Below are 144,179 nucleotides of genomic sequence, written 5' to 3'. Positions count from 1 at the left end.
ATAGCGTTTCCAAGGAGCAGCCGGTAGATTGGAACTGCTGATCTTTTGGTTAGCAGCTGAGCTCTTAACCATGGTGCCACCAGGGCTCCAAAATGAAACAGATAATAAGTTTTATGTTCTTTGACCACATTTAAAGCCAAAGTTTTTCCCTAGATGGATGGTCAGCCCTCATTCACTCTGTAATTATAATATTTACAGCCAGGACAGTTCTTAGTCCACTTCGGGCACAGGTTCCCAATACTTTACACCATAAATCACGTTTGAAAATATTTCAACTGGAATATTTAGGGAGAAGCGTTATGTCAGCCAAACCAGGCTGAAGGAAACACTCTCCAAAACAAATGACCTGGATTCAAATTCAGAGCACCCTAGCCATCTCACCAGGATGAACTGGTTGCAAAATTAATTTAAAAAACTAAATAAATTGACACTTTAAACATATGAAATTTTTTGATATAAATAATAAAACTGAAGAACATCTAACCAAATTACTCTTCAAAGTTTTAAAATAATTGATATCAAATATTCTTATGGTAATCCTTACTTCATAGCACCAGGTTTCTGTGGAGGTCAGTCATACTTTCTGACAATTAAACAATGCCATTAGCATTTAGGAAGATGCCTATCTTCTGTTCTACATAAAGTATGCCTAGAGATCTTCCAAAAGGCATTTCAATATTAGAATATAATTTAAGAATAAATATAGCCTTTTTTAGCCTATCTGTCAGAAGATCAATTTCTGCTCATCTTAAATCCTCAGTAAGGTTCAAATAAAGGTTTTTAATAAAGGTCACTAATTGTAATTTGTTCCAATTTGTAGAGACCAAAGAGAGGTCATAAGTAGTCCTCTTATACATTGAAATTTACAATGTGAAGTTAATGTAGAAAACAATTTGCCAGTATTTACCAAGAACCAGGTTTCTTGAAATCCGTATTAATTATCCAAAAGATAAAAAGAGTTGTACAAACTAAAAATGTGTGCCAAACTTAAATAAAGTATTGTATTTCCACTTAGGTATTATATAGTTATTAGGTATTATAATTATACAGATTCTATATCAGTGTACCACCACTGGTCTGTTTGTCCTACTGTGGTGGCTTGCATGTTGCTGTGGTGCTGGAGGCTATGCCATGAGTATTTCCAATACCAGTAGGGTCACCCATAGTGGACAGCTTTCAGCTGAGCTTCCAGGCTAAAATGAGAATAATATGGCTACATACCACAAGGGTTTGTTGAGGACTCAATGAGTTAATGCATGTAAAGTATTTAACACAAATGACTGGCACACCTAGTAAGTGCTCAGTAAAGGCCTGCTATTAAAATTATTATCATGTAAATAGACAAAACCATCCCAGTTTTATAAAGGCGGTAGGATGTTATAGGTGAGTTTGCTCTTCTATTTTGTAAACTTTTTTTTAACATTTTATATTACCTTTATAACTTAAGAAATTTTAGAAATGTGAAGATTTGTGAGAAATATAGATTTGCTTTTTTGTACTTAGAAAAGTGCAATGATGCTTTCCATTTATTTATGGATATTCTCCTTCTTGGAATTGTTCCTGGCAATGAGAGTGATTCAATGGGGAAAGCAAGCATTACGCCGTGCCAACTATCACACATAATGTAAGTATTTCATTTCTCTGGCAAATTAGGAAGTAGAGATTTCTGTTATAAACCCAAGTAAGGAATTTCAGTAAGAATTGTACGAAATTAATACTATCACTAATTTGTGGACTGAAAGAGTCTGGACTAATTATTTTGCTGCTAGGTGCCGTCAAGTCTGTTTCAACTCATAGCGACCCTATGAATAACAGAAAGAAACACTGCCCAGTCCTGTGCCATCCTCACAATCATTATACTTGAGCTCATTGTTAACAGCCACTGAGTCAGTCCACCTCATTTAGGGTCTTCCTCTTTTTCGCCAACCCTCTACTTTACCAAGCATGATGTCCTTCTCCAGGGACTAATCCCTCCTGGTTATATGTCCAAAGTATGTGAGACATAATCTCACCATCTTGGCTCTAGGGAACATTCTGGTTGTACTTCTCCAAGACAGATTTGTTTGTTCTTTTGGCAGTCCATGGTATACTCAATATTCTTCGCCAACACCACATTTCAAAGGCATCAATTCTTCTTCAGTCCTCCTTATTCATTGTCTAGATTTCACATGTATATGAGGCGATCAAAAACACCATTGCTTGGGCCAGGCACGCCTTAGTCTTCAAAATGACATTTTTGCTTTTCAACACTTTAAAGAGGTCTTTTGCAGCAGATTTGCCCAATGCAATATGTCATTTGATTTCCAGACTGCTACTTCCATGGGTGTTGATTGTGGATCCAAGTAAAATGAAATCCTTGACAAGTTCAATCTTTTCTCCATTTATCATGATGTTGCTTATCGGTCCAGTTGTGAGGATTTTTGTTTTCTTTATGTTGAGGTGTAATCCATACTGAAGGCTATGGTCTTTGATCTCATCAGTAAATGCTTCAAGTCCTCTTCACTTTCAGCAAGGTTGTGTCATCTGCATAATGCAGGTTAATAAGTCTTCCTCCAATCCTGTTGCCTCATTCTTCTTCACGTAGTCCAGCATCTCAGATTATTTGCTCAGCATACAGATTGAATAGACGCACACCTTTCCTGACTAAACTACACAATATCCCCTTGTTATGTTTCAACAACTGCCTCTTCATCTATGTACCGGTTCCTCATAACACAATTAACAGTTGTGGCATTCCCATTCTTTGCAACGCTATCCATAATTTGTTATGATCCACACAGTCAAATGCCTTTGCATAGTCAATAAAACACAGGTAAACATCTTTCTGGTATTCTCTGCTTTCAGCCAGGATCCATCTGATATCAGCAATGATAACCCTGGTTGCACGTCCTCTTCTGAAACCAGCTTGAATTTCTGGCAGTTCCCTATTGATATACTGCTGCAGCAGCTTCTGAATGATCTTAAGCAAAATTTTACTTGCGTGTGATATTAATGATACTGTTCAATAATTTCCACATTCGGTTGAATCACCTTTCTTGGGAATAGGCATAAATATGGATCTCTTCCAGTCAGCTGGCCAGGTAGCTGTCTTCCAAATTTCTTAGCACAGACAAGTGAGCACTTCCAGTGCTGCAACTGTTTGTCGAAACATCTCAACTGGTATTCCATCAATTCCTGGAGTCTTGTTTTTTCGTCAATGCCTTCAGTGCCACTTGGACTTTTTCCTTCAGTGCCATCAGTTCCTGATCATATGCTACCTCCTGAAATGGTTGAACTTGATCAATTCTTTTTGGTATAGTGACTCTATGTATTCCTTCCATTTTCTTTTGATGCTTCCTCTGTCGTTTAATATTTTCCCCATAGAATCTGTCAATATTGCAACTTGAAGCCTGAACTTTTTCTTCGGTTCTTTCAGCTTGAGAAATGCTAAGCGTGTTCTTCCCTTTGGTTTTCTATATCCAGCTCTTTGCAGATTTCATTATTGTACTTTACTTTGTCTTCTCGAGCCACCCTTTGAAATCTTCTGTTCAGCTCTTTTACTTCAGCATTTCTTCCTTTTGCTTTAGCTACTCAACACATGGACCTCACCAGATGGAACACACAGGAATCAAATCAACTACATCGGTGGAAAGAGATGATGGAAAAGCTCAGTATCACCAATCAGAACAAGGCCAGGGGCTGACTGCGGAACAGACCATCAATTGCTCATATGCAACTTCAAGTTGAACTGAAGAAAACTGGAACAAATCCACGAGAACCAAAGTACAACCTTGAGTATATCCCACCTGAATATAGAGACTATCTCAGAATAGATTTGACACACTGAACACTAATGACTGAAGACTAGACAAGTTGTGGAATGACATCAAGAACATCGTACTTGAAGAAAGCAAGAGGTCATTAAAAAGACAGGAAAGAAAGAAAAGACCAAAATGGATGCCAGAAGAGACTCTGAAACTTGCTTTTGTACTAACTGTATATACTTGTATATAAATGAAGACAAACAATTCGCCCTAGATGAAACTGCAGGATTAAAGGAGTTTGTGTCCATATTCTCATGAGAAAATTTTGTTGTTGTTGTTGTTGCTGTTGCTGTTGAAAAGCCATCAGTGACCCAAAGAGCAGGTTTTCAAAACTCCAAATTCACTGGAGTGAAACCCAATCCACACATTTTGAGAAAAGAAAATGTTTTTTGTCTGTTTAAATGAAAGACAACCTCAACGCATCAAGGGAAAGATAGAAATAGCTGAGCACCAACCCGTGAAAACGAAGGTCACATTCGATAATTTCATTTCCCTATCTAGCAAACATACCAGGTTAAGTCAAACTGGCAATAACCTAGTTTAAAAAAAGTTCATAATGAGAGAAAAGATCTAAACAGGGTAAGGAGCTTGCTGAGGCTAACGTACAGCATTTGAATTGGTGAGTGATGGTGAAGGATGCTGAGAAGCTGAGTGCTGTGTGAGCTTACCAGGAGCTCCTGCTCTAAATGATGCCTGCCTAAGACAGAATTGTGGAGGGTAGAGACAAGGAGGGCAGAATTGAAATATATTTAAGAGATGATATCAAAAGAATTGTTAGAGAATACTCATTGGGAAAGGTGTGTGTCAGAGCTGTATCCTTTCACCATACCTATTCAATCTGTATGCTCAGCAAGTAATCCGAGATGCTGGGCTATATGAAGAAGAACAGGACATGGGGACTGAAGGAACACTCATTAACAACCTGCGTTATGCAGATGACACAACCTTGTTTGCTGAAAGTGAAGAGGACTTGAAGTGCTTACTGATGAAGATCAAAGACCACAGCCTTCAGTATGGATTACACATTAACATGAAGAAAACAAAAATCTTCACAACTGGACCAATAAGCAACATCATGATAGATGGAGAAAAGATTGAAGTTGTCAAGGATTTCATTTTACTTGGATCCACAATCAACACCCATGGAAGAAGCCGTCAAGAAATCAAAAGATGCATTGCATTGGGCAAATCTGCTGCAAAAGACCTCTTTAAAGTGTTGAAAAGCAAAGATGTCATCTTGAAGACTAAGATGCGCCTGGCCCAAGCAATGGTGTTTTCAATCGCATCATATGCATGTGAAAGCTGGACAATGAATAAGGAAGACCAAAGAAGAATTGACACCTTTAAATTGCGGCATTGGTGAAAAATATTGAATATACCATGGATTGCCAAAAGAACAAAGCGATCCATCTTGGAAGAAGTACAACCAAAATGTTCCTTAGAAGTAAGGATGGTGAAACTGTCTCTTACATACTTCAGACATGTTGTCAGGAAGAATCAGTCCCTGGAGAAGGACATCATGCTTAGTAAAGTAGAGAGTCAGCAGAAAAGAGAAAGACCCTCAATGAGATGGATTGACACAGTGGCTGCAAAAATGGGCTCAAGCATAACAACGATTGTGATCATGGCACAGAACTGAGCAGGGTTTTTTTCTGTGGTACACAGGGTCGCTATGTGTCAGAGCCAACTCATGGCACCTAACAACAACAACAAAATTCATTAGCAGTGACTCTCAACTCCCTGCCAGAGTGTCACGGAGGTGGTGGTCCTCCTAACTAGAATAGAAAAGAGAAAAATTTTGGATCAGATGACAAATTCTGTTTGTGATTTATATTATTAGAGGTGTGTTAGGGTTGAAATATGTAGCGAGAAGGTGGAAATATGCACCTAGCCCAGTATAGAGAGGTCTCATGTAGGATTTAGCTTTGGAAATTAAAAATTTATGGGTGGCACATAAAGGTACTCGACTGTGTGGATCATAATAAATTATAGATAACATCATGAAGAATGGGAATTCCAGAACACTTAATTGTGCTCATGTGGAACCTGTACATAGACCAAGAGGCAGTCATTCAAAAAGAACAAGAAAATACTGCATAATTTAAAATCAGGAATGGTGTGCGTCGGGGTTGTGTCATTTCACCCTACTTACTCAATCCGTATGTGGAAGAAATAATCCAAGAAGGTGGACTATATGAAGAACTCAACATCAGGATTGCAGCAAGATTCATTAACAACCTGTGACCTGAAAATGACACAACCTTGCTTGCTGAAAGCAAAGAGGACTTGAAGTGCTCACTGATGAAGACCAAAGACTACAAACAGCCCCCAGTACCTATTACACCTCAACTTAAAGAAAACAAAAATCCTCAGAACTGGACCAATAAACAATATAATGATAAACAAAAAAAACATTGAAGTTGTCAAGGATTTCATTTCACTTCAGTCCACAATCAACGCCCATGGAAGCAGCAGTCAAGAAGTCAAACATCTTGCATCCCATTTTGGAGAGTGGCGTCTGGGGTCTTAAACGCTAGCAAGCAGCCATTTTAAGATGCATCAATTGGTCTCAACCCACCTGGAGCAAAGGAGAATGAAGAACACCAAAGACACAAGGTAAGTACGAGCCCAAGAGACAGAATGGGCCACATAAATCAGAGACTACCTCAGCCTGAGACCAGAAGAGCTAGATGGTGCCCGGCTACAACCAATGATTGCCATGACAGGGAACACAACAGAGAATCCCTGAAGGAGCCGGACAGCAGTGGGATGCAGACCTCAAATTCTCGTAAAAAGACCAGACTTAATGGTCTGACTGAGACTAGAAGGGTCCCGGAGGTCATGGTCCACAGACCTTCTGTTATCCCAGGAGAGGAACCATTCCCAAAGCCAGCTCTTCAGACAGGGATTGGACTGGACTATAAGATAGAAAATGGTACTGATGAGGAATGAGGTTCTTGGATCAAGTAGACACATGAGACTATGTGTGCAACTCCTGTATGGAGCAGAGATGTGAAGGCGGGGGGAACAGAAGCTGGCTGAATGGACACGGAAATACAGGGTAGAGAGATGGAGTGTGCTGTCTCATTAGGGGGAGAGCAAGTAGGAGTGTATAGCAAGGTGTATATAAGGTTTTGTATAAGAGACTGACTTGATTTGTAAACTTGCACTTAAAGCACAATAAAAAAATTTTTTTAAATACAAAAAAGAAATCAAACAACACACGTTGCATTAGGCAAATCTACCTCAAAAGACCTCTTCAAAGTGTTAAAAACGAGCCATGGTTAAGAGCTCAACTGCTAACCTAAAGGTCAGCAGCTCAAATCCATCAGCTGTTCCTTGGAAACCCTATGGGGCAGTTCTACAACAAAGCTGCCACTTTAAGGACCAAGGTGTGCCTGACCCAAGCCATGGTATTTTTAATCACTTCATAAGCATGTGAAAGCTGGACAATGAATAAGGAAGACTGAAAAAGAATCAATGCCTTTGAATTGTGCTGTTGTTGAAGAATATTGAATATACTATGGACTGCCAGAAGCGTAAACAAATCTGTCTTGAAGAAGTACTGCCAGAATGCTGCTTAGAAGTGAGGATGGCGACTTCATCTCATGTACTTTGGACATGTTATCAGGAGGGATCAGTCCCTGAAGAAGGACATCATGCTAGGTAAAGTAGAGGGTCAGTGAAAAAGAGGAAGACCTTCAATGAGATGGACTGACACTATGGCTGTAACAATGAGCTCAAGCATAACAATGATTATGAGGATGTCGCAGGACGAGGCAGTATTTTTTTCTCTTGTACATAGGATCACTATTAGTTGGAACCAACTCGACAGCATCTAGCAACATAACAGACCAAGCTCTAGCTGCAGAAGAGATTGCCCATAGACGGACTCTGGAACCACAGTTAAAATAATCAAGGGATATAATGGTGACCTCAGTGGCATAAGAACAGGAAATTAAAACCTGGGTAAAGGGTCGGGTTTGTGACATTAAGAAGTAGTGGCCATGTTCTCTATAAAGACATTCAGTTTAAAATAGAAACCATGGTCCTAGCCAAAAGAAAAACAAATATATGTACAACAACAGCAGCAAACCACCAGAGTCTGTGGGCTAATTTCAGTCCCTGGTTGACCCTCTTCTGTAGCACCTAAGGCAGGTTGACCTTATAGGAAGGAAAGAACAAATAAAGACTACCAAAAAAGCCAAACCCATGGTTGTCAAGTCGATTCCAACTCATAGCGACACTATAGGACAGAGTAGAACTGTCCCATAGGGTTTCCAAGGAGCAGCTGGTAGATTTGAACTCCTGATCTTTTGGTTAGCAGCCAAGTTCATAACCATTGCACCAGCAGGGCTCCTAAGGTAGAGACTGGAGTGTCAGAAAACAAGGGAGAAGAGAGTCATCAAGAAAACCTGGAATGTTCAATTATGTTTTTTATATTGTTTACAGTTACACTGCAGCAAATGGCACTGGATAAAATACAACCTTATGTCAACTATAATAAATTAACAAACTACTTTCCAATTATCCTAAATTCTCACATTGCATAGTAACCATTAAGTATTAAATTCTCAGCAGTTTAAATTTGATTAGTTTGACTGAAAAACTAAATGTTCATGTATGTTCAGTCTAGGCTTTTAGTCTTTATAAAGCATAGTCATTAATTTCTAAGATAAAAGAAAGGGGGGGAAAGAAAAATATCTAATAGAAACGTGTTGATTCCTGGGGGAATAAAAATACCCTCAGTGGTGAGAATATTCCCACTAACATCCCATCCAAATGACCACAAAACCCTGTGATGTGAACAAGACAGTCCTCTTTTAACCTTTTCAAATATTACTCATTTGCCCAGAAAAAACATGAAATAGAGGACTTAAGAAGAGCCTTAAGGCCGCTCAGAGTCCAACTATTAAGAGCAAAATTAGCATAAACTATAAACATTCCCATCACCTGTGTAAGAATTAATCTCACCCTGGGAAGAGTAATTTTTATTTTAACGTGATTGTGTCCTTTCTTGGAGTCTCTTCATGTTGTGTCTCTGACTCACCCTACCAGATCAGATTAGGTATTTAATTGGGAGGAATTTGGAAAATCATTTAGTGGGACGATTCGATGACTTAGAATAAGACCATTTTTACAGCACATTAAGGACCAACTTATTAATATTCAACTTACCTCAGGTTCATAGCACAAGGGGATCTTTTTCTTACATATTAAAGAACAGAACCATCATGATCTCAGACCCGGATGAAAAGGTTTAATAGTGAGTAAAGGAAGAACACCAACGTTTTGTCCAAGCAACGTTCCAGAAAAAAACATTTTAGTGAAGTCCGTCCCAGTGTTTTCTTCTTCTCCATTCTGTAAATAAAAAGTAAAATGGATTACTATGGCTATTTTCTTTAAGAGGAATTTTGGGTGTAAAGCTTTCTAAATTTGGATCTGGTTGTCTTGAGTTAAGGAATTATTGCATCCAAAAAAACCTCCAAGGAATGGAGACAAAGTCTCCAAAGTAGGCATAATAATAAGCAAGATGGAGGCAGGGAGGAAGCATAATGTTAATGGGTTATTATTTTAAACCCTGCCTCAATGAAATCATTACTGAGTAAAATTAGCATGAAGTGTAAACATTCCCATCACTTGTGTAGACTTCTCTAAGTCAACAATAGCTCTAAGCATTGTTCTCTATATACACTCTTTCTGAATCATTCTTTCCTCAGTGAACACTGTTGAAATTTGCATAGCTTGCTATTAAGGTGGAGGTAAAAAAAAAAAAAATTTTTTTTTATGTTACTATTAGGGTGGAGGCATGTTACAATTATACGCAGCCTTATCACGTTGAGACTGCATGAATTAATGTCCACTGGACTAACATCAACCCCCCTCTTAACAGCAGTGTGGCCTTTAATTTTCTAGAAGTTCCAACACCCAAAGAGTTATGACATTCTTTTTTCCTAATGCCCGTTCCACAAATAGTGGTACCATATACTTTTCTCACGATATGAATTTTATAAAGCATTTTACCAATATTATCTTCTTCATGCTGTTAAATTCCACTTTTTATTAAATAACCACTTTTATCTCTACACTTTACACTTAATCGTCTCCCCTCACAAGGAGCCACTCCCTTGTGGTTTAAAGTGTATGTTTTTGTCAGCAAATACTTCCAAAAATTGCATAGTGCTCTTTTATATGCATATTTTTAAATCACATGGATGATATAGTCTGTGTGTTTGTGTGTGTGTGTGCACGTGCACGTAAACACGTGTACTTCTCTATTTACTGAGCACCATCCATGTTGCCAATAGTATATTAAACTGTTCATTCTAAAGCTGGGGTGTACCTTTATCTACCTAGTCACTCTTTCAATAATAACCATCAGAGTAGCCTCCAACTCCCTGCCTCCTTGAAAAATTCTGCAATGAATATTCATACATAAACTATTTAATCCACAATTCTGCTCATAGAGAATTTTCCATTAACAGATATATGTATGAATGTTCATATTTAATTTAATATTCATATTTTATTTATCTAAGTAGTCCCTTAGAGCTCTTCCAGAAAGGCTGCTACACTCTGTATTCCCACCAAGCAAAGCACGGGCACTCCCAAACCCCACATCCTTGGCACATTTAGAAGTGCCCAGCTTTACAATTTTTGACAGTCTTAAAAATTGTTATATCTCATTACTCTTCAATGTGTATTTCTCTGATTATCAAATATTTTGAACATCTTTCCATGTGATTGTTAACTTTTCAGTTTTTGTCTTTATTTTGATGGAATCAAATCCAGCATTTTTTTTTTTCCTTAGGTATGGCTCAGTTTTTTTTTTTTTTAATTGCACTTTAAAGGAAGGTTTACAGAACAAACTAGCTTCTCATTAAACAGGACACATACTGTTCTATGACACTGATTAACAGCCCCACAACATGTCAACACTCTCCCTTCTCAACCTTGGGTTCCCTATTACCAGCTTTCCTGTCCCCTCCTGCCTTATAGTCCTTTGCCCCTGGGTTGGTGTGCCCTTTAGTCTCCTTTTGTTTTATGGGCCTGTCTAATCTTTGGCTGAAGGCTGAACCTCAGGAGTGACTTCAGTACTGAGCTAAAAGGGTGTCCGGGCCCCTGTACTCTCAGGGTTTTTCCAGTCTCTCTCAGGCCAGTAAGTCTGGTCTTTCTTTTTGAATTAGAATTTTGTTCTACATTTCTCTCCAGCTCTGTCTGGGACCCTCTATTGTGATCCCTGTCAGAGCAGTCAGTGGTGGTAGCCAGGCACCACCTAGTTGTACTGGACTCAGTCTGGTGGAGGCCATGGTAGTTGTGGTCCGTTAGTCCTTTGAACTAATCTTTCTCTTGTATCTTTAGTTTTCTTCATTCTCCCTTGTTCCTGAAGGGGTGAGACCAGTGGAGTATCTTAGATGGCCATTCACAGGCTTTTAAGACCACAAAAGCTACTCACCAAAGTAGAATGTAGAACATTTTCTTTATAAACTCTGTTATGCCAACTGAGCTAGTTGTTCCCCAAGACCATGGTCCCACAGCCCTCAGCCCACTAATCTGGTCCCTCAATGAGTTTGGATGTGTCTATGGAGCTTCTATGACCTTGATTTGTACAAGTTGTGCCAGCTTCCCCAGTATTGTGTACTGTCTTACCTTTCGCCAAAGTTATCGCTTATGTATTGTCTATTTAGTGTTTTCCCAACCCCCCTCTCCTCCCTCATAACCATCAAAGATTGTTTCTTTTTGTGTGTAAACCTGTTCATGAATTTTTATAGTAGCAGTCTCATACAATATTTGTCCTTTTGTGGTTAACTTATTTCACTCAGCATGATGCCCTCCAGATTCATTCATGTTGTGAGATGCTTCACAGATTCATCGTTTTTCTTTATCATTGTGGGTATGTACCACAGTTTGTTTATCCATTCATCTGTTGATGGGCATCTAGGTTATTTCCATCTTTTTGCTATTGTGAGCAATGCTGCAGTGAACATGGGTGTGCATATGTCTATTCATGTGACGATTCTTATTTCTCTAGGATATATTCCTAGGAGTGGGATTGCTGGATCATATGGTATTTCTATTTCTAGCTTTCTAAGGAAGCACCATATTTTCCACAATGGTTGTACCATTTTGCATTCCCACCAGCAGTGCGTAAGAGTTCCAGTCTCCCCACAGCCTCTCCAACATTTGTTATTTTCTGTTTATTGATTCATGCCAGTAATGCCAGGGTCAGATGGTATCTCATTGTGGTTCTGATTTGCATTTCTCTAATCGCTAGTGATCTCGAGCATTTCCTCATGTATCTGCTAGCCATTTGAATGTCTTCTTTGGTGAAGTATCCATTCATTTCCTTTGCCCATTTTTTAATTGAATTGTCTTTTTGTTGTAGAGGTGTTGGATTTTCTTGTAGATTTTAGAGATTAGATATTTGTCAGATTTGTAATAGCCAAAAATTTTTTCCCAGTCTGTAGGTTCTCTTTTTACTCTTTTGGTGAAGTTTTCTGATGAGCATAAGTGTTTAATTTTTAGAATATCCCAGTTACCTAGCTTATCTTCTGGAGTTTGTTTGTTGTTGGTTATGGTTTGTATCCTGTTAATGCCATGTATTAGGGCTTCTAGTGTTGATCCTATTTTTCTTCTATGATCTTTATAGTTTTTGGCTTTATATTTAGGTCTTTAAGCTCTAAGGTTCAAGCTTTTTGGTTTCCTTCTTTTTAAACTTAATTCTTCTGCTGGCTAGAGACCTAGCCTCTTATTTTAGACCTTAAATATACTAGTTCCTTCAAATGGAAAGTAAAGTAGCTACTGACGATTTTAATTTTAACATTGTGATTCTTTACTGAGAAACTATATCATAAAACAGGTATTGAACTACCACTTCTCCCTTCAAATTTCATAACACAGGTCAGGAGTTGCCACTTCCCCTGCAAATCTGGCAAAACAGACCACTATTTTCCAGGTTTTCTCTGAGCCACACAAAAAAAACCTAACAAGGAACACTGCAGAGTTTGGACAGTATTTTGCTTAGACCGTGTGTACCTGTGCTGCGTGAGAGCTGGCTTGTGGGTGGCAGGCAGCCTAGTGCTCTAGCCTGTCTCACAACCACCTCATCCTGTCACAGGAGTCTAACACTCGTGATGACCACTGGTGACCACCCTAATGGCTTTTACTGGTCGACTCATGCTCGAATTTTTGTGGCTTATAGTAATTCAGAGCTCTTGAAAATAAAATTACCTCTTTAATGTTTCAAATGCCTGAATCTGGACCTAAACTGCAGTTCACAAAAAGAGTTACTAGATACTACTCTTAACCAAACGATAAAGCAAAAATCTAGAAAAGATTCTCCTTAATCAAACAACCACTTTTTCAAACAAATACGCCAAACAAAATTTCAGAAAACATGAGAAAGAGAACAAAAGAGAATAAGCCAAGGCTCATTTTTCGAGAGCATTCACCCCGTCAGTGTCAAAGGGACATGGAGTGGGAACACTTGGGTTCAGAAGATAGGATCTCTTTTGTTGGCTTCTGCTCCAAAGTCCAGGTCTCCTTGAGGTCGACTGGATTCGTAGCTTTAGATATCCTTGACAACTACACCATTAACCATTATAGGGGAAAAAAATCACAAAGTTTAGTAAAGCCAAAAGAAAATTTTATTTGGCATATATTCAAAAAGGCAAAAGTGGGAAGAGGATAACTATGCTGCCAGATCTATGTCTGCCCGAGTCCAAGGAAATATTATAGAACAAACAAAAGTGGGAAAACGGACAAGCATGCTGCCACAGCCATATCTGCCCCAGTCCCTGGGTAAGAATTTTTAATTGTTTTAAGAAGTCTTTCCATACCCCTAGAACAAAAGATATCTCCTATATTTCTTTGTACTAACTTTAGAGTTTACCGTTCATATTTAGAACTTCCATCAATCTAGAATTCACCTTGTAAATGTATATAGTAATCCAGGTTTATTTTTTCTATTTAACAAGGTTTTCCCAATAGTACCTATTAGACAATTCATCCCTTGTCTTTGTTCTTGTTGTTACCTTTACCATATGTTAACTTACCACATATACTCTTAATAACTTATAGGTATGCCCTCACTTCCTTACTCTTCTTTTTAAGGTTAATTGAATATTCCTGAATCTTTATTCCTCATATAAATTTTAGAGATAAATTACAAGTTTCTTTAAAAATCCAAATGCTATTTCACATGGAATGAATATATTAATTTTGGAGGAATTGATATCTTTATAATATTGAGCCATCCCATCCAAGTGGATAGAACATCTCACCATTCACTTGATCATTTTCTAAGTCCTTTTTTGGAGTTTTCAAGTTTTCTTCGTAAAGGTTTTATATATACTTGGTTAAGTAAATCCCTGGATACTTTATAATTTTCATTGTTAATATGAATATTATATTATCTTATTTTTATTACATATTATAGTTCATCACTACTGATGTAGAAAAATGCCATTGATTTGTATAGGTTGATTTGGGATCTGAAAATCTTGATAAACTACCTTCTCAATGGTAATGGTTTTTTGGCAGATCCCATTAACTTTTCAAGGTAAATGATTATATCACTTTATCTCTTTCTTTCCAAGCCTTTCACTATTTAGTGTTTTTCTTTCCTTCAGTATTGGCCAGTTTAATGATAAATAATAACACTAATAATGAGCACCTTTGGTTTCCCCTTCTTAAATGAAATGAATCTCAAGTTTCCCCACAATTTTTAATATTTGCTATGGGAAACCCTGGTGGCGTAGTAGTTAAGTGCTACGGCTGCCAACCATAGGATCGGCAGTTCGAATCCGCCAGGCGCTCCTTGGAAACTCTGTGGGGGAGTTCTACTCTGTCTTATAGGGTCGCTATGAGTCGGAATCGACTCGACGGCACTGGGTTTGTTTTTGGTATGGGTTTTAGTTTATGGTTCTCATCACTTAAGGGAGTTTTCTTTAGAATGCATCCATCTGTCTTGGCAGGAGTCTGGGAAACATGTGTAGAAAAAGGTTCTAGTAATACAGAAATCCATCAGGCCAAATTCATTGGCAAGGATGTACTTACCCAGGACTTAGAATTTAACGTGTTAGCTCAAGCACCTGGGAGTGGCATTAATAGCCTTTTGGCTATTAATAGCCTTTTGGCTATTAATAGCCTTTTGTTTCCTAAGTGGAGAATGGCTTACAATTAATAGCATCTAACATGCAAAAAAAAAAAATTTTTTTTTTTTTTTAACATGCTGGAATTCATGTTAGCTGAAAGAGTCTGAAGACTTAGGGAAGTGGGATGTTGATCTATTTGCAACCTACTCAGCCACGCCCTAATGATATTTTCTGCACCAAGGGATCAAGACATGCCCGATGAAAAGGCAGAGGCATTCTGAAGTGCTTTGTGGTGGTTGTCCTTTGTAAGCCAGAGACAGCAGCGGGTGATGCAGCAACGGGATCAAGCGTCCTGATCTCAGTGGGAATTATAGGATCCCAAAGTGATAGAATGCTGGAGTTAATACTTAAGCATCAGGGACCAAAAAAAATCAAACCTGTTGTTGTCGAGTCGATTCCGACTCAGAGACCATATAGGACAGAGAAGAACTGCCCCATAGGGCTTCCAAGGCTGTAAATCTTTATGGAAGCAGACTGCCACATCTTTCTCCTGCAGAGTAGCTGGTGAGTATGAACTGTCGACCTTTCGATTAGCATTCAAGTGCTTTAACCACTGCGCCACCAGGGCTCCTATCAGAGACAAGGGGAGTAAAATTAGAATCCCCTCCCATGAATGTTCCCCAGACTCCTGTCAGTGCAAACTGATGAAGTGTTGTAACTCATTAGCGAGCAGACCAACTAAAATCAGAGAGATGAGAACAGTAAGTAGGAGATGGGCTTATGTTCCACTCTAGGGTACTGTGCTGCCATTACATTCCCTTCCATGCCCCTCCAGAATCTGAACATACAAGTCTTAAACAGGTACTTTTTCAGTTTAATAGTAAAAAATACATATTTACATATGATTTATTGGCATTTACTGTGTGCCAATCCATGTGCTAAGAAAGTGATTTCCTGTGTGGATTCTTTCTGTTGTTTCCTTTATTTTCTTAGAAATTTATGCAGTTAGGGATGTTATCCCATTCCCCCCCCCACCCCAAAAAATTTGTAATTAGTCAACCCCCTCTCTCCTGGATCAAACTCAGGGTATATGAGATTATACAGGGCTCAAGGCTATTTCCCATAAGACTTGCATAGATTTCGGACAATATTTTTTGGATGTGACCATCTTAGACTAGTCATAAAGCTTGGACTAAAGCCCTGGGTAGACCACAGTGATGATCAGTGAATCAGGGTGCTTGATAAGCAAATGCACATCAGGAGTACTCCCCTATGTGTATCCCCACTGCACCCAACCTTGTATAATCAGGTTGTCTCTACAAGCCCTTCCATGTGGAAACTCAGGAGTCTTTACTGCTGTATTCTTAGCTCCTGAGTCCTGTCGTCTTTTCAAAATGTATTGTGTATCCCACCCTGCCCATGAAAAGCCCCTATGTCATCATTACCGTCCGGTTAGCAGATTTTACATCACCTCTTTCTATCTCCCCTAGCATATTTTAAATTCCTTAAGGGCAACCGCTTGCAGTTGATTTATGATGTAGTCTTGACAAGTTCTTGTCGATTATATCACTCCCAGCCTCCTCTTTGACTTCAGAAGACCTGGGACGCTGTGTTCGCACTAGCTCTTCCTGTGCCTATAATTCTTTCCAGATGTCTGAAAGGCTCTAACCATAGCCTCCATCAAGTCTTTGCCCAAATGTCACATTCTCAATGAAGACTCCCATTTGAGAAGAGCCCTCAACATCATTTTAAAATGGAACCACACACACTCACGTACACATTTCCTACACATCTTCACCATTTTATGATCCACAAAAGCACTTATCATTGGTCATATAACATATATTTGAACTAAAGATCTTGTTTATCATTGATCCATCTCCTCTAGAATGTACGATCAACTTAGGTCAGGGATTTTTATCTGGTTTCTTCACTGCTGTATTCCCAGTACCAAGAACAGTTGCTGACACATGAAGGTGCCCTATCAATATATTAATTAACATGCAAAGCACAACAAATCCCTACTTGTACCTATGTTTCTAATGGTCTCCTGATGCAAGATATTTAACTTCTCAGGTGGAGCCGGCATATGGAAAGAGAATCTTTTAAAAATGGATGGTTCTATGATTCATTCATTCATTCATTTCTATATGTGATTCATTCATTCATTACTATGTGCCAGGCACAGTGCTATACATTTTTCATGGCCTCATGAAAACTACCATCTGGAAGCATTCTAAATATTTGACTTGTAGGTTTTAGCTAATGAGTATAAAATAAAAGTATCTGATTACTGTGGTAGATTATAGTTGGGTAAGTTTTGACTTTCAAAGTTCTGTACCATGAGCCTAAAGTATCTGGGCAGTAATTATCTCCATTCTACAGAAGAATAAACTAGGGACCAAAGAAGTCAACTCTTGGACCCAGTGTTGTACCCACACATCTTGTAGAAGATTCTTGGTGGTAAGGTGCTTCCAATAATGACGTTTCCTCAGAGGGGTGTCTCTTCAGGCTCAGCCTCTTCCCTCTGGTGTGGCCAGGCTGCCGACACAGTCAGATTCTTCCTCAGCCGGGAAACGGGTGGCTTCTCTGTCGGCCCATTCCCCCACCCTTGTCCTGGGTGTCTGCAGGCTCGGCGGAGCTGCCAGGAGAGAAAGGAGGGAGGGGAGGAGAGGCCATGGTGCTGCTCGTGTCCTTGAGGCTCTTCGTGCACAGCACCAGGCCCCTGCAGCCGCTCACTTGGCCACAATCCCACAATCATGGCGCTGGAGCTGCGAGACCCGGAAGGAGAGGCGACCAAGGAAGCTGAGTCCACTGGGCTCCCCGGGCTGGGAGGCCCCGAGCTGAGGGTGTCACCTGTGGGGTCACACCCTTCCGCTTCTGTGCTCAGGGCACAGCGTGAGTGTAGGAAGTATTAGCCAGGTCGCCATTAGGACTGGGACCCAAGTCACACTAAGGTCAGTGGTTGCTGCCCCTGGCATTCTGGGACTCCCTCTTCCTAAGTTCTTCCCATCGCTAAAAAAATGTTTTATTGGTAACAATCACTGAATTGAGAAGGTCCATGCTTGTTCTGCCCCTTTCCACACAATTCAGACATCTAGGTTGCCTACCCAGCATTGTCTGGGCAAATCATCGGTCATTTTAAAGAAGTAAGCACCTACTGGGAAGTTGGCCATGTGAGTTGCAGTGCCATTGCCAAACAAGGCTTGCAGTTTCCAGCATCTAGTCAATCTGGGTTCCCCTTTGAAACCACTGCTTGTTTTCTCTTTTCATCTCACGCTTCAGCTCTCCATATGACAGTCCTTTCAATCTGGGTCCCAGCTATTTTGTGAAATCACTGGTTATCACCTTGAGATGACCCTTCAGGACCCCTAAAGTGAATTTTGCATGGTCACATAGCCTAGATTTCAAGTCATTCCATTCCAAACATGCCATCCAAATTTGAAGAAAAATAATCTGGGGTTTCACCTTGCTCTTTAGGACAAGGATAATAACAGTGCGGTCATGACTGACGCTTTTTGTACTCCTACTGGATACCAAGCACTTTTCTATCTACTTTCTCTTTTAGTACTAATTTCATGGATGCCATGATCCTGTGTACTATGATCTATCACCTCAAATGCACCCCAAATTTAATAAAAGCCAGACCAGCTATGTTTGTAATCTGCAGCAACAGATAGAAGCTGTTATGTATTTATATAGTTCTTCACCATCACTGAGCTCTAAAAATGTGCCTTACACAGTGCTTACAGTCCACAGCTGTAAAGATGAATATGACATAAAAATACAAAACAAAACAAAGTGGTGTATTGGTGGAAGTAAAAGGAATCCAAAATGGCTGGAGTGTGGTATAAGACATTAGGCTGGAAAAGAAGGCAGAGGGCACAACATGAAAGGCTCTTGTATGTTTGTGTATTATTCCAAAGACTTTGGAGAGCCTCTGAAGTGATATGAGATTGGAAAGATTGCTGTGACTAAGATGTGGCAAATGCACTGAATGAGCATGGAAAAGAATAAAGAGATATTAGAGGAAAGGAGACCAAGTAAGAGGCCTTCGTAATAATCCAAGTAAGAAAAGAGTTCCATGTCAACTCAGCCACTGATCTCTTAACTTTGTCTCCCATTTCTACCTCTGCACCTACCCCTTAACATAATAGTAGATTTGGCTTTTGGCTTCTCCATATCATGTTTGACTTTGGGTTGACCTTGAGGGAAAAAGAAAAGGTGAAGAGGGACAGGAGTTGGGGGCAAGCAGTGAGCATGTCCAAGTTTAATGATGCATAAACTGGGCTTCTGGGCACCACTGTAATTCCACCGATAATGGCTGTTGAAATCAGGAATGGAGGTAGAAGCCCAGTCCAGTTGGCAGAGAGCCCACAGGTAAGGCTAGAGGAGAGCTGCTGTGCAGTAAGCATGTGGGAACCCAAGAGGCTCATTTCTGGGATACGAGGCTTATGGCAGTGAGACTAATTTAACAAGATCCAGTGAGGAGAGACATCAACAAATGGCAAAGTAGGAAATGCCAAGCGTCTGTCCCTCCACAAAAAAAAAAAAAAAAAAAAAAAACCTGGCAAAAACTGTCGTAATCAGCTGCTTGCAGCAACCAGAGGGACAGTTAATCAAGAAAAAAACATGAATTTCAGTAAGAGAGAGAGAAAGCTTTGTGACATTTTAACTTACACTGGTCACATAGAAGGCTCTTCAATTACATTAAAAGCTTATTTCTCATCAGAAACTATAGAGGCCAAAAGGCATTGGATGGCACATTCAAAGTACTGAGAGAGAAAAAATGTCAAGCAATAATTTTATATACAGAAAAACTATACTTGAAAAAAGGAGAAATAAAAACATCCTTATTTGAACAAAAACTGACAGGGGTCATCATTAGTAGACTTACCCTACAAGAAATACTAAAGGGAGTTCTTCAGGCTGAAATTAAAGGTAAACCTGGTGGTGTAGTGGTTAAGAGCTATGGCTGCTAACCAAAAGGTCAGCAGTTTGAATCCACCCGCTGCTCCTTGGAAACCGAAACCCTATGGGGCAGTTCTACTCTGTCCTATAGGGTTGCTATGAGTCAGAATTAACTCAAATCCACATGAAGAAATAAAGAAAACTGGTAAATATGAAGTCAGTTTAAATATATTTTTGATTTATAACTTTTTTCCCTATATGATTTAGAATACCCAGTCAATATAACTGCATAAAACAATACTTATAAATCTATGCTCATGAGCACATAATGTATAAAGATGAAATTTGTGGCAATAACAATACAAAAGGAGCAGATCTATGTAAGAACAAAGTTTTATATAGTATTGAAACTAAATTGGTATTAATCCAAACTAGAGTGTTACAAACTAAGACAATTCTGATCCCCCAAGTAACCACTAAGGAAATAACTCAAAAATGTATAGTAAAACAAATTACAACAGCATTAAAATGATTACTAGCTAATATCTATCTAACTCAAAAGAAGGCAGTAATGGAGGAGTTAAGGAAGAACAACTATATATATATATTTCCAAAAAACCAAACCCATTGCTATCAAGTAGATTCTGAGCCATAGCAACCATGTGTATATGTATATATACACATGTATGTATGTACATATATAAATACAGAAGTCCTTCCTTATCAGTAATTATATTAAATGCAAATGGTTTAAACTCTCCAATTAAGGCAAAGATTAGAACAATGGATAAAAAAATATTATCCAATTATATGCTGTCTTCAAGAGACTCACTTTACATTCAAATACACAAATACTTTAAAAGTACCTCAAATGGAAAAGGATCTTCCGTGCAACAGTAATCAAAAGAGATCTACACTAACATCACAAGATAGACTTTAAGACAAAAGTTGTTACAAGAGACAAAGAACATCATGGCAATGATTAAAAAGTTATTCCATCAAGAAGATATAACAATTATAAAAATATACTCACTTAACAACAGAGCCCCAAAATATATAAAGCAAAAACTGACATAATTGAAAGGAGAAAAAGACAATTCAACAATAATAGTTGGAGATTTCAAAACCTAACTTTCAATAATGGACCCAAGAGCTACACAAAATATCAGCACAGAAATAGAAGATTTGAACAACACAATTAACAGACTAGACCTAACAGACATTTATATGGAGAATATGCATTCTTTTCAAGTGTACATGGAACATTCTCCAGAACAGACCATAGGTTATCCCACAAAACAAGTCTACATAAGTTTAAAAAGATTAAAATCATGTAAAGTATCTTCTTGACCTCATGGAATAAAAAAAAGAAATCAATAATAGAAGGAAAACTGAAAATTTTGTGGTATTTACTTGTGGATTCCAGATAAACAATGGAAATTAAAAAACATACTCCTGAATGACCAATGGATTATAGAATAAGTCACAAGGAAAATTAGAAAATATCTTGAGGTGAGCAGAATTGAAAAATTTGTGGGATGCATCTGTGCTCAGAAGAAAATTGACACCTGAAAATGTCTACATTAAAAGAAGGTCTCAAGTCAAAAATCTAGCTTTCTACCTAAAGAACTAGAAAACGAAGAGCAAACTAAGCCCAAAGCAAAGAGAAGAAACGAAATTATAAGAATTAGTTGTCAAGAAAAGAGAGAATAGAAAAACAATAACAAAAAAAATCCACAAAACCAAAATTGAGTTTTTTAAAGCTCCAAGAGAAATTGACAAACCTTTAGTTAAACTAAGAAAAAATGAGAGAAGACTCAAATTATTAAAATCAGAAATAAAAATGGGAATATTACTAGAGATCTTACAGAAATAAAAAGGATTATAAGAGAATACTATCAACAATTGTGTGCCAACAGATTAGATAATTTACATGAAATGGATAAATTTCTAAAACAGATAAAACTACCAAAACTGACTCAAAAAGAAATATGAAATCTGAATAGCCCTCTAGCAGCTAAAGAGATTGAATCAGTAATCAAAAACTGCCCAGCAAAAAAAAAAATTCCAGGACCAAATAACTTCACCGGTGATTCTACCAAACATTTAAGCAATTAACACTAATCCTCAAAAACTATTACAAAATATAAAAGCCCAACCCAGTGAGGTAATAATTACTAATTTATTCCATAAGTCCACTATTACTGATACCAAGCCAAAGACACTTAAAACAAAGAAAGCTACAAAACAATATTCCCCACAAATACAGATGGAAAAATCCTCAGCAAAATACTAGCAAACTGAATACAGAAGCATATCAAGAGAATTATACACCTTGATCCATGTTGCTGACAGGCGCCTTCAAGTCAGTTCTGACTCATAATGACGCTATGTACAACAGAGCAAAACTCCACCTGGTCCTGCACCACCCTCATAATCATTGCTATGTTTGAGCCCATTGTTGTAGCCACTGTCTCAATCTGTCTCCTTGAGGGTCTTCCTCTTTTTCACACCACGATCAAGTGAGATTTATCCAGGAACACAAAGGTGATTCAGCGTATGAAAAGCGATCAATATAATACACCAGATTAATAGAATGAAAGAAAAAAAATGCATGATCATCTCAAATAATGCAGGAAAGGCTTTTGACAAAATCTCACACTGTTTCATGATAAATTTAAAAAAAAAAAAAAACTTAGAAAACGAAGGGGACTTCCTCAAACTGACAAAGGGCATTTATGAAAAACCCACAACTGACATTACACTCGATAATGAAAGACTGAAAGACTTCCTTCTAAGATCAAGAACAAAACAAAGATGTCCTCTGTCACAACTTTTATTCAGCATTATGCTGAAAGTTCTATCCAGAACAATTAGGCAAGAAAGAGAAATAAAAGTCACCAAGATTGAAAAGTAAGAAGTAAAATGATCTCTGTTCATATAGGACATGATCTTATATACAGAAAGCCCTTAAAAATTTACACACATAGGAAAATTATAACTAATAACTGAGTTCAGCAAAGTGTCAGAATACAAGATCAATATATAAAAATCAGTTTTATTTTTCATACATTAATGACAATCTGAAAATGAAATTAAGAAAATAATTCCATTTATAATACCAACCAAAAGAGTATAATACCTAGGGATAAATTTAACCAAGGAGGTACAATACCTGTACAGAAAAATTACAAAACATTGTGGAAAGAAATTAAATAAAGTCCACATAAATGGAAGAAGACATCCCATGTTCATATAATGAAAATTTGATATTGTTAAGATATCCATACACCAAACTGATTTGTATATTCGACGCAACCCTTATCGGATTCCCAGCTGGTTTTTCTTTCAGAAATTTGACAAGATGATCCTAAAATTCTTATGTAATGGCAAGAGACTCTGAATAACTAAAACAGTCTTGAAAAAGAAGAAAGATGGCTAACTCACACATCCTGATTTCAAACCTTACTACAAAGCTACAGTAATCAAGAGATTGTGATACCAACAAAAGGACAGACATATAGATCAATGAAATAGAATTAGGGTTCCAGAAATAAACCCAACAACCATCCAGGGACAATTTTCAACAAGGGTGCCATGATCATTCAATGTGAAAAGATCAGTCAGTCTTTTCAATGCATGGTGCTGGGAAAACTGACTGTCCACATTAAAATGAATGAATTTAGACCCCTATCTCATGCCATATACAAAAATTAACTAAAAATGGATCAAAGACCTAAATGTAAGGACTAAAACTCTTAGGCAATGGTTTCTTAAATATGACACCAAAAGCACACTCAACAAAAGAAAAATAGGTACATTGGCCTTCACAGAAGTTAAACACTTTTGTACATCAAAGAACACTTTAAAGAAAGTCAGAAAACAACCAACAGAATAAAAAATAATAATAATAACATTTGTAAATTATATATCTGATTAGGGTCTAGAATCCAGAATATGTAAGAATTCTTACAACTCAACAAGAAGACAAACAACACAATTTAAAAATGGACAAAGGGGAGAGAGAAAGGATGACTAGGTGGAGTACAGGACGTTTTTAGGGCAGTGAAACTATTCTGCATGATATTGTAATGTTGGATGCATGACATCATGCATCTGGAAAAACTCATAGGACTGACTGTACAACAAAAAGAGTAACTCTAATGTAAACTACAGACTTTAATTAATAATAATGTATTCATATTGATTCATTAATTGTAAAACACGTACCACACTAATGCAAGTTGTTAATAATAAGAGAAACAGTTTGGCAGAAAGAAGAGCAGGTATGTGGAAACTCTGCTTTCCGCCAATTTTCTGTAAATCTAAAAGTGCTCTAAAAATACACAGTCTATTTACAAAACCAAACACCTCACGGGATTGGTTTACTGCGTTTGAGGGCTCAGGACCATAGTCTCATGGGGCAACTTGGTTAATTGGCACAATATAGTCCATTAAGACAATGTTCTACATCCTAGTTCGGTGAGTAGAATCTGGGGTCTTAAAAGATTGCAAGCAGCCATCCAAGATAAAAACTATTGGTCTCTACTTGCCCAAAACAAAAGAGAAAAAAGGAAACCAAAGACTCAAAAAAGAAACTATTCTACAGAACTAATAGTCTATACAAACAACAGCCTCACCTACGTTAAGAGCAGAAAAACTAGATGGTGCCTGGCTACCACTACTGGCCATTCTGACCTGGGGCTCAATAAATGGTCCCAGATAGAATGGATGAAAAATGTAGAGCAAAGCTCAAAAAAAAAAAAGCAAAAAGGCCAAACTTACTGGACTGATAGAAACTGGATGAATCCCGGAGATTATCACCTTGGGATACCCTTTAAGCTTGGAACTCAAACCACTCCCAGAAGTCATATTTCAGCCAAAACACAGATTAGATCATGAAAAAAATAATATACCCCATTAGTACTGTGCTCCTGTAAATAACCATCCAAATAAAAGCAAACAGTAAACATTTCCCTAGACCAAACTTGAGTAGGTAAGGGGGGACAGGGAAGCTAAATTAAAGGAAACAGAACAACCAGAATGGAAATAATGAGAATGCTGATATATTGTGAAAAATGTAACCAATGTCACTGAGCAATACGAATAGAAATTGTTAAATGAGAACCTAATTTGCTGTGTAAACTTTACCAAAAACACAATAAAATGTTAACATATATATTCTATTTAAAAACTAAAAAGAAAACAAATCTGGTAGAAACTATGATGAGAGGGAAATGAATCTTTTTAATTTTTATCAAGAGGAAGAGAAAGCCCGCAGCAAAAAATTAAAATATACCTCAACAACAAAAAGACAAATAGAAGTACTATACTATACAGCTACAGTAATCAAAATAGCCTGGTATTGGCATGACAATAAACAAACCGATAGAATAGAATTGAGGGCCCAGAAATAAACCCACATATCTTTTTTTTATCTATGGTTAACTGATTTTTGACAAGAGTTCTAAGTCCATTGGATGGGGGAAAAAGAGACACTTCAATAAATGGTGCTAGGAAAATTGGATTTCCACAGGATCCATGTCTCACATCATACCAAAGACAACCAAACCTACCACCATCAAGTCGATTCTGACTCATAGTTACTCCTGTTCGTCATTTTGCACTACTTTGATCTGCATAACAGACCTTAAGTCAAAAATAAGTCAACTCTTAGGTATATACCCAAAAGACAAGAAAGCAGAGATGCAAACAGACACATGTATGCCAATGTTCACTGAAGCCCTATTCACGATAGCCAAAATGTGGAAACAACCCAAATACTCATTAACAGATGAAAACCAAAATGGATAAAAAATATGTGGTATATACATACAAGGGAATATTACTCCGCCATGAGAGAAACAAGGTCCTGATACATGCCACAACACAGATGAACCTTGAAAACATGCTTAGTGAAATAAGTCAAGCACAAAATGACAAATATTGTATGATCTCACTAATATGAAGTACATAGAATAGGTAAGTATATAGAGATCAGAGTTCAATAGCAGTTACCAAAGGTGGAAGGGAGGGGAAAGTATTGTTGAGGAAGCATTGAGTTGTTGTTTATGAGGATGCAAAATTTGGCCAAGGACATTGGTGACAGTTACACAACGTGATTGATGTAACTGAAAAATAAATAAATAAAATAAGGCTTCAAGGGAGAGAAGAAATGAATATAATAACCCAGTCCCTGTGCTTTTTGAAAAGGCCTCTGAGACCTGCAAGTAATTCCATCTGGGGAAGGGCCTTGTGCTCGACATTTGTGATGAGACACATTAGTTCCTCAGAGGTTCCTATACAGAAGTCTTCAAGTGGGGGTGTCATGGATTGCATTATGTCCCCCCAAAAAATATGTATATCAATTTGGCTGGACCATGATTTCCAGTATTGTGTCATCCTCCATTTTGTGATTGTAATTTTATGTTAAAGAGGATTAGGGTGGGATTGTAACACCCTTACTAAAGTCACATCCTTCATCCAATGTAAAATGAGCTTCCCTGGGATGTGGCCTGCACCACCTTTTATCTCTCAAGAGATGAAAGGGAAGCCAGCAGAGAGTTGGGGACCTCATACCAAGAAGATAGCAGTGCCGGGAGCTGAGCGCTCCTTTGGACCTGAGATTCCTGCACTGAGATGCTCCCAGACCAAGCGAAGACTGATGCATCCCAAGGACCTTCCTCCAGAGCTGACAGAGAGAGAAAGCCTACCCTGGAGCCAGTGTCTGGATTCAGACTTCTAACCTACTGAACTGTGAGAGAATAAACTTCTTTTTGTTAAAGCCATCCACTTGTGGTATTTCTGTTATAGCAGCACTAGATGGCTGCGACAGGGAGGTTTTATCACCCCTGAAGACTTTCTCTCAAGGGCTGTATATAATAAGAGAAATGATTTTAACTGAAAGAATATGCAGAATCACCTACTACAAAGTATCTAGATGTATAAGAGGAGCTTATGGCAGAAATTAACCCAAACCCCAGGCAGAAATTAGTCACAAATAATTATTCAATTTTATACCTGTTTTGTATCCGGCACCTTCCAAATGTGCTTCAAGTTTATTTTACCTAATCGCTACAACTACTCTCCTGAGCTAGCTATTATTGATCCCCATTTTACAAGTGAGGAAACCAAGGCTTGGAGAATTTAAGCGACTTTTACAGAGTAACACAGCAATAAATTGTCAGAGATAAAAAATCAAACTAAGGTGCCTTTGCTTCCAGAAGAGAACCTCATTTTCTTCTAGCTGTACGTACCCTTCTTTGTAGATTTGAGTTGTCTTTGATCTATGCCAGGCAGGTTGAAGGCAGATATAGACATACTAAATCCACTGCCATCGAGCTGATTCCAACTCACAGCGACCCCATAGGGTTTCGAAGGCTGTATATCTCTACAGAAGCAGACTGCCACATCTTCCTCCTGTGGAGCTGCTGGTGGTTTTGAACCGCTGGCCTTTCAGTTAGCAGTCCAACACCTTAACCACTGCTCCACCAGGGCTCCTGATAGACATACTTACCAAGGAAAATGAACTCTTGATATACGAAATTTCTTTCAACAAGTGCCAGCTGGCAATGGTAGCACTCAGGACGTAATGTTCCCTTAAGGACATGGTGTAGCTCTTTAGATCAAATGCTTTCTGTGAAATTATTCTCTATTGATGAAATGTTTTTTTCTACAACATTGTGGGAGGGAAGCTTTTGCAAGTAAGAGCTACCACCCTAGCTGCTAACTTTTAATAAAGCAAGCCATGGGCTCACTAAATGGCTATCAAAACAAGTGAAGTGACCACTACTTGTTCCTTATAAAATCATTGTCAGATCCCCAACTCCCATCACCAACACAAAGGTTTAGCTAATTAGAGACTTTAAAATATCTTCCTAACTCTGTAGCAGAGAAATAGTAAATCCATTTATTAGTGATCCTCTGAATGACCATCACAGAACTGAAATAAGGTTTTTAAGCTGTTAAAAACCACTTCCTTCAGGGATTTCAGTGATACCTTAGATATCAGGAATGGCACTGATATGGGGAAAAGAACTTGTTGAGGTGTCCATCCTAATGAAGAACCCAAACCCATTGCCATCGAGTCGATTCCAACTCATAGCAACCCTGTAAGACAGAGCTGAACTGCCCCACAAGGTTTCCAAGGAGCTCCTGGTGAATTTGAACTGCTGAACTTTTGGTTAGCAGCTGAACTCTTAACCACTGCGCCACCAGGGTTTTCTCCTATGGAAGGGACGTTTATAAATGCCTGTTTCTATTCCCAGCTCGTCATTGCAGGATCCAGTTGTGTAGGCATAAGTAAGGATTCCACACAAAGGAGGGTATGCGGCACAAATAGCAGAGGAGAAATCATTGCTTCTGTGCCAACTTGTGGAGAGCAAAAAACTTTTCCAAGTTTTTGGATAAAAAAAAAATCTTTTAATTTTGTTTATAAGATTCGCTCTAGTGAAAGCTCTTTATGTGTGGCTCAGAATCGACTCGACGGCACAGGGTAAGGATTATAAAGTGCAGTATGAGCAATAAGGTTTATCAGGATTCAGATGTGAGGACTTTGATGGAATAAGTCATTTCAAGTTAGTAGTATCTACAAATATATAACCAAATAAGACAATGACTGGGGAGTCAGTAGTAGGAGGGGAGAAAAGCTAGTTAGGATAAGCTTAGGAGATCAATGTTTAATACATTATTTTGTCTTATCCCCTTGTTTACTTAGGAAAGAAGATAAGACAAGATAATGTATGAGAAGAGAACTGCTTTCAGCAAACACAGGTCATGGGAATATCTTTAGAATACAATCCAGATAGCATTGGAAGACATCCAACAAAGCGCAGGCACTTTCTCCTTTTGAACTTCAACCCTGTGGTAGGAATACAGCTCTGCAGGCAGATTGCCTGGATCCAGTTCTGACTACCCCACTGCTGACTATGTGACCTTGGACAAGTTAATTAACTACACTGTGCCTCACTGTCTTCATCTGAAAAAACATGGATAATATTGGTGCCCACTGCAAAGAGTTGTGGTGATGATTAAATGAGTAAAGAAGCTTAAAGAAGAGTATCTGGCACACAGTAAACACTCAATATATTTTAGTTCTGTTTATTATTCAAAACCCACTGAGGAAAGAAGGAACTGAAGAGGCTTTGTTTCTTAGTTCAGCCAAATGTCCCCCTTCCTTTTTTTTTTTTTTTTTCTTTCTCTGTACCACAGGATCAAAGAGATATGAGAGGCCATTTTGCTCAGCAGCACTGTGGCGGTTATAATCATGGGCATTAACATTTTTATAGCTTTTTTTTTTCTCCCGCCACCCAAAAGTATCCACTGCTGTTGTTAGATGCCATCAAGTCGATTCCGACTCATAGCGACCCTATGTACAACAGAATGAAACACTGCACAGTCCTGCACCTTCCTCACAATTGTTGTTACGTTTGAGCCCATTGTTGCAGCCACTGTGTCAACCCATCTTCTTGAGGGTCTTCCTCTTTTTCACTGACCCTATACCTTACCAAGCATGATGTCCTTCTCCAGGGACTGGTCCATCCGGATAACATGTCCAAAGTACTTGAGACGAAGTCTAGCCATCCTTGCTTCCAAGGAGATCCACTGTTAACGTTTGTCATTTTCCATTTTTGTGTTTTTTCTAAGCATGTTTTTTCCAACATACTTGCAAACAGAGATACATGAGACCTGTCAACTGGTCATCTGGTATTGCTTTTCCCCCCAGATGTTTGGGTACAGTTGACCTCAAAGCCCATAACCTCCCCTTATGATTCTGCAAAATATTAGAAATGACACTGTCACACTTCAGTTTCTGTATTTCTACAAATATCCCAATTTTGCTCCACAACACCCAAGAAAAGAGGTGTCAATAAGCTTGGCCCTTTGAATGATTTTCACAAAAATGCACAACAGGATAGTGGGGGGAAATTATAATCCTAATTTACAAGTTCCAGCCACATTCAGACTTCCTCTGTAACTCTCTCCCAAACCCCCCCAACATCATTCTATCTTCTGCCCTGCCTTTTCCCTCCACCCATCCATCTCAAGAAGCAAAAATAAACTCTCCTTCTTGTCTCATGCAGAGTAATTCTATTTCTTTCTCTAGGACCAGTTGACATCATTCCTCTCAGAAACACAGACTCATCTTCACCAACGATGCTTGTCAATGCATTTTCCAAACCAACGTGGCTCAGCACTGCAAGAGGAAATCAATTACAATGATTTATCAAGCCATGAAAAATGCTTTGGAAAAATTATTCTAGTGGCAGCATAGTATTCTGTTATATTTAGATGTCATGATATACTTGATCATTCCATTAATTTAATTCAAAAAATATTTATTGAGCACCAGGCATGTTCTTAGTATATAGGATACATCAGTGAACAAACAGACCAAGATTTCTTGCCCTCCTGAATCTTACATTCTAATAAGAGGAAAAGACAATAAACATGACAAATAAGGAAATTGTATAGTAGGTTAGAAGGTAATGGGTGCTGTGGAAAAAAGAAAATGTAACATGGGATGCAATTGGGGAATTATGTTTTTCAATAAGACAATCCAAGTAAGTCTTATTGAGAATGTGACAGTCGAGCAAAACTTGCAAGAGGTGAGAAAGTTAACCATGTGAATATCAGAGGGAACAGCATTCTAGGCAAAGAGCTCAGTCATCAGAAAGACCATAAAGTAACAGCATGTCTGGAATGTTCAATGGAGAGCCAGGAGGCCAGTGCGGGTATAGCAGAGCAGCCCAAGGAATTATAACAGGAGATGAGGTCAGAGTACTGTGGGGGCCAGATAATGCCAGGCCTTTTAGGCCAGCTTTTGCTCTGAGACAAATAGACAGCAACTGGAGTATTGTGAGGAGTGACAGGATGTAATAAAAAAAATTGTGAGGATTGACAGGATGTAGTGTGTTTTAAAAGGATCGTCGTGGCTGCTGCACTGAGAATTGTCTTTAAGGAAGTAACGTTAAAAGCAGGGAAGCCAGCTATGGGACTATCATGGTTAGCTAGGTATAAGATTAAGGACCCCTGGTAGTGCAGTGGTTAAGCACTCCACTGCTCACCGAAAGGGCAGCGGGTTGAACCCACCAGCCGCTCTGAGGGAGAAAGAGGTTATAATCTGCTCCCATGAAGATTACAGCCTTGGAAACACTATAGGGCAGCTCTACACAGTCCTATATGGTCTCTATGAGTCGGAATCCACTTGATGTCAATGGGTATGGATAAGTATAAGGTTATGGTGACTGACCAGAAGGGATGTATGTCTTAGTTATCTAGTGCTGCTATAACAGAAATACCACAAGTGAATGGCTTTAACAAAAAGAAATTTATTTTCTCACAGTCTAGTAGGCTAGAAGTCCGAATTCAGTTCTCCAGCTCCAGGGAAAGGCTTTCTCTCTCTTGGTTCTGGAGGAAGATCCTTGTCTTCAATCTCCCCCTAGACTAGGAGCTTCTCAGCACAGGAACCTTGGGTCCAAAGGACATGCTCTGCTCTCAGCGCTGTTTTCTTGGTGGTATGAGGACCCCATGTCTCTCTGCTCACTTTTCTCTTTCATATCTCAAAAGAGACTTGACTTAAAGCACAACCTAATCTTGTAGATTGAGTCCTGACCCATTAACATAACTGCTGCTAATCCCGCTTCATTAACATCACAGAGGTAGGGTTTACAACACATAGGAAAATTACATCAGATGACTAAATGGTAGACAATCACACAGTATTAGCAGTCATGGGGTACCCAGGTTGACACATATTTTGGGGGGCCATAACAATTCTACCCATAACAATGCAGATGGTTGGATTCTGAATATATTTGAAGATAATGCCAAAATGACTTCATAATGATTGTGTGGCTCAAGAGAAAGAGAGAAGTCAGAGATTAAAATAAGGTTTTTGTCTTGAGCAATGGAAAGGATTGAACTGGGAATCATAGACATGATATTTAAAGCCATGAGATTTGTCAAGATCTCCAATAGGGTGGGTATAGGTAAAGAACAAAAGAGAACAAGGACCAAGCCCTAGGACATTCCAACATAAAGAGTTAGGGAGAAGAGGAGAAAATAATAATTTATTAAGTTGTAAAGTATCTTGACTTAATATCATGCCCCAAAGAGTACAATGCTGTTTGTTTTATTCATATGTATGTTTTCAGATTAAAGCAGAAAATTAATGTAGGGCATATGTCTCCTGCACCAAGTTTTAAAAATTATTAAAAAATAATAATATATATTATGTGACGTCCTTATTTATGCACAGATATTTGAATCCAGTAACTTTTTTTTGTCAGAAAATACATTTATTTATTTTCGTGTTGACATGGAAAAATCTTTAGCCTCCTAGAAAAATATTCACTATATTGATTCTTTTTTAAGTACACAATTCAGTAGTTTCAAGTATGTTCACAGATACGTGTAACAATCACCATAGTCAATTTTAGAACATTTTCACTACTTCAGAAAACAATCTCATACCCTCAGCCCCTATCTGCCCTCTCCCCGCCCCCCACTCCCACCCCCTGTCCTAAGCAACAACTTTTTGGAGTTTTTGACTATCCGGGAATGTCTTTATTTCACCTTCATTTTTGAAAGATACCTTTGCTAGATATAGGAATCTTGATTGACTTTTTTTTTTTTTTTTTTTTTTTTCCTTTGAGCACCCTGAGTTTGTTACCCGCTGCCTTCTGGTCTCCATTGTTCCAATGAGAAATCTTCTGTAAATCTTTTTGGAGTTCCTTTGTAAGTGATGAGTCCTTTTTCTCTTGCTGCTTTCAAGATTTTCTTCTTCAGTTTTATGCATTTTTACTATGATGCATATATTTGTGGATCTCTTTGCATTTATCCTACCTGGAGTTCATTGGGCTCCCTCACTGTGTAGATTAATGGTTTGCAATAAATTAGCAAAGTTGTCAGCCTTTATTTCTTCAAATGTTTTTTTCTGCTCTTTTTTCTTTCTCCTTTTCTTTAAGCACACCTATATTGGTGTGCTTAATGGGGTCCCACATTTCTCTAAGGCTCTTTTAATTTTTCCTCATTCTTTTTTTCTCTGTGTTCTTCAGATTGCATAATCTCTATCAATATATCTTCAAGCTCTCTAATTCTTTCTTTTTCTATTTCAAATCTACTGCTGAGCCCCTCTAGTGAACTTGTCATTTCAGCTATTATAAGTTTCAACTCTAAATTTCCACTGGGCTCTTTTCTATAATTTCAATTTCCTTATAGATATTCTCTACTTTTTGCAAAATTATCTTTATACCTCCACTTACATTAGTTCTCTGAACATACTTATAATGGCTACTTTGAAGTCTTTATTTGTTAAATCTGACATCTGGTTGCTTTCAAAGCAGTTTCTGTTGCCTGCTTTTTTCTCAGATGAGATATACTTTCTTGTTTCTTTTCATGTCTTATATAATTTTCTGCTGGGAACTGGATTTTTTTAGATAATATATTCTAGAAATTCTGGATACTGGTTCCCATCATCCCTGAACTTGTTATCTTCACTTGCTTATATATATATATTTTGGTGACTGGCTGGATTACATTAGTGAAGTCTATTTCTCCCTCACAGTGTTAAGGTTCTGATATTTTTCCTCAGGGTACACACCCTTGGGTATGCCCACAGTCATCCTGGAGTGACAGTGGTTTTGGCAGGGTTTCTCCTCTCCCTGACCACACCCAGCTATTAAGCTCTACTAAGTGTTTTTTTAAGTGTTTAATTGCCTTCTGATTGTTTTGTTATTTTGAACAATGCCCTGGGGCATAAATTGCTTCACAGACTAATCCAAACAAGCCTGGCTCCTTTGAAGGAATAGTTACTGAGATCAGTGTTTCAGATTTGTTTTGACCTCAGAAGAGCTCTTCCTAGCTGTCTTTATTTCTCTTTGACAAATAAGCTGGTCTACAGTTTAGTTTATATTGCAAATGAATTTATCAATCTCTCCCAATTGCCTTTCACCAAAACTTTCACTGCTTTTGAGAGTACCCTTAAGCTTGAATTTCTCCACACTCTGTTGTAAAGGAAATAACTCTTTCAAGGAGGGATTAAAGCTCTCTGTTCTGAGCCAAGGTTTTGGTGCTGGGGGCATAGCTTTCCAGATTCATAAAGATAAAAGCAAAATCCTTATCACAGCATGCTAGAGCCTCCATAACCTATCCTCAGCCCATATTTCCAGCCATGTTTTATTGAACTCCCTTTCAGCACTCCAGACTTCTGCCACACCAAACACCCGGCATTTCCCTGAAGATCTGCTTTCCCATGCTTCTGAAACTTTATATGCACAGTTCCGTCTTTCATAATATACTTTGCCAATTTTGTCCACCACTGTGAACTTAATCTGGCAATAACAAGCAAAGACAGGATCTACTAGGAAGATGCTAGGCTCACAACATCTACAGGATGTGAGGGAATAGGCTTAGAAAATAAATAGGATATGAGGCAACTCCAGAGAACTAGAAGCAGAAAGCACCAAACCAAAAAACCAAACCCAGTGCCTTTGAGTCAATTCCGACTCATAGCGACCCTATAGGACAGAGTAGAGCTGCCCCATAGAGTTTCCAAGGAGCACCTGGCGGATTCGAACTGCTGACCCTTTGGTTAGCAGCCTTATCACTTAACGACTACACCACCAGAGTTTCTGCAGAAAGCACAGCAGCTGTCTTTTAACATAGAAAATTTGGCCAGGGGTCACTATGAGTCGGAATCAACTCAATGGCAGTGGGTCTGGTTTGGGTTTGATTACCACCAGGAGATACCTTAACTGCCTTCTGGTACTCGAGGCCACCACTGTCCCACTACCAGACACCAAGCTGTATCTGCTATGAATCTAATCTTGCTTTATTCTCAAATTTACTTGCTCAGTATTCACAATTCTTGGAGGGATAATTTTGTTGTTCATTCCTAGGACCCATGCCCAGGCCCTGGCTCTAAGGGATTGGGGAGGGAGAAAATCTCCCTCTGGCTTTTGTAGTACAAATTGTCTCACTCCCTTTCATAAAGCCTAAACCAATGGGAAGAGCCCCTCTGTGTCATGCAAAAGTGTATGGATGCTGTCTTGAGGGAAGTTGGGAACCACTGAAAGGTTTTAGTAGGAAAGTTACATTACTAGAGGAGAAATCGACAAGTCAAACTCTAGACTTGAAGTTTAGTTATATCATGACATTTACTAAATTTTATTAAATGAAATTGTTTATTACTTTGTCTCCCCCATTAAATTGTAAGCTTCTTCAGTAGAAGGCTGATTTTATCCCTTGCACAGTGTTCAGTATGTTGTAGTCACCATATCTATGGCAATTTAAGACAGCAATAAAGGTATCACATAATTATTTGTTGGATGAAATAGATGAATGCCTCATCTGATAATCTTATCCTCCTACTAGGTTCCAGACAAATTCGGAGGTAGAATCCTGATAACAACCATAGCAAGATTCCAGAAAGTCAGATAACTATTTCAATTTGACCAGTAAGATAGGCTGACTGATTCATCAAAATCTGTTTATGCTTTTCTATTATAGTTATTTTTGACCTTGTAATGAGCATCATAGGTGCCTGCTTGGCTGCATTTGCTTTATTGATATTAATCATTCAGCTTGCTACTTTTGGTATACAAATTAAGGGATTTCCTTGGTCAGAGGTAAGTACCAAATTTAATAAGAACTACATCTAGATCAAAATTTCAAATATAAATGAAAAAAACTGTGGGGAATGAGGCAAGTATGTTGAAGTGAGTAAGGTATGGAAAAGCAGCCAAATTTGTCAATTCCTTATTTGGCATAGGAATATAAAAAATAAACTACATTTCTTCCAAACTTTTGCCATGGGAACATAAAACAACAACAAAAAAAAGTTTTCCTCCAAAATTTCAAAATACAAGAAACCTCAAAAATTTGAAGATAAAATGATAAGATGTCTAGAAAACTCAAGAGAGTCACCTGAAAAACTACAACAGCAAGTAAAACACTTTAGCAGGTTGGCTGCATAAAAAAAAAAAAAAAAATTACAAAAATTAATAGATTTTCTTTACCTTATAAATAACCACTTAAATATTGAAACAGAAAAAAAAGAAGAAAAGAAATAGTCCAGCCAAAACAACAGCAAAACTAAAAAATATAATGAGGGACATGAGAACCAAATAGATTGAGTTATGTCTATGTTCTTGGATGCAAATTCACAATATCATAAAACAGCAAGTTAATGCAAATGAATACATAAGTGTGATACAATTCCATTTAGAATCTCAACAAAGCTGTGGGAGACTATACTTGGTTGAAAAGTGTCTCCAAAAATTCATGTTCCAGAACCTATTGTTTTTGTTATTAGGTGCCATTGAGTCTGCTCTGACTCATAGTGACTCTGTGTACAACAGAAGGAAACACTGCCCAGTCCTTCACCATCCTCACAGTTGTTGCTATTGCTACATGTGAGCCTATGGTTGCACCATCTGTGTCAATCCATCTCATTGAGGGTCTTCCTCATTTCCACTGATCCTCTACTTACCAAGAATGACGTACTTCTCCAGGGACTGGTCCCTCCTGACAACATATCCAAAGTACGTGAGACGAAGTCTTGCCATTCTGACTTCTAAGGAGCATTCTGGCTGGACTTCTGCCAAGACAAATTTGTTCATTCCTTTGGCAGTCCATGGTATATTCAACATTCTTCATCAATACCATAATTCAAAGGCATCAATCCTTCTTCTGTCTTCCTTATTCATTGTCCAGCTTTCATATGCAAATGAAAAAAAAAAAAAAAAAGTCCATTGCCAAGGAGTTGATTCCTACTGATAATGACCCTAGAGGACAAAATAGAACTCCCCAACAGGGTTTCCAAGAGTACCTGGTGAATTCAAACTGCCGACCTTTTGGTTAGCAGCCGAACTCTTAACCACTATACCATTAGTGCTTCATATCTGCAGATAAGGCCATTGAAAATACTATGGCTTGGTTCAGGTGCACCTAAGTCCTCAAGGTGACATTTTTGCTTTTTAACACTTTAAGGAAGTATTTTACAGCAGATTTGCCCAGTGCAACGCATTGTTTGATTTCTCGACCGCTGCTTTCATTGACTGTGGATCCAAGGAAAATGAAATCCTTGACAACTTCAATATTTTCTCCATTTCTCTTATTGGTCCAGTTGTAAAGATTTTTATTTTCTTTATGCTGAGGATTAATTCATATGGAGGCCTGTGGTCTTTGATCTTCATCAGAAAGAGCTTCAAGTCCTCTTCACTTTCAGCAAGCAAAGTTGTGTCGCTGTTGTTGTTGTTAGTGACGCCGAGTTGATTCTGACTTATAGCGACACCACATACAACAGAACAAAACACTGCCTTGTCCTGCACCATCCTCACAATTGTTATTATGCTTGATCCCATTGTTGCAGCTACAGTGTCAATTCATCTCATTGAGGGTCCTCCACTTCTGCACTGACCCTCTACAAGCAAGGTTGTATCATCTGCTTATTGCAGATTGTTAATGGGTCATCCTCCAATTCTGATGCCCTGTCTTCTTCATATAGTCCAGCTTCTCGGATTATTTATTCAGCATACAGATTGAATAAAAGTGGTAAAAGGATACAACCCTGATGTGCACCTTTCCTAATTCTAAACCATGCAGTATCACCTTGTTCTTTTCAAATGACTGCCTCTTCATCTATGTACAGGTTTCACATGAGCACAATTAAGTGTCCTGGAATTCCCATTCTTTGCAATGTTATCCATAATTTGTTATGATTCAGACAGTTGAATGCCTTTGCATAGTCAATAAAACACAGGTAAACAGCTTTCTGGTATTCTCTGCTTTCAGCCAAGATCCATCCGACATCAGCAATGATATTCCTCGCTTCACGCCCTCTTCTGAATCCAGCTTGAATTTCTGGCAATTCCCTGTGTAATACTGCAACCATTTTTGAGTTATCACCAGCAAAATTTTACTTGAGTATGATATTAATAAGGAGCCTTGGTGGCACAGTGGTCAATGCACTCTACTGCTGACAGAAAGGTCGGCAGTTCGAAACCACCAGAGGCACTGCGGGAGAAAAATGTCGCAGTCTGCTTCCATAAAGATTTACAGCCTTAGGAACCCTATGGTGTCACTATGAGTTAGAATGAACTTGACAACAGTGGGTTTTGGGGTAATCTTAATGATATTGTTCAATAATTTCCACATTCCTTTTGGATCACCTTTCTTTGGGTTGGACATAAATATGGATCTCTCCCAGTCAGTTAGTCAAGTAACTATCTTCGAATTTCTTGGCACAGATGAGTGAGAGCTACCAGCATTGCATTTGTTTTTTGAAACATCTCAGTTGGTATGTTGTCAATTCCTGGAGCTTTGTTTTCCACCAATGCCTTCAGAACAACTTAGACCTCTTCCTTCAGTGCCATCTGTCCTTGATCATATGCCACCTCCTGAAATGGTTGTATGTTGACTGATTTTTTTTTTTTGATACAGTGATTCTGTGTAATCCTTCCATCTTCCTTTGATGCTTTCTGCATAGCACAACATTTTTACCATAGAATCCTTGAATATTGTAACTCAAGTCTTGAATTTTTCTTCGGTTCATTCAGTTTGAGAAATGCTGAGCTTGTTCTGATAGAATTTTGTAAGATCAATGACATATTCATTGGAAATATCCTTTATCAACAACATAAACAGCGACTATGCATGTAGACCTCAATGGATGGAATACACAGGAATCAAATCAACTACATCTGTGGAAAGAGATGATGGAAAAGCTCAATATCATCGGTCAGAACAGGGCCAGTTGCCGACTTCGGAACAGATCATCAATTGCTCATATGAGAGCTCAAGTTGAAGATGAAGAAAATTAAAACAAGTCTATAAGAGCCAAAGTACAACATTGAGCATATCCCACCTGAATTTAGAAACCGTCTCAAGAATAGATTTGACACATTGAACACTAACAACCAAAGGCCAGACAAGTTGTGGGATGACATCAAGGACATCATACATGAAGAAAGCAAAAGGTCATTAAAAAGACAGGAAAGAAAGAAAAGACCAAAACTGATATCAGAAGGGACTCTGAAACTCACTCTTGAACATGGGGTAGCTAAAGCAAACAGAAGAAATGATAAAGTAAAAAAGCTGGACAGATTTTAAGGGGTAACTGAAGAAGACAAAGGAAAGTGTTATAATGACATGTGTGAAGAAAACCAGAGACTATCAATGTGACTTTAGTTGGAAATAGGATCTTTGTAGATGTAATCAAGTTAAGATGAAGTAATAATGGGTTAGGGTGACTAGTGTCCTTATGAAGCTCTGGTGGCGTAGTGGTTAAGAGCTTGGCTGCCAACCAAAATTTGGCAGTTTGAATCCACCAGCTACTCCTCGAAAACCTGTGGAGCAATTCTACTCTGCCCTATCAGGTCACTATGAGTCAGAATCTACTTGATGGCAATGGGTTTAGTGTCCTTATAAAAAGAGGGAACAGAGACAGGCAGAGAGAACTCCAGGAGAAAATGGAGGCAGGGATTGGAGTGATGTGTCTACAAGCCAAAGAACCCTGAGGGTTGTCAGCAACAACCAGAAGCTAGGAGAGAGACATGAAACAGATTCTCCCTCAGAGCTTCCACCAGCCTTGAAGATATCTTGATTTCAGGCTGTGAGAGAATAAATTTTTGTTGTTGAAGGCCACTCGGTTTGTGGTATTTTGTTACCACGGCTCTGGGAAACTAATACAGAGGCAATGCAATAAAATTGCTTTAAAACGCACAGAGCTAGAACACTTAATGAAGGCAAAGCCAGTAAAAAAAAAAAAGGAGGGGGGGAATTGTTAATGTCGGGGGGAAAGTTGTGCAAAAAAAAAAGTTATCACAGCTTTACTGTCAATAACACATAGCCATACTAACAAAAATGCTAAATCTGTCTACTGCGAGGGTAAGAGGAAAGAGATCTATATATGTGATTATTAGGCGCTGGGGTAGTAAGTGTGAAAGAGAGCTTAATACTCCTCTTCTAAAACAGTAAAACAGTAGAAAATGCCTGTAACTGGAAAATCAAGAATTAGTAATAAATATATTCTATTAAAATGATGTATTCATTTGCTAGGGCTGCCATACCAAAGTACTACAAACTGGGAGGCTTAAAACAACGGAAATTTATTCTCAGAGTTCTGAAGGCTAGAAGTTCAAAATCAAGGTGTTGGTAGGGCCGCACTCTCTCTCTCTGAAGGCTCTAAGGGAGGGATTCTTCCTTGCCTCTTCTAGTTTCTAGAGGTCCCAGGTTTTCCTTGGCTTGTGGCAGCATACCTCCATTCTCTGCTTCCTTCTTCACATGGCAGTCTTCCTTCTTGCATGTCTGTGTATTTTCTTTCTATATTTTCTATCTGTGTTTGAATAACCTATATTGTTGTTATAATTTTTTTAATTGGTATATTAATATGGGGAACTTTTATTTTTTCTTTTTGGATTCAGGTTGCTCATACTATACTTTCAGAATATTTATTATTCTTCTCCATCTTGGAGTTTATCATTGCAAGCACAATTATCAATTTGCTTAAGAGAGAATTGCATCGTACATCACACCATGAAGGCAGTAAAGGCAGAGAAGAGAGTGAGGAGGATAAAGAGAGTGAGAAATTTTGTTTCTAGCTAACCAAAAAAAAAAAAACCCATTGCCATCAAGTCGATTCTGACTCACAGCGACCCTACAGGACAGAGTAGAACTGCCCCATAGAGTTTCCAAGGAGCACCCAGCGGATTTGAACTGCTGACCTTTAGCTTAGCAGCCATAGCACTTAACCACTACACCACCAGGGTTTCCTTCTACAAATCAGGGTAAAACAGCTTCTGTTAAGAACCAGTCCAAAGGTCTATGGTTTAGCTAGAATTGGGGAACAGAAGCTCTGCTTCTCGACTAAAGTCAAAGGGCAGCTGAAAACTGCAGACAGTTGAGGCAAACAACTTGTCCCAGGCAAAACTGTGGGATTGGAAGTTTGCCTTTAGACCTACATTGTCTCAGAAAATTAATAGAGGAAATACAGACTGAGGAGGTTTCAGAAGTCATACCAGTAATACAGGGTCACTGGATACTTACTATACCCTTTGCTGTAGAGTCGATTCTGACTCATAGCAACCCTATAGGACAGAGTAGAACTGCCGCCATAGTGTTTCCAAGGAGCGCCTGGTAGATTCGAACTGCCAACCTTTTGGTTAGCAGCCATAGCACTTAACCACTACGCCACCAAGGTTTAGCTGCTGGAATTTGAATTTTGTGATGAAATCATGGGTTCCAAAATTATGGATCTTCAAATGCCTTCAGAAAATAGACATTTTAGAGGATGCTGAAGAGAGTACCTCCGGAATGGAAGAGCAAGGACTTCCAAAAATAAGTTTTTCCGTAAAAGCAACAAAAACACTGGCAAAAATTGCCAAAGTCAATGTTTACAGAGCTCTGGAAATCAGTCCACGTTTGCAACAATCCAAGGAGCATCTGAAGGAGCTTTGTGACACAACGGTTAAGTGCTCGGCTACTAACCAAAATGTTGGCGGTTTGAGCCCCCCAGCTGCTCTGTGGGAGAAAGGCCTGGTGATCTGCTTCCATAAGATTATAGCCAAGAAAACCCTATGGGGCAGTTCTACTCTGTCATATGGTGTCACTATGAGTCAGAATCAACTCTACAGCACCAACAACAACAAGGAGCATTTAGTCAAGAAAAATGTCTGAATCTTGGTAAAAGTAGGTAACTTTGTGGTGTTGTAATTTATCCTATTTCCACACCCCTTACCTTTTCTGCAGAAACCCTGATGGCATGTTGTTAAGAGCTACAGCTGCTAACCAAAGAGTGAGCAGTTCGAATCCACCAGGAGCTCCTTGGAAACCCTATGGGACAGTTTTATTCCTTCATATAGGGTCACTCTAGTCAGAATCAACTCGACAGCAGTGGGTTTGGTTTTGTTTTACCCCTTGTGCAGTACTTTAAACACAAGAGTCTTGCAACAAGAGTAGCTGAGAAAAACCCCAGCCTTGCAACCACTGAAGGAGTTCAAATGGGATTAAAAACCAAAACCAAACCCATTGCCGTACAGTCTATTCCAATTCATAGCTACCCTACAGGACAGAGTAGAACTGCCCCATAGGGTTTCCAAGGAGCAGATGGTGGATTCTAACTGCTGACCCAAATTCTTAACCATTGCACCACCAGTGCTCTGAAAAAAGCCCCATTCCCAGAAAATTGTCATTATTTGATCTGTCAGGCTACTCATGGAAACCCCCTTGCTGAGCTCCTTTTTTTTTTTTTTTTAAATATTCTGCACTTTATTGGTTACAATTTTTCCATCTTTTCATGGTTTGATAGCTTGTTTCTTTCTTTTTGTAGCTTTATTTTAGCAAGATATATACAACAAAAAATTTACTATTTTAACCATATGAAAGTGTACAGTTCAGTGGCATTAATTACATATATGCTATGCAACCATCACCACTATATTTTCAAAACTTCATCATTCCAAACAGAAATTCTGTACCCAATAAGCAATAACTCCCCATTATTCCCTCCCACCAGCCCTTGGTAACCTCTAATCTAATTTCTGTGTCTACGAATTTGCCTAATCTGGATATTTCATATAAGTGAAATCATACAATATGTGTCTTTTTGGGGTCTGGCTTATTTCATTTAGCATAATGCTTTCAAGATTCATCTATGTTTCAGTAGGTAAGTGGTAACTTTGGTGAAGGAGAAGACAGCACAACTAGTCCAAACCAAGGTCATGGAAACTCCATAGACACATCCAAACACCATGAGGGACCAAATTATTAGGCTAAGGGCTGTGGGAGCCATGGTCTCAGGGAACACCCAGCACAAATGGCATAACATAGTTTATAATGAAAATGTTCTATATTCTACTTTGGTAAAAAGTATCTGGGGTCTTAAAAGCTTGTGAGCAGCCATCTAAGATACTCCACTGGTCTTACCAGATCTGGAACAAGGGAGAATAAAGAAAACCAAAGACGTAAAGGAAAGATTAGTCCAAATGACTAATGGACCACAACTACCACAGCCTCCACCAGACTGAGTCCAGCACAACTAGATGGTGCCTGGCTACCACCACTGACTGCTCTAACAGGGATCACAATACAAGGTCCCAGGCAGAGCTAAAGAAAAATGCAGAACAAAATTCTACCTCAAAAAGAAAGGCCAGACTTACTGGTCTGACAGAGGCTGGAGAAATCCCGAGAGTACAGCCCCCGGAAACCCTTTTAGCTCAGTAACGAAGTCACTCCTCAGGCTCACCCTTCAGGCAAAGATCAGAAAGGCTACTAAAGGTGCACACCAGCCCAGAGGCAAGGACAAGAAGTCAGGAGGGGACAGGAAAGCTGGTAATATGGAACCCAAGGTCAGGAAGAGAAGAGTGTTGACATGTTGTGGAGTTGTTAACCTATGTCACAAAACAATATTCATACTGATTTTTTAACGAGAAGCTAGTTTGTTCTGTAAACCTTCACCTAAAGTACAATAATAATAAAGAAAAAAGAAATAAAAATAATACATTCCCTGGTGAAGAAAAAAAAAAGATTCATCCATGTTTAGCATGTGTTATTGTTGTTAGTTTCCATTGGTTCAGCTCCAACTCATGGTGACCTTGTGTATAACAAAACAAAATGTTGCCCAGGCTTGTGCTATCTTCGTGATGATCAGTATGTTTGAATCCATTGTTTCCCCTATTGTGTCAATCCATCTCCTTGAGGGTTTCCCTCATTTTCACTGACCCTCTACTTTACCAACCATGATGTTTTTTTCTACCAAATGGTCTTTCCTGATGATATGTCCAGAGTAAGTGAGCTAAAGGCTCACCATCCTCGCTTCTAAGGGAAATTCTGGTTGTGTTTCCACTAAGACCGATTTGTTTGTTCTTCTGGCAGTTCTGGTATATTCAATATTTCCCACCAACACCACAGTTGAATGCATCAGTTTTTCGTCTGTCTTCCTTTTTCATTGTCTGGCTTTCACATTCATATGAGGTAATTGAAAAGGCCATAGCTTGGGTCAGGTGCACCGTAGTCATAAAGGTGACATGTTTGCTTTTTGAAACTTTAAAGAGGTCTTTTGCAGCAGATTTGCCCAGTGCAGTACATCATTTGATTTTTTTCGACTGTGGCTTCATGAATGTTGACTATCGATCCAAGTAGAAAGAAATCATTGACAACTACAATTTCTTCATTTATCACAATATTTTTTCTTGGTCCAGTGATTATTTTCTTCATGTTCGGGCGTAATCCATACTGAAAGCTGTAGTCTTTAACCTTTATCAGTAAGTGCTTCAAGTCGTCTTCATTTTCAGCAGTATCCCCTTATTCTGTTCAAACAACTGCCTCTTGTTCCATGTACAGGTTCCACACGAACACAATTGAATGCTCTGGAATTCCCATTCTTTGTAATGGTGTTTAGCATGTATAGAACTTCAATCCTTTTATGGCTGAATAATATTTCACTGCATAATATGCCACATTTTCTTTATCCATTCATCTGTTGATGGACACTTGAGTCATTTCCACCTCTTGGTTATTGGGGAGTAACGCTGCTATAAACATTGAAGTACGAGTATCTGATTGAGTCCCTCTTTTCATTTGCTTATAAACTGAGGAGTAGAATTTCTGGGTCGTATGGTATTTCTATGTTCAACTTTTTAAGGAATTGCTCAAATATTTTCCACAGCAGCTGCACAATTCCACATTCCCACCATCATTGCACAAAGGTTCCAGTTTCTCCAAATCCTCACCAACACTTGGTATTTTCCTTTTTTTCTCTCTTAATAATAGCCACTCTAGTGGGTGCCTAACGGGCACAGTGTCATTTTTTCTGGAGCAAAACCCTTGTGTTTTTGCTTTTTGAGTTTTGTTTTTACATTCACAGCAGAAGATCATAATGTGTAAGAACAAAAACAAAACCTGAAAATATAGAAACATTTTGAATAGCTTTTTCTAATCAAGTGAAATACAGATGAATATTTAAAGCCATGCTCAGTAATTATTGAGTAGTATGGGAACTAGAAATAAAGAATAAGTACGTCATGAAACGAATTTTAAAGAAAGACCTTTAGTTGTCTACCAACATTGTCAAACAGACTAATATATAAAATGTTAATAAACCTCCTAAATATCTTTCACATTTATCTTATTTTCATTCCCCACTGCTTAAGTTTAGTCACTCATCACTTGGATAGTTTGTTGGACAACAACCCAGTTATTTCTTTCTTTAGCCTTGTCCTTCTCCGATTCTGCCTCTATTCGGCCAGAATGGTTGGGTGATACTATGGTTTCTCCTAAGATGCCCTGGTGACACAGTGGTTAAGCACTTGGCTGCTAACTGAAAGGTCAACAGCTGGAACCCACCAGCTGCTCCACAGGAGAAAGATGTGGCAGTCTGCTTCTGTATAGACTTACAGCCTTGGAAACCCTATGGGGCAGTTCTACTTTGTCCTGTAGAGTCTCCATGAGTTGGAATCTACTCAGCGGCAATGGGTTATGGTTTTTCTTACTCCACATGATTTGTCTAAATCTTTTATGGAAATTCCATCCCCTTTGTCACTATTTAGTTCAGAGGTGGCTGGGCCTAAGGCAATTGGGCCTATGTGAGGTAAGAGGGGCTTTCTTATGGCTTCTGAGAAAGACAAGCCAGTTTCTTCTGTTGATGTGAACCAAAAAGCATGCTGCCCTAGGAATTTTACGATCATGAGGTGAGCCAGCCTTAATATAAAGTTTAAGATAGCAGAGCAGGAAAACAAAATGAGTCTGGGTCACTGATGACGTCATTGAGCTGCTAAATCAATTAAACCAGAAGTTTCCCCTATCTGTGAACTTACCGTTATAAGAGATAACATATTTCCTGATTTATTAATCAATTCAAGGTAGGGGATCTGTAATTTGCTGCAGAAAATATTCCAGTGGAAATAATTATCTTACTACAATATCTGATCAAGAAATATTGCTGTTAAAAACACTTCAACAATATTCTGGCAGCTATTTTAATGATTATAGACTAAATCCCAAATCTTTAACATAGTAGTTAAGCCTCATTAGGAACCTGCCTATCCAGTCCCATTTCCCGTCACTTTCCTTCCCATACTATCCTACAGGCATTCCACAAACATGCCATTCTTTTGGCTCCATGCAGGAGTGTAGGTTGACCCACCAATAGACAGATTTATTTATTTTGATTAATCTGTTGATGGATACTTCAGTTGTTTCCACCTTTTGGCTATTGTGAATAGAGCTGCAATGAACATTGGTTGTCAAAGATTTCATTTTACTTGGATCCACAATCAACACCCATGGAAGGAACAGTCAAGAAATTGAAAGACGTGTTGCATTGGGCAAATCTTCTGTAAAAGACCTCTTAAAAGTGTTGAAAAGCAAAGATATCACCTTGAAGACTAAGGTGCACCTGACCCGAGCCAAGGTGTTTTTGATTGCCTCATATGTATGTGAAAGCTGGGCAATGAATAAGGAAGACTGAAGAAGTTTGCCCCATACATCATACCATATACAAAAACTAACTCAAATGGATCAAAGACCTAAATGTATGACTTAAAACCGTAAAACTCTTAGAAGAAAACATGCAGGTACTACTTCAAGAACTAATCCTCAACAACAAATTCTTAGACATGACACTGAAGGCACAGGCAACAAAAGACAAAATAGATAAGTGGGGTCTCATTAAATTTAAAGACTTTTGTAGATCAAAGGACTTTGTCAACAAAGTGAAGAGACAACCTACAGACTAGGAAAAAATTGGGGGGAACCAAATACTGGACGAGGGTTTAATACCATGTAAAGAACTCCTACAACTTAACAAGACAAAGAACCGAAATGAAAAATGGGCAAAGGACCTGAATAGACATTTCACCAAAGAGGATATACGAATAGCCAACAAGCATATGAAAAGATGCTTAATGTCAGTGGCCATTGGCCAATAGGGAGATGCAAATCAAAGCCACAGTGAGATACCACTTCACTCCATTAGAATGGCTAAGATCAAAATAACAGAAAATAACTATTCGAAATGTTTCTATATCTTCAGGTTTTGTCTGTGTTCCTATACATCATGATCTTCTGCTGCTATGGTAAAAACAAAATTCAAAAAGCAAAAACACACGGCTTTTGCTTGAGAAAAAAACAACACTGTGCCCATTAGAATGCCTTCTTCAGTGACTCCCCAAAATCCTCTAGTCTACGCCATATAGTTCTCCACTCCACTGGTTGTTCAGATATGTCTCTTCTAACCTAGACATGAAGTAGTGGACCCAAAAGGGATTTTAGGACCTACCAGAGTCCAGCTAAAGGTTAAATTCATTTTGAAAAAAATAATATCTTAGCTGAAGTTCCTGGGTGGTGCAAACAGTTAAGTGCTCAACTATTAACAAAAAGGTTGGTGGTTTGAGCCTACCAAAAGGTGACTTCGAAGATAGGCCTGGCAATTTGCCTCTGAAAGGTTACAGCCTTGAAAATCCCATGTGGTGCAGTTGGACTCTGCACACTTGTGGTCTCCCTGAGTTGGAATCAACTTGACAGCAACTGGCTTAGTTTTTTGGTTTAATAGTTTAATATGGCTGTTGTACTTCATTGAGTCCTCTGGTATCTGATGGGTCATAGGTTTGATATGCCTTCAACTTCTCAGTATGGTTTGAACTGGTCACAATCTATGTTTACATGTTTGTTTGTCTGTCTTGTTTTGTTTTGACTCAATGACTCAGGACAAGGCTCTTATTTTAGAATAAAATAATGATCACTTTGATATCACTCAATTCACCCCAGATTCCCCACCGCTGGAATCCTCCTCTTCATGATTCGCAAAGAACTGGCATGACTTCAATGAAGAACAAGTGGCTAATTGTGAATTGGTGAACTCCATCTCACAGAAAATGCATTCTAATGAAGTCTTTCCCGTCCCCCTTTTTCCTAGTTCTTCAATAAAGAATGCAACTTGACCATAGACACACATCCAAACTCCCTGAGGGACTGAATTGCTGGGCTGAGGGCTGTGGGGACCATGGTCTCGGGGAACATCTAGCTCAATTGGCATAACATAGTTTATAAAGAATACGTTCTACATTCTACTTTGGTGAGTAGCATCTGGGGTCTTAAAAGCCTGTGCATGACCATCTAGGATACTCCACTGGTCTCACCCTTTCAGGAGCAAGGAAGAATGAAGAAAACTAAAGATACAAGGGAAAGATTAGTCCAAAGGACTAATGGACCACATCTACCACAGCCTCCACCAGACTGAGTCCAGTACAACTAGATGGTGCCTGGCTACCACTACTGACTGCTCTGACAAGGATCACAATAGAGGGTCCTGGATAGAGCTGGAGAAAAATGTAGAACAAAATTATAACTCAGAAAGAAAGACCAGGCTTGCTGGCCTGACAGAGACTGGAGAAATCCTGAAAGTATGGCTCCTAGACACCCTTTCAGCTCAGTAATGAAGTCGTTCCTGAGTTTCACCCTTCAGCCACAGATTGGACAGGCCCATAAAACAAAACGAGGCAGAGCCAAGATGGTGGAATAGACAGATGCTTCCGTGGAGCCCTCTTTACAACAAAGACCCGAAAAAAACAAATGAAATGAGTATATTTGTGACAAGCTGGGAGCGCTGAGCATCAAAGGCAAGGTTAGGCAATGAACTGAGGGGCAAGGGAAGGAAGAGACTGTTCAGAAGCAGAGAGGAGTTACAGGACCTGAATCGCAGGGGACCCCTCAGGAACCATTCCCGGAGTGGCGGTGGCAAAGGTGGTGGGGGGCTGGTCCTAGTGTTCAGCCGCAATTTCCTCAGGAAGAAGCAGGCAGCCACACAGCATACTCACACCTCCGGAACCTGAGCAGAAGGGCGTTCTCAGCAAAAGCTAAGTACTTGCGTATATTTCCCCCACCACCACCACCCCCAACCCAGCTTCAGTGGCTGAATCCCTGGGCCTGAGATACACCCTGGTGAGCACCTGGAGCCGTCCTCCCGGCCATGAGGAAGGAAAAAATTTGCAACTGGGGGGAAAAGATGATTTGCTAGCTCCATTAACTGGGAGAGCTCAGGACAGAAGCAGCTCCCGTCCAGGCATAAACCGTCCGTAGACCTTGAGCACCTTTCCCTTGTGCATGGACCTGTGTGGGCCTATTTCGGGAGAATAGGCCCTTGCTGGCAAACTCCAACCATTTCAGCTGTGCAGTGGAGAGGTGGGTGTTTGATGTTTGACATTGCTTTGCCTATTAAACAAGGTTCTCACCTACCCACAACAAGGACCTAAGGACTGGTGGTTCCTCTTGGGTCACCAAGCCACCCACCCGCGACAGGGGTCCAGGGATAACTGGTACCTCCCAGTCTTTACAACAAAAGCTTTGGGTGCCCATGATCCCTCTGCAGAGCCCACCCACCAGCACGCTCTAGGGAACAGAGACACATTTTCCTCAGAGACTCTCGGGGGTCAGTTCTCAGCTTCCTGCCTTGTTCAGAGTGTGACCCCCTGCTGCAATCAGATATGGGTATATATGCCAATCACCCCTGCCCTCTAAGACTATAGGACAGAGCCTGGACCACACACTTGATATCAGCTACCTGGAAACCTGAGCTGAAATCATACAAGTAAACTGAATGGACTCCTAGACTAATATACCTGATAACAGTTCTAGCCAGCTGGGGTCAGTACACCAGAGCTCCAAAGGCAAAAATAATCAAGCTAGCTCACTCAAGCAACCCATAGTGGTATACCAAAACAAAACGAAGCAAGCAGCTACGACACAGTAAGCAAGCATAAACTAATACAATAACTTACAGATGGCTCAGAGACAACAGTCAATACAAAGTCACATAAAGAAACAGGCCATGATCACCTCAACAGGCTCTCAAAACAAAGAATCTAGGGATCTTTTAGATGAAAGTGCAATCCTGGAATTACCAGGTGCAGAATACAGAAGTTTAATATACAAAACCCTTCAAGACATCAGGAAGGAAATGAGGCAATATGCAGAACAAGCCAAGGAACACACAGATAAAGCAACTGAAGAAATCAGAAAGATTATTCAGAAACATAATGAAAAGTTTAATAAGCTGGAAAAATCCATAGACAGACAGCAATTAAAAATTCAGATTAACAATAAAATTACAGAAGTAGACAACTCAGTAGGAAGTCAGAGGAGCAGAATTGAGCAGGTGGAAGCTAGAATTTCTGAACTCAAAGATAAATCACTTGGCACTAATATATCTGAAGAAAACACAGATAAAAGAATTTTAAAAAATGAAGAAACCTTCAGAATCATGTGGGATTCTATCAAGAGAAATCACCTACGAGTGATTGGAGTACCAGAACAGGGAGGGATAACAGAAAATACAGAGAAAACTGTTGAGGATTTGTTGGCAGAAAACTTCCCTGATATTGTGAAAGATGAGAAGATATCTATGCAAGATGCTCATCAAACTCCACATAAGGTAGATCTTACAAGAAAGTCACCAAGACATATTATAATCAAGCTTGCCAAAACCAAAGATAAAGAGACAATTATAAGAGCAGCGAGGGATAAAAGAAAAGTCACCTACAAGGGAGAGCCGATAAGAATAAGCTCGAACTACTCAGCAGAAACCATGCAGGCAAGACTCGGCAGAAACCATGCAGGCAAGAAGGCAATGGGATGACATATTTAAAAAATTGAAGGAAAAAAATTGCCTGCCAAGAATCATATATCCATCAAAACTGTCTCTTAAATATGAACGTGAAATTAAGACATTTCCAGATAAACACAAGTGGAGGGAATTTGTAAAAAACAAACCAAAACTACAAGAAATACTAAAGGGAATTCTTTGGTTAGAAAATCAATAATATCAGGTATCGACCCAAGACTAGAACACTAGGCAGAGCAACCAGAAGTCAACCCAGACAGGGAAATCCAAAAAAAAAAAAAAAAGCAAGATTAAAAAACAAAAAAAAGCCCAACACAGGGTAATGGTGATGTTATTATATAAAAGAAGACAACATTAAAATAATAAAGAGGGACTAAGAAATTTTTTTTTTTTTTAAGAAATGTAATCATACATCCTACACCTTCCATGTGGAGAGGAAGATACAGCAATACAAAGAAATAAAAGTTCGTTATAAATTTAGAAAAATAAGGGTAAATAATAAGGTAAACACAAAGGAGACAAACTATCCTATTCATCAAAATAAAATACAAGGGAAAAATACAGGCTCAGCAGAAACAAAACCAACAACAACAAATATGAGGAAAGGACAAGATACAAAGAAAATCTACTGAGGGCATAAAATCAAGTGGGAACAAGAAGCTGTCAACACACAAAAAAAGACATAGAAATGATAGCACTAAATTCATACCTATCCATAATTACCCTAAAAGTAAATGGACTAAATGCCCCAATGAAGAGACAGAGAGTGGCAGAATGGATTAAAAAACAAGATCCATCTATATGCTGCCTACCAGAGACACACCTTAGACTTAGAAACACAAACAAACTAAAACTAAAAGGATGGAAAAAAATATATCAAGCAAACAACAATCAAAAAAGAACAGGAGTGGCAATATTAATTTCTGACAAAATAGATTTTAAAGTTAAATCCACCGGAAAGGATAAGGAAGTACACTATATAACGATTAAAGGGACAGTACACCAAGAAGCTAGAACCATATTAAATATTTATGCACCCAATGACAGGGCTGCAAGATACATAAAACAAACTCTATCAGCATTGAAAAGTGAGACAGACAGCTCCACAATAATGGTAGGAGACTTCAACACACCACTTTCGGTGCAGGACAGGACATCCAGAAAGAAGCTCAATAAAGACACGGAAGATCTAAATGCCATAATGAAACAACTTGACCTCATAGACATATACAGAACACTCCACCCAAGAGCAACCAACTATACTTTCTTTTCTAGTGCACATGGAACATTCTCTAGAATAGACCACATATTAGGTCATAAAGTAAGCCTTAGCAGAATCCAAAACATTGAAATATTACAAAGCATCTTCTCTGACCATAAGGCCATAAAAGTAGAAATCAATAACAGAAAAACCAGGGAAAAGAAATCAAACACTTGGAAACTGAACAATACCCTGCTCAAAAAAGACTGGATTATAGAAGACATTAAGGATGGAATAAAGAAATTCAGAGAATCCAATGAGAACGAAACACTTCCTATGAGAACATTTCAGACACAGCAAAAGCAGTCCTTAGAGGCCAATTTATACCAATAAATGCACACATCCAAAAAGAAGAAAGGGCCGAAATCAAAGAATTATCCCTACAACTTGAACAAATAAAAAGAGAGCAACAAAAGAAACCCTCAGGTACCAGAAGAAAACAAACTATAAAAATTAGAGCAGAACTAAATGAAATAGAAAACAGAAAAACAAAATTAAAAGAATTAACAAGACCAAAACCTGGTTCTTTGAAAAACTCAACAAAATTGATAAACCATTGGCCAAACTGAAAAAACAAAAACAGGAGAGGAAGCAAATAACCTGAATAAGAAATGAGATGGGCGATATTAAAACAGACCCAACTGAAATTAAAAGAATCATATCAGATTACTATGAAAAACTATACTCAAACAAATTTGAAAACCTAGAAGAAATGGATGAATTCCTAGAAACACACTACCTACCTAAACTAACACAAACAGAGGTAGAACAACTAAATAGACCCATAACAACAGAAGAGATTGAAAAGGTAATCAAAAAACTCCCAACAAAAAAAGCCCTGGTCCGGAAGGCTTCACTGCACAGTTCTACCAAACTTTCAGAGAAGAGTTAACACCACTACTACTAAAGGTATTTCAGAGCATAGAAAAGGATGGAATACTACCAAACGCATTCTATGAAGCCACCGTATCCTTGATACCAAAACCAGGTAAAGACAACACAAAAAAAGAAAATTATAGACCTATATCCCTCATGAATGTAGATGCAAAAATCCTCAACAAAATCCTAGCCAATAGAATTCAACAGCATATCAAAAAAATAATTCACCATGACCAAGTGGGATTCATACCAGGTATGCAGGGATGCTTCAACATTAGAAAAACAATTAATGTAATCCATCACATAAATAAAACAAAATAAAAGAATTACATGATTTTATCAAATGATGCAGAAAAGGCATTTGACAAAGTTCAACACTCATTCATGATAAAAAAAACTCTCAGCAAAATAGGAATAAAAGGAAAATTCCTCAACATAATAAAGGGCATTTATACAAGCCAATAGCCAACATCATCCTAAATGGAGAGAGCCTGAAAGCATTACCCTGGAGATCGGGAACCAGACAGGGATGCCCTTTATCACCGTTCTTATTCAGCATTGTGCTGCAGGTCCTAGCCAGAGCAATTAGGCTAGATAAAGAAATAAAGGGCATCCAGATAGGCAAAGAAGAAGTAAAATTATCTCTGTTTGCAGATGACATGATCTTATACACAGAAAACCCTAAGGAATCCTCAAGAAAACTACTGAAACTAATAGAAGAGTTCAGTAGAGTATTGAGATACAAGATAAACATACAAAAATCAGTTGGATTCCTCTACACCAACAAAAAGAACATCGAAGAGGAAATCATCAAATCAATACCATTTACAGTAGCCCCCAAGAAGATAAAACACTTAGGAATAAATCTTACCAGAGATGTAAAAGACTTATACAAAGAAAACTGCAGCACACTTCTGCAAGAAACCAAAAGGGACTTCCGTTAAGTGGAAGAACATACCTTGCTCATGGATAGGAAGACTTAACATTATAAAAATGTCTATTCTACCAAAAGCAATCTATACATTTAATGCAATTCCTATCCAAATCCCAAGGACATTCTTTAATGAGATGGAGAAAAAAATCACCAATTTCATATGGAAGGGAAAGAGGCCCTGGATAAATAAGGCATTACTGAAAAAGAAGAACAAAGTGGGAGGCCTTACTTTACCTGATTTTAGAACCTATTACACCACCGCAGTAGTCAGAACAGCCTGGTAACTGGTACAACAACAGATATATATGGACCAATGGAACAGAATTGAGAATCCAGACATAAATCCATCCACATATGAGCAGTTGATATATGACAAAATGAAACACGACCCATCCTCACTCCAAGCACAAAAACAAACTCAAAATGGATCAAAGACCTAAATATAAAATCTAAAACGATAAAGATCGTGGAAGAAAAAATAGGACAATGTTAGGAGCCCTAATACATGGCATAAAGAGTATACAAAATATTATTAACAACGCAGAAGAATAACTAGATAATTGGGAGCTCCTGAAAAACAAACACCTATGCTCATCCAAAAACGTCACCAAAAGAGTAAAATATTACCTACAGACTGGGAAAAGTTTTTAGCTATGACATTTCTGATCAGCGCCTGATCTCTAAAATCTACATGATACTGCAAAAACTCAACTACAAAAAGACAAATAACCCGATTAAAAAATGGGCAGAAGATATGAACAGACATTTCACCAAAGAAGACATTCAGGTAGCTAACAAATATATGAGGAAAACGCAAATCAAAACTACAATGAGATTTCATCTCACTCCAACAAGGCTGGCATTAATCCAAAAAACACAAAACAAAAATAGAACTACCATACAATCCAGCAATCCCACTCCTTGGAATATATCCTAGAGAAATAAGAGCCTTTACACGAACAGATACATGCACACCCATGTTCACTGAAGCACTGTTTACAATAGCAAAAAGATGGAAGCAACCAAGGTGCCCATCAGTGGATGAATGGATAAATAAACTATGGTATTGCTATGAGTCAGAATCGACTCAACTGCACTGGGTTTGGTTTTGGGTTTTTTGTTTTTTTTTTTTTTTCTTCCACACAATGGAATACTATGCATTGGTAAAAAAAAAAAAAAAAAAAAAAAAACAGTGATGAATCTGTGAAACATTTCATAACATGGAGGAATCTGGAAGCCATTATGCTGAGTGAAATTGGTCAGTTGCAAAAGGACAAATATATGTTGTATAAGACCACGAGAAAGAGTTTAAACAGAGAAGAAAATATTCTTTGATAGTTATGAGAGGTGGGAGGGAGGGAAGGATAGTAGATAAGAACTACTTTAGGTGATGGGAAAGACGAAACACAATACAAGGGAGGTCAGCACAACTAGACTAAACAAAAAGCAATGAAGTTTCCTGAATAAACTGAATGCTTCAAAGCCCAGCGTAGCAGGGGCACAGGTTGGGGGACCATGGTTTCAGGGAACATCTAAGTCAATTGGCATAATAAAATCTATTAAGAAAACATGCTGCATTCCACTTTGAAGAGTGGTGTCTGGGGTCTTAAATGCTAGCAAGCGGCCATCTAAGATGCATCAACTGGTCTCAACCCACCTGGAGCAAAGGAGAATGAAGAACACCAAGGATACAAGGTAATTACAAGCCCAAGAGACAGAAGGGGCCACATAAACCAGAGACTACATCAGCCTGAGACCAGAAGAGCTAGATGGTGCCTGGCTACAGCCGATGACTGCCCTGACAGGGAACACAACAGAGAACCCCTGAGGGAGCAGGAGAGCAGTGGGATGCAGACCCCAAATTCTCATAAAAAGACAAGCCTTAATGGTCTGACTGAGAGTAGAAGGACCCCGGTGGTCATGGCCTCCAGACCTTCTGTTGGCCCAGGACAGGAACCATTCCCAAAGCCAACTGTTCAGACAGGGATTGGACTGGACAATGGGTCGGAGAGGGATACTGGTGAGGAGTGAGCTTCTTGGATCAGGTGGACACTTGAGACTATGTTGGCATCTCCTGCCTGGAGGGGAGATGAGAGGGTAGAGGGGGTTAGAAGCTGACGAAATGAACTCGAAAAGAGAGAGTGGAGTGAGGGAGCAGACTGTCTCATTAGGGGGAGAGCAACTGGGAGTAGGTAGCAAGGTGTGTATATAAGTCTTTGTGTGAGTGACTGACTTGATTTATAGACTTTCACTTAAAGCACAATAAAAATTTTTAAAACATAGACTCAGGTTGATCGCAATTCTCATTTCACTTACTGTGACTCCGCCTCTTTTCTCATCAAAGTTTATTGATTTCAAAGTTCCTTCCTCTGTTTGGAGCCTCCCCTATCCTCTCCAAGTCGAAGTTGTTTCTCTACTGCAGCGCTTTTATCATTCTGCCTTGTGTTGCAGCTATGTATTTTGTGCCCTGAATGCCCATTTTCATTTCTGTGTCAAGCACAACCCAGAGCATCAAGCACAACCCTTTCTTCTCCACACAGATACTATTAAACACTTGTTACACTGAACTGCCTTTAACTGCCTCGCTGCCCAAAAGAGGAAGTAAATACAGGTGGGGACTCTGAACTCCAAGCAGTTTCCTGTACCTAGGAGAAAAGTGAAAAGGACTTTGGATCTTTCTAAAGATATCGCCCAACTGGACCCCCTGCGTTCATTCTCCAGGAAAAACAACTTGCCTACAGCAAAGAATTGGGAATAAGTGCAAAAGAGACTTTCGTTGCTGGCGGATCACAGTGAGTATGCTTCATTTACTGGTTTCTTTCGATAATTAGGAGCCCTGGTGGCCCAGTGGTTAAGTGCTTGGCTGCAGTTCGAATCCACCAGCCACTCCTTGGAAACCCTATGGGGTGGTTCTACTCTGTCCTGTAGGGTCACTATGGGCCTGAATCAACTCAAGGCAAGGAGTTTTTGGTTTTTTAGTTGATAATTAAGAAGTCCTTGGGTTGTGCAAATGGTTAACACACTCAGCTTCTAAAGGAAAGGTTGAAGTCCAACAAGAGGTGCCTTGGAAGAAAGGCCTCGTAATCTACTCCCCCAAAAAATCAGCCACAAAAACCCTATGGAGCACAGTTCTACTCTGACACACATGGGATCACCATGAGTCAGAAGCAACTCGATGGCACTTTGGTTTCGTGATGGATAATTAAGGGATGTGATAACATTTTTCTGCCAAATTAGACTTACAGTGAGTCTGGGTGTGGGGTGGAGGACACGGCAGGGTTTTATTGTACTAGCTTTCTTGGGTTTGGACATAAGCAATCAACTGCTTTAAAAAAGAAAAAGAAAACAAATGTTTTAAAACCAGATCAAAATATACACGCATCCTAGAAAATGGAGCAGTATTTGCCATCCAATGAATACATGCTGCATTGGCAACGGGGCATCCCTTACAGGTGATGGTCTCCATTTAACTAGTATTTATATGGCTGGGTAACCTTGGGGAATTCATGTCCACTCTCCCAGCTGCAGTTTCTTTTTCCAGAAAATGAAGAACTTGAGTTCAGTGTTCTTCAGGGGACTTTCTGGCTCTGAAATTTCATCGTTAGTTAGGACTACTAATCACTATGAGAGATATAACCCTGGAAGAGGCACAGCCCTCGTCCTCTGGTACCACTTAACCACTTTTGGGCCTTGGTTTTCTCACATGTAAAGATGGAGGGGCAGATGTGAGAATTAAAGGAGATGTATTTGTGAAGCATTCACCCCCTGGGACCTTTCAAATGCCCTGTAACTGGTAGCTAATATTATCTCTAAAACAGAATGAATAAATTCTGTCTTGGAGTCCTTGAGTGGTACCAAGGGTTAAGCACTGGGCCACTATCTGAAAGGTTGATGGTTCAAACTCACCCAGCGACACCTCAGAAGTAAGCCTGGCAATTTGTTTCAAGATCACAGCCTTGAAAACCCTATGGAGCACAAGTCTACACAGACACACACGGGGTCACCATGAGTCAGGGTAGACTCGATGGTAAACGACAACAATAAACTCTGTCTAATAGGAGGCCGAGATGCTCAATGAGCTAATGGAGGCAAAAATCCTATGTAAATGTACACACACTAGTGCACATGTAAAGGACAACTCTATATCATTTGTTTTTTAGCACCATAAATTCAATGGCTTCAGCAGGCCCCATGGCCAATCCTGTGTTTGTGGTGACACCCCACAATGGTTACTCCATGGTCCCAGGAGTCGTGTCTCAGGTACCTCTGTATCCAAGTAACCAGCCCCAAGTCCACCTGATTCCTGGGAACCCACCTGGCCTAACGTCGAATTTGAGTGAGCAAGCTGCTCGGAGAGCCTTGAAAGAAGGCAAAGTCTTAGGGGTAAGTGCAATTTCACTTTGCAGGCCAAGGACCACATGGCAGGGGCCAGAGGAGGGGGAAGGTTCAGGAAATACAGAAATCCTCAGTGGGCACTTGGGGTTGGAGCTGGCTGGGCCTTGCCAAGCCCAGGTCATTTGAGCAACTTCAGCAGGGCCTCAGTTATGGAACCTTGCATTTTCTGAAGTAGTGATTCTGAGTACAGGCATTTTAGGAAAGAGAAAGAAAAGCCAACAGGAAAAGGGTAAACTTGAAAGTTGATCCCGTTGTCGGTATCCTCTGGAAGAAAGTGCACCCAGCAATGCCAATGTAGGCCACAAGGTGGAGTCCAAACTCAATGTGACTGAATCAAGTCTTAACCCAATAGAATGCAGGAAAAACGCTGGAGCGGTGGTGGTGTGGCGGTTGAGATATGGCTGCTAACTAAAAGATCAGCTGCTAAGCAAAAGGTTGGCAGTTCAGATTCATCAGCTGCTCCTTAGGAAACCCCATGGAGCAGTTCTACTCTGTCCTATAGGGCCACTACAAGTAGAAATGACTTGATGGCAATGTGTCAGACACCTAACAAAGTAAGAGTCTTTTGTTGGGTCCTGGGGTGGGATCCCTGCAAGGCTATCCTGGGTAGGAAAAAGGAAAGCCCATTTCATTATGTAGCCAAATGATGAGAAGCGTGGATTCTGGTTCCAGGCTACCTGGACTAAAATTCTAGTTTTGCCCTCATATATTGCTCACGAGAGTGTATATTGATCCAACCTGAATGGAGGACAACTTGTATGTACCTGCCAAATGTACAAAATACACAATAATTACCTTTCGGAAACTTTATCCTCCAGAAATACACACAAGAAATGCTATATCTATGAGGTTATCCATTGCAGCATGATTCATGATAACAAAAGAATGGCGATGATCAAATATCCATCAATATAATACTGATTAAGTCAATGTATTGTACATCCAAAGAATGAAATGTATTGGAGCTATAAAAAGTACAAGCACGCTCTTTATGTAAAAATATCCCAAGATAAATCATTCACATAAGAAAGTAAGGGACAAGCATTGTGGATAATTGGCTGAGTGCAAAGATTTATATACAAGAATGTTCATCAGTGTTATTTATAACATATTGTTGCTGTTAGGTGCCCTCGAGTCTATTTCGACTCATAGTGGCCATATGCACAACAGAATGAAACACTGCCCAGTCCTGTGCCATCCGCACAATTATTGCTATGGTTGAGTCCATTGTTGCAGCCACTGTGTCAATCCATTTAGTTGAGGGCCTTCCTCTTTTTCGCTGACCCTCTACTTTACCAAGCATTCGGTCCTTCACCAGGGACTGATCCCTCCTGATAACATGTCCAGAGTATGTGAGACATGGTCTTGCCATCCTTGCTTCTAAGGAGCATTCTGATCGTACTTCTTCCAACACAGATTTGTTCGTTCTTTTGGCAGTCCATGGTATATTCATTATCCTTCGCCAACACCACAATTCAAAGGCATCAATTCTTCAGTCTTCCTTATTCAGTGTCCAGCTTTCACATGCATATGAGATGATTGAAACCACCATGGCTTGAGTCAGGCACACGTTAGTCCTCAAGGTGACATCTTTGCTTTTCAACACTTTAAAGAGTTTTTTGCAGCAGATTTGCCCAGTGCAACGCATCTTTTGATTTCTTGACTGCTGCTTCCATGGCTGTTGATTATGGATTCAAGTAAAATGAAATCTTTGAAACCCTCAATCTTTTCTCCGTTTATCATGATGTTGCTTACTGGTCCAGTTGTGAGGATTTTTGTTTTCTTTATGTTGAGGCGTAGTCCATACTGAAGGCTGTGGTCTTTGATCTTCATCAGTAAGTTCTTCAAGTCCTCTTCACCTTCAGCAAGCAAGGTTGTGTCATCTGCATAATGCAGGTTATTAATGAGTCTTCCTCCAATCCTGATGCCATGTTCTTCTTCATATAGTCCAGCTTCTCAGATTATTTGCTCAGTATACAGATTGAATAGGTATGGTGAAAGGATAAAACCCTGACACACCTATGCTGACTTTAAACCATGCAGAATCCCCTTGTTCTGTTCAAGCCGCTGCCTCTTGATCCATGTACAGATTTCTCATGAGCACAATTAAGTGTTCTGAAATTCCCATTTTTTGCAATGTTATCCATAATTTGTTATGATCCACACAGTCGAATGCCTTTGCATAGTCAATAAAACACAGGTAAACATCCTTCTGGTATTCTCTGCTTTCAGCCAGGATCCACTTGACATCAGCAATGATATCCCTGGTTCCATGTCCTCTTCTAAATCCAGCTTGGATTTCTGGCAGTTCCCTGTTGATATACTGTTGCAGTCACTTTTGAATGACCTTCAGCAAAATTTTGCTTGCGTGTGGTATTAATAATACTGTTGAATAATTTCCACATTCAGTTGGATCACCTTTCTTGGGAATAGGCATAAATATGAATCTCTTCCAGTCAGTTGCCCAGGTAGCTGTCCTCTTGGTATACTTCTTGGTATACTCTGGGTAAACTTCTTGGTATAGACGAGTGACCACCTCCAGCACTGCATCCGTTTGTCGAAACATCTCGATTGTATTCTGTCAATTCCTAGAGCCTTGTTTTTTGCCAATGCCTTCAGTTCAGCTTGGACTTCTTCCTCCAGTACCATCGGTTCCTGATCAAACGTTACCTCCTGAAATGGTTGAACGTCGACCGATTCTCTTTTGGTATAGTGACTCCGTGTATTCCTTCCATCTTCTTTTGATGGTTCCTGGGTCATTTAACGTTCTCTGCATAGAATCCCTCAGTATTGCAACTCAAGGCTTGAATTTTTCTTCAGTTCTTTCAGCTTGAGAAATGCTGAGCATTTTCTTCCCTTTTAGTTTTCTATCTCCAGGTCTTTGCACATGTCTTCATAATACTTTGCTTTGTCTTCTCAGGCCACCCTTTGAAATCTTCTGTTCAACTCTTTTTTTTTTTTTTTAATTTTTTATTGCAATTTAAGTGAAAGTTTACAAATCAAGTCAGCCTCTCATACAAAAATTTATATACACCTTGCTATATACTTCTAGTTGCTCTCCCCATAATGAGACAGCACACTCCTTCTCTCCACCCTGTATTTCCATGTATATTCAGTCAGCTTCTGTCCCCCTCTGCCTTCTCATCTCCCCTCCAGACAGGAGCTGCCCACATAGTCTTATGTGTCTACTTGATTCAAGAAGCTCACTCCTCACCAGTATCATTTTCTATCTTATAGTCCAGTCCAGTCCCTGTCTGAAGAGTTGGCTTTGGGCATGGTTCCTATCTTGGGCTAACAGAGGGTCTGGGGATCACACAGTGCTCGAAGTGCTCACTTGTCTATGCCAAGAAATTTGGAAGACAGCTACTTGGCCAACTGACTGGAAGAGATTCATATTTATGCCTATTCCCAAGAAAGGCAATACAACTGAATGTGGAAATTATCCAACAATATCATTAATATCACATGCAAGCATAATTTTGCTGAAGATCATTCAAAAGTGGATGCAACAGTATATCAACAGGGAACTGCCAGAAATCCAAGCCAGATTTAGAAGAGGACATGGAACCAGGGATATCATTGCTGATGTCAGATGGATCCTGGCTGAAAGCAGATAATTTGAGGTCTGCATCCCACTGCTCTCCTGCTGCATCAGGGATTCTCTGTTGTGTTCCCTGTCAGGGCAGTCATCGGTTGTAGCCAGGCACCAACTAGTTCTTCTGGTCTCAGGTGTTCAGCTTTTTCACTTCATCATTTTTTCCTTTTGATTTAGCTACTCGATGTTCAAAAGCAAGTTTCAGAATCTCTTCTGACATCCATTTAGGTCTTTATCTCCTGTCTTTTTTAAGGAACTCTTGCTTTCTTCATGTATAATGTGTTTGATGTCATTCCACAACTCATCAGGCCTTAGGTCATTAGTGTTCAACACATCAAATCTATTCTTGAGATGGTCTCTAAACTCAGGAGGGATATACTCAAGATGGTACTTTGGTCCTCATGGACTTGTTCTAATTTTCTTCAGTTTCAGCTTCAACTTGCATATGAGTAATTGATGGTCTGATTCGCAGTCTGCCCCTGGCCTTGTTCTGACTGATGATGTTGAACTTTTCCATCGTGTCTTTGCACAGATGTAGTCGATTTGATTCCTGTGTATTCCATCTGGTGAGGTCCATGTGTAGAGTCGCCGTTTATGTTGTTGAAAAAACGTATTTGCAGTGAAGAAGTTGTTGGTCTTGCAAAATTCAGTGTGATCTCCGGCATCCTTTCTATCACCAAGGCCATATTTCTCAACTACCAATCCTTGCTTGTTTCCAGCTTTCACATTCCAATCACCAGTAACTATCAGTGCATCCTGATGGCGTGTTTGATCAATTTCAGACTGCAGAAGCTGATAAAAATCTTCAATTTCTTCATCTTTGGCCTTAGTGGTTGGTGCATAGATTTAAATAATAGTCGTATTAACCGATCTTCCTCGTAGGCATATGGGTATTATCCCATCACTGACGGCACTGTACTTCAGGATAGACCTTGAAAAGTTCTTTTTCATGATGAATGCCATTCCTCTTCAAGTTGTCACTCCCAGCATAGTAGACCGTATGATTGCCTGATTCAAAATGACCAGTACTGGTCCATTTCAGCTCACTAATGCCTAGAATTATGCATTTATGTGTTCCATTTCATTTTTGATGATTTCCAATTTTCCTAAATTCATACTTCGTACATTCCATGTTCTGATTATTAATGGAAGTTTGCAGCTGTTTCTTCTCATTTTGAATCATGCCACATCAGCAGATGAAGGTCCTGAAAGTGTGACTCCATCCATGTCATTAAGGTCAACTCTACTTTGAGGAGGCAGCTCTTCCTTTGTCATATTTTGAGTGCCTTCCGACCTGAGGGGTTCATATTCTGGCACTGTGTCAGACAATGTTCTGCTGCTATCCATAGGGTTTTCACTGGCTAATGCTTTTCAGATGTGTAGACTGCTGGGTCCTTCTTCCTAGTCTGTTTTAGTCTGGAAGCTCAGCTGAAACCTGTCCACCATGGATGACCCTGCTTATATTTGAATACTGGTGGCATAGCTTCCAGCATCACAGCAACACACAATCCCCCACAGTATGACAAACTGACAGACACATGGGGATATTTATAACATGAAACATTGGAAACCTTACCTAACCAACAGCTCTGTTCTGACTATTCTACACCACACCTATATAGCGGAACCTGGGCAGCCCTTAAAAGCCAAACAGAACACTTAATGCCATGGAGAAATGTTCACAATGCAATATTAAGTTAAAAAGACAGAGACATTTTGTAAAACAATTTATTATCTGTGTATGTGTTTGAAAAGAATAGTGGAAAGTTATACACCAAAATGTAAATGGTTGTTTTCTTTGAGTGGGGGAAAATTGGGGTAGTTTTTATTTTATTTCTGTACTTTCCCTGAAGACATTGGTGGTTCTGTGGTAGAATTCTTACCTTCCATGCGGAAGATCTGGGTTCAATTCCTGACCAATGTACCTTAAGCACAGCCACCACCTGTCTGTGTGTTGCTGTGATGCTAAAAAGGGTTTAGCGGAGCTTCCAGATTAAGACAGACTAGGAAGAAAGGCCTGGGAATCTACTTCCAAAAATCAGCCAACGAAAGCCCTATGGGTCACAACGGTCCAATCCACAACCCAATCATGGGGATGGTGAAAGACCAGGCAGCTTTTTGTTCCATTGTGCATGGGGTCGCCATAAGTTGGAGGACAACTAGATGGTAGCTAATGACAACAACAACAATACTCCATGTTACTTCGTAGACCAGGAAAACAAAGCATTTATTAAAATAAAAAGGAAGCTCAAAGGGGAGAGAGGATCCAGCCTCAGAAAACAAAGGCTTCAGCTTGTGGCTCTCCTACAGGCCCTGCAGATCCTGATTGGCCTGGTACACATCGGCTTTGGCTCCGTCTTCGTGACTGTCCTCAGTGGGTACTATGTAGCTGTCTCATTCTTTGGAGGCTTTCCTTTCTGGGGAGGCATCTGTGTAAGTAAACTTATGAGTAAGTACTTAGAAGGTGCCGACTGACTCAGGGCCACAAAGTTCCCAGTCAAAGGAGCAGCAGGTGCAAGTTCAGCTCAGGCCTTATCCACCAAGCTATGGCCCTGCAAGTGCACATCCACCCAGAGGGGGCATTTTTCTAGGCCATCCACCCAGAAGTCAGAGCACCTTTATCTAGTTACTGGGTTGGGGAGGGGTCAGCTTTTTCTAATTCATACAAAAACACCCACAGGTAAAAAAAAATGGCCTGGGAACAACCCTCAAGAATTATTCAACCTGGAGTCCCTGGGTAGTGCAAATGGCTAATGTTCTTGGCTGCTAACTGAAAGTTTGGAGGTTTGAGTCCACCCAGAGGCACCTCAGAAGAAAGCCCTGGCAATCTACTTCCAAAAATTCAGCCATTAAAAACCCTATGAAGCACAGTTCTACTCTGATACACATGGGGTCTCTATGAGTTGGAATCAACTCTACGGCAACTGGTTTTTTCACTGTTCAACCTGGGCCTCCAAGGAGAAAAATATGTTCACCAATGGTCAATAGTGGTGACCCAGCCACAGAGCAGCAAGAGAGTGTGTGTGTGTGTGTGTGTGTGTGTGCGCGCGTGCGCACGCGCATGGGCAGCAAAGACTCTTAACCTACAGCTCACAGATGGGTTGCAGAGGCTCCACTTTGGCAAAATATTTGCTATGTTTAGATGTGCATTTTTTTTTTTCTGGAAAGCTCCATAACTTTCATCAGCTTTTCAAGGTGGTCTGTGACGCCATAAAAGAGTCACAGTGCCTCCTCTTCTCGCCTTTATGATTCTCTCTCATTCTCTTTGGCGTCTTCTTCCACCCCCACATTCCGTCCTTCTCGTCCCCCCCAACCTACTTCCTTCTTCTGATCCATAGCTTCTCCCTTGACTCACACAACTGCCTGTGACTCAAATGCAACTCCCATCACAAATAGCAAGACTCCATTTTAAACTATATGTCAGCCAGAATCACCCTCCCATGAGATTTAAATAAAATAGCCTAGAGTTATCCCCCATCCCCATTCCCACACAACACCTACAAGATGGCAGTGATCGCATTCTTGGTAGGTCCCTAGGTGGTACAAATGGTTTGTGCTCGACTAGTAACCCAAAGGTTGGTGGTTCAAAGCCACCAGCAGTACCACAGAAGAAAGGCCTGGCAATCTACTTCCATGCAGATTGCAGCCAAGAAAATCCAATGGAGCAGTTCTACTCTGTATCATCACATGGGGTTGCCACGAGTCAGAATTGGCTCGATGGCAACAGGTTATGTTCTTGGGAGCATCTTTCTCTGAGTACCTGTTCTTTCTCTCGTTCCCATCCATGTCTCATCAACTGAAGCTGTGGTCTTGTCTCTGCTCTGCAGATGCCCAGACTTTGAACTAAGCCCATTTTCCTCAGCACCCTTCCTCAAGCCACTCACAAGGCTCCTGTGTCTGTATGTGCGACTTTAACGGAGTCTGGGGCAATGGAGAGGGAAAACATAACAGCCACAGGAAGGACTTGCTATAGAGTGTTAGGCTCCTGTTCTTAAGCTTCCGGTGGCTGCCCAGCACCTGGGATGCCTCACTGGCCCCCTCTCTGTCTGCCAAGGCCTCTCAGCTCCCTTCAGCCCTCAAGACCCACCGCCCTTTTTTCTGCAAGGCAGTTTTGTTCTTGGTGGCCTTCTAGACTCCAGGACTGACTATCTTTGTAGTTTCCAAAGATCACTAATCCCCTCTTCCAAAACAAAGGCCCATCTCCCTGGGCAACTCAGAAGGACATCAAAATTCCAACTCTTTCCTCCCTTCCTTCCCCCGTGAGCCTCTCTAAATGAAGCAGATTTAGAGAATGAAACACGGGGAGCATGAAACAGATGTATTTTTCCCCTGATAGGAAGTTATGGCATCCCCCTGAGAAGGCAGAAGCAGAGTAATTTTCCATTATGAATAATTATTTCTACTGTGTGGCACGTTCATCTGCCCTGAGTGGGAGGGAGCATAGGCTGGGGGTTAAGAACACAGGGTCTGGAGTCCAACTGCCTGGATTTGAGTCTCAGCTCTGCTACATACTTGCTGGGTGGTCTTAGAAGAGTTATTTTAAAGCTCTAAGCCTCAGTCTGCCATCTATAAATTGTAAATAATAACAGGGTTTGATGGGCCATTATGTGGTTAAGTAAGGCAAGGCTTTGTAAAAGCAAGGGGTGGCTAAAAAAAAAAGCCATTGCTGTTGAGTCAATTCCAACTCATAGCAACCCTATAGGACAGAATAGAACCGCTCCCATAGAGTTTCCAAGGAGCAGCTGGTGGATTCAAACTGCCAACCTTTTGGTTAGCAGCTTTAGCTCTCAACCACTGCACCACCAGAGGTCCTAAGGAGTGGTTAGGCATTGAAAATTGACTCTATGGCACCTAATTTCCAACTCACAGCAACCCTGTGTGACAAAGTAGAGCTGCTCCACAGGGTTTTCTGGGCTGTAGTCTTCATGGAAACAGATTGCCAAGTCTTTCTCCCATAGAGCAGTTGGGTGGCTTTGAACCACCAATCTTTCAGTCAGCAGCTGATTAGTTATCAAGCGCTGCTATAACACATACACCACAGGTGGATGGCTTTAACAAACGGAAGTTTATTCTCTCACAGTTTAGGAGACTAAAAGGACAAATTCAGGGCACCAGCTCTAGGGGAAGTCTTTCTGTCTCTGTCAGCTCTGGGGGAAGGTCCTTGTCATCAATTTTCCCCTGGTCTAGGAGCTTGTCAGCACAGGGACCCTGGGTCCAAAGGACATGCTCTGCTCTCAGCTCTGCTTTCTCCCCTCTCTGCTCGCTTCTCTCTTTGATATCTCAAAAGAGATTGACTCAAGACATAACCTAATCCTGTAAATTGCGTCCTGCCTCATTAGCATAACTGCCTCTAATCCTACCTCATTAACATCATAGAGGTTAGGATTTACAACACATAGAATAAATACATCAGATCACAAAATGGAGGACAACCACACAATACTGGGAATCATGGCCTGGCCAAGTTGACACACATTTTTGGGGAAAACAATTCAATCCATAACAGTAACCAAATACTTAAGGATTGTACCAGGGCTCCTTAACAAAAACATGGTGCTTGGTAATGGTAGTTTTTACTAAATCATAGCTGATTCCTTCTCAGACCACTGTACCTACCACATCTGGCAAACAACAGCAGGTAATCCCGTCAGCCACAATGCCCGCAGGATACCAATGTCAAAGTTAAAAGCACATGATCTATATCCTCATCTTCACACTTGATGTTCGGCATCATAGAGGCACAACACTAATCTGAGGATCTAAAAGGTGCTCATCCAGGTGTGTAGACAAACAAGGACTGGTGTTGGGCTTACACTTAAAAACAATGGACAAGACTCTGGTAGTGGCCTCCCGCTTCCCTCCAGAGCCCTATACCTGACTAAATCCTGAGATAAAGGTGGGAAAGCAACAGTGTGTGCATGCATGAAAATGAAAGACAAGGAAATAAGCTCACATTTATGGAGCATCTACTATGAGCAGGATCTACTATGTGCAAGACATACCAGCTATGCCAGATGCAAGACATAAATCACCTCATAACAATGACACTTGGGAAGAGGTGTAATTATTCCTATTTTTCAGGAGAGGAAATGGAGACTTAATTAGTGACTTAACCAAATAGCATGTGAGTTTCAATACAGAATTTAAAACCAGACTCTCTGGATCCTGAAATTTATGTTTATCTTACTTTGCTGCCCTGCCATACAGCGAGCGCAAAACAGCTCATTCATCCTGATTCCCCACAGTGAACCCAGGGCCCCAGCAGAGATACTTAGTGTGTGTGCAAACACACACGTGTGATCAGAATCAGGGAAGCCTGAGGAAGGGGACCCTAACCCCTGGCCTCTCTCTAAACCTCTCTCTTCTGTACCAGTTCATCATTTCAGGATCCCTCTCAGTTTCTGCAGAAAAACAGCCAGAATCTTCCTGCCTGGTAAGTCATATCCTAACACTGGCTCTCCCAGATGTGGACCTATAGGATAAAGTCACAAGGGGGAAAGGTTAACACACAATCCCTCCCTCATCCTCACACCTACTTATACCCAGACATGGTGCACTAACACACACACGCTCATACACAAGGAGCCACAGGAGCCTGGCGGGAGTCACGAGCAGAAAAGAGCCCAGAGGATTCAGGGGGAGGGGAGGGGCAACACAATGCCATAGTCCTTACAGGAGAAGGCAGAGTCAATGCTCCCAAGGGCCCAGGCTCCCTTCCAGCAGAGCAGGGGCACCAAGAGTGCCTGCCGCACCCAGAACAATCCGCTAGATATTTCTCCAGGGAAGCCAGGGAGGCCTCAGTCACCTGCTGCCCTAAAGAATCCAGCCAACCAAGCTCAGAAAATCAATCTGGACAAAGCTCTGTTCTCCCCTAGCAATGGACTGTAAGGTAACTTTGCTTCTCTGAAAAGCAGGTTAGCTAGGGTAAGGGGCCTCAGGGGAAATAGGTGAGAGCCATTCGAAAAATTCCCAAGTTCCAAATTCTGCACATGGCCCAGAATCCTGGCATGCCTGAGCCTGTCATATCCTGAGACACTCAGGACAAGCCTCCTGCCCGCCTCCTGAGAGATTAATGGGTCTAGGATTTCCCAGAGATGATTCTTGGCAATACTTGTCCCACAAGATGCTCTGAGAAGATGGTTGGGTAAACTTGGAAAAATCTCTATTTACTAGTCCTCTCTCTTGAAGATCCACAACCCTCATTAATGGCACTAAGAAGTCCTGCAGCAAAGACCTGTTTAACTTTGTTCAACCCACCTTTTTTCAAAGTTAATTTATCCCAAAACCTTTTTGCACAGGATACCCCTTTATTTGCTGCAGAACTAGCGTCCCAGGGATGCATATTAAGAAACACTTGTTAAGTCTCTGTTCATCTCAGCTACAGTTGTTCTCCTTTCCCACCTTGACCCTCTGTATCTTCTTCAGCTGAATGGCAGCGTGGGCATGAACATCGTCAGCGCAATCTCCTCTGCAGTTGGAATCCTGCTCTTCATCACCGATATCAGTATTGCTGCCACATCTCATTACTCTGACCCTGACTATAATTCTCACTATTACACCTGGGGTCTGGTGAGTACCCCTCCTGAACAAACTCTTCCCGGTTTGGACTTAGCTGTGTTTAGAAACGTAGGAGAGGGTCTGACAATTAAGCTTCTTTATCAAGCCCTATAAGCAAAAGCTGGTGCTATCAGAATCAGAATAAGTTTTAAAGTCCTTGCCCAGCAGCTTTACTGCTATGTTTCTTTAAGGCATATGGCTTTTCTTAGTCTTAGTTTCTGCTTGTAAAATAGTACCTACCCTCTAGAGTTGCTGGGAGAATTAAATGCAATTATACATACAATGCATTATGTACCCACCAACCCTGTACCTGTATCCACATTCTCTGTCTTCCTGCCTATTACTACAGACCAGGGGTCAGAAAACTTTTTAGGTAAAGGGCCAGATAGTAAATATTTAAGGCTTTGCAGGCCATATGGTCTCTGTCGAAACTACTCAACCCTGTCCTGGAGTGTGAAAGCAAACTAGAAAATATATAGACAAATAAGCGTAGCTGTGTTCCAATAAAACTTTATTCACAAAAATAGACAGCAGGCAGGATTTGGCCCGCAGACAACTCATGCTACAGACCAGCGCTGTCCAGTGGAAATATACTGTGAGCCTCATGTGTGATTTTAAATTTTCTAGTCACCACATTAAAAAAAGTAATAATAAAAAAAAAGGAAATAAAAGGATTGTATTTTAATAATATATTTTATATTATTCACCCCACATGTCTGTCAGTTTGTCGTACTGTGGGGGCTTGTGTGTTTCTGTGATGCTGGAAGATATGCCACCGGTATTCAGATACCAGCAGGGTCACCAAGGAGAACAGGTTTCACCTGAGCTTCCAGACTAAGACAGACTAGGAAGAAGGTCCTGGCAGTCTACTTCTGAAAAGCATTAGCCAGTGAAAACCTTATGAATAGCAGCAGAACATTGTCTGACATAGTGCTGGAAGATGAGCCCCCAGGTTGGAAGGCACTCAAAAGATGACTGGGGAAGAGCTGCCTCCTCAAAGTAGAGTCAACCTTAATGACATGGATGGAGTAAAGCTTTCAGCACCTTCATTTGCTGATGTGGCACGACTCAAAATGAGAAGAAACAGCTGCAAACATCCATTAATAATCGGAACCTAGAATGTATGAAGTACGAATCTAGGAAAGTTGGAAATCATCAAAAACGAAATGGAATGCATAAACATCGATACCCTAGGCATTAGTGAGCTGAAATGGACTGGTATTGGCCATTTTGAATCAGACAATCATATAGTCTACCATGCTGGGAATGACAACTCGAAGAGGAATGGTGCCGCATTCATCGTCAAAAAGAACATTTCAAGATCTATCCTGAAGTACAACGCTGTCAGTGACAGGATAATATCCATACGCCTAAAAGGAAGACCAGTTAATATGGCTATTATTCAAATTTACACATCAACCACTAGGGCCAAAGATGAAGAAATAGAAGATTTTTATCAGCTGCTGCAGTCTGAAATTGATAGAACATGCAATCAAGATGCATTGATTATTACTGGCGATTGGTATGTGAAAGTTGGAAACAAGCAAGGATTGGTAGTTGAGAAATATGGCCTTGGTGATAGAAACAATGCCGGAGATCGAATGATAGAATTTTGCAAGACCAACAACTTCTTCATTGCAAATACCTTCTTTCACCAACATAAATGGCGACTGTACACATGGACCTCGCCAGATGGAACACAAAGAAACCAAACTGACTACATCTGTGGAAAGAGATGATGGAAAAGCTCAATATCATCAGTCAGAACAAGGCCAGGGGCTGACTGCAAATCAGACCATCAATTGCTCATATGCAAGTTCAAGCTGAAACTGAAGAAAATCAGAGCCAGTCCACGAGAGCCAAAATATGACCTTGAGTATAACCCACCTGAATTTAGAGACCATCTCAAGAATAGATTTGACGCACTGAACACTAGTGACAAAAGACCAGATGAGTTGTGGAAGAACATCATCCATGAAGAAAGCAAGAGGTCACTGAAAAGACAGGAAAGAAAGAAAAGACCAAGATGGATGTCAGAGGAGACTCTGAAACTTGCTGTTCATCATCGAGCAGCTAAAGCAAAAGGAAGAATTCCTGAAGTAAAAGAACTGAACAGAAGATTTCAAAGGGCCTCTCAAGAAGACAAAGTAAAGTATTATAATGACATGTGCAAAGAGCTGGAGATGGAAAACCAAAAGGGAAGAACACGCTCGGCTTCTCTCAAGCTGAAAGAACTGAAGAAAAATTCAAGCCTCGAGTTGCAATAGTGAAGGATTCCATGGGGAAAATATTAAACGATGCAGGAAGCATCAAAAGAAGATGGAAGGAACAGACAGAGTCATTATACCAAAAAGAATTAGTCAATGTTCAACCATTTCAAGAGGTGGCATATGATCAGGAACCGATGGTACTGAAGGAAGAAGTCCAAGCTGCTCTGAAGGCACTGGCGAAAAACAAGTCTCCAGGAATTGATGGAATATCAATTGAGATGTTTCAACAAACAGATGCAGTGCTGGAAGTGCTCACTCATCTATGCCAAGAAATATGGAAGACAGCTTCCTGGCCAACTGACTGGAAGAGATCCATATTTATGCCTATTCCCAAGAAAAGTGATCCAACCGAATGTGGAAATTATAGAACAATATCATTAATATCACACACAAGCAAAATTTTGCTGAAGATCATTCACAGCCGCAGCAGTATATCGACAGGGAACTGCCAGAAATCCAGGCCGGTTTCAGAAGAGGACGTGGAACTGGGGATATTATTGCTGATGTCAGATGGATCCTGGCTGAGAGCAGAGAATACCAGAAGGATGTTTACCTGTGTTTTATTGACTATGCAAAGGCATTCGACTGTGTGGATCATAACAAACAAAGGATAACACTGTGAAGAATGGGAATTCCAGAACACTTAATTGTGCTCATCAGGAACCTTTACATAGACCAAGAGGCAGTTGTTCGGACAGAACAAGGGGATACTGACTGGTTTAAAGTCAGGAAAGTTGTGCGTCAGGGTTGTATTCTTTCACCATATCTATTTAATCTGTATGCTGAACAAATAATCCTAGAAGTTGGACTATATGAAGAAGAATGGGGCATCAGGATTGAAGGAAGACTTGTTAACAACCTGCATTATGCAGATGACACAACCTTGCTTGCTGAAAGTGAAGAGGACTTGAAGCACTTACTAATGAAGATCAAAGACCACAGCCTTCAGTATGGACTGCACCTGAACATAAAGAAAACAAAAATCCTCACAACTGGACAAATGAGCAACATCATGATAAGCAGAGAAAAGATTGAAGTTGTCAAGGATTTCGTTTTACTTGGATCCACAATCAACACCCATGGAAGAAGCAGTCAAGAAATCAAAAGACGCATTACATTGGGTAAATCTGCTGCAAAGGACCTCTTCAAAGTGTTGAAGAGCAAAGAGGTCACCTTGAAGACTAAGGTGCACCTGACCCAAGCCATGGTATTTTCAATTGCCTCATATGCATGTGAAAGCTGGACAATGAATAAGGAAGACCAAAGAAGAGTTGACACCTTTGAATTGTGGTGTTGGTGAAGAATATTGAATATACCATGGACTGCCAGAAGAACGAACAAATCTGTCTTGGAAGAAGTACGGCCAGAATGCTCCTTAGAGGCAAGGATGGCGAGACTGCATCTTACATACTTTGGACGTATTGTCAGGAGGGATCAGTCCCTGGAGAAGGACATCATGCTTGGCAGAGTACAGGGTCAGCAGAAAAGAGGAAGACCCTCAACGAGGTGGATTGACACAGCGGCTGCAACAATGAGCTCAAGCATAACAACGACTGTAAGGATGGCACAGGACCGGGCAGTGTTTCGTTCTGTTGTGCATAGGGTCGCTATGGGTCGGAGCCGACTCGACAACACCTAACAACAACAACATAAGCCCGATATATCCAAAATATCATCACTTCCACAAGTAACCAATGTAAAAATTACTAACTGGCTATTCTGCATTTGGGGTACAAAGTCTTTGAAGTCCAGTGTGTATTTTACACTTAGTGTACACCTCAAATTGAACTAGGTTCTTAGGGGTAAGTGAGATTTGAACACACAACAGCTGCACTGGGTTCGTGGCCACAGGGTTGGACAGCGCACCTGTAGGTGAGCTGCCTGTCTGTGTCCATGTAAATTCAATCCCTCCCTCCACCTGCGCACCACAACCCATCCTCTCCTGCCTACTCATGGCTATGGCTCCAAGTCTTCTTCCCTTCCCCCTCAATCCACTTGTCTTTTAAGTCATCAATTTTCCACCTATATCAAACCTTTTCCATCAGCATTAAACATGTAGTAATTCCTTCCATTTTAACAAAAAACAAAAACTTCTCTCAGTCCTACATTCTCTGCCAACTACCACCCTACGTCTCTGGTCCTCTTTGCAGAAAAATCTTGAAAATAATTGTCTGCACTCACTATCTCCAATTCTCCCCTCATATTCTCTTTTGAGCTCACTCTAATCAGACTTTCAGCCTCACCTCTCAAACAAAAAGAAAGAAAAAGAAAACTGCTCTGCTCACAGTCCTCAGTCATAGCTCCTCCTTGGTAGACTTCCTTCTCTTGGCTTCCAGGCTCCTCCCACACTGGTTTTCCTCCACACTCACCAGTTGCTGTCTTCTCTGTCTCTTGTGCTGGCTCTTTCCCTTCTTCCCAACCTCTGAGGCTCAATCCTTGGTCTTAGTCTGTCTTCTCTCTACACTTACTCCCTTGGCATCCTGACCAGTCTTAAGCTTTGAACACCTTTTCTATGACAACGACTCTGGAATGCATACCTCCAGCCAAATCTTCTCTCCCAAACTCCAGCCCTGTAATCCAGTTGTCTACTCAACATTGGATTTTACTTCCCAGGCCCTCTCTGGAGTCCCTGTGTGGTACAAACAGTTAAGCACTCAACTACTAGCCAAAAGGTTGGTGGTTCGAACCTACCCAGAGGCACCACAGAAGACAGTCCTGGAGATCTGCTTCAGAAAGGTCACAGCCTTGAAAACCCTATGGAGCAGTTCTACTCTGCATACATAGGGTCACCGTGAGTCAGAATCGACTCAACAGCAACTAATGACACCAAGAAACTCTCTCTAATCAGTTTTCCTTATTTCAACTGATGGCAACTCCATCCTTCCAATTGCTCAGGGCAAAACCTTGGAGTAGCCATTGCCCCTCCCTTTCTCTCACAATTCACAGCCAATTCATCAGGGAATCCTGTTGGTTCTACCTTCAAAACACATCCAGAACCCAATCATTTTTCACCAGCTTGTCAGGTGCACACTGGCCCAAGCCACCATCATCTCTCGGCTCAGTCACTGAAACACCTCCAGCTGCTCTCCCTGCTTCTATGCTCCTCTCCTTGCAGATGTTGTTAGCACAGCAACTAGCGTGATCCTCTTAAAATGTATGACCCTCTCACTTCTCTGCCCAGAACCTTCCATTGATCCCCATTTTACTCAGAATGAAGTCAACATCCTCGTCTGCAGACATGCGCCCTCAGGTACCCTCTGACTCCAGCCCCCACTGCCTGTCCTCTTGCCCACCCCACTCTTGAGCCACACTGACCTCCTTGTTTCCACATTCAGACCTTTGCCCTGGCTGTTCCTTCTGCCTGGAAAGCCCTTCCCTCATGTATCCACATGGCTCCCTCCCTCACCTCCTTCAGGTCTTCACTAAGTAATCACCTTCTCAATGAAGACCACCCAAACAACCGTACCTAGAGTCATAAGCATCCACCCATACTATCCCAGCATCCCAATGCTCCTTACCCTAATCTATTTTTTCCATAGTGTTGAACATCATCTGAGGAGCCCTGGTTAGCACTCAGCTGCTAACCGAGAGGTTTCTGGTTCGAACCCACCCAGCAGCTGTGTGGGAGAAAGGACCTGGAGATCTGCTCCTGTAAAGATTAAAGCCTAGAAAACCCTAGGTTAAGAGCAGCCAAGCTCTTCACCACTACGCCATCAGTGGCTCAGTGGTGAAGAGCTTGGCTGCTAACCAAAAGGTCGGCAGTTCGAACCCACCAGCCACTCCTTGGAAATGCTACGGGGCAGTCCTACTCTGTCCTATAGGGTCGCTATGAGTCGGAATCCACTTAACAGCAACAGGCCTTTTTGGTAACAACAAACATCTTCTCACAAATGCTACAATTTACTTCTTACATAATGCTTACTGTCTATCTCCTCACACTAGAATATAAGCTTCATCAAAGAGGGATTTGTTTGTTTTATTCACCGATATACCTCAAATACCTGGAACTATGCCGGGCAGATAGTTGACACTTTATAAACATTTATTGAACTGATAAGTGAATGCACCAGGCATATGGTATTTACTCATAAGTAGAGGCTGTTAGCTTTTTTTATTAGTATTATAGGAGACGAAACCCTGGTGGCGTAGTGGTTAAGTGCTACAGCTGCTAACCAAGAGGTTGGCAGTTCAAATCCACCAGGCACTCCTTGGAACCTCTATGGGGCAGTTCTACTCTGTCCTATAGGGTCACTATTAGTTGGAATCAACTCGACAGCAGTGGGTTTGGTTTGGCTTTTGGATTATAGGAGAAGGTCCTTCTCAGGACTTCTCTCTCTGAGAAAGGCATCTTCCCAGAGAAACTCTTGACATGTCCACGTGTCATTTATCAAAAGGACCTTAACTTTCTCCCATTCCAGAAACAATTTATGGATCCCAGTTACTTTCAGATTAAAGTCCAAGCTCTTTGGCCAGGTATTTATTGCTCCCCGGGGATCCGCCCCATCTCTCCCCACAGCCTCACCTCCCTTCGAATTCTTCACTCACCCTGAACCCCACCTACTCTGGCTCACTGGGAGAGGCAGGCACTGAGGAATACCTGGGACTTTTTCTTCTGGGAAGGAATTGACAAAGGAGGAATAAGCTACCCAGTACAAGAAATTAGGAAGCAAACACTTGACAAGGACCTAAGGGAGAGGAAGAGGGGAGAGAGGGTAGGAAAGACTAAATCCCAGCAGTACAGCCAGTGCCCAATAGTTAGAGAACAGTAATTTTTGAGTCAGAAAAACTTGTCTCCTAGTCAGTGGTAGAATTCTCACCTTCCATGCAGGTGACCTGTGTTCCATTCCCAGGCAATGCACCTCGTGAGCAGCCACCACCCATCCCTCAGTGAAGGCTTGCATAGTTGCTATGATGCTGAACAGGTTTCAGCAGAACTTTCAGATTAAGACAGACTAGGAAGAAAGGCCTGGCAATCTACTTCCAAAAATCAGACAATAAATACCCTATGAATCAAAAGGGTCCGATCTACAACTGATCATGGGAATGGCGCAGGACCAGGCAGCATTTCGTTCTGTTGGGCATGGGGTCCCCTGTGAGTCAGGGGACTCATGAGACTACAGCTAACAACAACAACAAAGCCCAGCTCTGCCAGCATCTGATCTTGGGAAGAGAAGTTGTCCACCTTCCCACCCACCCCACCTTAGGACCTCAATCCTCCCTCTAATCTTGGAGGGTTGGACTGCATCAGTGGTTTGCAAATGATGGCCCAAGGGATGGAGGTGCTCCAAGGGATCAACAAATTCTTTTCCATCAGAGAATAGGTATCCAAACTGCTTAAGACACCTCTTTTCCATGGAAGGTTTTATTTATAAAAGGATTTGGTTGTTAAAACATACAATGGATTTACAACAATAAACCAAAAACAAACGTACCCTGGAATATTATTCAGCCATAAAAAGGAATGAAGTACTAACACAGGCTACAACGTGAATGAACCTGTAGAACATTACGTAAGTAAAAGAAACCAGACATGAAAGGTCACATATTGTATGATTCCGTTTACATGAAATGCCCAGAATCGGTAAACCCAGAGAAGCAGAAGGCAGATTGGTGGTTGCCAGGGGCTGGCTGGAGCCGGGAATAGGGAGTAACTGCTTAATGGGTACGGGATTTCCTTTTGGGGTGATAAAAACGCTTTGGAACTGGATATAGAGGGTGGTTGCACAACCTTGTAAATATACTAAATGCCACAGGATTGTTTACTTTAAAATAGTTAATTTTATGTTAAGTGAATTTCAACTCAACTGGAAAAAAAAAGTAAATGAAATACTCAAAAAATAAAAACTTTAAAGGGACCAGCATAATTTGTAAGGGCCCTCCCAGCTCTAAGCTTCTGTGATTCAATGACTTAAACAAACATCGTCACCCTGGCTTTCGTTTCCCCTGGGACATCCTCGTCCACCCCCAAACCCCAGGGACTTCCTCTCCAAATTCTCTGATAAGAATTCATCTCTCCCTCCTCAGTGCCCCGAAGCACTTTTTTTTTCTTCTTTTCGTAGCTCTTAGCCCTTCTGATGTGAATTACAGTTCTCTCCATCTGTATCCGTCTCCCTCACTGGACTGCGTCTCTCATGATGCCTTCCTTCCTTCCTTCCTTCCTTCTCCTCTTGTACCAAATAGCTCATTAATAAATGCTAGCTAAATTGAGAAGGAAGAGAGAGAAGGAAAGAACCTAAGAAGAGGCCTCTCCAAATAACACAATTCTCTGAGCAGCTTGGAAACCCTGGTGGTGTAGTCTGCTAACCAAAATGTTGGCAGTTCAACTCCACCAGGAGCTCTTTGGAAATTCTAAGGGGCAGTTCTACTCTGTTCCATAGGGTCACTATGAGTTGGAATTGACTCGACGGCAACAGGTCTGGTTGGTTTTTGTTTGTTTGTTTTTTGTTTTTTCTGAGCAGCTGGCTATCACTGATGCCATTTTAAAAATTGTAACTGACATTTATCCGGTGCTTACCATGTGTTTTTTTTTGTTTTGTTTTATTTTTTTACCATGTGTGCTTTCACTTTCTATTTATTGCCTTACATAATTGGAACCCAAAGGGCAACTGGGGTCATCCTCTGCCCTTTAATATTAAAATGGAGTCTACTCAAACTCTCTTCCAAGAGGCTGCTGGAGACCCCATACTCCTGGGAGTTGTCAGAGGTGTGCTTAGATTTCTGCTGGTGGTCTCCTACTTGCTATTGAATATTAGTTCATTTGGGGATCATTTTACTGACTCTTTGTCTCAAGATAAAAACTCCCCCAATTCCTCACTCCACAAAAAACCATTGTCACAAGGCCAGGAAGGCTGTATCGAACAGCCTTAAAGTTGGAAGAAATGGTGGAGTTTTACATCAGAGCCAGCAAACTACTGATTACTGAATATTTGTTGTTGTTGTTGTTAGGTGCCATCAAGTCGGTTCCGACTCATGGCGACCCTGTGCACAACAGAATGAAATAGTGCCCGGTCCTGAGCCACCCTTACAATCATTGTTATGCTTGAGCCCATTGTTGCAGCCGCTGTGTCAATTCACCTCATTGAGGGTCTTCCTCTTTTCCGCTGACCCGGCACTCTGCCAAGCATGATGTCCTTCTCCAGAGACTGTTCCCTCCTGACAATATGTCCAAAGTATGCAAGACACAGCCTCGCCATCCTTGCCTCTAAGGAGCATTCTGGCCGTACTTCTTCCAAGACAGATTTATTCGTTCTTCTGGCAGTCCACGGTATATTCAATATTCTTCGCCAACACCACAATTCAAAGGCATCAATTCTTCTTCGGTCTGCCTTATTCATTGTCCAGCTTTCACATGCATATCATGCGATTGAAAATATCATGCCTTGGGTCAGGCGCACCTTAGTTTTCAGGGTGACCTCTTTGCTCTTCAACACTTTGAAGAGGTCCCTTTGCAGCAGATTTATCCAATGCAATGTGTCTTTTGATTTCTTGACTGCTGCTTCCATTGCTGTTGATTGTGGATCCAAGTAAAATGAAATCCTTGACAACTTCAATCTTTTCTCTGCTTATCATGATGTTGCTCATTTGTCCAGTTGTGAGGATTTTTGTTTTCTTTATGTTCAGGTGCAGTCCATACTGAAGGCTGTGGTCTTTGATCTTCGTTAGTAAGTGCTTCAAGTCCTCTTCACTTTCAGCAAGCAAGGTTGTGTCATCTGCATAATGCAGGTTGTTAATGAGTCTGCCTCCAATCCTGATGCCCCATTCTTCTTCATATAGTCCAACTTCTAGGATTATTTGTTCAGCATACAGATTAAATAGATATGGTGAAAGAATACAACCCTGACGCACAACTTTCCTGACTTTAAACCAATCAGTATCTCCTTGTTCTGTCCGAACAACTGCCTCTTGATCTATGTAAAGGTTCCTGATGAGCACAATTAAGTGTTCTGGAATTCCCATCCTTCACAGTTTTATCCATTGTTTGTTATGATCCACACAGTCGAATGCCTTTGCATAGTCAATAAAACACAGGTAAACATCCTTCTGGTATTCTCTGCTCTCAGCCAGGATCCATCTGACATCAGCAATGATATCCCTGGTTCCATGTCCTCTTCTGAAACCAGCCTGAATTTCTGGTAGTTCCCTGTCAATGTATCGCTGCAGCCATTTTTGAATGATCTTCAGCAAAATTACTGAATATTAGACATCCCTATTTTTTTAAGAGTCTTAATTTCTCACGGGATGCCTTTTTCTGCAGGATCCATCTTCCCACCATGTTACCCATCCCTCATCTTTCTCCTCTGACCTACTCACTCTTCTCTCTGGGGCTTGTCCATACCCCAAAATGCTTCCCACCCAGACACTTTCACTGCCTCACCTTCAGACTCCAGACCACACCCTCAGGACACATCTTCTAGACCTGAAGCAACCTAGCAAGCTGTTTCCCTAGACAAAGACTATTCTCACTCTTAGAACACTGGTTCAAAAAAACCAGCTGCCTTAGAGTCGACTCTGATTCATGGTGACCCCAGTGTGTCAGAGTACAACTGTGCTCTCAAAGACTGATTTTTTTGGAAGGTACCTTTCTTCCCAGGCACCTCTGGGTGAACTCAAACCTTCAGCCTTCCAGTTAATGGCCAAGGGCATTAACTGTTTGTACCATCCAGGGTATCTAGAACACTGATATCAAAACCAAACCAAACCCACTGCCATCGAGTTGAGTCCAACTCATACCAAACCCATAGGACAAAGTAGAACTGCCCATAGGGTTTCCAAGGAGCAACTGGTGGATTCAAGCTGCCAACCTTTTAGTCAGCAGTCAAGCTCTTGACCACTGTGCCACCAGGGCTCCAAAAAACACTGATAACCCAGAAAAAAAATACTGATAGTAAGTGTTAAAGTCACAGTTTTTATACCCTCATTTGATCCTCTCAAAAACCTGGTGAGATATTTTCTCTATGAGGCTGAGTGAGGTTAGGGCACTTCCCTGAAGCCATGGCACATTACAGAAGTCCGGACTTCTGGCCTAGCACCCATGTCCACCCAATCTGTTCTGGTTCCAGAGCCCTGGGGTGGCGATTTCCTCTGTGCTGCTCGTGTTCTGCCTCCTGGAGTTCGGCATTGCATGCGCATCTTCCCACTTTGGCTGCCAATTGACCTGCCGTCAACACAACAATGTGAGTTCTGAGTCCGGGGGAGGGGGACCTCAGCAGGTGGGAAAACGCCAGCAAAGAGGATGGAAACTGGAGAGGTCTTCATGTTCCTCCCTCCTTCCCAGGACCAGGGAGAGTTCCACATGTATGAAGACCTACGTATACATTCAGTCTTTATTTCTCCTTATTGTGTTTTATTGTGTACTTCCTGTGTGCTTGTTTTCCAGGTGGGTGTGATATACCAAAATGTCTATACAGCAAACCCAGTGGTGGTCCCAGAACCAGAGGACCCGCCACCAGAATATTCCACCCAAATCCCGGGTTCCAAATGAGCAAAGCCAAAGTTCTTGGACGCATCTTTCACTGGAACCAAAAGAAGACCTCCCCTTTCTGGTCTTCCAGACCCAGCTCTTCCTTTTCCAATAAACTGAGAGAAATGTCTCTCCAACTACATGCATCCTGGACTTCATTCTTCAACTCGGCCTGGTAAATGGAGCTGTTCCTCCATTAAAAAGGAGACAGTAATTTAAAGTGGATTTTAGCAAAGAGGTCTTCCTTAGGATGTATGCATCCGTGCACATGTGGGCACCCACACTTGGGCCTATGCACACACGTATCCATGTGCTTGCCTTGTGCGAGCTTGTGGGTTGGAGGGACAGACATCCAGGCACCCAATCTTCACTCTTTCAAACATTCATTTAATAAATATGTACTGAGCATTTGGCTTGTTTGAGGCTCTATTGACGGCAAGAGGAGGGAATTCGTGCATGAACAAGACACAGTCCTTGATCTCAAGGAACTTCTGACCTCGCAAAAGAGGACAACATGTAAGTAATTCTCTCTAACAGGGGCAGAATGGGGGATAAGCAGAGAAAACACAGAGATGGGTATGACTTACTATAGTAGTGATGTGGCAAGTGATGGAGAACAAGGGGAGCAAGCCTAGTTGTGGAAGCAACAATTGAAGGGAGCATTAAAGAAAAGTACAATTTTTTTTTTTCAATGCAGTTAGGAGCCATGCTGTTTGGGAGACCTTTGGGGAGAGTGAGTCATCCTCTAAAATGGTCAATCCTTTATATGCTTCATCACCACTGATGCAACAGTGAATACACGTCATGAAGACATATTGCCTTAAATCAAGAAAACTTCCTGAGTCATGAGGTTTTTGTTAGTTGCCATCAAGTCAACACCAACTCATGGCAACCCCGTGTGTACAGAGAAGAACTGCTCCATAGGGTTTTCAAGGCAGATCACCTTTCAAAAGCAGATCACCAGGCCTTTCTTCTGAGGCACCTCTGGGTGAGTTCCAACTGCCAATATTTCAGCTAGTAGTTGAGCACTTAACCATTTGTGCCATCCAGGGACTCCTTGTCATGAGATTAGTACATCTTTATTCATAAAGGGAGAAGGACTCATTTCAAAGCTCTGGCTAGGAAGGACAAATTTCAAAGAGAAATGACTGTGTCTATAACTTCCAGATTTACAAACATTAACTTAAATATTGTTATCAAGTTGGCCAATTAGCATCCAAAAGGTTACATTCCAATGGATTATAACAATACTCTAACGTCCAGGTGTCACCTGACCCAACTGTGGTGACAATCAGAGCATAACTTTGAAATTTTTTGTTTGTTTTATTTTTTGAATCTTGACCAAAAAGGAAAAAAAAATCTGATATTATGTATTGTGGTTAACAAAAAAAAAATAGAACTGTGACTTTATGTTTCACAGGAGCTGACTCACACTTGCAGCATTCGCAGCTCTTCCCAACCTCCCCAAGAAATTTGGGTCATAACATTGGAAAATGTTGAGTTTTTGGAAGAGGCATCATTATGTCAGAGGGCGTGTCATGCCAAGGAAAGGCCCAGGCTTCCCAGGACCCCTGCCCCAATGCCACATTATGACACACCCTGACTTCTCCTTCCCAGGACTCTTATCGCCCACCGCTGGTTTCATTCATATTGATGCACTAGTTGCTGTCGGTAGTTTAAAACCTCCTGAGGGCAGACACAACATCTTACACAGCTCCTATCTCCCTTGCCAGGCTCAGTGTAAGGCTTAGCACATAGCAGCTGCTCACTGAATACCTACTAGAATGAAAAGCAAAGAAACCCTTACATAGTCATTCAGCAATGTGAAGTGCCTACTGTAAGCCTTGTAGGGAGCATTGGTGGTTCAGTGGTAGAATTCTCGCCTTCCATGCTGGAGACTCAGGTTCAATTCCCAGCCAACGCACCTCAACTGGTTGGCACAAATGGCTAAGACCCTTGACAACTAACCAAAAGGTTGGTGGTTCAAACCCACCCAGGGGTACCTCAGAAGACAGGCCTGGTGATCTGCTTCCAAAAGGTCATAGACTCAAAACCCCTATGGAGCAGTTCTACTCTGCACACATATGATCGCTATGAGTAGGAATCAACTCGAGGGCAACTAACAACAACAACAAGATGCTGAACAGGTTTCAGAGGAGCTTCCAGACAAAGATGGACGGGAAGAAAGGTGTGGCAGTCTACTTCCAAAAAATCAACCAGTGAAAACCCTATGGATCACAAAGTTCCAATCCACAACCGATCATGGGGATGGTGCAGGACCAGGCATCATTTTGTTCTATTGTATATGGGGTCACCACGCATGAGGGGCCAACTCAGTGGAAGCTAACAACAACTACTGTATGCCAGGTGCTGGATATACAGTGCTGAATAAAACAGATATAGTCCTTGCCCTCCTAGAGACTAAGGCAGGTAATTCACATGACCGTAAACCCATTGCCGTAGAGGCAATTCCAACTCACAGTGACCCTATAGGATAGAGTAGAACTGTCCCATAGAGTTTACAAGGAGGATCTGGTGGATTTGAACTGCCAACCCTTTGATTAGTAACCGTAGCACTTAACTACTATGCCACCAGGGTTTCCTCACATGACAGGTTAAGTGAAGAAAAGTATGATGAGAAAAACAAACAGGATACACATATAGACATTATTGAAGAATGAGGAGGAGGGGACAGAGTTTTAGAATGGAAGGCTGTCTAAAGAGGGCCTAGTTAAGCTGAGATTTGAAAGATAAGAAATCCCAAGCCACACAAGATGTGGGTAAAAATCATTCCAGGCAGAGAGAACAACCTGTGCAAATTCGCTCAGGCAAGAAAGAGCTTGGAGTGTTCGGGGAACTGAAAAGAATGCCAATATGGCTTGAATGTGGTGAGGGACATGCAGAATGTGTCAAGATGGAAAAGTAGGCAGGAGCCACAGGAAAGATTTGGATTTTATTCTAGGACTAAAAGCCACTGAACGGTTTTAGGCAGGAGAGTGATGTCATCTGGTTTACAGCTTTGAAACATTACTCTGCCTGCTTTCTAGGTAAAGGAATGGAGGAGAGTGTAGACAGGAAGCAGGGAGGCTGGAAGGAGCTTTAGTAAGAGCCTAGGACCAAACCAAAAACCCATTGCCAATGAGTATGGCCTACTATGCCTGGAATGACAAATTGAAGAGGAATGTCGTCACATTCATTGTCAAAAGGAACATTTTAAGATCTATTCTGAAGTACAACGCTATCAGTGATAGGATAATAGGATAATAATACGCCCACAAGGAAGACCAGTTAATATGACTACTATTTAAATTTGCACACCAACCAGTTAAGCCAAAGATGAAGAAACTGAAGATTTTTATCAACTTCCACAGTCTGAAATTGATCGAACATGCAATTAGGATGCATTGATAATTACTGGTGATTGGAATGCTATTGGTTTTTAGAGTTTTTAGAATATATAAGGATGGCACCTCTGCAGGCAGCCCATTCCATCCTTTGACAACTCAGACTAGGAAGCTCTTCCTTAGAATGAGCGTAAGTGAGAACCCAGATAAGACACACCCGGTTAATTACCACCTGGGAGACACAAAGAACAGATAAGGCTCAGTCCCAGCCCATTCTTGCTTCAGACCGAGTCCCTCACCTTCCCTTTAGTTATTCTCCTGCCCCTTCCCAGCCAGGTCAGGCTGTTGTTAAGTACATTTTTTATGTCTCATAAAGTTAAATCAACAACCAGGAGTCAATAGAAAGAGGCCATATAGATACAAAGGGCGATGAAAGCAGGAGCAGCAAGGTTAGACTTCATCCAGGGAAGAAACCAATAAAAATTCGATAAAGGACTACCCCCAGGGGTCAGTTCAAAGGCTGCCAGAGGCACCAGAGAATGCCTCCATCCTCCACCATTAAACACCACCAGTGTGCTTAGCACAAGCATGTAGGTGCTCAATAAATGCCTGTTGAATAAAGTTGATCTTCTGAGGAAAGAAGAAATTGACATTTATTGAATCATGACATCTGCCAAATTATTTTATTCCATGTCCTTTCCCCTGAATGATCTCCTTTCATATTCAACACAATAAAACCAAAAACCTGTTGCCTGCAAGCTGTTTCCCACTCAGAGTGGCATTATCTATGCTTTAAGAATAAGAAATCTGAAAAACCTGGGACTCTGAGAAGTTAAGTAATTTGCCCAAGTCCACACAGCTAGTAATTGGTGGAGCTGGATTTGACTGCAGATCCCTCTGCCTCCAAAACATCCTTATCCTATCATCTCCCCAGTGCTGGCCACAGGACACGAAATATATGACGATGATGATGATGATGAAGCCATTGTCCTTTGTGTACCAGAATCCTGATGCTCCAACTCACTTGTTCACTGTGGAGATGAATTCGCTGTGGTCCATCACCCTCTCTTGCCCTTGATGATCAGTAACTCCCTGGGTGAAACCATCATGATTCGGATCAGGGGAAGTGCTGAAGGCAAATAGGACTTGACGATAAAAAGGGTAGAATAAATAAACATCAACAGTACTGCAACCACCTCTCTCTAATGCAACCGAGTTGCAGGTTTCAGTGAATTTTATGCAATAAAACACAAACACAGACCAGCTAGGAAATGAACCAAACTGGTAAATAAGCCATGTGGTAAAGAACATTTCCTCCACCAACTCCACGTTCGATGAGCAAATGCCAATAGAAAAGAGGAAAGGGAAGGAAAGGGGAACAGAAATATGCCTTTAAGAGTCTTCCTCAAGACCTCCTGTTTAAAAAAAAAAAAAGTATTGTGGTGAAATATATATAACAAAACATTTGTCATTTCCACTATTTTTATGTGTACAACTCAGCAGCATTAATTATGCTTACCACATATGCAACCATCACCACTATTCGCTTCCAAATTTTGTCATCACCCTTAACAGAAACTCAGTACTCCTTAAGCCATATCTCCCACCCACCCCTGATAACCACTTATAAACTTTGATCTCTATACATCTGCCTATTCTAGACATGTTGTATAAGTAGGATCATGCAAATACGTCCTTTTGTACCTAAGACCTCCTTTTTTCAATGCATATACGGAGCTCAGCTGCTAACCAAAAAGTCAGCAGTTCAAATCCACCAGCCACTCCTTGGAAACCCTATGGGGCAGTTCTGCTCTGGGCTAGAAGTTCGCTATGAGTTGGAATCAAGTCTAAGGCAATGGGTTTAGTCCTCCCCTTCCTAGATGATCCCTCTTCCACCCGACCTCACTCCTTTGGTCATACCTTAACCAGTCATTGCCAATAGCTGCAGCCCCTCCATAATCTCAATTTTCATGTTCCTCTCTACAACCTCCACCTCCTGTCTTTCCAGTTCACATCCCCAAGTCATACAGTTCTCAGCTCCAACAGGACCTGAGCCCATCCATCTACCACAGTTTCACTATCTCCTACCCCCTCATTACTCAGCTTTGACTCCATGGTTCATCATTGTAATCACTCTTTGCAAATACCCTCAACTTCCTTGACTCCTCTCACCTCACTGTAATTTATCTGACAAAATCCCAACCCTGGTTGAATCCAGCCATCTGCCTACTTAGTTCCTGGGATAACTATCTGGCAGTTAGGCTTCCTAGCCTATACTCTATCGCAGCTTCTAGACAACTATTCTGTATCTATCTCTTGCCTCAAACCCCAACATCTCCTCCTCAATTCTCACTCTAATGATCTTGCTTCCATTTCCTCAAGAAACTGAACGCAACCAGAAGACAACTACAGAGACCCTGACCACCGAGTCTCTGCACTAGATCTTTCTGTTTATGTAGCCTGCCTTCTCTACAGCTACGGTTGTTGTTGTTAGTTGCCACAGAACCAGCTCTTACCTGGCTTATTTACCAGTCTGGTTTATTTCTTGGCTGGTCTGTGTTTGTATTTTATTGAATACAATTTGCTGAAACCTGCAACTGAGTCCCATTGCAAAGAATGGGAATTCCAGAACACTTAATTGTGCTCATGAGGAACCTGTACATAGACCAAGAGGCAGTCATTCAAACAAAACAAGGGAATACTGAGTGGTTTAAAATCAGTAAAGGTGTGCCTCAGGGTTGTATCCTTTCACCATACTTATTCAATCTGTATGCTGAGCAAATAATACGAAAAGCTGCACTATACAAAGAGAAACAGGGCATCAGGATTGGAGGAAGGCTCAGTAACAAGCTTCGTCATGCAGATGACACAACCTTGCTTGCTGAAAGTGAAGAGGATTTGAAGCACTTACTGATGAAGATCAAAGGATACAGCCTTCAGTATGGATTATACTTCAACATAAGGAAAACAAAAATCCTCACAACTGGACCAATAAGCAACATCATGATAAATGAAGAACAGATTGAAGTTGTCAAGGATTTTATTTTACTTGGACCCATAATCAATGCCCATGGAAGCAACAGTCAAGAAATCAAAGGACACATTGCATTGGCCAAATCTGCTATAAAAGACCTCTTTAAAATGTTAAAAAGCAAAGATGTCACTTTAAAGACTAAGGTGCACCTGACCCAAGCCGTGGTGTTTTCGATCACCTCATATGCATGTGAAAGCTAGGCAATGAATAAGGAAGACCTAAGCAGAACTGACACCTTTGAATTATGGTGTTGACAGAGAATATTGAATATACCATGGACTGTCAAGAGAACGAACAAATCTACCTTGGCAGAAGTACAACCAGAATGCTCATTAGAAGCGAGGATGGCAAGACTTCATCTCACATACTTTAGACATCTTATCGGGAAGGACCAGTCCCTTTATCATTCTTGATAAAGTAGAGGGTCAACGAAAAGAGGAATCCTGTCAATGAGATGGATTTACACAGTGGCTTCAACAGTGGGCTTAAGCATAACAATGATTGTGAAGATGGCGCAAGACCAGGCAGTGTTTTGTCCTTCTGACAGTTAAGATTGTGTGTCACCTTGGCTGGGCCATGATTCTCAGTGTTTACATATGATCACTCCCATGATGGAATCTGCTGTGAGTAGCCAATCATTTGAAAAGGAGTTTCCTTGGGGGTGTGGCCCGCTTCCAAAAATAAGCAGATGTTCTGGCTTTTTTGCTCACTCTGGATCCTGCAGCTGCCTATTGTTTATCTGACCTCCAGATCTTGGGACTTGAGCTATCAGGTTGCCTTCCGGTCTTGGAATTTATTAGTCTTCACAGCCTATGAGCAAGAGCCATGCTCTCCAATCTGTCAACCTTGGGTTCGCCAGTTTCTACGGTTACAGGAATTGAGAGAAGACTCTATCCTGATCTACAGACTTGGGACATTCCAGCCTCTACAATCGCTGGAGCCATTTCCTAGATATAAATCTCTCTATATGTATATATTTATACCCTTTACTGGTTTTGCTTCTCTAGAGAACCCAGCCTTAGACAGTCCTGTTGTACATGGAGTCACTATGAGTTGGTAAACAGCACCTAACAACAACACTTTTTTATTGCCTGTGAAGTTTTGTTTGCCTTCAGTAGCATGCTTCCCTTAATTGTGGTTGTGTACTTACGGTCTGTACCATGATTGGCTTCACCACGGGCAAAAGAAGAGTACTTGTAATGCACAGGACAATCTCCCACAGCAGAGAAATATCTCACCCAAAATGTCAGTAATGCCAAGGCTGAGAAAATCTGGTATATAGCAAGCAAGAATATCCATAATTATCTGAAAATGCTATTAAAATACTCCCTATTCCAGCTACATATCTGCCTGTAGCTGGATTTTCTTTATACACTTCAACCAAAACAACATATCAAAATAGGTTGAAGATAGGACACTCTAGCAGTCTTACATTAAGTCAGACCCGAAAGACGTGTGCACACCTATAAAACAATGCCACTCTTCTCGCCATATTTTTGTGTGTGTGTGTTGGGGAACACAGTTACTTTCTACTTAAAAATAATTACTTATGATAACATGTAATGGATATGTTTTTAAATAGATTAATAAATATTTTTTTAATTTCTGTTTTAATTTCTAATATGGTAAACGTCAGTAGGTATTACCCACATGAACAAATGCTTTTTGGGGGTCCTCAATAATTTTTTAAGAGTATAAAAAGGTGCTGTAACCAAGGAGATTGGGAATTGCTGGTCTACTCTATTACATCCTATCTCAAAGCCCTATAAGAGCACCCCAACACCTATGGAATAAAGTTATATTCCTGACCATAGCATTCAAGGCCCTCTTCAACTGCAGTTCAATCCCTCTTCCCACTTTGTCCAAATCCCAGCCCTCCACTCCAGGCATCCTTTCAGTTACTGCTGCCTTGAGCTCACCAACTTCAGCCATCCACTCACTCATTCATTGTGATGGTTAAGGTTGTGTGTCAACTTGGCTGGGCCATGATTCTCAGTGGTTTATCAGTTATGATATAGTTTGGCAGCTATATAATAATGTAATCACCTCCACAAAGAAATTTGAAATAATGTAATCACCTCCAGTGGCCTGCATCCAATATATGTGGATTTTCTGGCAATACTCACTGGCTTTTGCTCACTCTGGATTCTACAGCTGGCTCCTGTTCATCTGACCTTTGGTTCTTGGGACTTGAGCTAGCAGCTTACCTGCCAATCTTGGGATTTGTTAGCCTCTGCAGCCTATGAGCCAAAGGCCTGCTATCTGATCTGTTGATCTTGGGTTTGCCAGCCCATGCAGCTACTTGGGTCAGGAGAAGCCTCTAGCCTGACCCACAAACTTGGGACTTTCCAGCCTCTAATTGAGTGAGCCAATTCCTCTCTCTCTCTCCCTCTCTCTCTTTTGTTCTTTCTTTCCCTGCTCCTCTCTTTTTTTTTCTCTGTGCCTCTCTTCCACTCTCTCTGTCTCTATATGTATATGTATAAGCTTCATTGGTTTTACTTCTATAGAGAATCAGCCTAAGATGTTCATCAAACACTGAGCATCTACCTCTGTAGAAAACAGCCAGATCCCACCCCTTAGGGGCTCAGAGGCTCATAAGGAAGCATGTGCATATACACAGACAACAGAGGTACAAGGACAACCAAGATCAAGGCCACAGGACAGCTTCAGATAAAACACTGGGAGTTGAAATCAGATTTGGTAGGGGAAACAAATCTTTACCTTTTTCAAGTGGCAGCAAATGCAGGTAGCTAACAAACACAGGAAGAGAGGTTCAATGATCACTAGCCATTAAATTAGAGAGGTGCAAATCAAAACTACAGTGATATACCATCTCACCCCAGCAATAATGGCACTAATCAAAAAAACAGAGAACAACAAAAGCTGACAAGGTTGTGGAGAGATTGGAACTCATACAGTGCTGGTGGGAATGTAAAATGGTAAAACCACTGTGGAAAATGGTAAGGCACCTTCTTAAAAAGTTAGACCTAGAATTACCATATGATCCAGCAATCCCACTCCAGATACACATCCCAGAGAAATAATAGCCGTAACATGAGTAGACATACGCACACCCACGTTCATTTTAGCATTGTTCACAATAACAAAAATATGGAAATAACCCAAATGTTCATCAAAGGATGAATGGATAAACAAACTGTGGGACATACACGCAATGGAATACTATGCAATGCTAGCGATGAATCCATGAAATGTCTCAAAACATGGTTGAATCTGGAGGGCATTACGCTGACTGAAATAAGTCAATCACAAAAGGTCAAATATCATATAAGACCTTTATTATAAAAAGTCAAGAATAGATTTACAAACAGTAAAAAACACACAGAAAGAACACTCGGGGATGGGAGGGGGAGAGAGGGAGAATCACTAACTAGATAGTAGGCAAGCGTTAATTCTGGTGAAAGGAAAGGCAATACACAATATGGGGAAAGTCAGCACAATGTGACCAAGGCAAAGGAAGACACTGAGAGGTTTGCAAGAATAAAGGGCAGCTTATTTTTTTATGGTAAATACAGAGCCCTGATGGTGCAGTGGTTAAGAGCTACAGCCAGCTATGGCTGCTAACCAAAAGGTCAAATCCACCAGCCACTCCTTGGAAACCCTATGGGGCAGTTCTACCCTGCCTATAGGGTCACTATGAGTCAGAATTGGCTCAGCAGCAATATAAACAGTAAATGCTATAATATATACAATCCTGCAACAACAGTAATAACAAACAATAATTTGTGAGTAGATACATAGGCTAATCTGTATGCTAAATAAGTAAGGGAGGTCGTACGGGATATAAAAACCCATTGCTGTCAAGTCAATTCTGACTCATAGCAAACCTATAGGACAGAGTAGAACTGTCCCACAGGGTTTCCAAAGAGCGCCTGTGGACTTGAACTGCCGACCTTTTGGTTAGCAGTCAAACTCAAACACTACACCACCAGGGTTTCCATTACATATTTGTAAATGCTGCAGGTATATTCATGTATACAACACAGCACATAGTGGGCATGTCTGTAGAAACTACTTAGACTTTGGGACTGAACTATTGGACTTAAAGGCTAAGGACCGTAGTCTCAGGGAATGTCTAGGTCAATTGGCAAAACACAGTTCATAAAGACGATGTTCTACATCTTAGCCTTGTGAGTAGTGTCTGGGGTCTTAAAAGCTTGCTTGTGGCCATCTAAGAAGCAACAATCGGCCTCTTCTTGCCTGGAGCAAAGAATGATGAAGAAAACTGAAGAATCAAGGAAGAAACTACCCCAAAGGACTAATGGCCCACACAAACCACAGCATCCTCTAACCTGAGACCAGAAGAACTAGATGGTGCCCAACTACCACTACCGACCACTCTGACTGAATAGAATGAGTAAAAAATGTCGGACAAAATTCATATTCAAAAATAAAGAAAAGAAACCAGGCTTATTGGCCTGAAAGAGACTGGAGAAACCCCCGAGACTATTGCTTTAAGGCAACCTTCTAACTTGAAACTGAGGACTCTCATGGAGTTCACCTTTCAGCCAAATAATAGATGTAGCTATTAAATGAACAATAACACCCATGAAGAATGTGCTTCTTAGAAGAATCAACTATAGGAGACCAAAAGGCAACATTTGCCAAAAACCAAAGATGAGAAGGCAGGGAGGGACAGGGAAACTGGACTAATGGAAACAGAGAACCCAGGGAAGAAATGGGGACAGTGCTGACACACCCAAGGGCATGTCCAGGACAGGGAAGGTAAAACAGAGAGCAAATTGCTTTCTTAATAATGTGGGCAGAATTTGAGATTCTGGGGGCATCTCTGCAGGAGGCATCTGCAAAAGGCGAGTGAGTGAGATCAGAAATGCACAGGGCTTACACCAATGTTCATTGCAGCATGATTTACAACAACCAAAAGGCGGAAACAACCTAAATGACCATCAGCAAATGAATGGATAAACAAAATGTGGTTTTTCCTTTTTCCCAGTGCGTGGTATATGCGTACAATGGAATACTACTCAGCAAGCAGGAGAAATGAAGTCTTGATACATGCTACAGGATGGATGGAACTTGAAGACATTATCCTGAGCAAAATAAGCCAATCACAAAAGGGCAAATATTGTATGAGCTCGTTTATATAAAAAGACAAAAAAAGGCAAATGTATAGAGACCAAAATTTATTTAATGGTTACCAGGGGCAAGAGGAGAGGGTAAAAATGGATTAATGATGATGGAACAAATTGCATTGATTAAGGATAGGGTTGCACAGCCAATTATTGTAATTGCTATCAATAAGTTATACACTTGTAAAAAGTTGAATTGGCAAAAGTCGTGTGATAGATATATTTACAACAATGACAAAAAAAAAAAAAAAAACAGTGGCTGCTGAGGATGCCTATGTACAACCAAACACCTCACGGGATTCGGTTCCTTGGTTTGGAGGTTTAAGGTCATGGGTTCACGGGACTTCCCAGTTAATTAGCCTAACAACATGTTTATGCTTCTGTTCTACCTCCTAGTTCGTTTCACAGTGCCTTGGTCTTAAAATCTAGCAAGCAGCCATCTAAGGCACAACAATTCACCAGGAGCAACAGAGGAAGAAGGAGAGTCAGGAATGGGAGGAGGACATGAAATGTGTGGCTAATTGCCTCCATGAACAACTGCTTCCTTTGCTGTGAGACCAGAAGAACTGGATGGTGCCCAGCTATCATTACTGAACATTTTGATGGAAGATTCTATAGAAGAATCCTGATCAAAAGGGGGAAATGCAGAGCAGAATTTCAAATTTTCACAGACTCTAGACTTTCTGAAGCCATGGAGGGTGGATAAACCCCTGAAGCGATTGCCCTGAGATACCCTTTAAACCTTAAACTAAAAATATTCCCTGAAGTTGTTTTAAAACTGAACAATAGTTTAGCTTAACTAGTAAAAAAGGTCTGCTCAATCTTTATGCTCTTTTTAGAACTACTTACATGGGATCAAATTGACAATAGCAACTTGAATAATTAGATAGGAACCTAAAGGGGCAGTGATTTTATGTTAATGAGGGAGGAACAACTCAGAAAAGGAGGGTGAGAATGGTTACACACCTTGAAGAATATAATCAGTGTCACTAAATTTTACATGTAGAAACTGCTGAATTGGTGTAAGTTTTGCTGTGTATAGTCTCAACAACAAAATTAATAAAATTTAGGGGAAAAAATACATAGGTCTAGGAGTCAGAAGTGGGTTGGTTTTGGCCAGCTGGGAGGTAACTAAAGAGTCAGGGAAAAGGAGGCCTGGAAATGGGAAGAAAAGGAAAGTTAAGGGAAGGAATGACAGGTGGATCCAGAAACATGGAGGAAGGCCAGGGTCTCAAAGAAACAGCTGAAGCCAAACCAGTTGCCATCCAGTCAATTCCGACTCAGGGTGACCCCACGTGTTACAGAGTAGAACTGTTCCACAGGGTTTCTCGGCTGTAATCTTCGTGGAAGCAGATCAACAGGGCTTTCTTCCATGGCCCCACTGGGTGGGTTCAAGCCTTTAGATTAGTATTTGAGCATAAACTCTTTGCACCACCCAGGGATCTTCCTGGAGAAGTAAGTTCCAGTTCAAATTCTCTGTGGCAGGAACAGGTAAGGCACTAAGATTAGAGACATCTAGTATTCGATTTTAATTTAACAGTTCTGCTTTGCTGTAATGTAACTACCACCAGCACCGCCAATCTTTGCCACTTCTGCCAACCTGTTGCCTCCACACAACTGCTTTGTGTGAGCAGAGATTTTGGAAAATCAAGGAAGGGAGCCATGTTCCATGGACTGAGTCCCCGTAGGGGTGGAAAAACAGCTGCAAAAAGTAAGATATGAGTGAGATCAGAAAGGTATAAAATCAGATCTCTCAGCCTTAGCGCCATCTTGTTAGAAACCTCCAAACCACAAGAGCCAAGTGGAGGAAGAAGTGAATGCGCAGGCTGAAGCACAAAAGAAGAAAGATGAGGCAGCGGTCCAAATAAATGCTAGCATGTGCACCCACGGAAGCCACAACAATAGGAATATGGAATGCCAGAGGCCAAGGGCGCTGGTACGAGTTGTTGACCACATGCTACTGTCCAGAATTTGTCTTAGTGGATTTAGAACTTCCATCACTATTCGATCACCAGGAACACTTGAGAGGCCCACCTTGCTCTTACCAAATCAGTCCCTTTTCATCCTTTGCCGTGGACCCTTAACAGTTTGGACTAACTCCAATCTCAGTTGTGGCTCAGTGTAACATGTGCACAATAAATTCTCTCTTCTGTCTTAGCTGAAGAATCAAAAAAAGAAAGGTATAAAACAGATCTGTTGCCATTAAGTCTCTTCAGACTCATAGCAACCCTATAGGACAGAGTAGACCTGTCCCATAGGGTTTCCAAGGCTGTAAATCTTTACAGAAGCAGGCTGCCACATCTTTCTCCCCTGGAGTAGCTGGTGGCTTTGAACCTCTGACCTTTCAGTTAGCAGCTGAGCACTTAACCAACCACTGTGCTACCAAGGCTTCCAGAAAGGTATAGGAATCAGGAAAGTAGAAGAGGTAACTAAGAAAAGCATAATCCACAATCAAAATTCCCCTGAGTTACTGAGAGTGGTAAGTCCATGGGAAGCACAAACTGTTAGGCGTTCGGTTACTAACTGAAAGTTTTATGGTTAGAATCCACCCAGAAGCATTTTGGAAGAAAGCCTAGGCAATCCACTTCTGGAAGATCACAGCCATTGAAAACCACATGGCGTCCAGTCCTACTCTGAAACACAAAGTGTCACCACGAGTCAGAATCAACAGGATGACTATTGGTTTGGCTTTTTTGGTATTTGGAATAGGGCCACCATTTGTAGGATGGGGGCTTCAGCCAGTTCATGTGAAACGATAGGAAAGGGTGATCATGTAAGGCTGGAAGAATTGGGGATCAGCCCCCCACCAGACAACTGATATTTGGGTCTCAAAGACATTTCTTCTGGAAATGCAAGAAAGGCTTCATGGGAGAAAGGGTCTCAAGGCAAGTCTTGAAAGATAAGTTGAATGCAGACATGCACCGGTGCTTCTGGTTCACTCTCTTCTAGAATACACTGTGCCTTTTATGCAGCTTCTTAAAAATCCAACCCTCCTTTCAATGTCCAGCCTGAGTCCCAGCCCCTCAACAAACCATCCAGGGCAATCCAGCTCTTCGGCACATCTTTGAACTACTTCATCACTGACGGTTTATCTGTACTATTTATTTGTCCCTAATTATATATATATATATATTTTTTTATAGCTTGTACTATGATTACCCAACAATGGTTATATTCTATCTTGCCAACTCACTGTAAACTTCTAGAAAGCATTGTAAGCCCAGCATCCAGTGTACTGTGATCTTTGAGGTTGTGTGTCATATTGGCTGGACCATAATTCTCAGTGGTTTGGCAGTTATGTTGTAGTTTGGCAGGCGTATAATGATATGATCACCTCCGTGATGAGATTTGATATAATGTGATCACCTCCATGATGGGATCTGCTGTGAGTAGCCAATTAGTTGAAAAGAAGTTTCCTTGGAAGTGCGGCCTCCATCCAATATAGGTGGACTTTCTGGCAAGGCTTGGGGGCTTTTTCCCACACTGGATCCTCCAGCTGGCTCCTGTTCATCTGATCTTCAGTTCTTGGGACTTGAGCTAGCATCTTACCTACCATCTTGTCTGCTGACCTTGGGATTCATTGGCCTTTGCAGCCTGTGAGCTAGAGCCCTTCTATCTGACCTGCCAATCTTGGGTTCACCAGCCCCAGTGGCTACAAGAATCAAGAGAAGCCTCCAGCCTGACCCATGGACTTGGGACATTCCAGCCTCTACAACCATGTAAGCTGTCTCCTTGATATAAATCTCTCTCTCTCTCTCTCTCTCTATATATATATATATATGTATACATATACATATATATTTATATACTTGGAAACCCTGGTGGTGTAGTGGTTAAGAGTTATGGTTGCTAACCCAAAGGTCAGCAGTTCGAATCCACCAGGTGCTCCTTGGAAACTCTATCAGGCAGTTCTACCCTGTCCTGTAGGGTCGCCATGAGCCTGAATCAACTTGACAGCAACAAGTTTGGGTTTTTTGTTTTGTTTTGTTTTTTTCTTGGTTTGTATATACACTTACATGCTTTACTAGTTTTGCTTCTCTAGAGAACCTAGCCTAAGACACATACCATTTGGCATACAGTAGATATGCAATAAATACTCATTAATTGCTTACTCAGTGTAATGTCTTAGCTCATAAGGTCCTAATGGCCTCACTTATGGATTTCTCACTTTCTCAGAAATAGACTTTGGAAGGAGTTCCTAAGTAGCCCCATTCCAGACAAGGCCATCAATACTCTAAAGGGCAAAGGACCTGGAATTCGAAGGCAAACAATGCACTCCTTGTTTGACGAAAATGAAACTGCTAAGAGGACTTTGGAGCTTCAAAGAGAGACCTAATTTTTTTTGCTTCATTAGGAATTTCTAGACCAGGCTGCAGAGGACCTACAGAGCCTGAAGAAGGAACAAAGGCTCCACAGGACTACACAGTAAGACTTCTCTGACCTTTTCATAAAAGCGTTTGGGATAGACTAGTGCATTCCAGAAGGACAGGGTGTGGCCAGCTGGGGGTAACTGAAGAGGCAGATTGTTAGACAGGTTTCAGAAACTAGTTCATATATCTGCCTTTGAACATGGTGTTCTTAAGATAGGAGGCGGAAACCTTCTGCAGGGCATCTTTGAGTTTACCGGCTCCCTCAGTTCACCTTAGGTGTGTTGTGACTAGGTTGATTGAAGACCTCCATCTAGAGCTGGTGGAAAGGCTTCTGACCACCAGTCATCTTCCTTTGCTCCTGAGATGAGATAGAGGTGAAGAGGTCTCAGGAGTGCGCATCACAGTTCCAGCTGCCGTGTCAGTCGTCAAGTCCACAGTTGTATTGTTTTTCACATGTATAAGAAAAAAACAAGCTGACTCCAGGTCATACTGACCCCATGTGTGTCAGACTAGAACTGCACCCCACAGGGTTTTCAATAGCTGTGAAGTAGATTGTCAGGCCTTTCTCTAGAGTTGCCTGTGGGTGAATTCGAACCACCAACATTTCAGTTAGCACTCAAGTGTTTAATCATTTCCACCACCCAGGAACTCCTCTGGAAAAGGAAGGTAAACCTTTGAAATCAAAAGCTGTGTAAGATGAAAACCTGTCAGAGAAGGAAAACTCAAATATTTTCCACTAAATAGAGAGCCATAGAAAACTGGTGACTGCACCCTGTCAAAAGCGGAAAACCTGCAAGATCCAGAAAAACAAGGCAGCCCTAGAGAGTTCCAGCTCTCACGGGGTTCACTGTACAATATTCAGCACAGTATTCATTGTACGTATCAAAGGCAGACAGATCTGGGTTCAAACCTCGGCTTCAGTACTTCCTAGCTATGTGACTGTGGTCAAGTTACTTAACCTCTCTTAGCCTCAGTTACTTCATCTGTGCAATGGTCATAACAACAATATATGGCTGGAGGAATTGCCCTACACATACAGGGCTGTAAGGAGAAAACATCCACAGCTTCTGTAAACCACTCTCACTGGGAAACTGCTATTTGTCTGAGAAAGCAAAAAATGAGCTCAAGGTCTAGGGCAGAAGGGGCACGCAGTGCCAGCCACAGCCTCAGTTCACCCTGCTGAGCATTCTGCCATCTAAATGTTGCCTGGTGGACAGAACAGTCCTTCTGAGATATGAAAACATGATTAAATGAAAATAGCAGAGTCCAGAAAAGCAAATCAGAGACCCAGATCTACTACTGAGAGCTGCGTAAACATGGGCAAGTCATTCTGCCTACACAGCCTCAGTCACCTGCTTTGCAGGGATGTTGGCACAATTAAAATGAGACACATAGGTGAACGGCCTTAGTTATCAGCTGACAGACCCATGACAGTTGTTGTTTTTATGGGAGAGTTGGAAGGGAACAACTGGAAAAGTCAGATAAGAAGCTTAAGGGGGCAGTGAATTCATGTTAATGGGGGAAGAGTGATTTGGAAAAAGAGGGTGAGGGTAGTTGCACAACTTGAAGAATGTAATCAATGTCACTGAATTGTACATGTAGAAATTGTTGAATCGATGTATGTTTTGCTGTGTATACTTCCAAAAACAATTTTAAAAAATTAAAGAATATAGAAAAATCTAAGAATTTCCTGAGGTTCTATACCAAAAAACCCATGGCCATCAAGTCAATTCCAACTCACAGCAACACTATAGGGCAGAGTAGAACAGCCCCATAGGGTTTCCAAGGCTATAAGTCTTTATAGAAGTAGACGACCACATCTGTCTCCTGCAGAGCAGCTGGTGAGCTCGAAATGCAGACCTTTTAGTTAGCAGCCAAGCTTTTAACCACTGCACCACCAAGGCTCCACTGAGCTTCTGCACAGCTGGTATTTTTAACCATTGGGATCCAAGGAAGGGAAAGCGAAACCATCAAGGAGACTCTTAGGGCTTTTCTGTAGGACAGTGGTTTTCTAATTTTAGCAGCATCAGAATCACCTGGAGAGTTTGTTAAAACACACATTGCTGGTACCCATGCCTGGAGTTTCTGACTCGGTAGGTCTGGGAAGGGAACGAAGAATTTGCATTTGTAACAAGTTGCCCAGGGATACTGATGCTGCTGGTCCAGAGACCACACTTAGAGAAACTCTCCTGGAAGTATCAGAAACAAAAGAGTTTGGGGTCAGTTGGAAAAAATGTTCAAAATAATGATCCTTTTCTTAGGGATAGTCTCTACCCTCAACAAAAAATAGACTTTGGAAGGAGTTCCTAAGGAGCCCCATTCCAGCCAAGTCCATTAATACTCTCAAGGGCAGAGGACCTGGACTTCGAAGGCAGACAATGCACTCCTTGTTTGACAAATATGAAACTGCTAAGAGTATTTCCTCTGGGTCAGTCCCTGTGCTTTCTGTCATCTCGCTTAATCTTCATAACACCCTTTGGGGAAGGTACTATTATTATCCACTCTTTATAGACAAGGAAGGGGTCCCTGGTTGTACAAGCAGCTAACACTCTTGTCTGCTAACCAAAAGTCCACCCAAAGCCACCTCAGAAAAGCATGGGGAACTACTTCCAAAAAAATCAGTCAGTGAAAACTCTATGGAGCACAGTTCTACACTGACGCACGAGGTCACCATGAATCAGGATTGACTAAACGGCAACGGGTTTTTATAGATAAGGAAACTGAGGCCTAGGAAGCTCATGCAAGTTGCTCAAGGGTGTGCAACTGTTAAATGGAAGAACCCAAAAATGACCCCAGTGCTGTCTGTCATTAACCCTGATGCTCTCTCTCGCCTTTGAGTTTATTTCTTCTTTTCCTTCTTCTTCTCCTCCTCCTTCTTCTCCCTTCCGTCCCCACCCATATCAGCTTCATTCTTCTCTCTGTGTTGACTGGTTTTCTATACTCCACCTACAAATGACATAGCCTATGTAGCTGCCCAGCCCATAACAGTCTTTGGTTCCCAATTCTAAATTCCCAGGAGAAAAAAGAAGCCTGCCCCGTTGGAGTCAGTTGTCTACCCCCAGACCAATCAGCTGAGGCCAGGGCAGAAGGCATGATGGGGATGCCGCCTCTGCCCATTCAGAAGACTCAAGGCAGACAGATTGACTGAAATATCAACCACAGAGCCCTAAACAAAACCATTACCCAAATTGTAAACTGAGCTTCTACAAGGAGCTAAGGCTAGTCTTTCGTGTCCAAACCCATAAAAAAGAAAACATGTCCCAAAAATGTGGGCTACAAGGAAGGCAAGAAGCTTATGTTGCATAATGTCTTGATGCTGGGTGAGTTTATCTTAAATGAAAATGAAGCCAAGTAAGAGTAGGGTGAAATGGATTGCTCATTTCAGCAGAAGAGGGAAAACACAATTTCTTACATGTTTTGCAGTTGTACACCATTACCACACTGGAGATTGGAGCCAACAGTGTACCTGGCATTATTGCCCCAGATAGTGTCCACATCAGCCAGCCCAGGTACCCTTTGGCTTCTGGAAATCATAGGCAGCCTTTGGGGGTGACCACTTACCCAGCCTCATCAAGAGTGGTCCAGTGCAACACAGGAAGAGTGAACTTCCAGAACCCTCTCATGGTGCACCAGAATCCAGCAGGAGTAACAGGTGCACAGAGTCAACTCACAGTGCACCAGTATCCAGCAGGAACGGCGGGTCTGCAGACTTCATCTGTAGTGGTCGAGAACTTGCCAAGAATGGCAGATCCCCAAACCCTACCCCAGAACCCTCAGAATCCTCCGAACTTCATCCCTGGACCCATGGGCACCTCAAACCAGTTCCGGTGGAACACATCATTTGGATCATTTTCCACATTTGACCCCAAGAAATTCATAAATGAGGAGGTCAGGACATTCGGGGTGAGTGTGATCTCATTTTTTCTCCTGTTTGAGTCACTTCTAAGCCCATTTACGGTGCACTTGTGTGAGGAAGGGAATGGATTTGGAGGACAAAAGGGAGGGTGGCAGTTTCTAGAGGCTGGACCCAGACAACCTCTCTGCTGGCCCCTCCCTTGCCTTCCTCCCAGTCTGTGGTCTTTGGAGAGAGGCTGTATAGCAAGGGTCAGCAATAGCTTCACTAAAAATACCATTGGCTGAGAAGCCAGATGATCCAGTTTCAGGGCCAGCAGGATTTGCTGTGACCCTGGGCACACCCTTCACCCTCAATGTCATCACCCTTAGGATGAGAAGGTCTATCAAGATGCTAAGGTGTCCTGGTGGCACAGTGGATAATCTCTTGGCTGCTAATCGGAAGGTCAACAGTTCAAACACGCCAGCCAATCTGTAGGAGAAAGATATGGCAATATGCTTCCTTAAAGATTAAAAAAAAAAAAGATTACAGCCTTGGAAACCCGGTGGGGAAGTTCTACTCTGTCCTGTAGGGTTGCTATGAGTCAGAATTGACTCAACAGCAGTGGGTTTGGTTTTGTTTTTTGGGTCATAATTATGATACTTTCTGACAATTACCATAAGACATAGGCACAAATGGTCATAGGGGCCCAAAGTGGGGGGATGTGAACAGGTTCAGGACGGGGCAGGCTCACAGACACCCCAGCCTTCCTTCCTCATCTGATCCTTCAAATATCAAGAACAGACAAGTGGATTGTACCAAGAACAAGGCATTGTTAGCATCCCTAACTTTTTGCCAAAATCAAATCTTGGGCTAAATTCTATAAAACAGTATCGGGAATAGAAATCCTGAGGCTGAGCATCGATGAGCTTGTAAATGTGCATGGAAAAGCTTCAGTAGGTAAAGCTGTTACATAACATTGTAAAAAAATTGTAACTTTGTATTATGATCACTACCCTTGGTATTAATTAACTCTGGGTAAGTGCTTGTTCACTTTGGCTCCCCATTATTTTAAGGTATTTTAGAAGAACTTGAAAACCTCAAAAGAAAAATTATTTTAACTCTGAGCAAATGTGTGGAGAACCTCATCGAACACAGTGGAAAAAAAAAAAAAGTTGCCATCGGGTCGATTCCAACTCATGGAGACCCCATATATTAGAGAGTAGAACTGCTCCTTAGGGTCTTCTTGGCTGTGACCTTTATGGAAGCATTTCACCAGGCCTCTCTTCTGCAGTCCCACTGAGTGAGTTCAAACTGCCAACCTTTCTTTGGGTTAGTAGTGGAGCTCAAACTGTTTGGGACACCTAGGAACCTCATCAAACACACTGAAAAGCCTAAAATGTGGACTATCTTGAGTAATTAGTTTCATTTTGAGGGGCGAGAAGTTACCTCTGCATCCTGCAGACAAAATCAAGTTCATTAGCTTACGAAGGGACATACTCTGTGAACTCTGGGTCTGTCATGAGACTCAAGGACCAGGAGAGCCAGAAATGTCTGCTCAGCTCTGCTCATTTGACCTCTGATTAAACTGAAGCCCAGGCAAGCCAAATGCCACCTCCATGGTCTCGTGGATCAGGAGATGTTGTAGAAGCCCCTAATAGGAGGGGATTCTTCCTGAATGGGGGCTCAGGACTCAGCTGGCCCTCAACAGACAGGGTTTCATTGGGAGGAGGGTGAAGGAAGGAAATTTCAGGCAGAGGCATCGGTGGAAGAAGAGCACAGAGGAGGAAGAACACAAGACTCGGTGGGGGACAGAGGACCTCCCAGTGTGTCCATTGCCAAGGGGAATTGCAGGCTCGGAAGAGGATGTGGGCTATGCGGCAAGATATGGGGCAGAGGGCACTGCAACGGCAAGATATGGGGCAGAGGGCACTGCACACTTACTACATGCTGGGCACTGGCTTTCAAGCTCTATATGTTTTTTTTTTTTTCTAATCCCCCCAACAGCTCCGCAAGCTACCTAGTATTATTACCCCCATCTTACAAATGAGAGAAAACCCAGACAGGGGGAGGGTCAGTGTTCACTCAAGGCCACACAGCCAGCCAGCCAGGGCCAGAGCCAGGACTCAAGCCTTTGGTTTGCTGTCAAAGGCCAGGCTTGGGCTTCTTCTCTGCAAGCTGGGGGATCAGTTTGAAGGAAAGATGTTTTTTCCTGTGTTCCAAACAATCTCACCCGTCCTTTACACCTGTGGTTCTCAACCCAAGAGTAGACATTAGCATCTCCATGGAGCTTTTTAAAAAGACCTAGGCATCGGCCTAGAGATATTGATCTAATTGATCAAGGGTGAGCCCGGGCGATTCTGGGGTACAGTCAGGCCTGGGCAGCAGGGCTCATGAGCTCTTGAGCAGCCTGCTGCCCCAGCTCTCTCACCACGACTTGTTCTCCTTGGCAGGCCATCCAGATCCTCACTGGCCTGCTGCACATCTTTTTGGGGGTCAGTCCTCTCCTGTATGAGCTACTATCTGTGACCAGAGCCTCAGGGTGCCTGTTCTGGGAAGGACTGTCTGTGAGTGTAAGGCCATGTGGCCTTCTTCCTGGGTTACTGGACGGGTCAAGGGGAGAAGTAGAGGAAGAATTATCGAATCCTTTTTTTTTTTTTTTTTTTAGTCTCAGTCTTAGTTGTCTCAAGCTGCTGTAACAGAAATACCATAAGTGGGTGGTTTTAAAGAACAGATAGGCATTTTCTCATAGTTTAGGAGGCTAGAGGTTTGAATTCAAGGCACAGGCTCTAGGGAAGGGCTCTCTCCCCATCTGTCAGCTCAAGGGAAAGACCTTTGTCTCTTTTAGCTTCTGTTGCTCAGTTCTTTGGTGATCTCTACGTGCAGGGGCGGATGACCCCAGAAGCAAGGTACCCAAGAAGCAAGATACGCACAGGCTTAATTGCGCTTACTTACCAATCTGCAGCGCACAGTTTCACCTGGTTAGGTGTGGTGACGACCAGGTGAGATTGTGTGCTTGAGATTGTGTGCTACAGATTAGTAAATAAGCACAACTAAGCCCATGTGTACCCTGCTTACTCTAAACTGGTGCAGACCGTGTTTACTGGTTAATCCACCCTGTCCACGTGGCATCTATCTTCCCCCATTTGTGCTTGCTTCTCTCTGTATCTAATCTTCTCTTTTTCTTTCTCAAGTCACTAGATTGAAGACACATCCTACACTGATAGGGCCTCGCTAATATAACAAAGAAACCCCTATTCCCAAATGGGATTACGACCACAAGTATAGGGGTTAGGATTCGAACACATATATTTTTTGGGAGGGGAGGGGGACACAATTCAATCCATAGCACCCAGCAATCTGCCCCTCAGGGTCTACAGCTAGCTGTCTCTAACTGCAGGTGAAGCAAACGGTTAAGGAGCCAACCTTCTCCACAACCCGGCAACATCCTCTCCCATCTGTAAGACACTTTTTGCTACGAGCCTTCATAACACGTGCTTTAAGGATTCCACTCTCTCCGGGTTCTCTTTATGAAATTTCTCATGTGCAGATACAAGTGCATCTAGTGGTGTGCCGGAGACAGCATCTACTCATCAAGAGAGCCGACTGTGAAATTTTCATGAATTATGTAAACTGGTTTTCAAACCATTTGGTAGCTTGAAATCAGCCCTGGTGAGCCTACATACACCATGGAAATCAACATACTCTCCAAATCAGGCCCTTCCCCACACCCTCCTTTCTCAAGGCAGATATTAAACATCTATAAGCACACCACTGAATACATAGAATGTTGTCGGGCTTAAATAATAATAATAATAAAATGAACACCCATGTGCCTACAAACTAGCTTAAGAAACAGAACATAAACAGTTTCAAAACACTTGCGTGCCTCCCTCCCCACCCCACCCCATGCCCCAGCTAATTACCAGTTGCCATCTATGAGTCCTCCCATGAGTCTGTCAGTTTGTCGTACTGTGGGGCCTTGCATGTCGCTGTGATGCTAGAAGCTATGCCACTGATATTCAGAGACCAGCTGAGTCACCCATGGTGAACAGGTTTCAGGTGAGCTTCCATACTGAGACAGACTAGAAAGAAGGACCCAGCGGTCCACTTCTGAACAGCATTAGCCAGTGAAAACCTCATGAATAGCAGCGGAACATTGTCTGATATAGTGCCGGAAGATGAGCCCCCCTGGTTAGAAGGACCTCAAAATCTGAGGAAGAGCTGCCTCCTTAAAGTAAAGTGACCATAATGACATGGATGGAGTCAAGCTTTCAGGCCTTCATTTGCCGATGTGGCACAACTCAAAATGAGAAGAAACAGCTGCAAACATCCATTAAAATCGGAATGTGGAATGTACGAAGTATGAACCTAGAAAACTTGGAGATCGTCAAAAAATGACATGGAACACATAAATGCATAATCCTAGGCATTAGTGAACTGAAATGGACTGGTATTGGCCATTTTGAATCAGACTATCATATGGTCTATAATGCCAGAAATGACAACTCGAAGAGGAATGGCATTCATCACCAAAAAAACCATTTCAAGATCTATCCTGAAGTACAGCGCTGTCAGTGATAGGATAATATCCATATGCCTACAAGGAAGACCAGTTAATACAACTGTTATTCAAATTTACTCACCAACCACTAAGGCCAAAGATGAAGAAGTTGAAGATTTTTACCAACTTCTGTAGTCCGAAATTGATCAAACGTGCAACCCGGATGCATTGATGATTACTGGTGACTGGAACGTGAAAGTTGGAAACAAAGAAGAAAGGTCGGTAGTTGGAAAATATGACCTTGGTGATAGAAATGATGCCAGAGATCGCATGGTAGAATTTTGCAAGACCAATGACTTCTTTATTGCAAATACCTTTCTCCACCAACATAAACAGCGACTATACCACATGGAATACACCGGAATCAAATCAACTAAATCTGTGGTAAGAGACAATTGAAAAGCTCAATATCGCCAGTCAGAACAAGGCCGGGGGTAGACTGCGGAACAGGCCATCAATTGCTCATATGCAAGTTCATGTTGAAACTGAAGAAAATTAGAATAAGTCGACAAGAGCCAAAGTACAACCTTGAGTATATCCCACCTGGATTTAGAGACCATCTCAAGAATAGATTTGACACATTGACTTTGCAAAGGCATTCGAGTGTGTGTACCATAACAAATTATGGATAACATTTTAAAGAATGGGAATTCCAGAACACTTAATTGTGCTCATGAGGAACCTGTACATAGATCAACAGGCAGTCATTCAAACAGAACGAGGGGATACTGCGAGTTTTAAAGTCAGGAAAGGTATTTGTCAGGGTTGTATTATTTCACCATATTTATTCAATCTGTATGCTGAGCAAATAATCTGAGAAGCTGGACTATATGAAGAAGAACAGGGCATTAGGATTGGAGGAAGACTCATTAACAACCTGCGATATGCAGATGGCACAACCTTGCTTGCTGAAAGTGAAGAGGACTTGAAGCACTTACTGATGAAGACCAAAGGCCACAGCCTTCAGTATGGATTACACCTCAACATAAAGAAACAAAAATCCTCACAACAATAAGCAACATCATGATAAACGGAGAAAAGACTGAAGTTGTCAAGGGTTCATTTTACTTGAATCCACAATCATAGAAGCCGCAGTCAAGAAATCAAAAGACACATTGTATTGGGCAAATTTGCTGCAAAAGACCTCCTTAAAGTGTTAAAAAGCACAGATGTAATTTTAAGGACTAGGGTACTCTTGGAAACCCTGGTGGCGTAGTGGCTAAGTGCTACGGCTGCTAACCAAGAGGTCAGCAGTTCAAATCCGCCAGGCGCTCCTTGGAAACTCTATGGGGCAGCTCTACTCTGTCCTACAGGGTCGCTATGACTCGGAATTGACTCCACGGCAGTGGGTTCGGTTTTTTTGTTTGTTTTTCAAGGTAGTCCTGGCCCAAGCCATGATGACCCTATGTGTGTCAGAGTAGAACTGTGCCCCATAGGGTTTTCCTTGGTGCCCAGTAGGGTTTTCCTTGGTGTCCCATATGGTTTTTCTTGAACCAGCAGCATCACCTGGGAACTTGTTGGAAATGCAAAATCTGCAATTTAAAGAGATCCCCAGGCAATTCGTGTGCACATCAAAGTTTGAGAAGCACAGTTTTAAACTATGTAATTAGGAATAGAATGGGTATGGGGTCTGTACAGTTCAGCTTTGCTTGTTGTTGGGTGCCTTCAAGTTGATTACAACTCAGAGAGAACTCATACAACAGAGTAGAACTGCCCCCATAGGGTTTTCTAGGCTGTAATCTTTATGGAAGCAGATGGCCAGGTCTGTCTCCCGAAGAGCTGCTGGATGGATTCAAACCGCCAACCCTTCAGTTAGCAGCCAAGCACATAACCATTGCACTTGGTTATCTCAAAATAGATCAACTTAAAACACCCTATGCAATACTGCCTTATTAACATAACAAAGGAACCCCATTCCCAAAGGGGATTATAGCCACAGGTATAGGGATTAGGATTTATAACACATATATTGGGGGGACACAGTTCAATCCGTAACAGTTCCCTTCCAAATATAGAAGGATCCGTTGCAACAAACAGTTTTAGAGTACTTTAGCATTTGCAAGAATTTCACAAATAGCATCTCAATTATCTTACACAAAAGTAGCATAAGGTAGTGACTATTATTGTGCTCTTTTTATAGATGAGGAAGTTGAAGCAGTTTCTATAGTAATTCAGAGAGATCATCTGCCTAGAAAACGGAGTAGCCGTGCCTGGGTGGGGTGACTTTCAGCTCCACCCCAGAGTCATTATTCTTTCTGAGCTGGAAAGGGCATCATGAGATCATCAGATATGTCAAATAACTTCCTTAATCCATAGGGTTTTTTTTTTTTTTTTTAAGATGACATTTTAAGAATTTATTTGTCAAACATAATTTGATTGCCACATGCTGCCATGAGTAAAAAGATGGAAAGGGCATTAAATGTCCTGACCTAAAAAGATTTCCATGTTCAAAATAAATTCACAACATGAAAATTCACATTAGGTAAATAACGTCTGCTTTTCCTAACTACAGACTGGAGATTTCAACACCACCCTTACTTAAAACATAACATTGGTTCTGCTGGATCTTAGACTAACTTATCGCTCTGATGACCTTGTTAAGCTTACAGCCCAAGTCTATCGTTTTCCCTGCACAATGGACACAGACATACTTACCTTTTCGGGACATATCACATTTTTCAAAAATAATGTGCCCACATAAATAGCACGCCTACAAATACAACATGCAGAAATGATGAAATTAAGTTAAATAGTTATGGCATAGGGCACCTGGGCATATACCATGCGCGTCTTGTGACATTTCCGGAAGTGAATTTTGGCTTCATTCGCCCTTCCTCCCATATTACAGGTAAATTATGTCCTTCTGTTCACTGTCTTTAATCTCCTGTTTATGTGTATAAAGATAGTCTGAAAATGTTCCTTTTGATCATAATTGTATACTAAAGGTATAACCCACAGTCCAGAAGTCATGAGTGGAGTTTGGAAGTCCCTGAGTAATCAGAAAATAAACAATCAAAATTGTGCGTTTGTTTCTATTAATTTAAAGTGATAATTACAGCGCGTTATCTCAACAGTTGAACGTGAAAACCTTATCAGATCATCTTAAGTGAAACCATTAGGTTATGTTACGTCTGCTTATTTTATAGTTTATTATGTCTTAGTGTGAACTGAAGTCACGAACACGTAAAAAAATTGGCATAGCGTACTTATGAAAATAATGTCCTGGCGGTTGTATGGTTGACAATAAAACATATAATGCATGCATTATTTGTGGAAAAATACGGTAAACCAGTCCTATTTGTGAGGAACATGGTCACAGCTGGAAGGCCGTGAGTGGCTTTCAGCCCCATGGCAGTCTTTAGGGAGGGTAAGCACCTGTCAGGCTCTTCTTCCTCTCCTGAAAGTCCCATGGTGGCTTCCTAGCAGGCCCCAAATCTATCATTTATGCTCCAATCTTATTTCCTACTGGCCTCACACAGTGACAGAAGAAATGAGTCTCTTTGAGGAATAGCTTCATCAATGCTAGAAAGGCCCCTGAATACACCCTGTCCTTCCCATTTGAAATTCTACCCTTTTTCTCCCATTTGAACTGCATGGCACAACTGTAGGTAGATAAGGCTGGGATCTTTATCTCATGGCCATTTGTCAGATGAGGAAACTGAGGCTCAGAGAAGTTGGGTGATACAACTACATTCTCATTACCAGGTGCTGGAAGAAGTTCTCAAGCTCTGAAGCCCAAGCCCTTTGCTGTCAAGTTGATTCCAGCTTATAGCGGCCCTGTAGGACAGAGTAGAGCTGCCCCATAGGGTTTCCAAGAACAACTGGTGGATTCAAACTGCTGACTTTTTGGTTAGCATCCAAACACTTAACCACAGGCTCTCATAACTAGACTGAGTTCTTACTCCCTCCTGTGTTCATATGTCCATCACCTGCCTAACAGCATCAAGTGCTAGTTAGGACCCTCAGGCTGGGGCAGTGACTTGCCCAGGATCACAGCAAGATGAGTTAGTAGCAGAAGTAGGGTAGGAGCTCAGGTCCCCTGTCTCTCAGTCCATGCTACCCTGCCCCTGGTTTTCCAAGGGTAGTGCAACATGAGGACAGATGAGCAATGAATGAGTTTGGGCCATGACAACACCCAAGCAATGAACCCAGAAAGAATCAGTCTAAAAAAAATAATGAGATAGCATCCTGGGAAAATATTCAGGTTTTTAGAAGAAAAGAAGGCTTTAGTCTAAACACACAGAAATTTGAGTATCATGGTATTTAGTATACCTGAGGCCTAGTCACGGAGATGGATAGTGGACATGTTGAGAGAGAGTAAACAGATTTGCACATCTTATGAAAAAGATATATGGACCTTAAAGACTGAGAGGTGCATCACCGAATGGATGGTTATCTCTTTTAACATATTGCAAAGTTGGTCATTCTCTTTCTTGTCTTGTAGTATATTGTATCTGGATCCCTGTATATGCTTCATCTCTGTATACGCTTCAAAGGACTCCAGCCCATGTGTGGTGAGTTATGTGCCATCTTTGATGATCCCTGAGTGTTAGAATTTGACTCTCTTCCAAAACATGAAAAAAAGAGGCCTCACAGTGGCCTGTTTCTGGGTCCAGTGCTTTTTATAGACTTTATTTCATTCGATCCCCACAACTCAATGAAGTTCAATTATCCCTAGTTTGCAGACAAGGAAAATGAGGCATAGATAGGTCAGGTGGTTTGCCTAATATCACACAGTGAGTAAAGGGCAGAGCCAGAATTCAAACCCAGATCTCTCTGATTCCAGAGCTGTGCTTCTACTTCTAGCATTTTAGTGCTCACAGACTTAGCAGTTTGGGGAACCCACTCATATATGCAGCCCAATGACCTTGGACTGCTCTGAATTCAGCAGAAAGCCAAGCCTGGGCCAAATGGAAATGCACATACATTCCAGTGGTACCTTCTCTTTGAATGTTTCCTGCCCATCCCTTTGGCTGGACCTAGAAAAATGAAGGGAATGTTTGACTTGAACAATTTAGAGTCCCAACCACAGGGCATAGCGCCCAGAAAAACTTTGGAACTTTGCAGTGTCGTTCTCTGCCTCAGCAATGAGAGTAATGTTGATTGCTGTGTCATCTAAAAGCTAAGGGATAATTTAGAACTCCATGGTGGAGCTCCTCACATCCCCGGTTCCAAGTCCTCCTTCCCCCTCACCGCTGCATGGCTTTTTGTCTCTTTTACCTTTTTAATGGGAAAGCAATGGATTAACTAGAGACTGGGGTTTATAAGAGGGTTTCTCAGTTACCAATCTCCAGTCTGGAGAGGTAAATTTCTGCTGCCCGACAACCTCCCTTCCTTCATCAACAGAATTAGGACACCCCAACTATCCCAACATCAGCTGAGTTCACACTGCCCCTTAACAACCCAACAAACCAAAACCAAACCAAACCCATTGCCGACTCATAGCAACCCTGTAGGACAGAGTAGAACGACCCATTGTGTCAAACTCTATTCCTTATCTTGGGGGAAGTCCAATACCCTCCCCAAGATGTCTGCCAACTCTGGGGCCTCCTTGTGCCCTCAGGCTCTGATGTCTGACTTCTGACTGAATTTGAGCTCTCTACTCTCTGCAACACATGGGGTAACCAAGAGTCAGAATCTACTTGATGGCAACTTGTTTAGGGTTTTTTTTGGTTTTGTTTTTTGGGGTTTTTTTGTTTGTTTGTTTTTGCTTGTTTACACCTGGAATCCCTGGGTTAATGTACCCTGCTGCTAACCTAACCACCCAGAGACACCTTGGAAGAAAGGCCTGGTGATGTACTTCCAAAAAATAAGTCATTGAAAACCCTGTGAAGTAGTTCTACTCCAACATAATGCGGTCACCATCAGTTGGAATCAACTCAACAACAACTGGGGACACTGCATCTTACAACTGCCTGGGCTCATCCCACATGTGGGACACAGCCCCTTCTTCATTCCCCCCACTTGCCCACCCCCACAACCCCCCTCAGAGGAGGCAGCTTGGGCAGGAGACACATTGAGACCAGGCCTGCCCCTCCCTTCTCTGTAGGCAAGCCTGGGTCCCCTGCTCACTCCCTTCCCAAACCCTGCTGATTGCTTCTGCATAACAGCGCCTTCTCCTTGTCTCCTTCTAACCCAGCCCACAGAATCTCATTTCCCACCTCTCAGCTGCTCACAAAGGTATTTTTCCAAACAAATGCAGTTTCTTCCCTAAAGGACCATTGCACATTAGTAAAAGAATGCACCCAACCTCACCAACAGGGTTAAGTTCCAAAGACCAGATTAACTCATAAATTGGTGTTATGCAAAAATGGAGTTTTGGGGGTTTTTTGTTTGTTTTTCTGTTTTCAGGTCATCCATATGTCTGATTTTCTTGTATTTAGAAAATAGGATCATAGAAATAATAAGACTGAAGATTTACTGATGTGCTCATTGCTCTGACGGGTCCAGTTATGGATTATCCCTCTGTAGAGACGAGGCTCGGAGGAGACAAAGCCGGACTGTGTGATTGCAAGGCCCACGCACGGCTTCACCACTTCACCTTCCTCCCGTGCTGGATCACGATCCAAGAGTTTGCTCCTCTTGGAGCCTGGCAAGTCACTGAGGCTTGCAGCTTCCTGCAAGGGTGCTGGGAGCCTGGCCACATACCCAACCCCACCAAGGTGGAGGCTTCAGACCCAGTCCGGCTCACTCTGGGATGTCATTAAACTCAGGTGTGTTTCTTCCAAACACCATCTCCGATGCCTCTTTCTTTCCTGCCTTCCCATCCCACAGCAATTTAGAGCTGCCTAGGAACCCAGAACAGGCACCTGCTGGCTTGGTGTTGCCTGCGTCTGCCCAGAGGCCGTGGCCCCATGAGACACCTGGGCTTGCCACTGCCAGCAGGAAGGAGTAGAGGGCACAGGGCAGCATGGCCCAGCTTCTTGGAGGCCACCCAGAGACCCTCCGTTGCCGCTATGCCTGCCACCTCATTAATGCACAAAAAAGATAGTAGATTTTTTACCGTTGTCGTAAATGTGAAAATGTCTAATAAGGAGATAGTCGGTAAGTGAGGAGTAGTTTCCTGACCTCGCTGCACTTAGAACAAACTGTCTAGCCATCTCTTCTGCCCTGATGCCTCTTTTGTCTGACTCCCCAAGAGTTCCCACAAGCCCAGCCTCAGACTCTGCTCACCGAGTCCTCTCCCTCGGTCTCCTCCAGATGAACTGCAGCGTCGGCACGGATGTCTTCAGTGCAATCTGCTCTCTGGTCGGACTCTGCATTCTCGTTTTAGATACGATCATAGCTTCCGAGGTGAGCATTCAGACTGTCAAGGCCCTGTGCTTCCAAAAGACCAGGAGGGCTCATGGGCTTGTTTCCAGAGCCAGAAGGAATTACTGCAGAATTCCATCCTCGTATGACACCACTGTTATTGATGTTGGTGATGGTGATGATGTTGGTGTTGGTGTTGGTGATGGTCATGGTGATGGTGTTGGTGTTGGTGTTGTGTGCCAACGAGTCAATTCCAACTCATAGAGGCCCCATGTGTTACACAATAGAACTTTTCCATAGTGTTTTCTTGGCTGTAATCTTTACAGAAACACATTGCTAGGCCTTTTCTTGCTCAGTGCTGCTGGGTGGGTTTGAACTGTCAACTTTTCGGTCACCAGTAGAGCGCAAACTGTTTGTGCCAGCCAGGGACCTGTGACACCACTACATCCATTATTTAGCCATTGTCAAAACCCTGTGACATCAGACACAAGCATGATAAACCCCATTTTATGGACAAGTTCACTGAGGCTCAGAGTCCCCAAGTGGCACAGACAGTTAATGCACTCAGCTGCTAACCAAATGTTGACAGCTCAAGATCACGCAGAGGCACCTCTGAAGAAAGGCCTGCCAATCTAATTCCGAAAAACCAGCCATTGAAAACCCTATGGATACAATGGAATACTACTCAGCCGGTAGAAGAAATGAAGTCTTGATATCTGCTACAACATGGATGGAGCTTGAAGGAACTAGGCTGAGTGTAATAAGCCAATCACAAAAGGACAAACATTGGATGACCTCCCTTATATAAAAAGACAAGAAAAGGCAAATATATAGACACCAATGTTTATTAGTTTTACCAGGGTGGGAGGGAGAGGAGAGGCTAACGGTGATGGAAAACTTGCATTGATTAGGAGTAGGGTTGCACAGCCAATTATTGTAATTGATGCCAATAAGTTGCACACCTGTAAAAATCTGAATTGACCAAAGCTATGTGATTTTTTTTTTAATGTGATAGATATATTTACAATGATTAAAAAAAAAAAAAACAGTGGCTACCGAGACTGCTTAAAATAAATAAAAATATCAAAAAATAGTAGTTCATAACATGGAGGAACCTGGAAGGCATTATGCTGAGTGAAATTAGTCAGAGGCAAAAGGACAAATATTGTATAAGACCACTGTTATAAGATCTTGAGAAATAGTATAAACCGAGAAGAACACACACTTTTGTGGTTACGAGGGGGGGAGGGAGGGAGAGGGGGAGAGGGTTTTTTACTGATTAGTTAGTAGATAAGAACTACTTTAGGTGAAGGGAAGGACAATACTCAATACGTGGAAGGTCAGCTCAAATGGTCTGGACCAAAAGCAAAGAAGTTTTCGGGATAAACTGAATGCTTCAAAGGTCAGCAGAGCAAGGGCGGGGGTTTGGGGACCATGGTTTAAGAGGACTTCTAAGTCAATTGGCAAAATAATTCTATTACGACAACATTCTGCATCCCACTTTGAAATGTGGCGTCTGGGGTCTTAAACGCTAACAAGCAGCCATCTAAGATGCATCAATTGGTCTCAACCCACCTGGATCAAAGGAGAATGAAGAACACCAAGGTCACACGATAACTATGAGCCCAAGAGACAGAAAGGGCCACATGAACCAGAGACCTACATCATCCTGAGACCAGAAGAACTAGTTGGTGCCCGGCCACAACCGATGACTGCCCTGACAGGGAGCACGACAGAGAACCCCTGAGGGAGCAGGAGATCAGTGGGATGCAGACCCCAAATTCTCATAAAAAGACCATACTTAATGGTCTGACTGAGACTAGAGGAATCCCGGCGGTCATGGTCCCCAAACCTTCTGTTGGCCCAGGACAGGAACCATTCCCGAAGACAACTCATCAGACATGGAAGGGACTGGACAGTGGGTAGGAGAGAGATGCTGATGAAGAGTGAGCTATTTGTATCAGGTGGACACTTGAGACTGTGTTGGTATCTCCTGTCTGGAGGGGGGATGGGAGGGTAGAGAGGGTTGGAAGCTGGCAAAATTGTCACGAAAGGAGAGACTGGAAGGGCTGACTCATTGGGGGAGAGCAAGTGGGAGTATGGAGTAAGGTGTATATAAACTTATATGTGACAGACTGACTTGATTTGTAAACATTCACTTGAAGCTCAATAAAAATTAAAAAAAAAAAAAGGTAGTAGCTACCAAGACTGCTTATGTACAGTCAAAAACCTCATGGGATTTTATTCCTTAATTTGGAGGTTTAGGGTCATGGTTTCATGCGACATCCCAGTTAATTGTCCTAATACCATGCTTATGCTTCTGTTCTACCTCCTAGTTCGTTGCTTAGTGCCTAGGGTCTTAAAAGTTGTAAGTGGCCATCCAAGGCAGGACAATTGTTCTCTATTCACCTGGAGCAACAGAGTAAGAAGAAGAGTCAGGAACAGGAGGAGGACATGGAATGTGTGGCTAATTGCCTCCATGAACAACTGCCTTCTTTGCCATGACACCAGAAGAACTGGATGGTGCCCAGCTACCAGTACTGAACATTTTGATCAAAGATTCTAAAGAAGAATCTTGATCGAAAAGGGGAAAATGCAGAACAGAATTTCTAATTCTCATGGCTCCAGACTTTCTGGAGCCACAGGGACTGGATGAACTCCTAAAACTATTGCCCGGATATAATCTTTAAAATTTAAACCAAAAATATCCCCTAAGGTCTTTTTAAAACCGAACAATAGTTTAGCAAATGTAGTAAAAAAATGTCTGCCTTGAGCATTGTGCTCTTTTAAGATCTATCTATATGGGATCAAACTGACAAAAGCAACTCAGAAGATTAGATAGGAACCTTTGGAGGCAGTGAGTTTATGTGAATGGGGGAGGAACAACTCAGAAAAGGAGGGTGAAAATGGTTGTACGACTCGAGGAATGTGATCAATGTCAGTGAATTGTACATGTAGAGATAGTTGGTTTATGTTTTGCCATGTATATTCTCAGCAACAGCCACAAAATAAATTTTAAAAAAGAAAGAACAACAACTCTATGGAGCGCAGTTCTATTCTGACACACATGGGGTGGTCATTTTGAGTCAGAATCTACTCAATGGGAGCTGGTTACAGACTCAGAGAGGTTAAGCCACTTAATCCCTCCTTGTACCTGTTCTATCTCTTGCTTGGGGGCAACAAGCATCAAGGTAAGCAGTCAGGGCAGCTGGCACACTAGAATTCAAAACATCACCTGCCCCGAAGAATCTGTCACATGAACAGGAAGTGCCGACACTAAGTTCTTGTCTTATTTTTGGGTGCCCAGAAGCAGGCACTGAGACAAGGATTCAAGTGCAAGTCATTTGTGTAGAAGGTTCTTCCAGGAAACACATGTAAGACAAGCAAGGGAAGGAAGCCACACAATATAAGCTGCTATCAAGCAAGTTCCACTGGAGCTCAAGCTCACTGTGACTCTGGCAGATGGTATAGAAGATGCTCCTCAGAGCTACACCCTGTCCAGGCGAGGGAGCTGGGGTATTTATCCACTGACTCCTATCAGTCATTGATGGAATGCTGCTCCTGAGGGGGTGTCGATGCCCCAGGCTTCCAGCCTGCCAAGCGTATGGCCAAAGATGTCTCCTCTGACCAAAGTAAACCCTCAGGCAAAGCAATGCAGCTGGACGTGGCCATTGGGCAAGGAAATAGTCAAGGCCAATGGGATAAGGGCAGGCATCAGTAGCATTGATTCAGTACTTAGGTAGGCCAGAAAATAAGATCAGGAGTAACTATATCCACAGTTACTGACAACCTGGTCCTCCCTCAGGACAGCACCTGATGTCACCTGGTTAACCAAGCAGGCCAGAAAAGACTGGCAGGGCACAAGGCCTTAAATGCGACCTGCCTACAGGGCTGGGGGTAGTCCCTATGAGGAGAGGTCCCTGCAGGCAATGGAGGAAACCTGATCCAGCTTATGCAATTTGGTTTCTGGAGGCTAAAACAGCCAACCACTAACCCAGGCATGGTGCTGGCCTTGGGATTCCAACGTGATGCAACAGGGATGTCCCACCAAGAGAGTAGATCATGGTTATGGTTGAGAACAGCAATATCTGCAAGTCTCAAGGGTGGCCACTTGGCCACCAAGACCTCTGTTATTGTTATGGACTGAATTGTGTCCCCCAAAAATGTGTGTCAACTTGACTAGGCCATGATTCCCAGTGCTGTGTGGTTGTCCTCCATTTTGTGACTGTAATTTTATGTTAAAGACGATTAGGGTGGGATTGTAACACCCTTACCAGGTCACATGCCTGATCCAATGTAAAAGGAGTTTCTCTGGAGTATGGCTTGCACCACCTTCTATCTTACAAGAGATAAAAGGAAAGGGAAGCAAGCAGAGAGTTGGGGACTTCATACCAGGAAGAAAGCAATGCTGGGAGCAGAATGCATCCTTTGGACCCAAAATTCCTGCACAGAGAAGCTCCTAGACCAAGGGAAGATGGATGACATGGACCTTCCTCCTGAGCCAACAGAGAAAGAAAGCCTTCCCCTGGAGTCAATGCCCTGAATTTGGACTTCTAGCCTACTAGACTGTGAGAAAATAAATTTCTCTTTGTTAAAGCGATCCACTTACAATACGTCTGTTATAGCAGCACAAGATAACTGTCATGGATTGAATTGTGTCCTCAAAAAATACCTGTCAACTTGGCTAGGTCATGATTCCCTTGTATAATTGTATGATTGTCTACCATTTTATCTTCTGAGGTGATTTCCCCATGTGCTATAAATCCTAACACCATGATGTAATGAGATGCAGTTATATTGATGAGGTCTACAAGATTAGGTAGCGTCTTAAGCCAATCTCTTTTGAGATATAAAAGAGAGAAGCGAGCAGAGAGACAGGGGAACCTCAGACCACCAAGAAAGCAGCCCCGGGAGAAAAGCACACATCCTTTGGACTTGAGGTTCCTGCACTGAGATGCTCCCAGACCAAGCGAAGACCGATGCATCACAAGGACCTTCCTTCAGAGCCGACAGAGAGAGAAAGCCTTCCCCTGGAGCCGGTGCCCTGAATTCGGACTTCCAGCCCACTGGATTGTGAGAGAATAAACTTATCTTTGTTAAAGCCATCCACTGGTGGCATTTCTGTTATAGCAGCACTAGATGACTAAGACAGATAACTAAGACAATCATCTTGGAGGTTTCTACATGCTATTGTGTGTATCAATAAAAAGATTTCTGAGAAGTATTCCATTGTATGGATATACGACATTTGTTCATCCATTACTCACCCAGTGAAGGACATTTGAGTTGTTTCTAGATACTCAGAGCCCTGGGTGGCACAAATGGTTCAGCACTCAGCCACTAACCAAAAGGTTGGAGGTTCAAATCCACCCAGAGGTGCCTCGGAGGAAAGGCCTGGTGATCTGCTTTTCACAGCCATTGAAATTTCTATGGAGCACATTTGTATCTACTGTGGCACGCGTGGAGTCACCAAGAGTGGGAATCAACCGAACAGGAAATAGTGTTTTGTTTTGTTTTTTTAGGGCAAAGGCATTCTGAAAAAGAATGAGTCAACATTTACAAAAGGAAGTCCAGAAAAAGACAATAACCTCGGCTAGAAAGGGTGGCTGTCTATAGCAGCCGAATCATCAGGAGAAATAGGTCATCAGCCAGGACATAGAACAAAGCAATGGGCAGAGAGTGGGTAGGGCTTAGAGTCTGCACACTTCCATTTTTCCTGTCATTCCCAATTCTTAAAGGCTCCACACACCCTTTTTGGCCCCTGGCCTATGGAGTTGCAGATATGAGAGATGGGAAGCCCACCATAGAGAAACCGATTGTTTCAGAGAGCCAGCACTACGAAAACACTGTGTGACAAACACCTACAAACCCTCAATGGCATGCCACAATAAACATTCACGTTTGCTGGCGAGTCTATGAGTTGGATTGAGTAGGTCCCCTGATCTGATCTGGGTGTGGCAGGACACCCCCGTGCGTTTGCCATGAGCTGAGGGTCAGCTGGGTGGCCCTACGGGCCTTGGCTGTGCTCTCCCACATGTATGGGTCTTCGGCTGGGACCACCAGGCTGATGTGGCTTTGCGCTATGTGTTTCATCCTCTGGCAGGCTAGCCGGAGGCCTATTCCCCTAATAGTCATAGTCGCAGAATTCCCAGAAAGAATGAGAGCAGACAAGGCCTCCTGAGGCCTCAGCTTAGGACTGCATTCTATTGACAAAGGAAGTCACAAGGCAGCCCAGATTGAAGAGCTGGGACAAACGGACCTCTTGATAGGAGGAGCCACAAGAGGTGTGGATACCTGGATGGGTGGAGAACCAGGGCCATTCTGGCAACCAACCTATCACATTGTTTTATCCCTGGTTTGGAGGAAAGCTGCCCCAGGCCATATCCTTGGAGACCATCTCCCCTGCCATCTTGAGCTCACAGGCACTGTCTTCTCCCTGGCTTTGCACAGAGGCCTCAGGGGCTGCTTTGGCAGGAATCTAAGGCCAGAAACTGATGCACAAATTCTCCCTCTGCATCTGCCATCTGAATACTATTCTTTGCACATACACACACTCACACCCGTACACTCACACATGTACTCTCACACTCACACACACATGCTCTCACACTCAGACTCATGTCCTCACATACATGCTTTCACATCACACACACACATGCTCACACCTTCACACACACATGCTCACACACATGCTGTCGCATCACACGTGCTCACACTCACACCCACGCACACACACATATTCTCACACTGACACACATTTGCATTCACCCACTCATACATACATGCTCACACCTTCACACACACACATACCTGCTCTCACACTCGGACACATACATTCACACACATGCTGTCACATCACATACACTCACGTGTATTCGCACACACACAGGCTCACACCTTCACACACTCACACTTGCTCTCACACTCGCACACCCTAACACGCACACATGCATTCACGCACACACTTACACCCTCTCCCCTGCCATCGGGGAGCTGCGGACTGCTTGGCCCTCTTAGCTAAGGCTCCACAAGTTCAAGTGGAAGAAACACAGTCAGCCTCCTGATTACCCTCTAAGTTTCTGCCTCGGCCACAGGAAGAAGGCCAATGTCAGGTCCTGATCCCAGCTCTGCTACTGGCTACCAGTGGCACTTGCCTCTCTGAGCCTTAGTTTCCCCTCCTATCGATTGCAGGAAGGAAATGAGATGCTCTCAAGGGCCCTTGTGCCTGGGAGGTCGATGACCCAGGAGCGGCTCCCTCAGCCCCTGCATCCAGCCCACCGAGGGGGTGGAGGCCTGGGAGCAAGAAGGACTGAGAGCCTCCCAGAGGCAGTGGCTCCCAAGCAGAGCAGATTTCCAAGCCCCACACGCCTAGCAAGGCTTTCACAGGAATTTGTGTGAACTCAGGAGAGGCAGCTGTGGGTGCAGAGGCAGCAAGGAGAGAGCAGCGTCGGGGGTGCAGCAGCCGTGGCAGCCCGGTGAGTATCAGCTGCCGCCTTCCACCCAGAGCGGGGGCATCACAGGGAAGTGGGCTCTCAGCCAGCAGGGACGGGGCAGGGGCGGTGAATCCCAGGGTAAAAAAACAGAAAGAGACCACTAGGCAGGGCAGGGTAGGCTTCCACCCCAAGGTCTGACCCCCACTTGGCACTGAGAGAGGGCAGGACAGCCCTTGGGCAAGCTGGAGCAGCCTCCCGCTGAAGGGAACCTCAGGCTGCACAGGGGACAGGGGCCAGGTGGGAGGATGTCTGTCTTCTCTCCTCAGAGCCAGGCTCAGAGCACTCAGGTATTCCCTAGAGAGCCTGGGGCCCTAACCACCCTTCCCTTGACTGGGCAGAAGGTGACTCCAGGCCAGATACAGGCACCCTGCTCTGTCCTGTCTCCAAGGGAAAGAGAAGGACCAGACAGGGATTCTCAGCTGGAGGGCAGCTTAGGGACAGATATCATCCCACCTCCCTCATTGGTAAATGGGGAAACGGAGTCCCAGAGGTGGGAAGGGGCTGTCCCAAGGCCCCAGGAGGGTGGGGAAGGGGAGAAGCAGATGGTGAAGCAGGGTGGAGTGGAACACTGCTGAGGGGCAATCAGTGAACACGGTCCTGTCTAGTGGATGTGGGCTTGGGGATGGGCTGCTAGCCTGTTTCTATCCTTTCCAGGCCTGTAGGGCAGGGCTGAGCTGTCCTGGAGGGGCAAAAATGGTGCTAGGATTGGAGGAGCCTGGGATGCCTTCTGCCAACCCAATGCCATGGTGTCAGACTTAGATTCCAGTTGCCATCCAGTCAACTCTGATTCCTGGCCTGGAGACCCCATGTGTGTCAAAGTAGAACTGTGCTCCACAGGGTTTTCACCTTAAGACAAGATTGAGAGAGGACCTGAAAAGAGAGCACTCACAGTGATCTGACCACTGAAGGTGGCAGTGCTTAGCTGACTTCTCTCAAGGGGGGGTTTACAGGTTCTATGGAGACACCCAAAGTCCCTAGGTGTCACAGTTTGCCCTGCACTACTAACCTAAAGGTTGGTGGTTCAAACCCACCCAACAGTTCCACAGAAGTAAAGCCTGGGGATCAGCTTCCATAAAGATTGTTGTTGTTAGTTGCCATCAAGTCAATTCTGACTCATGGCGACCCCACACGCCAAGAAAACCTTATGGAGCACAGTTCTACTCTGTAACACATGGGGTCGCCATGAGTTAGAACCCCACAGCTATGGGTTTGGTTTGGTTTATGGAGACATCCATCCCCCCACACACATACTTCCCCGTCACTGGGGGTCTCTCTCCTATGTACCTCCCACAACTCATCCCTCAGCACAACAATCCAGCAGGTCCAAAATGGAGGGGATAGATGCAAATTTCCCCTTGTGGTCTCCTTAGAGCCAGCCTCTCTCTTGTCTTAAGGGAACGGGAACTCATTCCTCCCCACCCCCCTGCACCCTGAGGGCTCAGATCACTGAAAATGTTCTCTCTCAAGTCTTCTCTCAATCTGCACCTCCAACCCTTGTGGGTGAGGGTGTAAAAGTCAGCTAGTAGGCTCTCAGCCACCTGCTTCCTGCCAAGTCCCACCAGGCCATCTGTGACACAGCTCATTCCAGTATCTGGCCTCAGCTGAAACGTATGTGTCATCATCTCTGACAAACACGTCAGACTTTAAGGCCTGCAGCCTGTCTCATGCTACCACACTGCTATTTCTAACCCTCAGTTTACTGGTCTGCAAAATGGGCTGGATAGCACCTGCCACACAGGGTTGTTGTAAGCGTCTCTGGTCTCACTCAGCCCTTGATGGCGAGCCTAGTGTAGATGTCTAGGTGTTTCTGTGTCTCTGTTACATGCAGCTGTTCCCCTGGGTGGTACCTTGTGAGCTCCCGGAGATGGGGACTGTGGCTCTCCCTCCTTGCCACCCTCCCCGCTCACCTGCTCACATGCTCAGCTGCACTGGTGTTCAGGTGTGCTGGTTGATTTGTTAGTAAGAAAAAGAGCATTCTCTCTCTGGGTGGCACAGAGCTGGGGCCAGGTGGCCTCAGGGTGGTTCCGGGTCTGACGGGTGTGAGGTGCTAGTGGTGGCTGCAGGGAAGGGAGGTGGAAAGAGAAGTTGAAAGTCTCGGGAATTAGGTAACACTTGCAGGCTTGTGATTGCCACTTCAACTGCGTTGTTGTTGGAGTACAGCCTATTTTTGTCGGCGTTTTCTCTTCTCCTAAGGAGCGTGAGGTCTCCGTGTTAATGCATTTCTCATCACCTGCCCCAGAGAAATGGTGTTAATTATGGCACAGGGTCCTGTCTGGGGCTGCTCAGGCCCCATCCCAGAGCCAGAAACAGCTGGCTGAACAGCTGTGGCTCGGGTCCTTCCGGACCCCAGAGAATGCTTCACAGACACCATCCACTGCCCGCCGAGGGTCTTGGATATGGTTTTCACCCGTCCCTGGTGAAACGACAACTTTACAGGTTAAGTTGTGAAGTGTTCATCAAGCTAAATTTGTTCCATTTAATGGTTTCATGGGGTTTGTTGTTGTTGTTATTGTTGTTGAGAATATGCATAGCAGAACATATACCAATTCAACAATTTCTACACATATAATTCAGTGACATCAATTACATTCTTCAAGTTCTGTGACCATTCTCACCCTCCTTTTCTGAATTGTCCTTCCCGTTAACATAAACGCACTGCTCCCTAAGTTTCCGATCTCATCTTTCAAGCTGTTGCTGTCAATTTGATCCCATATAGATAGTTCTTAAAAGAGCACGATGCTCAAGGCAGACATTCTTTACCCATTAAGCTAAACTCTTATTTGGTTTAAAGAAGACTTTACGAATATGTTTGGTTTAAGGTTTAAAGATCATCTCAGAGCAATAGTTTTGGGGTTTTTGTTTTTTTGTTGTTGAAGTTGTTTTTATTCTAAAAGTATGTCCTTCCTATCTCTTTAGTGTTAAAATATCCTTTCTAGATGATGTTGAGGACATAGATGATTTTTTAAATGAACATACTTTGTGTCTTAGTTATCTAATGCTGCTATAACAGAAATGCCACAAGTGGGTGGCTTTAACAAAGAGAAATTTATTCTCTCACAGTTTAGGGGGCTAGAAGTTCAAATTCAGGACATCAGCTCCAGGGAAAGGAGTTCTCTCTCTGCTAGCACTGGGAGAAGGTCTTTGTCATCAGTCTTCCCCGGTCTAGGAGCTTCTCAGCACAGAGACCCCAGATCCAAAGGACATGCTCTGCTTTCTTGGTGGTAGGAGATCCCCTTCTTCTCTGCTTGGTTCTCTATTTTATATCTCAAAAGAGATTAACTCAAGATATAACCTAATCCTGTAGACTGAGTCCTCCCTCATTAATATAACTCCCTCTAATCCTGCCTCAGTAATATCATAGAGATTATGATTTACAACAAATAAATGATCATATCAGATCACAAAATGGTGGACAACCACACAATACTGGGAATAATGGCCTAGCCAAGTTGACACACATTTTGAGGGGACACAATTCAATCCATAGCACTTGGTAAAGTGGGAAGTTGGAAAACTCGTTCGGTCCCCATTTGTTTTTAATTTAGGGATCTGTGAACTCCAAGCATTTTAGAACCATTACACCAAGGAGTGAAGTGCAAACGTTGGTCCCCTCTCTCTGACAAAGCCAGGACTCAAACCTAGGGGTGTATGAATTCCACAGTCAGCACTCCTCCTATGCGGAGATGGAAGTCTGGGACGTAGTCCCACTTCAGTAGTTCTGCCACAGAGGTGCTTTGTGACCACGTGGGAGTTACTAACCCCTATCGCCTCGTCTCTAAACCACAGCTAATAATCCGCCCCTGCCTATCCCTCTCCAGATTCGATTCTGAGCCAGTGCACCTAATGCACAGCCACCACCCATCTGTCAGGGGAGGCTTGCGTGAACACATTCCAGCAGAACTTCCAGACTAAGATAGACTAGGAAGAAAGGCCTGGCTATCTACTTTCAAAAATCAGCCAATGAAAACCCCATGGGTAACACCAATCCAATCCCATTGTGCATGGGGTCACCATGAGTCAGGGGCCAACTTGGTGGCAGCTAACAACAGCAGCATTAACCTGGTACGCAGCACTGAAATGGTGTGAGGCTCAGTCACTGTGAATTGGTTTAGAAAGTCCCAGAAAGATGGGGGATGAGGTAGGGTCATTGTCAACATTGTTTTGAAACCATAACCCTAAAAGTGAACCCCAACATGTCCACACCACTTTGCTAATTTCCTAGAACTTTCTTAACTATTTTCACATTTGATCCTCACCAAAAACCTCTGAGACATATGAGGAGCCATCATTATCTTTATTTTATGGAACTGTAGACTGGCTCAGTACAATGTCGCATCTTACCCAAAGTCGCACAGCAAATAATCATTGAAGCAGTAGCTAAAATTTATTGTGTATTTACTGTGTGCCAGACAGTGTTCTAAAACAGGGGTCAGCAAATTACAGCCCATATGTCAAATGTGGCCCACCACTTGTTTTTATAAATAAAGTTTTATTGGAACACAGCCACGACCATTTGTGTGTGTATTGTTCATGGTTGCATTCATGCTACGGTGGCAGAGCTGAATATTGCAACAGTGGTTCTGTGACCCCCAAAGCCTAAAATATTTATTATCTGACCCTTTACAGAAAACATTTGCCAATCCTGTTCTAAACAGTTTTCATGTCTACTTAATAACCATTTCCAAAGTACGTGAGACAAAGTCTCGCCATCCTTACCTCTGAGGAGCGTGCTGGCCGTACTTCTTCCAAGGCAGATTTGTTAGTTCTTCTGGCAGCCCATAGTATATTCAATATTCTTTGCCAACACCATAATTCAAAGGCATCAGCTCTTCTTCAACCTTCTTTATGTGTTGTCCAGCTTCACATGCATTTAAGGAGACTGAAAATAACCATTTTGATGTGAGTTCTAGAAATGAGAATGCCAACTGAGCTGGCGCTACACGGGGAAGTCGTAGCATGATCCCTACAGAGATCCATTCTTGGCATCACACGTTGGCTACTCCTCCCGGGCTGCAGTGAGGGGTGTTAGTAAGCCCTTCAAAATGTCAAGTGACTTCCACCAACCCCTAATTGCCCCGAGATTTTTACCCGGTGTTGCCTCAACCATTCCCTTGGGGGTGCCTCCAGTCACAGAAAATTTACTTAATCTACAGAATGTTCTCCTCCTCCCATGCCTCTATAGCAGGTCCAGCACTGTCCCCTGCACACTCCATCCACTGATATGGACCAGACCTACAGCAAAATAAATGGCACATGGGCTCCCAGAGGATCCACACGTTGCAAACCCCAAAATCAAAAAACCAAGCCCATTGTCATCAAGTCAATTCCAACTCATGGCGACCCCGTGTGTTACACAGTAGAACTGCCCCACAGGGTTTTCTCGTCTGTATTTTCTATGGAAGCAGGTCACCAGGCCTTTCTTTCTTTTGCAGCACCACTGCAGCGAGGGAGAGCCCTCATCAGCTGAGTACCCTTCCAGAAATGCGGAGACGGCAGCACAGCCGGCCATGCTGGCTCTCTTCTGCTGTGTGTGTAGGACAGCTCTCAGAACACCACACAAAGTGCAGGCTCACCCTTCATCATATGTTATTTTTAAGAAAATAGTTCAGACAAACTGTGTTATAACAAATCATACTGTGAGGGGAGGTTTTCTACCAGGTTTGTGTGTGTTATTTCAATATGAGCCTCCCCAAACCCTATGAGATAGTACTGTGTTATTATCACCACTTGACAGGTAAGGAAACTGAGGCCGGGGCAGTGACCATCTTGCCCCATGTCACACAGTAAATGAAGGGGCCAGGATTGAAATCTTGGCTTCTCTCTCAAAGCCTTGTACTGAGCCACATGCTAGCACTTCACCAACTAAGGCCAACAAGAGGGATGATTGCTTTTAATCTCATTCCCTAATCCCACAGATTCATCACTCTCTGCTGTTTCCTAGTAAACTCACCTCCTGACAGCTGAGTAATGGGTGATTTGCCCCAAAGAGTTTGCCCAAGCCACACATAAAGTTTCCATAATCCAGGCGTATCTCCGCTACATTAAAGGCAATTGCTCAGATGGCTAAAGAGAAACCCTTCCGCTGCAGGAAATTACGGAAGGAAGTTGTTTACACAAGGCCACTTACCTGTGGGCTGAAAGGCAGGAAATGGTGGATGAGCTCTGGGCTACCGGTGAAGAGACATGGGCTCTCTCTCAACTCTGCCTCTCCTACTGGCTTGTGTGTTCTTGGGCAAGGTTCTTGCCCTCTCTGCGGAAAGGAAAAAGTTTAAATAGATGCTCCTCCCAAAGGTCCTTGCCACCCCTGATTTAGCGCTGAGATTAAGAGCATGGCCTCTGGGGTCAGAGAAACCGGAGTTCAAGTCTTGGCCCTGCCCAACCTAGAGGGCCTTGACTTAGGATAATCCTTCATTTGTCTAAGCTTCCTGCACTTCACTACTCCCCAAAAGGTTGGCGGTTCGAGCCTACCCAGTGGTGCTGCAGCAGAAAGGCCTGGCAGCCTGCTTCCATAAAGATTACAGCCAAGAAGACACTCTGGAGCAGTTCTACTCCGTAACACATGGGGTCACCATGAGTCAGAATCAACGCAACTGCAACAGGTCCACTTCTCTGGCAGTCCCTGGGGGGCAAAAACATTTCTACAAACAGAAAGATCATTGGTTCAAATCCACCCATCCAGAGGCACCTTGGGAAAAAGGCCTGGTGATTTGCTTCTGAACAGTCACAGCCTTGAAAACCCTACAGAACACAGTTCTATTCTGCACACATGGGGTCACCGTGAGTCAGAACTGACTCAATGGCAACTGGTTTGTCTCTTTGTTCATTTGCTTGTTTGTTCTCACTTCTCTGAAGCCTAGCTCCCCCATCTACACTCAGAAACATCCGCGCCTGCTCACAGGGCTGAACAAGCAGGGGTGGGTAAGCACGGTGTTCACAGACTAAAAATTATTATTATCATTAAAACTATTGTTGTTCTCTCCTAAGCCTTTGTTTCCCAGGCTCTCTGAGCACAATGTCTGCAGCCTCTGCCAGCAATGGCGTGTTTGTTGTCATCCAGCCCAGCAACACCAGCGGCCTCCGCCCACCTCCAGCCATTCTGCCCACCTCCATGTGCCAGCCTCCTGGGATCATGCAATTCGAAGAGCCTCCACTAGGGGCGCAAACACCAAGGGCTACCCAGCCATCTGACCTGAGGCCCGTGGAGACATTCCTGACAGGAGAGCCCAAAGCTTTAGGGGTAAGAACAGCCTCTTATAATCTTTAACCTTTAAGCCTTAAGCCAAAACTATCCCCTGAAGTCTTCTCTGAACCAATAGTTTATCTTACTAAGTAAAGTATGTCTGCCTTGAGCACTGGCTTTTTTAAAGAGTGATCTATGTGAGATCAAATTGACAACAGCAACTCGAAAGGTTAGATGAGAAGCTTAGGGGGCAGTGAGTTTAAGTCAACAGTGGTGGAACAATTTGGTAAAGGATGGTGAGAATGGTTGCACAGTTTGAAGGATATGATCCGTGTCACTGAACTGTAGAGATTGTTTAAATGGTGTATGGCTGTGTATATTTTCTTCAAAATAAAAACAAATAAAAAGAACAGCTGCTCATATGACCTGAGGTGTAGGTGCTGGGCAGATAGTGAGCACCCCAGTACTTGGGCGTTCATGCACACTTGGGGGTTGGGGGAACAGATAGTCAACAAATACTTGATAAGGACCTGTCCCCCGTGGAGCTCATAGACAGCCAACCAGTAAACAAATGACTAATTTAATTGCAAATAGGTAAATAGAAATAGGGAAGGAGAAAATGACTGGTAGGGGAGGGGCACTATTAGCAAGGACAGATAAGAAGGCCTCTCTGGGAGTGTCTCAGTTACCTAGTGCTGCTATAACAGAAATACCACAAGTAGATGAATTTAACAAACAGAAATTTATTTTCTCACAGTTTAGGAGGCTAGAAATCCAAGTTTGGGGCACCTGCTCTAGGGGAAGGCTTCCTCTCTCTGTCAACTCTGGAGGAAAGTCTTGGTCTCTTTAGTTTTTGCCTCCTGGTCACTTGGAGATCTCCATGTGTCTTGGCATCTATCTTATCCCATTTCTTTTTGCTAGCTTGGGTTTAATCTCCTTTTTTTTTTAATATCTCAAAAGAGATTGACTCAAGACATACCCTACACTAATCCTGCCTCATTAGCATAACAAAGACAACCCATTGCCAAATGAGACTATAACCACAGGCACAGAGGTTAGGATTTACAACACATGGTTTTGGGAAACATAAATCAATCCATAACAGGGAGGATGACGTTTCAGCTAAAACCCAGATGCTGTGCCAAAGCCAGCCAAGGGAAGCTCTGGGGGAAGGCCTCACAAGGTAAAGGGAGAAGCAAATAGAAGGGACTTGTGGTGGGAGTGAGATTGGTTTATTCAGGAGAGGGACCAAGGGCTGGCATGGCTGGAGCATAATAAGCAAAGGAAGAAAGGAGATGAGATGAAGCTCAAGTGGTAGGAGAGGGCCAGCTTATGTAGGGCTGACGGCTTCTGGCAAGATGGCATCTAAGAGGTTTTCCTCTAAGAAGTTTTTCAGATGGCATTGAGATGTTGGCCTCTGCGAGAAAAGAAAACTTCATATTTATATGTATACCCATATATATGCATACATAGATATACACACACATAGGAAGACAGGTATACGTATGTGCACGTACCTGTGTATACCAGTTGTCCTTGAGTCGATTCTGACTCATGGTGACTCCATGTGTGTCAGAGAAGAACTGTGCTCCATAGGGTTTTCAGTGGCTGGTTTTTTGGAAGTAGAAGTACAAAGTGAAGTATTCAGTGCAGAGAATGTTGTGAGTCATTAGAATGAGGCCTAAAACAAAGCCATGTAGCCACTGGAGATCCCTGGCTAAGAGCACAAAGCAGGATACATCCCCATGGGGAGCCCCACCTTCTGCCATATAAAAATATATATGCCCAGAGGGTCGGGAATCAGAAAGAAGACATCCTCAGAGACATGGAGACAGGCAAGTGGGTCCCGTTGGCTGTGGGGAACTGGCTTTCCTTCTTAAAACTGTCTGTTATGGTTGTTACTGTCATGCCTCCTCAAAACAAAGGAATCTGAGATTGTTTGCTGACGCCCGGCCTAAGTTGGGGAGGGTAGGGCGCTGCCTCGCTCGCCTCCAGCCGGCAGGGGGCAGTGTGGAGCGGGCTCCATGGCCGGGCTGAGCGCCGCCCTCTCCCTGCAGACTGTGCAGATTCTCATCGGCCTCATCCACCTGGGCTTTGGCAGCGTGCTGCTCATGGTCCGCGGAGGCCACGTGGGGATGCTCTTCATCGAAGGCGGCGTCCCCTTCTGGGGTGGAGCCTGTGTGAGTGCCGCGACCATCAATGGGGAACATGCCCTGACTCACCTCTCCCCCTGGGCCCCGCCCACCCCCCCATTGCTGGACACAGCCCCTCCTGGGTGGGGCCTGAGGGCACCTCTAGAAGAATTTGAAGAAAAAAAAAACAGTTGCTTAGTCAGTTCCGACTCATGGCGACCCCATGTGTGTCACAACAGAACTGCACTCCATAGGGTTTTTAATGGCTTGATCTTTCAGGAGATCACCAGGCCTTTCTTCCAAGGCACCTCTGGGTGGACTCAAACCGCCAACCTTTTGGTTAGCACCCAAGCGTGTTAACTGTTTGCACCATCCAGGGACTCCAGAAGCACTTGAGCCTAAACCTAACTCCTAACCCCAAACCCTAATCATAAGCCTAAACCTGATCCCACACCTGTGTGTGGAGAACTCCCGGGAAAGAGCCTACCTGAAAGAAGCTGCCAAAGAGGGTGGGAGCAAGGGATCAAGGATGAGGACACCAACCACCTGAATTACTGGATTCTAAGCCCCAGCCCTCATCCAAACCTGACCTGCAGAAACCCTTTAGCTCCCCTGGGGGTCCCAGCCCACCATGAGTGGAGCCTCCTGGGAGTCTGACAGCAGAAGCCTCACTGGGTCACCTCTTCCCCACACAGTTCATCATCTCGGGGTCCCTCTCAGTGGCTGCCGAGAAGAACCACACCAGCTGCCTGGTAAGTCTGCACAGTGGACCCCAGGGCACAGAACTGCTGGGTTCCACTCCACCCTGCCCCCCTCCCATCCATGCACCATTCAACAACTGCCTCCTGGGGGCTCAGTGCCAGGTGTAGTAACACCAGACAGACCAGACACAGGACAGCCCCATGAGACAGGAGGACCGGAAACGCACATTTCAAACTACAACAGAGGGTTTGTGAGGGCCCACAAATGACACACTGATGGTTGTTCACAGAAAGGAGGCCTCCGGGAAGAGGAAACGAGTGATGGTGGTAGAGTCTAGAATTACAGATGGAGATCAGATGGGCATGGAGGTGGACATGGGCACGGTTGCTGCGGGAAACCACCTGTGTTTCCATTCCATCAGAGCAAGAAATTTGATGGAGGAATGATCAAGGGCCAGATCATAGAAGGCTCCAGTGCCTTCTGCTGGCAGTGGGGAGGTGGTGGAGGCCTTTGAACAAGATAGTGCCTGGCTTTGGCCATGAAGGCCAAGTTCCCTGCCCTCACAGAGGTTGCGTTCTGGTGTCTGGTAAGACACCCGGAAAACAAACTAACCAATATGAGAGGTTCAGAGCATGGAAAGTGCTAGAAGGATGCATTCTTTCCTTTGTAAGAGAAAGTCATCAGTGGGGTGCAGAGGGGTGAAGGGTCCTGCTTAGCTTGGATGACTCAGGGTCCCTGAGGGGGCATCTCTGAGACAAGACCTCACTGCTGAGACAGCATCAGCCCTGGGAGGGGCAGGTGCCACATGGGGATGAGGTGGGGTGGGAGGAGCCTGGGGGCAGAGAGGAGACCAGGTGCTGGACTATAGCAAATAAGAGGCAGAGTAGAAGGAGACGAACTTCGAGGAAGAGGCCGAGGCTAATAGCTCAGGGGCCAAATACCAAAAGGAATTTATTTTAAGGGCAGCTAGAGGCCACTGAGGATTCCAGCAGGCAGCGCAGGGTCTCAGGACTTTGCTCTGCCCACTGTTGCCTGAGACCTCGTGGAAATGGCTTCAGTGCTTCTCCCACAGGGCCTCGGTGTCTACAGCATAGGGCCTTCCCAGTCCCCCGCCCCGGAGGAAAGTGTCACCAGCATCTGCACCTGCAGGGTGCTCAGCCTGGGGGTAGGGGTGGGCAAGAAGCCTGCTGCCAACTCTGCCCCAAGAGCCCAGGTAGGAGACCCAAGGCCCTTCCTCCTGGCGGCTGCCAAGAAGATGACAGGGTTAGGGAGGCAGCGGAGTCATTTTCCTGAGGCCTAGAGGAAGGAGAAGAGGAGAGGAGCATGGCCACCAAGAATACAGCCAGGCTCACATCGCTGTCCCTGCTGCCTCCTAGGCCATGGGAGATATGAGCATTGGAGAGAGGCATCCTGACCTGGGGAGCCTGTCGTGTCTTGTCCTTCCTCCTTCCCCTTGCCTCTTCCCTCTCCTCCTTCTCCCCTACCCCCACCCCACTCTCCACCCCATCTCTCTCCCTCCTGCAGGTAAGGAGCAGCCTGGGCACCAACATCCTCAGTGCCATGGCAGCCTTTGCCGGGACAGCCATTCTGCTCATGGATTTCGGTGTCACTAACTGGGTGTGTTGTCCAGTGCCCCCAGGAGTGGGGAAACTTGGAGAATGATGGGGGCATGTCCAAGAAGGGGAGGGAGGCAAGTGTTTGCAGTACCAGGAAATTCAGGGGTCGGGGCGTTGGTGGGGTCTCCCAGTCCCAGTAGACCCCATGAGTGTATTGACCCTTTGACCCTCCCCCAGGAATGGGGCATGAGGAGGAACAGAGAGGCAGGCTGGTAGAGTGAGGGGGGGCACAGCACTGGCAGCAGGAGAGCTGGCTCCAAGGACACCTTTGCCACCAACTCACTCTGTGGCCCTGGGCAAATTACTTCTTCTTGCTCTGGGCCCCCTTTCTTCCTGTGTTCTAGAGCTTTTGGCTTGCCTTGACCGTGAGTTTTTGGTTCCCAGGATGTGGGCAGAGGCTACCTGGCCGTGCTCACCATCTTCACTATCCTGGAGTTCTTCATCGCCGTCATTGCCACCCACTTTGGGTGCCAAGCCACCCGTGCCCAAGCCAATGCAGTGAGTACTTCCACCCCCACGCCTACCCCAAACCTGGATGGATAGGAAATCTGCTGGATGGGGACACTCTCTGCTTCCAGCCCCTCCCTTCTTTTCTCCAGGAAGCAATTTGAAGGGACTAGGCTGCCATGAGCTCCCCATTTTCATATATCAAGGGACCCCAAAGGAGTCTAAGTCCCTGGGTGGTACAGTTTGTACTCAACTACTAACCTAAAGATTAGTGGCTCAAACCCACCCCGCAGCCCACGGAAGATAGGCCTGGCGATCTGTTTCCTTTAAGATTGCAGCCAAGGAAACCCTATGAAGTGCAGTTCTACTCTGTAACACATGGGGTCGCCATGAGTCGGAGTGGGCAACTAAAACAACAAAGAAGTCTTTGCTGATTAATGAAAATGGAACCATTCTTCTCGTGACCACAGGGGGGCGCCAGCACCCACAGACCAGCTACTCTTTGAGGCTGAGCTAAGAGTCTTGATGCAGAACCCTTGAAGGCCTGGGCACAGGAGTGAGTGGGGTGTGGGAAGGACCCTCCAGGAGTTCACAGACCATGAGGGAGACGGGGGGGACATCAGGAAGGGCAACATGACTGAGGTGCAAATTGAACTCTTGGTGTCCAGGAAAATGGAAGACGGTGAATATGCTAAGAAGGGGACACCCGCATTAGGGGAACCAGTTGAAGCAACAGCTGCCTCAGGCAGTAAAATGCAGGCGAGGCGTGCTGGTGAGGGGGTACAAAAGGTGGCGGGGACTACTGCGGGAATTTGAGCGGGGGAGCGAGGTGAGTAGAGCAGGGTTCAGGAAAAATCAATCGAGAGGTTTTTTTGAATGCAAAGGTGGGGTGAGGGGAGTGCTGGAGGCGGGGATGTCAGAGAAGAGGCCAGTGCTGTGGTCCTGACAAGAGGTAATGAAGCTGTCCTGGGGCAGTTCAGAGAGAAAGACCTCCGTTCGGAACATGAGCTCCTAGAGAAATGGGACTTTTTTCTTCACTGCTATACTCCAAACGCTTGGGTCATAGTTGGCCCCGGCAAAAACCAGTTGCCATCAGGTCAGTTCCAACTCATGACAAGTCCCTGGGTGATGCAAATCGTTAATGCACTCAGCTGCTAACTGAAAGGTTGGAGGTTCGAGTCCCCCAGAGGTGCCCCGAAGAAAGGCCTGGTGATCTACTTCTGGAAATTCAGCCATTGAAAACCCTATGGAGTACAGTTAAATTCGGACATACATGGGGTCACCATGAGGCGTGGATAAGTACATTTTGAAATATCAGTTGAATGAATGACAATCGTAAATCAACCAATTCAGACTTGCAGCAGAATTCATTACCAGGGTGCTGTTCTTAAAATTTCCACAAGGGGGCACCATTGTACCACCTCCCTGGGTTCCAAAGGCCTCCAGACTTTCACTCGATGTCATTTTCTTTGCAGCCTGTGATTTTCCTACCAAATGCCTTCAGCACAGACTTCAACATCCCAAGCCCGGCAGCTTCTCCGCCCCCCGCCTATGACAATGTGGCGTATATGCCCAAGGAGTCTTCTGAGTAGATGGTCACTCTCGTGGGGCTGAAACCCAGCCTCTCCCCACCCCCACCCAATTAACCTGGGAGTTGGGGGGCAGACTTTCTTCTGTCCTGTCTCCCCTCCTTCCCCCAAATCTCTGCATTTTGTGATATCCCAGTGAAGCGTTACCTGGTGACATCTATCCCACACACTGGAGAGTGGTTTCTTGCCTAAAAAACTACAGAATAATGTCCAGGGTGTGTTTTCTCATTTCCTGAGCCCCAGCACCCTTCCAAGGTGTACCCCCTTTTTGCTGCTTTTTATTTGTCACATCTGCTCATTTGGAGCTGGGGAGCAGGGTGGGGGGAAACTGTGGCCCCTGGCCCTCACCCATATGGGCTTGGGAAGTTCCTTTAAGTTCAGCAAGCCCAGACTGCTACAGAGAAGATAGGCCTGTGGGTGTTCTGAATACTGAGTCCTACCCTGGCATTTCACGGAGGTACAGAGACCAGGCCCCAGTCACACAGCAAAGCAGTGGGACTGACCTCAGCTCCCCTGGCCCCAAGACCTGCTCTGTCCTTTGCACTCTGCTGCCACGGCTTTGGACCTCAGTTTCCCCACGTGTACACTAAAGCATTGAACCTGATGACCTGTAAGGCCCTTCTAGGCCCCACAGGCACCTGGGGCTGGCAGGAGGGAGAGGCTGCAGTGGGCCAAGCTCTCCTGGGCTCCCAGCTGAGTCCCAGGGCGAAGCCAGGCATCACTCTCCTCCCACTGAAAACCCTCATTTTCCTTATGGTAAAATGGAGTTGGTATTGACTCCAGCTCTGGCTGCCACCTGGGTTGGAGAGGTTGCAGGGGAGGGACAAAGCCAGCCCACTTGTCCATCCACTTCATCTCAGAGTGCCCAGCGATGGTGGCCCTCCCTCTTCAGTCAGCTCAGTACCCGCCCCCACCCCCACCCCCGTGCCTTTCAGTGCTCTCTTCCCCACCCCTACGGCCCCGGAGTGTAATTGCAGGAGCTGGGCAGCCTCTCTGGGGGACAAGGAGTGGCCTTCAGCCCTATATCCAGAGCCCTGTGGATGGCATGTGTCTTCCATACCATAAGAAGGAATAAACTATGTGGCTTGAACTTTGAGCTGGTCTCACTGCAATGGCATTTTCTCCTTAACCTCGGGGGCTTCTAATGGTTGTCCCATGTTTATCAGAGGATCTGGGTGGCTGTCCCCCATTGTCATATCAAAAGAGCACCCACGGTATAATCCTCATCTACCCCCACGTGAGAGCAGGCATTAGTGTCCTGGTCTCCTAGCTGCCATAACAAATATCACAAAGAGGGTGACTTATAGGAACAGAAATGCATTGTCTCACAGTGCTGGAGGCAGGAGTCCGAATTCAGGGGGTCAGCAGGGCTGTCTCTCTATGAAAGTCTCCAGGGGAAGATCTATTCTTGACTCCCCCAGCTTCTAGGTTTGCTGGGCTTTCCCTGGCTCACAGAGGCATCTTCACATGGCCGTCTTTCCTCTTTCTGTCTGTCTGTCTCTTCTCTCAAGTTGGATTAGGATCCACCCCTACTCCAGTATGACCTCATGTCACCTGACAACCTCTTCAGAGACCCTATTTCCAAAAAGGTCACATTCACAGGTACCAAGAGTTAGGATTTCCACATGTCTTTGTGGGAACCCAATTCAGGCCATAACAATTAGTATCCCCACTTCATAGCTAAGGACACTGAAGTTGAAAAAGGTTGAAACACATACCCAAGGCCACCAAGCTAGTAAGAGGCAATGCTGGGATTTGAACCCAGCTCCACCTGAAATCACAGTCTGTGGTCTTACCACCTGGGTTCCCCATAGTCTAAACCAAAGCGCCTTCCACCACCACTTCCCCTCCCTTCTGCCTCTTCATCCCAAAGACTGAGGCAGGACTGCTTCCTCAGCACCCTCACATCTTCACTTAACAAACTCCTGCTCCTCCTCAGCACCCACTTCAAATCTGTCCCCTCTGTGACATCTCCCCTGTTAACCTCTGCAGAATTGGACCCTTGCTCCTCTGGGTTCTCAAAGCACTTGGAATCGCTTTTACGTTGTGTGAAGGCTATATTGGAGCCCTAGTGGCACAGTGGCTAAGAGCTACAGCTGCTAACCAAAAAAGTCAGCAGTTGGAATCCACCAGCTGCTCCTTGGGAACCCTGTGAGTGGTTCTACCTTGTCCTGTAGGGTCGCTGTGAGTCAGAATCAACTCAGTGGCAATGGGTTTGTTTTTGTTTTGTCTTGTTTCATTTGGCTTGGAGGCTATATTGAGTGCGCACACAAACGCACACATATAGAGAGGGTGAAAGGAAAAGAGAAGTAATTGACTAAGTGGCAAACGAGGCACCCATTCCCCAAAATGTAAGGAGATGCTCACTCTCAGATTCACGTAAGTATAAGGTTGGGTAGGGGTTATGAGGTTCTTCAGCTTTGAAAATTAAGAGAGACGCCTTGAGGATTTAGAGTTTAGTGTAAAGGACCATGAAGCATAGAGTGAGGGAAAATATGTTTCAGGATTGTTGTGGATTGAATTGTGTCCCACAAAAACACATGTTACAGATCCTAATCCCTACAGTGTGGATGTAATCCCATCTGGGAACGGATTTTCTTTGTCATGCTAATTAGGCTGTATCAGTGTAGGGTGTGTTCCATGCCAATCACTTTTGAGATATAACAGGAGCAGATGAGGTGCAGAAGCCAGCAACCACAGATGGGCAAGACACATGCCACGCCACATGAAGATCACCAAGGAACTGAGGACTGAAGCTGAAAGACAAAGACCTCTCCCCAGAGCCAAGAGAGAAAGGCTTCCCCTAGAGCTGTCCCCTGAATTCGGGCCTCCAGCCTCCTAAACTGTGAGAAAATAAATTTCTGTTTGTTAAAGCCACCGACTTGTGGTATTTCTGTTACAGCAGCACTGGATAACTAAGACAAGGATTTAAGACCAGTTTTCCCACCACAGACAGGAGATTACAGACATATCTGAACTGAGGAGGGTGTTAGGAGGGAGTGAGGGAGGGAGACAAAGGAAGAGAGAGCTTAACCTCAGCTGGGATTTCTGCCCTTTGTCCCCCATTAACTAAGTCCCTTAGGAGGCCGTGGGACCCAAAAGCCACATGTCAGTGAGAAGGAATTAGAGAGCTGGAACACTTTCTCACATCCCAGGATGTAACCTAAGGGCACTGTACCCCCTGATGGTTCTGCATGTCCAGACAGCAAGGAGCCAGGCTGTACGGAAGGCTAAGGGCTGTGCCTGGTGACACCGAGTCCCGCTGTCCAGGCGGTGTGTAAGTAAAAGCATCTGAAAGCTTCCTATGCCCCCACGAGGGAAGCAAGGGTGGCAGAAAGGGTCTGTGGCCAGATGGGTACAATGCAGATTGTATGAGACCATAGCTTTATAGCAAATAAAAGCACCAAATCAGAGCTGGAACAGTGGCTGTCTCTTTGAGACCAGGAAGGACAAACTACACCTCAGCAGAGGCCAGAAGGACAGCTAATGGCTTGTGGATTGGAAGTCAGTACTGGGAATGACTAAGAAGCCCTGGTGGCACAGTGGTTAAAGCCCTCAGCTGCTAACTGAAAGGTAAGCAGTTCAAACCCACCACCCACTCCTCAGGAGTAAAGATTTACAGCCTTGGAAATCCAATAGGGCAGTTCTGCTCTGTCCTATAGGCTCTAACTATGAGTCGGAGTTGACTGAACTTGACAGCAATGGGTTCACTGAATGAGTTATCATGAATTGGCAAGATTAACTTTTCTACTACTCAATGGGTGGAGTTCCTGGGTGGCACAAACAGTTAAGCATTCAACTACCAGCTGAAAGGATGGCAGTTCAAACCCACCCAGAGGTGCCTCAGAAGACAGGCCTGGCAATCTGCTTCTGAAAAGGTCACAGCCTTGAAAACCCCACAGAGCAGTTCCACTCTGCACACATGGGGTCACCATGTTGTCATTAGGTGCTGTCCATTCAGTTCCGACTCACAGCGACCCTATATACAACAGAACGAAAACATACCCAGTCCTGCACCATCCTCACAATCATTGCTATGCTTGAGCCCGTTGTTGCAGCCACTGTGTCAATCCATCTCACAGAGGGTCTTCGTCTTTTTCGCTGACCCTCTACTTTACCAAGCACAATGTCCTTCTCCAAGGACTGGTCCCTCCTGATAACATGTCCAAAGTAATTGAGATGAAGTCTTGCTGTCCTCACTTTTAGGGAGCATTCTGGCTGTCCTTCCTCCAAGACAGGTTTGTTCCTTCTTCCAGCAGTCCGTGGTATATTTCCCTTACAAAGGAAATGTATGGCTATAAAGAGATGGCAAGCTACAGAAAGATAAGATTTTCACGTGCCTGGTTTCGGGGTAGAGGGAGTTTCTGACAGCTCACATGAACTGGGGCGTGAAGCAGGGGGTGGGAAGAAGATCCAAAGTCTCATGCTGTAAAGATGTCCTGATACTGCCAGGCTGCCCCGGCCAGTCTCTGTAGAGGGCAGAGGAAGGCTGGGAGCTCTGAGTGGACGTCCCAGGAGCCTGGTGAGTGGTCCCCATGGCAGAGACCAGGAGGGGGCATCTTAGGTCAGGCTCCTGAGAAGCAGAGCCCGAGACAAGGATTTGTTGCAACTGACCCATGAGGGAGGGCTCTCAGAAAATAAGAATGAGGGGAAACAAGCCGAGGAAAGATGTGGTCTCAGCTGCCAACTGGCTCAGTCTGATGCCACCAGGGTCAGAGCCCACACTGCACCACAGACTTGTCCCACCTTGAGGCAAGGGGGTGGCCTTTTATTACCAGTCCCACCTCCATGCCAGTTAGTCATTGGCTACAGACCGTAGGGGGTGGTAATTTAATCTCCAAAGGAACCCTGTTTAGGAGCCAGGTTAAGTGCTTGGCTCCTAACCAAAAGGTTGGCAGTTCAAATCCACCAGCTGCTCTGTGGGAGAAAGATGTGGCAGCCTGCTTCTGTAAAGATTGCAGCCTTGGAAGCCCTCTGGGGCAGTTCTGCTCTGTCCTATAGGGTCCCTATGAGTTAGAATCAACTCAACAGTGATGGGTGAGTATCTTAACCTCCCAGAAGGAAGCAGCTGTGAGTCCTTCCACCATCACCACCAGAGTGGTCTCAAGTTCAACTCACAGTGACCTCATGCGTGTCAGAGTACAATTGTGCTCCATAGGCTTTTCAGTAGCCGGTTTTTCAGTAGATTGCTAAGCCTTTCTTCCGAGGTGCCTCTGGGTGGACTCAAACCTCCAACATTTCAGTTAGCAGCCACGCATTTTAACCCAGGCAGCCAGCAATTGCAGCAGCTGGTGAGTGGGTATGTCATTCAGTAAAGAGGGTTGGGAAAGGTACAGGGAGGGTCTCCAAAGTCATCTGCTCCAGAAAGGAATTCGCCTCGGGTTCTGTCCTGCCTGCCAGGTCACTGGCCATTCAGCTGGGAGGGGCCTCAGCCACTTCCATCCCAGTTGCCCAGACTCATACACAGAGAGACAATTTTGAGGAAACAGAGGCCCAGAGCGGGAAGGGACTGGACTCCAGGCTTCCGCAGGCCCCCTGGCTCCTTGCAGGTGACCCTCTCTTCAAACCAGGCAATCATCCTGGAGCAGTGGGAGCAGGCTGGCTTCGGTGCACGCACGGTCTGTTTTGTAATTAGTAGACACTGAAACTCTGCTCCTGTCTGGGCACCCCCACCTGGTGGTCTACCTCACCAGCCTCTGTCACATGATGTGACTCAGGACCTCTCAATTCCTGCCCTTCTCTGCCTCATGCGCACATGCACATGAACACATATGCATTCATGTGCTCACACGTGTGTGCGCACACACATGCACACGCACAGGCACTCACACACGCACACAGACACACATGCGTGTACCCACCATGCATACCTTCAGAAGCTCTCCCTGCCCTCTAGCTTCCATGGTACAGACCACTTGTTTTTAGTTGCTGTCGAGTCAGTGCCGACTCACAGCAATCCCACATACAACGGAATGAAACGTCGCCCAGTCCTGCACCATCCTCATGGTGTTTGGTGTGCTTGAGTCTATTGTTGCGACAACTGTGTATTTTGAGTGCCTTCCAACCTAGGAAACTCATCTTCTATCACTATATTGGGCAATATTCTGTTGTGATCCATAGGGTTTTCACTGGTGATTTTTGGAAGCAGATCTCCAGGCCTTTCTTCCTAGTCGGTCTTAGTCCGGAAACTGCTGAAACCTGTCCACCATGGGTGGCCCTGCTGGTATTTGGAATACCAGTGGCAAAGCTTCCAGCATTCTAGCAACACACAAGCCACCACAATGTGACAAGCTGACAGAAGATGAGTAGTGGATAGACTGATTTGGGTCACATTATTTGTGCCCAGGTTATCGGCCTGCTGGGCCTTGGGCGTCCGAGGACAGACCTTACTCATTCCTGTGTGAGTCCCTGTGGTGTCCAGCTCAGAGCTCCATAGATAATTTTACCATGACATCAGTGAACCCATTCAATGCCCTCGGTGCTTTCCTTCTTTCTCCACCCTTCCCCCCTCCCACCCCGTCCTCCCCAGGAGCCCAGAGCTCTCAGTCCCTGACCCTTCCTCCCTCCTGTGAGCAGAGGAGGTATGATCATTAAGTTGTGTATTAGCTTGGCTGGGCCATGATTCTCAGTTTTTTGGCAGTTATGATGTAGTTTGGCAGTCATGCGATGACGTGATCAATTCCATGATGAGATGTGTTATAATGTGATCACCTCCATGGTGGGATCTGCTGTGAATAGCCAATCAGTCGAAAGGGATTTTTCTTGGGGGGAGTGGCCTGCATCCAATACAGGTGGACTTTCTGGTAAGTCTTGGAGGCTTTTGCTCACACCGGATCCTCCAGCTGGCTCTGGTTCTTGGGACTTCAGCTAGCAGCTTACCTGCCATCTTGCCTGCCTATTTTGGGATTCATCAATCCTCCCAACCTGTGAACCAGAGCCCTGCTGTCTGACCTGCTGATCTTGGGTTCTCCAGCCCCTGTGGCTACATGAATCAGAAGAAGCCTCCAGCCTGACCCATGGACTTGGAATATTCCAGCCTCTACAACTGTGCAAGCCATTTCCTTGATATAAATCTCTCTATATGTATACATTTATACATTTTGCTGGTTTTACTTCTCTAGAGAACCCAGCCTAAGACAGGAGATGAAGCCAATAAACTTACCCGCCCCCCGCCCCCAGATGGTGAGCACGAGAAGTGAGCCTTAAAAGAAACCAGATGAGGACAACGCGGGGCCTGGCTGGCAGGATCCAGGCATGCGGCAGGCTGGCATAACACGTGGGAGCCTGGCGTAACACGAGGCAGGATAGCATAACACATGGCAGGCTAGTGTAAAACTAAAAAACTGGCTAGCGTTTATTGAGCATTTGGTATGTGCCAGGCCTTGCATGTTGCAGACATTATTCCATCTAATCACAACTCCGGGGATAGGTACTATCACCCCTCCATGTGACAGGATGACTAAGACACTGAGAGGTAAACAACCTGCCCAAGGTCAACCTTCAGAGAGCAGAGCTGGACTCTGACCCACGTTTGTCTACTTCCAGGGCTCGTGGCCTGGCCCTCACTGCCCTGATGAAGCTGAAGAAGCTGGCTCAGCTCTGTCTCTGTCCCTGCCTTCCAGCAGGGACAAATTAACCAGCAAGTATGGTAGCACCAGTTTGCACTGAGCAAGGTACACATGGGCTTAATTGTATTTACTTGCTAACCTGTGGTGAGAAATTTCATGTTGGTTTCACCACATCTTTGACATCGCAGGAGATGGGTGAAATTGTGCACAGCAGGTTTGCAGGAAGGCACAACTCGGCCCCTGCGTACCTTGCTTATTGGGTTATCAGGCCCTGCGGCCCAGAGTGAAACAAAGATGTGCCACACCCATTTAACCTGTTGGCCCTTGTAGAGTACAGAGGCTCTGGTGGGCTTCCCAGGGGAACCTCTGCGTTCTGAACTGGGGGAAGGACCTGGGGAGGGGTTAAGGGTAAAAAGTACCCCCCACTGCCCCAACCAATCTCCTGCTTTCCCACTCTCTGTCAACCCACCCCCAAGTAGTCCCACCCAGGTCCCCAAGGAAGGGAGGGTCAGGAGCAGAAGGCTGGGACTAGCATTAGCTTCCTAAGGAGTCAGATCTCACACCCTATTTCTTGGTGAGTGAAGACAGGACTTCACAACAAACTGACTTTCCCCTCTGGCTAATTGAGTCCTGCTCTCTACCATCCCCTCCTAGTTGTTCAAAACTTGGAGCAGCTGTCTGCACTGTGCGAGAATTACTTGAAGTTGAAAGTGACCTTAGAGATCACAGGCCAATCCCTGCCCCCCGCCCCCACCAACCACCACCACCACCATATGCACATAAGAAAACCAAAAGGAGAGCAAAGAAGAACCCCCAAAATACAGAAGTTTGGAAATTTAAAGCCACTTTGCCCAAAAGCATACCCCAGGGCTTTCTTCTGACTTGCCTCTGGGTGGACTCAAACTACCAACCTTTCGGTTAACAGTCAAGTTCTTAACCGCTTGCACCACCCAGAGACTCCTGAAATCCAGGGGAATATGCCTTCCCCCTCCCCCCACCTTTTTTTTTTTTTTTTCAGGAGAAAGAGCCTGAAAACAGCCCCCTCCCTTTACAGGGTCTGCTCATTAGCCCCAGGCCCTGGAGAAACCATTTCCTACAACGCATCTCACAAGCTAGAGCCTTCTCCTCTCTCAGCTCTCACTCAGCTCTCTGCTCTCCAGAGAAAGATTTCAACATTTCTCACCACATCACCAAAACCCTCATGCCTGGACCAATAAGCAACATCGTGATAAACAGAGAAAATATTCACGTTGTCAAGGATTTCCCTTTACTTGGATCCAAAATCAGTGCCCATGGAAGCAGCAGTCAAGAAACCAAATAGCGTATTGCATCAGGCAAATCTGCTGCAAAAGACCTCTTTAAAGTGTTAAAAAGCAAAATTGTCACTTTGAGAACTAAGGTGTACCTGACCCAAGCCATGGTGTTTTCAATCGCCTCATATGCATGCCAAAGCTGGACAACGAATAAGGAAGACCAAAGAAGAATTGATGCATTTGAATTATGGTGTTGGGGAAGAATATTGAATGTACCATGGACTTCCAGGATAACGAACACAACAGTCTTGGGAGAAGTTCAGCCAGAATGCTCCTTAGAAGTGAGGATGGTGGGCTTCGTCTCACATACTTTGAACATGTTATCTGGAGGGACCAGTCCCTGGAGAAGGACATCATTCTTGGTAGAGGGTGATCGAAAAAGAGGAAGACCCTCAAAGAGATGGATTGACAGAGTGGCTGCAACAATGGGCAGTGTTTCTTTCTGTTGTACATGGGGTCTCTATGAGTTGGAACTGACTTGACAGCACCTAACGACCCCACCACCACCACATCATCAGGCACTCCCCAAAGCCCAGATGTGTCTCCATGGCACCAGCATTGCAGTGCGATGGGTTGCTTTTATATGGCCTTTCTAGCTATGGTCTTGTAATTTCCATCAAATGATTGGGTGGGCCTATGCAAATAAATTGTTTGTAGCCCACCAAGGGAATTGGATAGCTTGCTAATAATGCAAAAAAAAAAAAAAAAAAAGTACATAGCACTCTTGTGGGGTGAAATCATGCAAAAAGGTGTATGGAACCCTAACAAGGGCTGTCCCACTAGGCTTAAAATGAGCTATCCCAGAGGTGGATGGGGGGTGGGCCCTGATTACCACCTAGAAGAAGACACAGGCGTGCAGTGCATCCTTTGGACCCAGGATTCCTGCTCTGAGACCCTCCTAGACCCAGGAGACAGAGAGAGAGAGAGAGCCGTAACACTGGAGACGGGAAGACAGCATCAGAGAAACGCAGTAGCAGAGGCAGCAGAACCAGGAGACTGGCAGGAGATGGAGCAGTGAGCTTCCCGGTCCATGGAGTAAGAAAGCTGAGCACCTCTGGGCAGGAGGCTTGCTGGCAGGGTGGAGCTACCCCAGGCACTTACTGGTGGAGCTAAACAGCTTTGTAACACTTACTAGATCAGGGCTGTGAAGAGGTTGTCCTGATGGGAGAACTGTACCCTGAGTCATCCCTGGACCTGAGTTGTAACCTGTTACTTCCCTAAAAAACCCCATAACTATGAGTATGGTCTGTGAGTTCTGTGTGGCCCTTGCAATGATTTATCCGACCCAGCAGAGAAGTAGAGGGACCATCGGTGTCGGAATTGGTAAAAAGAGTGGAGAAAGGAGGTACATCTGACCTACGCCTCAGAGGAATCAGCCTCGGGCTATTGATGCTGACGGGGATTCTCTCTCCTCCTCGGGAAGTTAGAGGAGATCAGATGCCCCCTCCACACTATTGTTGCAAGCATACGGTGAGCTGACCACTCTTAACCCCCTGCCAACACTTCTCCTACCTCTTCTCTCATGCCCATTTAAACATCTGGATCTTTCGTTTTCATTTGTTGAGCAAACAGTACACTGAAGGATCTAAGCACACAGCCTCTGGAGCTCATCTCCCAGGCTTCCAGTCCTAGCTTAGTCATTTACTCTCTCTGCAACCTTGGGCAAGTGTCTCAGCCTTTCTGAGCCTCATTTGCAATGGTAGTCATGACAGTATTTATCTAATTAGGGTTGCAATGGGGACAAAATCAGATAATGCACGTGAAATAGTCCCTGGGTGACACAAACAGTTAACATGCTCAGCTGTTAACCAAAAGGTTGGAGGTTCGAGTCTACCCAGAGGCACTTTGGAAAAAAG

General features: G+C 43.0%; 3 protein-coding genes across 4 annotated transcripts; all 3 read left to right on the top strand.

Moving 5' to 3' along the window:
- Nucleotides 1-45,493: 45,493 nt before the first annotated feature.
- Nucleotides 45,494-81,008, top strand: LOC100659471 (membrane-spanning 4-domains subfamily A member 8-like). The gene is made up of 7 exons (XM_010599200.3): nucleotides 45,494-45,498; nucleotides 57,661-57,883; nucleotides 63,801-63,923; nucleotides 67,864-67,923; nucleotides 68,916-69,059; nucleotides 80,377-80,490; nucleotides 80,694-81,008. Exons 1-7 carry the CDS (start codon nucleotides 45,494-45,496, stop codon nucleotides 80,796-80,798), a joined length of 774 nt encoding a protein of 257 aa, XP_010597502.2. The 3' UTR covers nucleotides 80,799-81,008.
- A 17,700-nt stretch (nucleotides 81,009-98,708) lies between these two features.
- Nucleotides 98,709-119,762, top strand: MS4A18 (membrane spanning 4-domains A18). Its single transcript, XM_064289287.1, has 6 exons — nucleotides 98,709-98,729; nucleotides 100,060-100,539; nucleotides 102,922-103,092; nucleotides 111,504-111,745; nucleotides 112,172-112,325; nucleotides 119,688-119,762. The coding sequence occupies exons 1-6, from the start codon at nucleotides 98,709-98,711 to the stop codon at nucleotides 119,760-119,762; spliced, it is 1,143 nt and encodes a 380-aa protein (XP_064145357.1).
- A 6,798-nt stretch (nucleotides 119,763-126,560) lies between these two features.
- MS4A15 (membrane spanning 4-domains A15) lies at nucleotides 126,561-133,638 on the top strand. Of its 2 annotated transcripts, XM_023559789.2 has the most exons (6): nucleotides 126,561-127,013; nucleotides 129,014-129,136; nucleotides 129,784-129,840; nucleotides 131,315-131,407; nucleotides 131,791-131,904; nucleotides 133,329-133,638. In XM_023559789.2, the coding sequence occupies exons 1-6, from the start codon at nucleotides 126,789-126,791 to the stop codon at nucleotides 133,443-133,445; spliced, it is 729 nt and encodes a 242-aa protein (XP_023415557.1). In that variant the 5' UTR covers nucleotides 126,561-126,788; the 3' UTR covers nucleotides 133,446-133,638. The 2 variants fall into 2 exon arrangements, with proteins under 2 accessions (XP_023415557.1, XP_023415558.1); XM_023559790.2 differs by lacking the exon at nucleotides 129,014-129,136.
- The last annotated feature ends 10,541 nt before the right edge of the window (nucleotides 133,639-144,179 follow it).

The sequence above is a fragment of the Loxodonta africana genome, chromosome 7, assembly GCF_030014295.1.
Source record: "Loxodonta africana isolate mLoxAfr1 chromosome 7, mLoxAfr1.hap2, whole genome shotgun sequence".
Classification (NCBI taxonomy): Eukaryota; Metazoa; Chordata; class Mammalia; order Proboscidea; family Elephantidae; genus Loxodonta; species Loxodonta africana.
The sequence above is the reverse complement of the archived record's forward strand: the minus strand, read 5'-3'. Positions and strand labels throughout refer to the sequence as shown.

Excerpts from the sequence above, each read along its gene's own strand:
- MS4A15 (XM_023559789.2), top strand. The coding sequence starts at position 126,789 with ATGTCTGCAGCCTCTGCCAGCAATGGCGTGTTTGTTGTCATCCAGCCC. Across the intron at positions 127,014-129,013 it reads GAGAGCCCAAAGCTTTAGGG|ACTGTGCAGATTCTCATCGG; the intron begins GTAAGAACAGCC and ends CTCTCCCTGCAG. Across the intron at positions 129,137-129,783 it reads CCTTCTGGGGTGGAGCCTGT|TTCATCATCTCGGGGTCCCT; the intron begins GTGAGTGCCGCG and ends TTCCCCACACAG.
- LOC100659471 (XM_010599200.3), top strand. Across the intron at positions 63,924-67,863 it reads CTTTCTGGGGAGGCATCTGT|TTCATCATTTCAGGATCCCT; the intron begins GTAAGTAAACTT and ends CTTCTGTACCAG. Across the intron at positions 80,491-80,693 it reads CCTGCCGTCAACACAACAAT|GTGGGTGTGATATACCAAAA; the intron begins GTGAGTTCTGAG and ends CTTGTTTTCCAG.
- MS4A18 (XM_064289287.1), top strand. The coding sequence starts at position 98,709 with ATGCCTGGAGTTTCTGACTCG. Across the intron at positions 111,746-112,171 it reads TGGGATGTCATTAAACTCAG|AGTTCCCACAAGCCCAGCCT; the intron begins GTGTGTTTCTTC and ends TGACTCCCCAAG. Across the intron at positions 112,326-119,687 it reads ATACGATCATAGCTTCCGAG|GAGAGGCAGCTGTGGGTGCA; the intron begins GTGAGCATTCAG and ends GTGTGAACTCAG.